This window comes from Carassius gibelio, chromosome A20 (assembly GCF_023724105.1).
Source record: "Carassius gibelio isolate Cgi1373 ecotype wild population from Czech Republic chromosome A20, carGib1.2-hapl.c, whole genome shotgun sequence".
NCBI lineage: Eukaryota > Metazoa > Chordata > Actinopteri > Cypriniformes > Cyprinidae > Carassius > Carassius gibelio.
The window spans coordinates 4829756-4973934 of NC_068390.1; the positions used below are offsets into that span (position 1 = coordinate 4829756).

Sequence of the window (144179 nt, forward strand, 5' to 3'; positions counted from 1 at the left end):
AGATTATTTTCAACTAGAAAAGACTGGAGCTGGGAGGCAACAGTGCTTTCCAGTAATTTAGCTATGAAGGGGAGATTTGAAATGGGACGATAATTAGTTAAAACTGAGGGATCAAGGTTGGGTTTCTTGAGAACAGGGGTAACAGCTGCAGTTTTGAGTGACAGAGGAAATGAAGCAGAGGTAAGAGGTGCGTTGATGAAGTGAGAGATAGGTGCAGAAATAACTGAATGGCAATGTTTCAGTAGAGTAGTAGGAGCAGGGTCAAGATGAAAAGATGAAGGGTTGGATTTCAAGATTAACTCAGAGACAAAAGGAGGAGTAGACAGAGAGAAAAAAGGCAGGGATTGACCAGGTTGATTCGGCAGATAACAAATGTTAGTGGCATCATTAAAGAGGCACTGGTTTACGGCATCTGTCTTTTCTAGCATGTGAGCCAAGAATGAAGTGCAAAGTTCATCAGAAGCTAGAGCAACACGAGATGGAGGCTAACATAAACCTTATAATGCAATGACACTTACATCGCCATCACGTCTTGTGGTTTTTATTTACATCTACTCTAGTTACTCTTCCATCATTCAAACAAACTAGATCTTGAGCCTCTATAAATTCTTCCACCACACTCCCATTATTATCAATGTGTGTACCACCCCAAAGTGTGCGTTGAGCATTAAAATCCCCATACCAAACTGTCTTGTGTGTTTCTTCACCAATTATCTTTTTAAGTGCCTCTTTACTTAGTTTCCCACATGGATTATAATATTTCGCTATTGTAGCGCCCCCTAGGCCTATCTCCTGGTACTAAAGGGCGTTCCTGGGTTCTTAACTTAATCCCAGTAAAATGTATGTAATATATAAAATCTTTGCTGACAACCTGTTTAACTGTCTGTTTGTGTAACTTTACATGTGCTTTGAATAACTAATAAACTTTTAAACCACAACCCTGTGTACTTACTTTTGTGTAAATGACTTGAACTATATTCACATGAAATATTATTTACATATTAAATCTATTACCCAATGATATCTTTCACTAAATAAATACTCAGGACTCAGTTATTAAAATATTAAATAAAAATAGGGTTTACTGAATAAATAAAATATTAAATTCACCAAAAGAATGAATTCTCACAATAAACAAAAAATAAAATAACAAATAATACACAATATGTATAAATGAAGAAAAGTATTCAACAAATACTCACTTATTGAATAAAATTAAATCACCTCAAGTTTGAATTATCCTCAAAATGTAAAAGAAATCAAAATGTTACTCGTACTTCAATAACCTCAAAATGTAGTAAGAGCTTAGAAACTTGTAGGCTACATTAGCCTCACTTTAGCTAACACTTAACAGTAAGCTAAAATACAGTACATAACACATTAACATGAAACATACACGCGGGCCCACACTCACACAACCCGTGATTCACCCACCCCAGTCCTAGCCGGCAAAAGAGCTAAAATATAACAATTAACCGTTGCAGGCCTGGAGCGTTGCTTGTGTTCGGCGTGGCCAATAAACAAAATGACCCCTTCTCTCCCTTTGGAGCAAGGAAAAAACTATTTAAGATACCTTAATCCCAAATGAAGTTCGTCCGTCGAATAACCGCACCGTCACAGGCAGGCAAGTCTCTCACACGTGATGTCCATGGACTGGAAATCACTCACACGGCAGACTTCCTCTCGGCGGCGAAATGTTAGCTTTGGCAAAACTTCAATAACTACAAAATGTTCGGTTTTCAAGTTCACAATTCAGTCCGACTGTGTGCACAACACACAGCCAAAGTCCAACTGGAAACTATACAACGTCACGTTCTATTTTAATGTCCAAACACTAAAACACGGAGCGATTTCTCGAAGCAACTTCTGCTCCGCTATATCGTCTCTCTTCCTCTCTTTTCCCGGTTGTTCACCTTTCACCTCACGTCATTCCATGCATACCAAACGTCATATATTATTATTATTATTATTATTTTTTACTACCAAACATCAAAATATTACATGTTGCATTACACATTTCACTTTACCAATGAAATTCTTTAAACAAAACCCTTAAAATAAATTTAAACACATACTTAAAACAAACAATTGTATAACAAAAATACAACTCCCATAATCCCTTTCACTTACCCTAAATGAATAGAATGGAAATTAACTACAATAAATTTGTTTCTTGAGCTTACTTCTAAATTCTAAATTTTTTATATCTTTAAGACAATTTCTTTAGTTCTAATGTATAATTATGAACCTTAATTAATCTAAATTATTTAGCACTTAGATAACTGAAATGTTTTTTTAGCACTTAGATAACTGAAATGTTTTTTAGCCCTGGGCTACACTATCCATATGTAAATTTTTCCTATCCATACTTCAACTACAATCGCCTTAGAGTCTTTGCTTATATTTATAATCCTATCTCCTATTCCTTGTTGAATAAACATTGGTGAACTTGTTCAAGAAGATCCAGTTACATCAAGTGATTTGTACACAAACCGGATATCTCTAAACTGCAGTGTTTTGAACTCGATCAAAACAGACCCAGAAGAGAAGACAATGCTGAATAAAGTCATAGTTTTGGCTATTTTTGGACCAAAATGTATTTCGATGCATATATACCGTACTGGCTCTGAGATCATCCATCTTGTTCTCAAGCGATTGAACGTTGGCTAACAGGATACTTGGTAAAGGTGAATTGTGTGCTCTGGTCCTCAGTCTGTTTCGAACCCTAGCACGTTTCCTTCTGAGTTTTCTGATCAGTGTTACAGGATGTAATAGGTCATGCGATCGACAGTTGACTGCTCATGCCTTGTTGTTGTATGGCTGCTCTGTTGTGAATACAGTGACTGAGTAACACTTTCGTGACTGCCTTTTATTTACACATAAACATCGTGTCAGAAGATGGCTAGCGCGCATTCTTAAGTTTAAGTTGTGCTGATGCCAACCTAAGGAGTTTATCGATTATGGATGCTGATAATGCTGCGGCAATGTTTTGCTCGTCCAGCAGCAGACAGGCTAACATACCTCCGCCATTACAGATGAACATGAACGGAGACTGGATCGATAACTGGGACTTATTCAGAGCCGAGAATGAGGATTATGTGCTGGTCACTGGCCTAGCTGAAAAGACCAGGGAAGTACAAGCTGCTACATTGAGAAGTGTGATGGGATCTGAATTCAGACATTGCTAGGAAACAATTCAGGCCTAACAAGCAGATGCAGATTAATTCACCAAGACTCTTAGACACAAGCAAGACATGCCGATACTGTGGTCATATGCATTCAAGAGGCCGGTATCCAGGGGCGCTGCTGAGGATTTTGGGCCCCATGAAAAGAATCTTGACAGGGCCCCCAACACAGCTGAGAGTTTTTTCATATTAATTTACATAAAATCATGCTCTTTTATGGTATTTTGACTATCATTCTCATATATTTAAGTCAATCAGACAATTGAACTCCATCCCATGTCCATCCACACCTGTAATTTGTCCTCTGTAATACTGCACTACTTCAGTACTGTATAATGTATATACTGTGCATAGCTGTACATGTGTAATATAGTGTATTCACCACTGATCTATATATATAGATCAGTGGTATTCACATATATTTATATTTGTATGAATATTTGTACTGTACACTGGCAATGACAATAAAGTTAATCTAATCTAACCTGATATTTTTAACATGACAGTTGAAATGTAACGGAAACACTGAAGTGCGTTTGAGAAAATTGAGTTCCCTTATCATGCACTTTTAACATTCCAACAGCCACCAGCATTCATTTTAACCGCAACATTTAAACTTATGGTAATTATCTTTAACACTAGAATGAACATGGCATCATTTTGACCGTTTTGAAATTTGCATAGTCAGTAACTTTGTCTAAATAAATCACAAAGCCTTGCTGCTCCCTGACTTTTCCTAAAACTACACAAATTTTCATTAAAACTAGTTTAAATACTTATTGTGTGAATAAAAACAGAAATATAACAATTTCTATCTATAACGTCCACAGGCAGTGATTTTGCGCTGTTTAAATTGAGTTTTGCCGACGGTCTGGATCAGATAATGTGAAAGTATTATGTGAAGATGGTTGGCAGAGATGAATCATGCTGTATTTGCGGTGGTATTTGACAATATAGGGGACAGTGTAGTAATACAACTCCACATCATCTTCAAGAGAGGCACTGAAACCTCACAAACAGCTGATAGTTCGAGTTCATGAAGTTACTGCTTGCAAGACAGGTGCAACAGCGTGGACCGCAGCAGGGTGCTGAAAGTGGGCGCCGCCTCGTACAAAGATGCCGACACCGGCTGCATGTGAGGCAAAGCTGTGCACCCTCTGCACCCTGCTCTATCGAAACGTGCCAACTTATCGAAAAATGCTACAGTAGAGACCTAGGGCCTCGTCTACAAAGCGTGCGTACGCACAGAAAAGTGCCGTAGGTTACGATCATTGTCACGGGCGGTCCACTAACAATTTAGGCCTACTTACAAACCCACTTTTTTTCTTGTGAAATGTTGGGTAACATACTGTCGACCCTTTGCCTCTTTCACTTCTCTTATTTTTTTCTCTTTCCGTTTTTGACTTCCAGATTTTTCAGGCATTTTCACATCCTCTGTCAAGTTGAATCTGCCGGCGCTATTGTGTTGCCTTGGTTACTGGATACAATTTGGGCGGACTAAACCATTTTATGATAATCGAGAGGGGGAGAGGGGCCCACGGACGTTTGTGTTTCCGAAACAAATACATTTTTTGACACCAGGAAACTGCAAATAGAATAATTTAAAGTTAATAATTTTTACTATCAAATATTTTTTTTTAGCACCACAATTTTATTGGGGGCTTCTCTGGGCCCCCTCTTAGTCATGGGCCCCGAGAATCGTCATCGTTTACCCCCCCTTTACAGCGCCCCAGCCGGTATCACTTGTCCAGCATAAGGCAGAACATGTAGACTCTGTGGAACTGACAATCACTTTGCTAAAGTATGCTTTAAAAGCAAAAGCAGATTTACAGAGGGGAAGCTTCACTGTATTAAACATTCTAAGGATCCGGTTCATTAGCACAGTGCACATGAAAGGAAAGAAATGGTTTGTTTCCCTACAATTTCATGGTAAGTCACTGCATTGTCAGTTAGATTCAGGAGCAACATGCAATGTGATGAGCTATAAGGACAAAGTAAAGGTGGCAACAGACACACCACTCCGCCCTAGTAGCATCAAACTACGGCTGTACTAAGGCTACTTGTAACCAAGGTTACCAGTGGAGTAACAGAAAAAAATATTGTTATTAATATAACAATATAATAATGTGAGAGTTATTAAAAAGTATTCAAAATTAGTAATTTCAAAAAAAGAAAAATATAACTTTCATACAAACATATATTTTCATTTGGGAAATACTATGACCAATGGTGATTAGTTTTGAGACGAGCCAATACGAGCGCAGAATCTGGCGCCGCATAAGAACTGATTTCCGGGTTTTCACACGAGGTATATGCGTGAAGTTAAGAGGCAACTCTCTCTCGTGTGCACGGATGTCTGATGAGTGCTATGTCTCGATGCTCCGGGAAACAGAAATATAGAAATTAGCCTTATAGATTGTCGATGGATTGATGGTAAAGGGAGCGATTGTAATGTGGAGTGCTGTGCCTGCACCATTCTGGAATAGTCTGAGTTAAACGATCTCCTTGGTCAGGTTTTTTTCTTCTGTTATATCTTTTCCAAATTTGCTGTGTATACTGGATCTGTCCTGGCCTTCCAGTGGTTCTTAGGAGGGTTGGACTGGCGAGCCTCCCTTGAGTTTGTTCTTGGATCTTTCTGTTGAAGAAGTATTCGCACTGATTCAACTGTGAATGGTAGGAAAAGGACTAACGTTCCTCATCTTTTATTTTTTTTTCCGGATGGAGACTTTTTTCATTACCAACAGATAAAGGACAATTATTTAATTTATTTTTTATTTTTTATTTTTTCTAAAACTTTTCAAAGCACTCTTTCACAAGGACTGCAATTCTGATTGGATTTCATTGTAAAAAAAAAAAAAAGAGAAGAACCATTTGTTGTGAAATTGGGTTGTATGTTGTTTATTTAGGATTTACCCTGTTGAAACCCAAAAGAGAAAAAAAACTGAGATCTAAAGTGTTGAAATCTTACATTCTGGTTGGAAAGGAAATACATATCTACATTTTATTTCATTTCATTTTATTTGTTATCAACCAATGTAATTCACCTGTTGTCATTCACCTGAAAATACAGTGTGTTTTCAAACGAGTATTCACTGTTGTTGTGGCATCTTTCTCAGCAGCGAATCTGTTTCTTCTGAAACGCTGGTCCATAGATCTCATTAGGTTAATAGCCAGAGAGTAAGCGCTACAAAAGTTGGCGAGCCAGCCCAGGAGATTGATTGCCTTACAACAACACTGACTTCTCAGTACAACAAAACAAATTGAATTCTTACTGAGAAACAAGATATCCAAGTGTTAACAATATGGATGTAGTGGAACGAGAAAACATAAATGTTCCCAATGCTGTTATAGTGGGTGGTTTAACATTGAGTGAATCTGACCAAAACTTAGAAGCATGGCTAGTACGGTATGGCAGCATTAGTCGTACTCTACTTACAGATGACCCAACATCTGAATTTCATCGGCAGGCTATAATAGAGTTTGCACATAGCTCTGCAATGGCAACTCTGAAGCTTCTGTTGCCTTTGAGTATTGTTAGCACTTCAGATGCAGATGTCATATTCACTGTGCGTGCCCTAAGCAGTGTATATACCCTTGTAGTTAAAGAGAATTCTACTGAGGGTTATTTGGCACAACTGAAAGCCATTGCTAATGCTAATGGCAAATCTTTTGAAGAAGTGCTTCAAGAGGAGTTGTTAAAAATGAGGTCAGTTGGTCCTACCACTGAGCAGTTGCCCAGCGGTCATGTAGCAGACCCCCAAACTCGGGGACTCAGCACTGCCAGTTCCTTCAATGATAGTGGGTCACCTGTCACATCACAGAGAATGGGAGAAAGCAGAGATGGAACTTTCTCACCAAACATTTCTCCATTGCTGGGTGCTGAAAGCCAGAAAACTCAAAACCTGTCCAAGGAAAATGAGAATACTGTACCTAATGCTGGTGGAATTAACAGTTCTTCAACCCCAGGGATTTCACAGCCAGTTCTGAATATGGATATTATAAATCCTCCTGGTGTGCAAAGAGTCGTGGTTGAGCATGTTGTGAGGACAAGTGATGTGACAGCTCAGCATACTTCACTACGTCTCAGATCTTTCTCAGGAAAAATTCAACGCCCACCAAATGAACCAGACTTCGAAACGTGGCGAGCAAGTGTGAAATTCCTGCTGGACGATCCATCTGTTTCAGACTTGTCCCGTACCAGAAGAATCCTAGACAGCTTACTTCCACCTGCTGCTGATGTAATCAAACACGTTAGTCCACAATCAACGCCCTCCGTATATTTAGAGTTGCTGGAATCAGTGTATGGATCAGTGGAGGATGGGGAGGAGCTGCTGGCGAAGTTTATGACGATGTTGCAGAATCAGGGGGAAAAGCCTTCCAGCTACCTGCACCGATTACAAGTGATGTTAAGTGCAACCGTGAGGAGAGGTGGCATTGCAGAGAAGGAGCGTGACCGCAGTTTGCTCAAGCAGTTCTGTCGTGGGTGCTGGGATCAGGACTTAATTGTCAATCTTCAGCTGGAAAGGAGAACGAATAACCCACCTACCTTTGCTGAACTAGTAGTGTCTGTCAGAACAGAGGAAGATAGGAGAGCTTCAAAGGAGGATCGGATGAGGAGTCATTTTGGGATGACTAAACAAGGTCAAGCCCCTACCAAGGCACGAGCTGCAGCTCATCAGTTGTCTGCTCACTCACGTGAGGTAGTCAGTGGAGCAGTCCCTGAAACAGACTCTATGAGAATGCAAATTTCAGAAATTCATGCTCAACTTGCCTCCATGCAACCATTAACTCACCAGAAGTGCCAGCCCGCTTGTTCCAAAGTGTTGGATGTGACTTCGCTAAAAAAAGAACTGACTGAACTACGAGCCCAGGTTCAAGCTATGGCATCTGCAGTCTCTCCGGAAGTCCGGAACAGAAGCTCAGAGGCTGAGGAAATTGCTGAACTTACAAAACAGGTTGCAGAGTTGAAAGCTCAACTAACCATCTCCGATTCACAGAAGCATCTGCCAGGAAGAGCATCTGGTTTCAGGATTCCTTCCACGACTTCACAGCCCAAGCAAACTCGACAAGAAAGTGACTTAATCAGTAGTGGTGGATTGACCTCAAATAGACCCCGTCCAAGCTACTGTTTTCGTTGCGGAGAAGACGGTCATATTGCCGTAAACTGTGAAAATGATCCAGATCCTGCTAAAGTAGAAAGCAAACGCCACCAGCTGAGGGAGAAACAAGCTCAGTGGGACCTGAAAAACAGAGTTGCATCCCCGAGGTTAAACTCCAATCAGTCTCTGTAGCAGGGCGTACGGAAACTGAGAGAAGACCTACATGCCCTAACAAACCTAGAAAAACATTCAACAAGTCTCATTAAGTAATTCAGAGAAATTTACCAAGAGGATTGGTTGGAATGAAATGTACTGCCCAGTTAGTAGTTGAAGGAACTCCAGTGAACTGTTTGATAGATACAGGTTCCCAAGTAACCACCATTCCGCTTTCCTTTTATCACAAACATCTGTCAAAACATCCTTTAAAGTCACTTGAGTCTTTACTGGTAGAAGGAGCAAATGGCCAGTCAGTCCCCTACTTGGGCTATGTAGAGCTCACTCTGATATTTCCTTCAGAGTTCTTGGGAGTAAAATCAGAAGTTACTACCTTAGCCCTAGTGGTCCCTGATTTGATGCACATGCCCCAGGTCCTTGTGGGAACGAATTCCCTTGATGCTCTTTATGCGAACCATGCTCAAGAAGGTTCAGGAAACTTCAATCCAGCTTTTAATGGATATCAAGCAGTTCTCAAAATTCTGGATGTCAGACATAAACAAATGAGCACTGAAGTTCTGGGATGTGTAACATTGGCGGGGACTACTCCAAAAGTTGTGTCAGCAGGGAGTGTAGCTGTTCTTGATGGAGTTGTTAATCTAAGTTGCCATTCTCCTGAGAGCTTGACAACATTAGGGCAGCCAGAAATGTCCTCTATGCCAGGTGGATTATTAGTGGCTAGTGGACTGTACACTTTGCCTGTTAAACGCTCTTTTACTTTACCTGTAGTGGTGAGAAATGACACCCAGACTGACATAGCTGTTCCACCAAAAGCTGTGATCGCCGAAATGTACACTGTTCATCACGTAATGGAGACGCAGGCAAAACATGATGCTCCTCATATGCAATTGAACTCTGGCAGCTCACCGATAAAATTTGATTTTGGTGATTCCCCTTTACCAGCAGAGTGGAGGACCCGAATATCAGATTTACTGAACACAATGCCTGAGGTTTTTGCAATACACGACATGGACTATGGTCATACCGATAAAGTGAGACATCACATCAAACTCAGTGATGAAATTCCTTTTAAACATCGAGCCAGGCCTATTCATCCACAGGATATCGACGCTGTCCGCAAGCACCTGCAAGACTTGTTGGCTGCTGGAATTATTAGAGAATCTGAGTCTCCCTTTGCCTCCCCTATTGTGGTGGTGAGGAAGAAGGATAATTCAGTACGCCTTTGTATCGACTTCAGAAAACTCAACTCCCAGACTATAAAAGACGCCTATGCGCTTCCCAACTTGGAAGAGTTTTTTTCTGTTTTAACCGGTTCAAAGTGGTTCTCCGTTCTGGATTTGAAGTCTGGGTACTACCAAATTGAGATGGAGGAAGCGGATAAACATAAGACCGCCTTCGTGTGCCCGCAAGGATTCTGGGAGTTTAATAGAATGCCGCAAGGGATTACAAATGCTCCCAGTACCTTTCAACGGCTCATGGAGCGCTGTATGGGTGATCTGAATCGAAAGGAGGTACTAGTTTTCATAGACGACCTAATCATTTTTTCAGAATCCCTTGAAGAGCACGAACATCGGCTAGTGCAGGTCCTCACTCGTCTGAAAGAATATGGCTTGAAACTCTCGCCTGAAAAATGTAAATTTTTTCAGACTTCAGTGCGATATTTGGGACATATTGTTTCTCAACACGGTGTAGAGACAGACCCAGTGAAAATTGAGGCCATTAAAACCTGGCCAAGGCCACAAACTCTCAAGGAACTGAAATCATTCTTGGGATTCGCTGGGTATTATAGGAGGTTCGTTCAAGACTTTTCTAAAATAGTCAAGCCTCTCAACAACCTCACAGCTGGATACCCTCCAATCCGAAAAGGAAGAAAGTGTAAAGACCCAAATCGTCATTACTATGATCCGAAGGAAAAGCTGGGAGGCAGGTGGGATGCTTCTTGTCAGCAGGCGTTTGAGACAATTGTGGAGAAATTAACAACTGCTCCAGTTCTGGGATATGCTGACCCTAGATTGCCATATGTATTGCATACTGATGCAAGCACCATAGGCTTAGGTGCCGCTTTATATCAAGAACAAGAAGGTCATTTGAGGGTCATTGCTTATGCAAGTCGAGCACTAACTAAGAGTGAATCCAGATATCCTGCTCATAAACTTGAGTTTTTGGCCCTCAAGTGGGCGGTTACCTCAAAGTTCAGCGACTATTTGTACGGGGCTGAGTTTACTGTTGTAACCGACAGTAACCCCTTAACTTATATCCTGACTTCCGCCAAATTGGACTCTACCAGTTATAGATGGCTGTCTGGGTTATCAACGTATAATTTCAAAATCCACTACAGAGCAGGAGCCCAAAACCAGGATGCCGATGGGTTGTCCAGGCGTCCGAATGGACAACTGTTGAATGATCTGGAATCTCAAAAAGAACAGGAGAGAATTAAACAATTCACTCTCAATCATCTATCTGAAATCAACAAAGATCTGCCTCTGATCCTGCCAGAAGAAATGAAGGCGGTGTGTGAGAAACATCAGGTTAGCCAGGCACGGGATGAGCATCACCCTGTCTTGATGACATTAGTGGAGTCCTTAACGATGGATGCTGGTGCCTTGCCTCAAGAATTCCAAGAGGAATATGAAAATGGCTTACCTGTAATCCCTCACCTCTCTGAAGAAGCTTTAGCAGCCCAGCAACGAGCAGATCCAGAGTTGAAAGTGGTCCTTGAGTACCTAGAGTCTGGTGAAAAACCCCTTGGTAGGAAGCTCCAGTCACCTAATATGGCAATGTGGATGAGAGAGTGGAATAAGTTTGAAGTCAAGAATGGAGTGTTGTATCGGAAAAGAATGGATCAAGGTAGAGTGTTGAGCCAACTAGTGTTACCCAAGAATCTTCGGGAAATGGTACTCACCAGTTTACATGATGACATGGGGCATCTAGGGCTAGAGCGAACTCTTGACCTCCTTCGCTACAGGTTCTTTTGGCCTAAAATGGCTAATGCTGTGGAGAGAAAAATCAAAACCTGTGAGCGTTGTATTCGGAGGAAATCTCTACCACAGAGAGCAGCTCCTTTAGTGAACATACAGACCAGCAGGCCCATGGAGCTGGTCTGTATGGATTTTTTGTCGGTAGAGCCAGACAGTAGCAACGCAAAGGATATATTGGTCATTACAGACCATTTTACAAAGTATGCCATTGCGATACCTACAAAAGATCAGAAGGCTCGGACCGTGGCCAGATGTCTCTGGGATCATTTCTTACTGCACTATGGCTTTCCTGAAAAATTACATAGTGATCAGGGCCCAGATTTTGAGTCCAGAACCATTCAAGAGCTGTGCAAAGTCGCAGGTATCCGTAAGGTGAGGACGACTCCCTATCATCCGAGGGGAAACCCAGTGGAGCGGTTTAACAGGACTTTGCTGCAAATGTTGGGAACCCTGGAGAATGACAAGAAGGCCCACTGGAAGGAATTTGTTAAACCGCTTGTGCATGCATACAACTGCACAAAAAACGATGTTACGGGGTACTCACCTTACGAAATGATGTTCGGACGCCAGCCTCGATTGCCCGTGGATCTTGCTTTTGGACTTCCAGTCAATGACTCCTTCCAATCTCATTCACAGTATGTCAAATCTCTGAAGGATCGGTTGGAGGAGAGTTACCAGCTCGCAACTCGCAATGCCATGAAGGTAGCGGAGAGAAACAAAAGGAGATTTGATCGGAATGTAGTTGCCTCCGCTCTGGATGTAGGTGATCGAGTCCTAGTAAGGAATGTACGGCTAAGAGGGAAACACAAAATAGCAGACAAATGGGAACCTGATGTTTATGTTGTGTTGACGAAAAGCAGTGGTATTCCTGTGTATACAGTTCGCCCAGAAGGAAAGGAAAGTCCAGTGCGTACTTTGCATCGTGATTTACTTCTTCCCTGTGGGTTCTTGCCCAGCACTGCAGCTGAAGAATCTGTCCAGCGAAAAGAATATCGTAGGCCTAGGACAAGAGCCCAGTTCAGAGTTAAGAACATTCCACGAAACAGAGACTGTGTATAGTCATTCTGAATCTGAGAGTGAATCAGTTTGCCTTGATATACCTGAAAAGTCCTTGGAGTTCACTACTAGAGTTGTTTCTGAAGCAAGACCAATTAATCACTCAGAGAGTTCATTGGTTACAAGGAACGTTCCTCAAGTGGAGTCAGAGAGCTCACCATCTGTCGTCCCGGACCCGTTAAGAGATGATTCACCTGTTGATCAAAATTTAATCAGTGATGGAGTAGAGAGAAACTCACCTGTGATGGATCACGTAGAACCGTGCACCTCTGGGGTTCAACCTGAAAGTGATAGTGAAGACAGATTTGTGAAAGTAACTTCAGAAAAAGAATGTAACGAATCAAGTGAGCTACCTGAATCATTTGAAGTGGTGAATGAAATTGAACCTGATGCACGTATAGAGAACACGACTTCTCATTTTGATTTGCCCACATCCAGACAATTCATAGACATTCCAACTGTGGAAAATGATTCAGGAGCCATGGGTCCAAAACGTTCAAAAAGACAGAGTAGACCACCAAACAAACTGCAGTATGCACAGCTGGGAAATCCATTGATTTCAGTCATTCAGTCTTTATTGCATGGATTGAGCTCTGCACTTTCTGAGTCAGTGGGGGAATCAGATTACAATAAATACTGCAATTCTGGATCCAATGCAGCTTCACTTGTCTGACTTAGCCACTCCCAAGCACAGGGACGTGCTTTGATTCAGGAGGGGAAAGTGTAACCAAGGTTACCAGTGGAGTAACAGAAAAAAATATTGTTATTAATATAACAATATAATAATGTGAGAGTTATTAAAAAGTATTCAAAATTAGTAATTTCAAAAAAAGAAAAATATAACTTTCATACAAACATATATTTTCATTTGGGAAATACTATGACCAATGGTGATTATTTTTGAGACGAGCCAATACGAGCGCAGAATCTGGCGCCGCATAAGAACTGATTTCCGGGTTTTCACACGAGGTATATGCGTGAAGTTAAGAGGCAACTCTCTCTCGTGTGCACGGATGTCTGATGAGTGCTATGTCTCGATGCTCCGGGAAACAGAAATATAGAAATTAGCCTTATAGATTGTCGATGGATTGATGGTAAAGGGAGCGATTGTAATGTGGAGTGCTGTGCCTGCACCATTCTGGAATAGTCTGAGTTAAACGATCTCCTTGGTCAGGTTTTTTTCTTCTGTTATATCTTTTCCAAATTCGCTGTGTATACTGGATCTGTCCTGGCCTTCCAGTGGTTCTTAGGAGGGTTGGACTGGCGAGCCTCCCTTGAGTTTGTTCTTGGATCTTTCTGTTGAAGAAGTATTCGCACTGATTCAACTGTGAATGGTAGGAAAAGGACTAACGTTCCTCATCTTTTATTTTTTTTTCCAGATGGAGAAAATAACCCTAACCCTAACCCTTTCATTACCAACAGATAAAGGACAATTATTTAATTTATTTTTTATTTTTTATTTTTTCTAAAACTTTTCAAAGCACTCTTTCACAAGGACTGCAATTCTGATTGGATTTCATTGTAAAAAAAAAAAAGAGAAGAACCATTTGTTGTGAAATTGGGTTGTATGTTGTTTATTTAGGATTTACCCTGTTGAAACCCAAAAGAGAAAAAAAACTGAGATCTAAAGTGTTGAAATCTTACATTCTGGTTGGAAAGGAAATACATATCTACATTTTATTTCATTTCATTTTATTTGTTATCAACCAATGTAATTCACCTGTTGTCATTCACCTGAAAATACAGTGTGTTTTCAAACGAGTATTCACTGTTGTTGTGGCATCTTTCTCAGCAGCGAATCTGTTTCTTCTGAAACGCTGGTCCATAGATCTCATTAGGTTAATAGCCAGAGAGTAAGCGCTACATACTCACTGGACTCCATGGGTGTTTTTGATACAAAATGTGTGGTCAAAGGAGAGAAATATCAGCTGTCATTTAAGATAGTAGAATCAAGTCAAAATCCACTTCTTTCAGGCTCAACTTGTGAACAGCTAGGCTTGATTCAGTTCACAATACCAGACAATGTTCTCAAAATTGGATATGAGCGGTCTGATCCTCTAAGGAACAGTTAATTGACAAATACAGTGATGTGTTCAACTTGCCCGTGGAATCACTGCCTGGTGAGGTCAGTTTTGAGCTGGATTTACATTTACATTTAATCATTAGCAGATGTTTTTTATCCAAAGCGACTTACAAATGAGAAAAATAGAAGCAGTCAGGTCAACAAGAGAACAACAATAGTACACAAGTGCCATGACAAGTCTCAGTTAGTCTAGTATAGAACGCATAGCCAGGTTTTTTTTCTTTTATAAATGAAAAGACAAGAAAAGGATTAGTTGGTTAAGTGCATGCAAAAAAGATGAGTCTTTAGATGTTTCTTGAAAATGCGTAAAGACAAAGCTGTACGAATTGAGATTGGGAGGTCATTCCACCAGCTGGCCACAGTCCAGGAAAAGGTCCGTGAGAGTGATTTTGAACTTCTTTGGGATGGAACCACAAGGCGTTGGTCACTTGCGGAGCGCAAACTTCTGGAAAGCACATAAGATTTAACCAGTGAGTTTTTGTATGTTGGTGCCGTGCCAGTGGTCGTCTTGTAGGCAAGCATCAGTACCTTGAATTTGATGCGAGCAGCTACTGGTAGCCAGTGTAACCTGATGAGGAGAGGAGTAACATTAGCTTTTTTTTGGCTCATTGAAGACAACCCTCGCTGCTGCATTCTGTATCAATTGTAGAGGCTTGACAGTTCATGCAGGAAGGCCTGCCAGGAGAGCATTACAGTAGTCTAGTCTGGAGAGAACAAGAGCTTGGACAAGAAGTTGGGTGGCTTGCTCTGACAGGAAGGGTCTAATCTTCCTAATGTTGTATAAGGCAAACCTGCAGGAGCGGGTCATTGTAGCAATGTGGTCTGTGAAGCTTAACTGATCCATCGCAACTCCTAGGTTTCTGGCTGTCCTTGAAGGAGTAATGGTTGATGAACCCAGCTGTATAGAGAAGTTGTGATGAAGCAATGGGTTAGCTGGAATCACCAGGAGTTCTGTCTTCGTAAGGTTGAGCTGAAGGTGATGGTCATTCATCCAGCTAGAAATGTCACTCAGACAGGCTGAAACACGAGCAGCTACCCTCAGGTCATCTGGCTGGAATGAGAAGTAGAGTTGGGTGTCATCAGCGTAGCAGTGATAAGAAAAGCCATGCTTCTGAATGACAGATGCTAATGACGTCATGTAGATGGAGAAGAGAAGTGGTCCAAGTACTGAGCCGCGAGGAACCCCAGTAGCAAGGTGTTGTGACTTAGGAACATCACCCCTCCAAGACACCCTGAAGGATTTGTCAGAGAGGTAGGACTTAACCCACAGGAGAGCAGTTCCAGAGATGCCCATCTTTCTGAGGATGGATAGGAGAATCTGGTGATTAACGGTGTCAAAAGCAGCAGACAGGTCCAGCAAGATGAGTACTGAGGATTTTGAAGCTGCTCTTGCTAGTCGCAGGGCTTCAGTAACCGAGAGCAGAGCAGTCTCAGTTGAGTGGCCACTTTTGAAGCCAGATTGGTTGCTGTCCAGGAGGTTGTTCTGTACAAGGAACATAGAAAGCTAGTTGAACACAGCTCGCTCAAGTGTCTTTGCAATGAATGGAAGAAGGGATACCGGTCTGTAGTTTTCAAGAAGCGCTGGATTTAGAGATGGTTTCTTGAGCAGTGGGCTTACCCGAGCCTGCTTAAATGCTGAGGGAAATGTTCCAGAGTGAAGAGAGGAGTTGATAATGTGAGTAAGCGAAGGTATGACTGAAGAAGAGATTGCTTGAACGAGGTGAGTGGGGATCGGATCAAGTGGACAAGTAATAGGATGATTGGACAGGAGAAGTTTAGAGATGTCCATCTCTGAGAGTGGGGAGAAGGAGGAGAAAGAGTGTGCGTCGGTCATTGTGAAGTTGTCCTCAGTCTGCGGTGTGGAGAATTGGTCACTGATGGATCTTGTCTTATTTGTGAAGAAAACTGCAAAGTCGTCCGCTGTAAGAGTCGATGGAGGTGGTGGCGGCGGATTAAGAAGAGAAGAGAAAGTCTTGAAGAGTGTCCGAGCGTCACAACAGCTGTTAATTTTGTTCTGGTAGTAGGATGTTTTAGCCGTGAAGACATTTGCAGAGAAGGAAGAGAGGAGAGACTGATACACACTGAGGTCCGTAGAGTTTTTAGATTTCTGCCATTTCCTCTCTGCAGCCCTGAGTTTAGAGCGATGTTCACTGAGAACCTCGGACAGGCAGGGGGCAGATGGGGCGGTGCGTGCTGGTCGAGACAACAGTGGGCAAAAGTTGTCCAAGCAAGATGTTAAAGTGGAGCAAAGAGTGTCCGTAGTGCTGCTCGTGTCCAGAGCTTAAAACTGAGAGAGTGCAGGAAGTGAGGATGAAACCACAGAAGATAGGCGAGATGGAGAGAGTGAGCGTAGGTTCCGTCAAAAGGTGACCTGCGTTCCAGTGTGATGCGCTTCAGGAGTAAGTGCTAGGTTAGCAGTAATGAGGAAGTGGTCTGAGGTGTGCAGTGGAGCAACTGAAGAGTTGTCCACAGAGCAACAGTGCGTGTAGATGAGGTCCAGTTGGTTGCCTGATTTGTGAGCTGCTGGAGTAGACATTAGCTTGAGATCAAATAAGGCGAGCAGAGTTTTGAAGGTTTATCTAGGTGTATGTTGAAGTCACCAAGCAGTACCAGAGGAGTACCATCTTCAGAAAAGTGTGATAGCAGCACAACCAACTCCTCCAAGAAGTTTCTCAATTGACCTGGGGGACAATAAATGACCACAAAGTGGATTTTAACAGGGTGGGTTACAGTGATGGCATGTGATTCAAATGAACCAGTACCTGTAGGTGATGGCTGAAGATCAAATTTCCATTCTTTTGAAATAAGGAGACCTGTACCTCCACCCCTCCCAGTGGTACGAGGAGTGTGGGAACAAGTGAAATTAGTGGAGAGGGCTGCAGGGGTGGCAGTATCTTCAGGTTTGATCCAAGTCTCAGTCAGTGCCATGAGGTTGAGACCGGAATGAGTAGCAATAGAAGAAATGAAGTCTGCTTTGTTAACTGCAGACTGGCAGTTCCAGAGACCAACTGGAGAGTTGGTAGTAGAGGTTAGAGGAACAGGCCGTAGGTTTGTCAGACAGGCCTTCCTGCGATGTACATAGCATGCTCTTCGAGTGTTTGTAGTGATAGTAGAGATCTGAAAGCACATGACAAGTGCTTTCAAAGCAGCTAATTAAGTACTTTCACTGGCTTTGGTCACACCTCACTATTTAGCAGATCAAAACTGGGCAGTCCTGTGATAGGCAAACGCAAAACCAAGCGCCACTTTCAGCACGTATTTACCAGGGTAAGACACACACAATTTAAACCAAAAACTTTCCTAGCAAGGATGATCACACAGTAGTCTAATGAGAAAACAAGACAAAACACTTTGGCCACGCCTTACTATTTGGATCCCAGTGTTACACTGGTAAAGTGTGCCCCACGAAATGTTCCAATTGTTATGAAAGCAACAGTCAAAGCCCAACTGGATGCATATCAGGCTTAGGGGTCATATTACAGATGTTAGAGAGCCAACAGATTGGATCAGCAACATGGTCATAGTAAAACAACAAGCTGAGAATTTGCTTAGACCCAAGGTTTCTGAACAAAGCTCTGAAACGCTCTCATTATATCAACCCTGGACGATGTGTTATACAAATTGCCAAAAGCAAGGATATTCACGTTGGTTGATGCCAAACATGCATTCTTACAGTGCAGGCTTGACCAAGAGAGCAGCTTAATGATCACATTCTGGATGTGGCAGGAAAAGGTGGCTAAAGCTACCATTTGGTGTCTCAGTGGCACCTGAGGTCTATCAACGAAAACAGCATGAACTCTAAAGGGCATTGAGCCCATTGCAGATTATATTCTTGTTGTTGGTTGTGGTGACACGGACCAGCAAGCTGAAAATGATCATGATCACAAGCTACAGGCCCTGTTGGAGCGTTGCAGAGAGGTCAAGCTACGACTTAGCCTAAAAAGTTGCCATTTAAAGTTAACCAAGTGAAGTTCCATGGTCATATCCTTTCATCCACTGGCTTGAAGCCTGATCCAGAAAAGGTGAGGGCCATCATGGACATGCCCAACCCTACAGATACTAAAGGGGTACAGCGTCTCATCGGCTTTGCTAATTATTTAGTCAAATTCATGCCCCACTTGTCTAATGTTTGTGAACCACTGCAGCGCTTGCTCTACAAAGACACCCGTGGCACTGGCTACCCAAACATGAAGATGCAGTTTTTCAAGCTAAAATACATGGCGACATCAATGCCTGTGCTACGGTATTATGATGTTGCCAAGTCTGTCACAGTACAAAATCATTCCAGCCAAAGCGGTCTTGGGACTCCCACTGGAAAAAATTATGCACAAATCTAAAGAGTGTCTCAGTATTGTCCTCGCTTGTCAAAGATTTCACCATTACCTGTACGGACGAGAGTAGGGCACAGCAGAGAATGACCAGGGCAGCTGCTGACTGTACAGGCATGGGAGTCATTTACCAGATGCATGATATACTGTATGTCATCTCCAGAAAGAGCAGGAAAAGGTACAATTTATCAACCAAGCAGAATACCTGAATGTGACGCACCAGTGGTTGGGTACAATCAGGGAGCATACTGAAAGGGATGAAGCATTACAGGCCCTTAAAACCACTGTCCTGGCAGGCTGGCCTGAAAGAAAGGACAACACAAAGGTAAGATGGTTGCACCATCACCCAGACAGATATTTCTTTAGAAGACCCGTGGAAGTATGGAGTTTGCAGGGCACATTGACTGATGCTGCTGCAGCATTTCCCCCCAGAGAGCATCTTGCAGGCAGATGTGTACTTACTACGTCAAATGTGCAGTTAAGGCGCACTAAAGAGAAGGTTGCAGTCATAATTCCACTTTGTACAGTGGTTGAGATTTAAGATAATCATGTCTATTGAATTTACCTTATTTTGAATGTTGCACACATAATCTAATACAAATTAAATTATATTGATAAAGACATGGGGGACATAAATTATATTGATAACAAAGACATGGGGCCCTATTCTAACGATCTAAAAGCAAGGTGTAAAGCGCAGATGTACTTAGGGCATGTCCAAATCCACTTTCGCTATTTTTTACGACGGGAGAACAATTGGCACACCCGGACGCATGGTCTAAATGGGTTGTCCCTATTCTCTTAACGAGTAATGGGTGTTTTTTGGGTGTAACGTGCAATAAACCAATCAGAGTCTCATCTTCCATTGCCTTTAAGTTTACACGGCGGAATTTGACAAGCACAAAGACAGAACGCGTCTCCAAGATGAAAATGGAGCTGCTCGTGTGCGAGCAAATAGATAATTCTGATACATGCGATGACTATCCATTACGACATGTAGGCATTTATATATATATATATATATATATTTTTTTTTTTTGTGTGTGTGTTTGTGTGCTGCTGTGCACCCCTGTGTTTAATAAGCAGCGTGTACACTCTTTAAATATATATAGTGGTATTCTCTATGTTACCCAGAAAACAGGATACAGGTTTAACTCATTTGAAATACTTCTGCTTCTATTGTATCTCTTGAAATCTATTGTATCTCTCGCTCTGCTACTGTGTATAGACCACCAGGGCCGTATACAGAATTCTTAAAAGAATTTGCAGATTTCCTCTCAGACCTTCTGGTGACAGTTGATAAAGTGCTAATCATGGGAGATTTTAATATTCACATTGATAATACAAATGATGCATTAGGACTTGCGTTTACTGACCTAATAAACTCTTTTGGAGTCAAGCAAAATGTCACCGGGCCCACTCATCATAACTTGCCTGATCTATCGCAACTGCTATTTGTACCCAAAAATACACATGAACTAGACGAAATGACTGGCAACATGGGCTCTATTTTCGCTAATACATTAGAAGCTGTTGCCCCCATCAAATTAAAAAGGATAAAGAAAAACATACTGTGCCATGGTATAACAGTAATACTCATTCTCTCAAGAAAGTAACTCGTAGTCTTGAACGCTAATGGAGAAAAACTAACACGGAAGTTTTTAGAATTGCATGGAAAAACAGTATGTCCAGCTATAGACAGGCTCTAAAAACTGCTAGGGCAGAGCATATACACAAACTCATAGAAAATAACCGAAACAATCCAAGGTTTTTATTTAGCACAGTGGCTAAATTAACAAACAACCAGATGCCACCTGATTAAAATATTCTATCAATGTTTAATAATAATGACTTTATTAATTTCTTCACTGATAAAATAGATAACATTAGAAATACAATAGCGAATGTAGATTCTACAGCATTTAACACTTCAGTTTCATCCATCGCACCCAAAGATAAACTGCAGTGCTTTACAACTATAGGACAGGAAGAGCTAAATAAACTTATCACTGTATCTAAACCAACAACATGTTTATTAGATCCTGTACCCACTAAATTACTGAAAGAGCTGTTACCTGTAGCCAAAAAAAAAAAAAAACGCTTCTCAGTATTATCAACTCAACGTTATCTTTAGGTCACGTCCCAAAACCATTCAAGCTGGCGGTTATCAAGCCTCTTATTAAGAAACCAAAACTAGATCTTAGTGAACTGGCAAATTATAGGCCTATTTCAAAACTTCCAATTATGTCTAAAATTCTAGAAAATGTTGGGTCTGCTCAATTGAGCTCTTTCCTGCAAAACAATGATCTGTTTGAAGAATTTCAGTCAGGTTTCAGGCCCCACCATAGCACAGAAACTGCACTTGTTAAAATTACAAATGACCTGCTTCTTGCGTCAGATCAAGGCAGCATCTCATTGCTAGTTTTACTTGATCTTAGTGCTGCGTTTGACACCATAGATCATGACATACTCATAGATCGATTACAAAACTATACAGGTATTCAAGGGCAGGCTCTAAGATGGTTTAGATCCTACCTGTCCGATCTCTACCATTGTGTTTATTTAAATGGGGAGTCATCTCATTTATCACCAGTAAAATATGGAGTGCCACAAGGATCCGTCCTAGGTCCCCTTCTATTTTCAGAATTCATGTTGCCCCTTGGTAATATTATTAGAAAATACGGAATTAGTTTCCACTGTTATGCTGATGATACTCAGCTATATATCTCAACGAGACCAGATGAAACTTCCCAATTATCTAAGCTAACAGAGTGTGTTAAAAATGTAAAAGATTGGATGACCAATAATTTTCTCCTGTTAAATTCGGATAAGACAGAGATATTAATTATTGGACCAAAAAACTGTACACAGCATCTTGTAGATTTAAATTTCCAACTAGACGGATATACTGTTACTTCCTCTACAGTCAGAAATCTGGGTGTTATATTAGACAGCAATTTGTCTTTTGAAAATCATATTTCCCATGTTAAAAAAACTGCATTCTTCCACCTTAGAAACTGTGACGAGTGGGGCGGGGCTGAGAGCCATAGGAACGGGGCGAGGCCGGTGGAGTAATTGGGAAATGAGCGACACCTGCACCACTCACCGGTCTCGCGTCCCACGCAGGAGATGGAAGGATATAAAACAGGAGCGATGACAGTGAAGGATGAGAGAGGACCAGGCCTGGATTTTATTTGTGTTTTGTTTTTGTTTGTGCGCGGAAGTCGTCCGTGAGGGGCTGCCGCGCTGTTTTGTCTTCATTTTATTATTAAAGTCATTTTGATTGTCTGCCAGTTCCCGCCTCCTTCTTCCGGATGATTAGGAAGTTTGTACAGCGTTACATTGGTGCCGAAGCCCAGGAGGAAGGAGAGATGCACTGCCGAAGATCCCTCGCCGCTGGGGGGAACCCGCTGTGCGTAGCAGTCGGGCGCCGGGGATGCTCGAGGCGGTGGGCTGGAGTGAGTTGCCGGGAATGGACGAGCTCACTGCCGGCCGCCCGTGATGTGGAGGGGCGGCTGCCGTCCGTGAGGGAGCAGAGGAGTCACCGCCGTTTCGCCAGGGGGCCGGAGCCTGCTGCCATCCATGAAGGAATCAGGAGGAGCAGGGAACGGGGGACTCCTGCCAGCTGCCCAAAACCGGAGGAGCCATTGCCGTCCACTGGGCGGTAGAGGAGTGTCGTGCCGTCCACCGAGGGCCGTCCAGTGCCACCGCCAGTCACCGAGGAGGAGTTCACCCAGATGGTGGAGCGGCAGTGAATCTGGGAAACTGAATTTTTAATTAATTTAATTTGTAATAAAGTATGTGCTGTCCTAAAGAAAGAACACTATTAATTAAAACAACAATAGAACAATTCTAAAAATATTTTTTTTTTCATAGTTTGGAAAATATTTTAATAATCTAAAGAGCATTTTGTTCAGTGGAAAGGTCCCATGGTTGTTATAGGTTCTTCATGGACCCATCAATGCTAATAAAGAACCTTTATTTTTAATGGTGTATGCATTTTAATGTGTGAAAGACAGCTTGCACAAATGAAAGTAAAAATGGACTTGAGGGTGTTTAATACATGAGAGAGAGCTTACTCTGGACTTACGGACAGGCAAATGTATTGTGACTGACTAAAGCACTTATAAACAAAAATGGCATAAAATTCAACATAAAGCTATTATTATTATAGATGTATTAACATATCATTAAACATATGACTAAAATCCACAGCAATCTAATCAAGTCTGTCTGGTGTTGTTGATACTGGCCTACCATTATTTTGATTCTCCTTTTACTTTCTATTTACTTGAAATCATTGCAGTTGCTCAATCCCTCCCCATTGTCCCACCATCAGACAGTTTTCCTAGAATTATGGGTGTTTAAAGAATAGTTTTACTGAAGTATTTAAATGGATGACCTAATGAAAATATTTGTTCATGCTATCAGCTCTTCAGAGGAAAGCTAGGCTAGTGATTTAAAAGTGTTAGTTAAGTGTCTGTAACAAGTTAATTTTGTTAATTCTGAATTACTGGCCAGACAGTCTGCATTTAGAAAATAAGAATGATTATAGGAGGTTATATTGGTACAGGAGATCTGCATACTATATTATGCTTTATTTAAAGAGAACTGAAGCCACATGAGAAGTGAAATATGGGTCAGCGGCAAATTCAGATGTCTGAGATGATGGCAAAGATATATATATTTTTTTTTCGTTTTACAAATTATTTAATTTTTTATTGTATTTAAAAAAAAAAAAAAAAAAAAAACACTTAATTATCACATTTGAACCTTGCTTTATAATTCTTCTTATTTCAATCCATGAAATACTTTACAATTTGTCCTTTAAAACAGAATTTGTTTGGAGTATCTATGTATTTTTATTGTGTAACAGCATGACACAGAGTTGATTAAAAGCTGCTTAGTCATAAAACCATTGACAAGGCAAAAGTGAAAGTTAGATCTGGGGTATAAATATAGGCTGAAATGAGAGATGCTGTCACAGCCTGCTTGAGCATCCCTTGAAACACTGTCTGTCTTGTTATTACTCTGTATTGAACTGGTCATCTTTGGCTTTAATTTACTGTTCAATTTACTGAAATTTACTAGTGTTTTATTTTCTAAATTTACAAATAAAATCACGATGGGAGGATCAGAATCAACAGAAAGATCAGTCTCAACAGTGCAAGGTGAGTATATTTTTAGATGGATTGTCTTGTCTTTACATGCATGTTAGCATAAGATATCATTTTGTGAGAGTTCAGGCTGGACATGTGAAACAGCAAATGTGTGATTTTTTTTCTATTGATAATGACAAAAAAAATGACCAGGTAAAAGGGCAAGACGTCATCAGAAAATAATCATTCGTTTCAAGTTAAACATGCTTGTTGAAGTGCATTTTAAATTGATACATTTGAACTGTTCAAATATGTACAACACAAACACAAGTCTAAGGATGGTCAATATCTAAGACTGTGATGTTGAAGGAAGAAATCTTTTTATAATCCATTTTATAATCACAAATTATTTCTGTTTTATTATTGCTATTACAGAACTTGATCAACCATGGAGGACAACACACTGGGAGTAAGTGGAAAATAATTCTTCTTTAAAAAAATAAAAATTATAACGATTCTAGGATTTTCATTTTAGTGGGGCTCAGCCCCCAATCAGGATATAATATATAATATATATTTATAATATATATATATATATATATATATATATATATATATATATATATATATATATATATATATATATATATATATATAATGTTTGACTAATAGGAGTGGTATGATACATTTATATACCAAAAAGTGTATTCCACTGTATTGCATAGATAAGTATAACATATAACTGAATAAGCCAAATACAAGTCTTCATGATCACACACACACGCATATGTAAAAAATATTACTGTTTGCATTTCTAGTACAACACTCTTTCTTTAGCTCAAGTATGCAAACCTCTGTCACATGCACTGGAAAATGTATTACATCGAAAGTAAAATTTTCAGATGAAAATGACAACATGATTATTTTATAAAGTATGCATTCATATGTGCTTAATTTTCACTGGAGGAACCAGGTGTGGTGTAATGATGGGTGAATGCAGAGAAAACTTAAAGTGTAAAGTATAAACTGTATTTATGACAAAGAACAGAACAGCACAGATGTAGATATTATGATAATCTATCGTTAAACACACACCTTGTCATCTTTTTCTCGCTCTGCGCCACCGGGGATTGATAAAGAACACACTGAAAGATGAGGAGAAGTCACTGTTTTCATATTATTTATGTCTTTCAGAAATTTAAAGTGGAGTCAATTTTAGGAGGGATAAGTAGGCTAGCTACAGCCCACTAAAAATAGCCCAGTGATGCCCATGGCTTCAACATTGCTTTGTAAGAAAATACCCCTTTTTCAACAGAGGGAAAGAACTTTTGGAGAAAAATCTCAGGGAACTTGAGCTGAGCGACTCTAATGTTAAGTACGTCAGGATCTTGCTAGCTGGAGAAGTTGGAGCAGGAAAGTCCAGCTTCATCAACTCAATCAATAGTGTTTTTCAAGGAAGAATCACAACAGAAGCCCTTGCTGATGCTGGGTTTAGCAGAAGTTTTACAAAAACAGTAAGTGTATGAACCCGACCGGTTTTAAAATAAAATAAAATGGCTTACTAAATTATGCAGACGACACACTTCATGAAAATGAAGCTACTGAGGCAACACACCTGAATGTTAGCGCTGTCACAGTTTAATTAATGAAAGAAGTTTGTTTTGGCTAACTTATGTTCCAGACATAATATTGCCAGCTATTTTAGCTGTTTTTGCTCCAGTGACACTAGTTCTGAATAAAAACATGATTACACCATCATAATAACTGTGTTGAATGAGGAGATGTGATGCACACTGGGACAAGTCTGTGCGGTTAAACTCTTGAAATGTGGCTTAAGCAACCATATTTGCAGTTTTATCAATAGTATTATTACATTAATTTAGTAGGGTCATTACCCAGGATACATTACATGTCTTGCATTTCTTAAAATGGCTGAATTACTGAAGTGTGCATCTGGATTTATGCCAAGCAATCCCTAGCTATGACTGCTAGGATCATCTGCATCGACAAGCAAAAGAAGTCATCTTCATGAACCAATCCAAATGCCTTGTTTTATGTGCTGCTTGCTTTTGCATGTGTCCATATCAAATACATTTGAAATTGTTTATTTTGTTGTTTTACTTCTGCATTTATCTACAGTACAGGACTTATTACATAAGTAATGGACAATCAGTTCTGCCTTTTGTCTTCAATGACATCATGGGCTTAGAATCCGAAGAAGCACAGGGAGCTCATCCAGAAGACATTGCCAAATCCCTTGAGGGTCTCCTTAAGGAAGGACACAATGTGAGGAAACTTTTCTTTTATTCGAACAATGCATTGACATCAAATTATAAAAGAGTGCCTTTCCTCTTTTATCCTTCATATGAAGAGGACAGATGTATGTCCTCTTTCCACTCATCTCTTTGTTTTTCTATTTTACTTTTCCATTCAGTTCAATCCAGCTGTTTCTGGTAAAGATGTGGACTACAGAAGTGAGACAAGCCCTGAGCATCTGACATACTGCCTGGTGTACGTCATCGCAGCTGACAAGGTATCGATGATGAATCAAGAAGTCTTCAAAAAGATGAAATATATTAGAGAGAAGGCCAGCAGTCTGGGTGAGTAAAACAGCCAAACATTAAAATAGTCTGTTAAAATCTGCACATGATAAAATAAAAATAATTAAAGCTGCAAGCAGCGATGAACGGGCCCTCGTACCCGGGCTCACTGCCAGCGAGTGGCTTTAGTAAAAAGGTGAATGGTGAGAAATATGCGTTTAAAGTCATAATTATAAGTGGAATATATCAAAGTATATTCCATATATGTGCCAATCTTCCTGTTGCCAGCGGGTGGCGCTAGGACTATAACTGAATGTGGGCATGTAGATCTGTTAAGGGCAGAAGTCTTATCTAACATGTGAAGTTTGGGGCAGATTGGACATTGTATGTCTGAGTTACAGCAACTTCCTTCTTCATGGCGAAACATCGAAATTTGTCAGGCCGCCATGGACACGCCCTTTAACGAAATCTAAAGATCTTCGCAATTTAACATCGCAAAGGCCTTTAGATTTAACTGACCAAGTTTGGTGTTGATCTGAATAAAACTCTAGGAGGAGTTCGTTAAAATACAATGCATGGAAATGACAAAACCATGGGTCCAACAGTTTATTTGGATTTCTTCATGCCACACAAATCTATCAAAAGGATGGAGAATATATAAAAAAACTTTCAGCAATATAGCACGAGTAAATATTAACCTTATGTTGAAATTCAACAGAAATTCCTCAGGCAATCATCATGACAAAGGTGGATGAAGCATGCCCACTAGTCCAAAAAGATCTAAGAAAAATCTACACTAGCAAGAAGATAAAAGAGAAGGTAAATATGAGTCCTCTCTCTGGTGTTAGTCCTCTGGCTTTTGTGTGCAGTTTTTTTCTTTAACAGACTCCAGAGTTTAGCCTCAACACAGCTAGCTGTAGTGATTAGCATGGCTAGACCAAAAAACAGAGCTTTAATGAATGAAGCGGTTCACACAAATAGATTTATAATGTCACAAACACAAATATGTTTTAGAGCATATTATATTTTATTTATTACAATCCCCAGTAATATTCAGCCTGTTCTTCATTCTCCAGATGCAGGAGTGCTCTAATGCGGTTGGTGTCCCTGTGAGCCACATCTTCCCTGTGAAGAACTACCACGAGGAGATCGATCCTGAAAATGACATGGATGTGCTGATCCTGAGGGCTCTCACACAGATTGTGCACATAGCAGATGATCTGCTGAAGAGAAAACAAAGAGATGCTGAAGCAGGAAACTGAATCTGAAGCAGTGGAGACATGTAGTAATGAACTTTCATTCATATAATCGTAGCTTTATACGCAAGGCTGAACTCTATCTCCTATGTTTCTGATAAACAAGTTCATGGTGAACTCAGTAACTGGGATGTCTGCCAACGCTTGGGCAGAGAGAAGTGATGATGAGGGAGTGTCAATCTTAACATACTGTCTTGTTGCCTGAATTATTTCTCAGATGTAATTTGTTTATTTTAAAAATACTAATCTTTAGTAAATCAATAGAATTTGCTGAGTATTCTCATAATATTAGCATACACCCCATGCTCATTTTATCCCAAAATCTCAATCTTGTTATTGTCAGTCCTGTTACTAATATAAAGAGTAACAGTAGTGAGTATATAATACAGAATTTGATCAGCTTTAGCCTACTAGTGCTGTATAAAAACAACAACAACAAGAAGACAGTTCTTTACTTGTGAAATGCTCATGTTTGCTTTTATTTCAGTGCAATTGCATCAATAAACAAAATCTCCATTCTTTCATATGTATTCTAAACATTGTGTTTAATTGTAAATGTAAAAAAAGGGGTGGCACGACAGCGTTTCACCACAAAAATATTTCCAACTTCTTTTACCTACATGCAATGAACGAAAAGAACTTCACTTTGAGTGTATGTAGTCATACAGAGGGGAACTGAACTACAGGGACTGAGTACCATAAACATTAGTAAATCACCTTACATGATTCACTCAAGATAGTTTATAGTAAGCAGCAGTATTTACAGTTGTCTTACATATTTGCAGTTGTCTTACATATTTGCCACATATTTGCTCATTTTCTCTTGAAAAAGAGATTTTTAATCTCAACGAGTACTTTCCTGGTTAAATAAAGGTATAAAAAAAAAAAAAATTGGCCTCCGACCATCATGGCCTCCTAACAATCCCCATATCTGCCTATTGGCTTCATCACTCCGTCTCCTCTCCACCAGTTAGCTGGTGTGTGTGTGTGTGTGTGTGTGTGTGTGTGTGTGTGCGTGTGTGTGTGTGTGTGTGGTGGGCGTTCAGGCGCAATATGGCTGCCGTCGCATCATTCAGGTGATGATGTGATGATGATATCACACAAAATAATCCATAAACTTACTCATAATATAGTAGTGTAGGTGTTTTATCAGTGTCCAATTCTTTTTTGGTGGGCATTTAAATTAAATCGAAGTATTATATTTAGTGTATGCTCTCTGTGTTTTCCCCAGGTCGCCGTGATTTTGCCAAGACATGTTCCTGGATCAACATTACGGTCCATAAGTATAGACATATCCAGTCCCGGCGCCAGAAGATTTTAACAGGGGGGGCTATCCCTTCTTCCCGGGGGGGCACATAGCTTGAGTGTCGGTCGGTGGGCGTTTGATGATGGAATTTAATTTTTCCTATAAAACAAAGTAACTAGTATTACTAATCATCGTCACTATTTGCAAAGAAAAAACAAATTATTATGATTTTTCACTGGCCCTATGCACATCAGAACTGGTTCAAACCTTACGCAAACATTTTTTTAAGTCACGATTAAAATATGACGACGTTATAAACTAATTATGCATTCTATTGTAGCTAAATAAAAAACACCAACCTGCTAGAACAGCTGGAGTCTGCGGCGCTTACTCTCGTTGAACCTTCTCAGTAGAGTATCTTTCCATTCATCCCGAAATTTTCTTGTCAAGTCTCTTTCAAATGCCAATTGCACTAAATGAGCCTTTCGCTGATGTAGCATGCTCCTGCGATTGTCCGTGAACACATGTTTCAGAGTAGAAAATGAGTTTTCGCATGTAGCTGTAGAAGCTTCAAATGTCAGCGCACATTTCATTGCAGTGAGTACGCTAGGCATGGCTTCAAGCGTGGTATGATGCTCCCGGAGTATTTGTTTAAGTGTTAATTTTTCGCCACTAGAAATCGATCTGGACAGTACTTTACCCAGGAATTGTCGGGCCACAACAAATTCTGAATGAACCACTTCCGAATTAATTAAGTTCATCATATCTTGGTAAGAGTTGAGCATCCAAGAAAGTGCTGTCACATTTTGGATCAAAAGCTGAAAGAGCTTCAATTAACTTGCTATTTCTTTCTCCGAAACGCTCCGAGGTTTCTGCAAGCACTGCATCCAAAGTACTGTAGAATAATAGTCTGAGCTCTTCTTGATTTCCCAAATCACCTTGAGCCTGGCCGATGCTTTCCTCCAGCAGATATTCTTGAAGGCCTTTGTTGATGGTCCGCTTTCGTTTGGGAGGTCTTGGCATTTCAGTGTCGTCGGCCTTTTCCCACAGCTCTAAGAACTCAGATTCACTGCGCAATTTCGTAAGGCATTCTGAAGCACATGTAACTAATTTGACTGCACTTAAAAGGTCCATGTTTGGAGCATCAAGCAGCAGTAGAATCTTATACAATGAATTTGAAGCTCGTCTCTGATACTTCCCTAATCAGGCCAGCTGTTCAACTCCATGCGCAACTCCGTCTCGTATCTGCGGTTTCCATTGATTTCGGCTAACAACAAAGTAATGTCTTGAAAAGAATTCAGAATTGTTTTGACAGTTTGAAGATGCCCTGTCCATCGCTGTAATCTCTTAAGCTGCTGCCCTCCATACAAGACAGCAACGCTTGGCTTCTTTATGAATTTATAAAGCAAGTTACATACATTAAAGAAGTCTTCAACCGCGGGCTCTGGGCATATTGCATGAACTACCACAAGATGGAGCTGATGATTGAAGCAATGCACGTACGGAATCACTCTTCCTAATTTGTCCTGCAAAATTTTCTGTACTCCTCCATTTTTTCCAGACATGAGAGAGGCCCGTCATACACCTGGCTCAGTATTTTAGAAGTACTTAGCCCATTGTTTTCAAGCTCTGTAATTATTGTGTTAGTAAGGGTCTGGGCATCCCCTTTTTCAGTTGTTGTCATGGAAAGAAGTCGCTCTGTGACTTGATAATTGTCTTAAACAAACGATTATGGAAATATTTTCCATTCCAGTTGGGTCACGTGTGCCATCTACTTTGATTGTGTACCACGAGTCTGCAACTTCTCGAACTATTTCTTCAGTGACCAGACTGCTCATGTCTACAATGACGTCATTTGGAATTTCGTGAGAACTGTACGTTGCATTGCGTGGTATTGTCTTCATAACACTCCTTAACTCTGGATCTTTTCGGAGGGTATATTCGAATAATGAAAGGAAAAGTCCGCTTCCATCCTCTGTTATATCCTGTCAAAAGCATCTTTGCTTCCCCTTAGCGGCAAATGGTTCACTAAAAGAAACTCAATCATGTCCACTACAGAGGAGATGTAGTAGCGATTCCTAGCTAATTGGTTACTGTTAACCATAGTGGAAATTTCCAGAGTGCCATGCTTGTAATGTGCTCTTTTGACGCTGCATGTTTGTTAAGGCCTTTTCCGCCTCTACAGCGTGTTTCCAATCACTGAAGCCGCTTACAGTGAAAGCGTTGTCTGATGGAGATATTAGATATTTCCTACATGGAAAACAAAATGCAGCATCTGCTTCTACGGAGTATTCAAACCACTCCCGTGACGTGTACCATGATGCAACAAATGATCAATGCTGGTTGTAGCAAAGGCGAAGAGGAAAACGTCTTAATTTAACCTGATTTGGTTTATCCTCACCAAGGTCGAAAGGCACTCTTGATGGTCCAGGCGTGCATGAGGATCAATAAGTGTTGGTGTCTTGTCGACTAGCGTGTCTACTGAGTTGCTGTTGGATGCTTCCAATTGCACGGTCGCATCTGGCAAACTATGGGACCGATTTATCATATATTTTCGTATATCCATTTTTATACTGCCGTACGGTAATCTATCTAACCATTACTGATGAATCACGCAATTGTAAGAAGCTCCCTGATAGGCTAGCGTTGCTAGGAGACAAATCTCCGCCTACCACCAGTCTGACGGTCATGTCAGATTTTTGCCTGATATTTTTTAGGGGATATGGTATGATTAAAACTCGATTCAATTTAAAATAAGTAACGTTTTGTTTTTAAACTTTTTATTGAAATTACACATCACATTTTATATCACATTATACTTATTTAATTACATTTTTATGTTCTATTGTGCCAGGCTTAGGAGGGGGGGCTTGAGATCATCGCAGGGGGGGCTAAGCCCCCCCTTGACGCCGGGCCTGGACATATCCCCTAAAAATATAGTCCCTACCCCTAAACCTGACCCTACCTATGGTTTATTCCTAAAATCAGAAATAAATGATAGGTGAATAACAAGGGTGTAGAAGCATTTAACCCTAAAACTGACATTTCATGAAAACGTCTCCCTTAAAGGGGGGGTGAAATGCTCGTTTTCACTCAATCTCCTGTTAATCTTGAGTACCTATAGAGTAGTACTGCATCCTTCATAACTCCAAAAAGTCTTTATTTTTATTATATCCATAAGAGAAAGATAGTCTGTACCGATTTTTCCCGGAAAAACACGACCGGCTGGAGGCGTGACGTGTGGGCGGAGCTAAAGAATCACGAGCGCGAATAGGCTTTTGCGTTGAGAGCGTTTGGAAGCTGTGACATTACCGTGAGGACAAAACCAACCAAAACAAACCATGGATAACAGTCAGATTCAGCGTTTATTTATGATCCAGAATCAGATCCAGAGGCTGAAACTGAACAAGAGCAGCATCAGCAACGACTCGCTCCGAGCAGGGCTCGAACCCGGGTCTCCGGTGGGAGGCGGACGCACTAACAAGGAGGCAGAGATATTTGAAGCAGTTTTACTCACCGCCTGTGGTTCCAACACACGATCGTGACCCTTTTTCGTTGGGATTGCATCATCCTTAAGAAATAAACGATACGCAAACCCGGCGTCAAACTGGGCCTTGTTTGTAAAACAAGCATCTTCGAAATGCAGGGAACAAACACAAACACTTGCACAACTCCGTTGATGCTCTGTAAAAATAAACTCCATCCACTGGTCCCTTAATGCTGTTTCTCTTTTGGTAATCTGTGCAGGGTTGTCTTGCCCTGGCAACCAAAAACACACTCCTTTTGTGACATTTGGCGACGCTCTCGCTCTGATCAGTGAAGTCTGTTGTGCTCTCAGTGCTCTGCTATACGGGAGCGCTCTCTTCCGGCAGAAGTGCCTCAGGACCCATATAAGGAAATTCCGCTCCATCTAACGTCACACAGAGCCATACTCGAAAAAAACTTTCCCAAACTTGTGACAAACCGGAAGGAGTATTTTTGGAACAGAAATACTCCTTCAAACGTACAACTTAATTTTTGAAACTTTGTCCATGTTTAGCATGGGAATCCAACTCTTTAACAGTGTAAAAAACTCAGCATGCATGAAATAGCATTTCCCCCTCCCCTTTAATTCTCAAGAAAAAAAGAATAAGTGATGTTTAAACACCCCATTCATTCATTCGCTGAAATGGTTTTCTTAGCAATATTTTGGAATCTAAATTAAGTGAATTTTACTTTAAACAAGAAGAATAATCAAAATGCAAATGGAAACAAAATTATTTTTCTTACCACATGAAAAATTAGAAAAATACACTTAAAGACTAATTACCTTGCAATTTTTCTTATGTAGAAAATCTTGATTTAAGAATCTTTAGATATTTTGACTGGAAACAAAAAAATACAATGTAAGAAAAGTATTTTTGGTTACACTTTATTTCGATTGTCCACTTTAGACATTCTACTTACTATAAGTAACTTTCTAACAACATGTCAACTACATATCAACTAAATCTCAGAAATTTGTAACTACATGTCTACTATCTCTCAGAGTAGACTGTTAGGGTAGGTTTAGGGTTAGTATGGTTGACAATAAGTTGACAAAGAAAGTGTTAGAAGATATTAAGCAGACAGTCTACTAATACTCTGCTAGTTGACAGGTAGTTGCAAAGTTACTGCTAGTAGAATGTCTAAAGTGGACTATCAAAATAAAGTGTTACCATATTTTTGCAGTGCTGTACATTAATTCAGTCAAGTCAAGTCACCTTTATTTATATAGCGCTTTAAACAAAATACATTGCGTCAAAGCAACTGAACAACATTCATTAGGAAAACAGTGTCTCAATAATGCAGAATGATAGTTAAAGGCAGTTCATCATTGAATTCAGTGATGTCATCTCTGTTCAGTTAAATAGTGTCTGTGCATTTATTTGCAATCAAGTCAATGATATCGCTGTAGATGAAGTGACCCCAACTAAGCAAGCCAGAGGCGACAGCGGCAAGGAACCAAAACTCCATCGGTGACAGAATGGAGAAAAAAACCTTGGGAGAAACCAGGCTCAGTTGGGGGTCAGTTCTCCTCTGCTTTCTTATAATATCCATTTAGTTTTCTGAGCAACAACCAATGGACAATTAAGCTGATTACTTTATGGAACAGAAGGATAGTTGGAGAAATATGCCGTCACCATCACCACAGCGGTTTAATTTATTTTCTGTAAAAATGTATTTCCTACAAATACAGAAGCAACTGTTATCTTTTTTCCTGTTGGATTTTAATATTCTTTAATACTTGTTATTGTGGCAGTCTCCTCTTCATCTGTTTTTCATAATTTTTGGGTACTTCTTGCTGTTGGCTGAGTAGAAGACAGATGTTAATTTAATTAACTATAATTAAGAATTGTTTGGATTAGATAATATTGAATTATGTATAAAGAGCATTAGACTTTGTGGAAAAGCTGCTGCAAATTTAATCAGACTGAATTATAGTTATTAAATATGTCAAATGCTTGTAAAATATGTAAAAATAATGTAGCCTACAGCCATGAACCTTTTATATTTAAAGAGGTCATGTGATGCAATTAAAATGTTTCCTTTCTCTTTGGGCTGTAACAAGCTCTTTGTGCATAAAGAATATCTGTTAATTTGCAAAGACTAAAGTCTCAAATCCAGAGATATTCTTTATAAAAGTTAAGACTCAACCACACCCTCCTAAAACCTGATGGCTTCATGTGACGTTAAACCCACCAGTAGTGCGGCAGTAAGTCACTGTTAAAGTTGTGAGAGAAGCAGTCATTTGTTCCTGTGGCTCAGTGGTAGAGCATTGTGATAGCAGCACTAAAGGTAGTGGGTTCGATTCCCAGAGAACACACATACTGATAAAAAGATGTATATCCTGAATGCACTGTAAGGGTAAAAGCGTCTGCTGAATGTATCAATGTATTTGGCTTCTGCAAACTGCTATTAGTGCAGTTCTCTGGTCGTGTATGCTGTTGTGTGATCTACAAGGATTGCTTCTGTGATCTGAGCTCCTGGAAGAAACAGCGTCCAGTCTCTGAATCTGCCCTAAAGTCTGACTCTATGTGGACTGATCAACTCAGAGCAGGGTGCCAGACACGGGCTAAACTCAAAACACTGGAAATCACTAGAGCACATTTTAGAAAACCAACACTTTATTGAGTTCAGCATATACAAACCCAGAGAAACACACACAGCTTCAAAATGACCCGAGGCTATTAACAGCCTCACAAACCGTGTGTGTGTGTGTGTGTGTGTGTGTGTGTGAGCAGCATCAGAGCCCAGAACAAACACACAGACTCTGGAAGACAGTGATGTTCAGAGAGGTCAGTATCAAACAATTATTTACAGTGTGTTAGCCACCATACATTAATAAAGTCTAGAAGTACAACACTGAGCAGAATGACATATCACGTGTTCTTCGATTCAGTTGGGATCAGATACTATGCTTAATAATAGCTTGGATGGATCTAATTTAAAACTCATTAAAAATAAGTGTTTGAGTCCATTACCAATGTTATAGTGCAATGTCATCTCCAAAACTGAATATATTAGAAGAGAAAACAAGTTCTTATTTGAATAAATATGCTTCAGATCAACTGACAATAATAAGCAAACAATCTAATAAATAACACATAAACCAACAATCAAGTAAGAAGTCCTGGTCAGTGCAGATGAAGTGAATGGAAGTCTTCAGGAAGTGCAGGTGTGATGATGATGATGATGATGATGAAGAGTGAGGAGCATCACGAGGGCTGTGTGCGGGACGGAGCGGCTCCTGGCTCCAGCTGCGCGGGACACTCAAAGTGCACACAGTGAAAGACCTGCAGGGATCATGGGAAAGAGGTCAGACACACAGACGCTTGTGTTGAGCAGAGTTCCTCCGCACGCTCTCACCTCATTGGCAGTGTTGTGAGTCCCCACGATCCGCACGAACGCCGCCGCATGCTTGTTAAAGCTCAGCACCTGCCAGGATCTGACATCACAGAGAGACGCACGCTAAACATACAAACCTCATGCACTCTTAAATATCACAGTTTCACTGAAATCTACATTTAGTGGGAAATCACATTTAACTCTTTCCCTGCCAGAGTTATCCCGCTTTTGCAGCTTTTTGTGTTTTCAGTGTTGTACACTCGAGGGCGCTATTACACACTTCTGAACGAGTACAAAACCTCCCGAACACAAACACACATGAACAGGAAGGAGAAACCGTGATCTCTCATGTAAACATATGCATATTAAATATAATGCAATCATCAGCAATAGACAGCACATAAATCTAAACTGCATGATGTTATGGAGTAAAATGTTGATCCAGGAAGTGATATATGTCTGTGCAAGCTTTAAAAGGTGTTGAAGGAAGCGACTTACTGGATTTATGCTTCGATAATCAGACTGAATATTATCCAGATGTAGTTCTTAATAAAAAACGTGATTTTCTCAACTTTTTGCTCAGAATTATGCATTTTTATGAAACTTACCTATATTCAAGTGTTGATTAAAAAAAAGGCTTTAAGATCGAATAAAACTGATTCTTTTTTTTTTCTTTTTTTGAAGTAAAGGCTCTGTTATTTATTTTGGTGTATTGTGCATTCAAATATTCATTCAGAAAAATATACTGGAGGACATCAAATTTAAGTAAAAATCATCAAAATCGCTGGCGGTGGCTGGCAACTTGTTTTCAGAAACGGTGGCAGGGAAAGAGTTACTAATCCACAAATGAATGAAAGGTATTTAATAATCGACAGTAACTGTCAGTGTGAGTGTGTGAGTGTGTGTCGTGCTGCAGAGGATGGTCAGGTCACCGGCAGGACACTTTGGTCCGGTCCAGCACTCTGGTCCACTGCTGCTGGTTGGTGGACACCTCGATGTAGTAACTGTACGAGCGTTCATCACAGTCCCACAGCAACAGCCTGAACACATCACAGACGTCTGTCAGTCAGAACACAGAGAGTCTTCAGCTCTCTCTCTCTGTCGCTCAGGTCTGTTTGTGGGTCTTACTAATATTAAACCAATGAACTAGGGCTGGGAAGATAAATCAATGCAGAATCGATTCGTAGATTCTCAGAATGCATCGCGATTCCTCTGGATTCGATTCTGAGCTTAGATTTCAACAGCAGATGGCGCTCTAATCTAGTTTTGATCCGCACACTCAAATGCTCATGAAGAAGAGTGCTACAGAGTGCTTGTGAGTCATGTAAGTTCACTTCATCTCAGAATGCTTTTATGATGCAGGAGTAATGTAAACACAGCCCACTGTGAACACCTTTTTAAATCGCTTCAACCTTTTTAAATTTTATGAATTATTTGGAAACGAGCGGAGTACGGTTGTTTCTAAAGCACGCAGTGCCATCTACTGTTCAAAACTAATGTCAGAATCAATTGAAGAAAGAATCGCGATGCATTCGGAAAATCTCAGAATCAAATCATTTGCTGAAGCATTTCTCGATTCACGATGCATTGATTTATTTTCCCAGCCCTACAATGAACAGCATTCAGAAGAGCTTGTGAGTAACCCTCGTCACTCCACTCTCCTTCATACAGCGTCTGGAGACGGATCTCAGCTCGCTCACAGTGCACTGGTTAATAAACGACTGATCTTTGAATCGGTACAGGGTTTTATTATACTTCAGTTAATTTGTACTTATTTTTTGGTATATTTCAGTGCTTAATGGTGTGCCATGGGATTTTTTACTGATCAAAACTGTGCTGCAGCAGAAAATGGTTGGGAAAGATGGCTTTAGGCACGCCGACAAGACCCTTGAGTATTGTTCACGAGCTGCGCATCTGCTGTGGAGGGAGGAACTTCAGTGAACCAGAAATATGAGTCAGTGGACTACCTGAACCAGAACAATTTGTTCACCTAAAAGATTTGTTCACGGACGAACCATCACTAGTGCAATTTCATATAGCCAATATTAAATATTTGGAATGCATATTTTCATATTTCATTAGGTTCTTTGATAAGATTACAATACCAAGGTCTAAGTAGCAACGTATCTTCCATGATGTCCCCGATGCGTGGGTCGGGGTGGGTAAAGAAATTTTACTTTATTTGCGGGCTGGAGCGGGCCAAATAATTTCATAAACGCGGGTTGGAAAAAAAACCTGACCGGTGCATCACTAGACTGCATGAGCGAGCACGAGTGATACTGTGTCTGCCGGTCCACGACTGGAGAAAAAGATGAGGCTCATTAAAGCTCACTGGGTGAGTTTTCTCCTCTGAGAGAAAAGGCTGCACAACTGACAGAATAAGTTACAATATCTGAGATATTGCTGCTAAATTTTATTTGCTTTTTTTTTTTTTTACTTGAATGCCATTGCTTAAATTGATATTATTTATCTTTTGACAATTAACCTCCTGAGTTCAGAAACATTGTTTAATATAATTGCTGTTCATATTTTTATTCAAAGATCAGAATCAAGATAAATGTATTACTCTTATGTTTCTTATGATAACTGAGATAATTCTGCTAAATGTATTCTTTCTTTACCTTGAAAGTCATTGCTCTAAGTTATCTTTTATATTTCATATTTTGTTCAAATGTTTAATATATCTGCTGTTCATATGTTCATTTATTAGTGTGTTATATGATTAGAATGTTGTCCCAGTTTTAAGATAAAGCACAGCAATGATATTTGAGAGTGTATTTTCCCTTTTCAGGAAAAGTGTCAAAAAAGCAATTCTTGACTAGGTATCGGTATCGAAACAATAATTTTTGTATGGTGACAACACTCACACACACTCACTCACTCACTCACTCAAACACACATACTCACTCCCACACACACTCACTCACTCTCTCACACTCACTCTAACACAAATACTCACTCCCACACACTCACTCCCTCACACTCACTCACTCTCACACACAAACACACACTCACTCTCTCACACACACTCACTCACTCTCACACACATACTCACTCCCACACACACTCACTCACTCTCTCACACTCACTCACTCACTCTCACACACATACTCACTCCCACACACACTCACTCTCTCACACTCACTCACTCTAACACAAATACTCACTCCCACACTCACTCCCTCACACTCACTCACTCACACACAAACACACACTCACTCTCTCACACTCACTCACTCTCACACACAAACACACACTCACTCTCTCACACACACTCACTCACTCTCACACACATACTCACTCCCACACACACTCACTCACTCTCTCACACTCACTCACTCACTCTCACACACATACTCACTCCCACACACACTCACTCTCTCACACTCACTCACTCTAACACAAATACTCACTCCCACACTCACTCCCTCACACTCACTCACTCACACACAAACACATACTCACTCCCACACACACTCACTCACTCTCTCACACTCACTCACTCACACAAATACACACACACACTCTCACTCACTCTCTCCCACACACTCACTCCCTCACACTCACTCACTCTCACACACAAACACACACTCACTCACTCACACACACACACACTAACTCACTCACTCTCTCACACTCACTCACTCTCACACACATACTCACTCCCACAAACACTCACTCTCTCACACTCGCACTCACTCACTCTAACACACATACTCACTGACTCACTCTCTCACACTAACTCACTCACTCTCACACACATACTCACACACATACACACACACTCTCACACTCAGTCACTCACACACTTTCTCACACACACACACACACACACACACACACACTCACTCACTCACTCACACACATACTCACTCCCACACACACTCACTCACTCTCTCACACTCACTCACACAAATACACACACACACACACACTCTCACTCACTCCCTCACACTCACTCACTCTCACACACACTCACTCACTCCAACACAAATACTCACTCCCACACACTCACTCCCTCACACTCACTCACTCTCACACACAAACACACACTCACTCACTCTCTCACTCACTCTCACACACATACTCACTCCCACACACACTCACTCACTCTCTCACACTCACTCACTCACACAAATACACACACACACTCTCACTCAATCTCTCACACTCACTCCCTCACACTCACTCACTCTCACACACAAACACACACTCACTCACTCACTCTAACTCACTCACTCTCTCACACTCACTCACTCTCACACACATACTCACTCCCACACTTTCTCACTCACACAAACACTCTCTCACACTCGCACTCACACTCGCACTCACTCACTCTAACACACATACTCACTGACTCACTCTCACACACATACTCACACACATACACACACTCTCACACTCAGTCACTCACACACTTTCTCTCACACACACACACACACACACACACACACTCACTCACACACATACTCACTCCCACACAAATACACACACACACTCTCACTCACTCTCTCACACTCACTCCCACACACTCACTCACACTAACTCACTCTCTCACACTCACTCTCACACACATACTCACTCCCACAATTTCTCACTCACACAAACACTCACTCTCTCACACTTGCACTCACTCACTCTAACACACATACTCACTGACTCACTCTCTCACACTAACTCACTCACTCTCACACACATACTCACACACATACACACACACTCTCACACTCACTCTCTCACACACAAATACACACACACTCATTCTCACACTCACTCACACACTCACTCTCTCACACTCTCTCACTCACACAAACTCACTCACACCCACACTCTCTCACCTCACACTCAATCACACACTCACTCACTCATTCACTCACACACACACTCACACATACTCACTCACTCACACTCACACACTCTCACACTCACACTCACTCACTCACTCTTTCTCACACACAAATACACACTCTCATTCTCACACTCACTCACTCACACAAACTCACTCACATGCTAACTCGATCATACATGCACTCGGTCACTCACACACACTCACTCATTCATTCTCTCACTCACACACTCACTCACACTCTCTCACCTCACACACTCACTCTCTCACTCACACACACCTGAGGGAGCTGATGATGTAGGGCTGTGCTAGCTGGATGACGATGGCTCCGGAGCCCAGCTGATGACAGGTGTAGCCCGAGTCCCAGTCGTAGTTGTGTGTGTCTCCGTTCAGCAGAGCGTTTCTGCTGCGGCTCACTCCCTCGATCACACTCGCACACGCCGAAACCGTGGCCACGTTTTCACTGGGCACTGCAGACACGAGCGGGACATTCACTCACACACGACCAACACTACACCGCAGATAAAACAACCGATGACAACATGACGTCTTACCCACAAGCCCCTTCTCCAGAGTGAAAGGACGGCTGGTGAACATGCACTCGAAAGCCACCAGATGGAAGACTTTATTGACAGTGTTGTGTGTTCCTACAATCCTCACGTACCTGAGAGATGAAGAACAGCACAGATCCATCTGCTTCCACACACTTGTGATGCCAGCACACACCCATTCAGGAGATTCACACACACTGGACTTACAGGATAGAAGCTCTGGCTTTATGGTCAGCATTCTTACATTAACAAGGTGGATATTAATATAATATTATTATGATTATCTTGCAGCAAGATCTACTCTGATTATTAGGAGAGCTCCACAGCGCTTTACCTGCAGACCCGAGGAGAGAAGAAGAGCTTCTGCCAGGAGCGGCACAGGAACCTGGAGTGATCCACCACCCGAACCCAGTCCAGCTCATCCACAGACACCTCGATGTAGTACGAGTACGAGCTGCAGGAGAGGAACAACTCACACTCCGTTACATCAACACACACGACACACACAACCAGCTCAAACACGCTTCAGCTACAGCCTGAAATCCTCCACAGCAGATGAACTCTGATATCAGAACAGACGCATGTTGTTAAAGTAGCACTGTTGTGTTGGAGAAACATCTATGTGTACGGTAACACCCTAAAATGACCGTAAGCCTCAATTTAAACAACTATAGTATAATGACAAGTAAAGGTAATAAGTTTTGACAAAACGTTTTCTAACATGAATCATATAATAAGAGTGCGGCGGCTCACCGGCTGTCCCGGTCCCACAGCAGGATGCGGATGTGGTTGATGATGAAGGCCTGGCCCAGTTTGACCTGGATCCCGGAGCAGCCGTCCTCCTCTATGGGGTGTCTGGAGAAGCCATGGTCCAGATCATAGTTCTGCGTGTCTCCGTCCAGTAACGCCGACTTCAGCTCGCCTTTGACCACCTGAGCACCGTGCTCCATCGTAGCGACATTCTCCTCAGGAACTACACACACACACACCACACACACACACACATATACACACACACCACACACACACACACACAGACACACACACACAGACACACAAACACAGACACACACACACAGACACACACACACAGACACACACACACACAATTCTCAGTTTGATTTTAAGAATCTGGTAAAAACATGTCCTCTCTGAGCACTACATGATTCATCAGTATTTCAATCTGTAAACTCTAGGATTCAGAGTAGATCCCGCTTTAGATCAGAACCTCTACAGGAAACAGCTAATCTCTGCAAACACCAGCCAGCCTGATCCACTGATGATTCAGGTCTCGGCTGAAGACTGAGAGATTGCAAAAACACAGCTGTACAAGAAACTATGAAAATATGCTACACTTTAAGGCATCCTTCTCAGTGTAATTATAATAAAGTACGGAGTAATGTTAAAGGTGTTGAAAGAAGGACTGACACCGAGTGGTTGATCAAGGTATTTCAGGCCAAATTCAAAACACTGGAGAGGGTTTTCCACCCGTCCCTCATGATCCGAGATGAACTGAAAGACACGAGCAGGGCTCTGGATGTCTCTGAGGAGCAAAGACTTACCCAGCATGCCCCGGTAGTTCAGGTCCATGTCTCGTTTTTCCGAGCGCGTCTTGATGGCGTCCAGAAGATCATCAGGACTGACCAGACCAGACGGACGCACCACGTTCAGCATCTCGGTCAGCGTCATGAGCGGCAGACGCACCGCTGACATCACTTCCTGTGTGGCCGTCCCATCACCGTTGTGCTGACACCAGCGTGCCAAAGCCTGGAAGATCTCCCGCTCGCTGGCCGCAAAAGAGTCCCGCCGGACGACGGTCAGCAGAGCCTCCTGCAGGAAAACACACCTTTAAACTCTCGTATGTACAAATAAATCTTACTCCACGTGATTAATGTCTCTCGTTAGCCATCATTCTGAGACTGTACTCGCCTGTGTGTGTGTGTACAAGTCTAGCACATGTACTTTTACTCGCTGAACACTGTTTGTTGTGTTGTTTGGTTTGCTAAGAATGAAGGAAAAGTGCACCAATTATAGTTCTGTGTAAGATTTGACCAGATTTAGAAACACCCTTCATCCGAGCGAACACCTGCACCTTAAACTAGAAGCTCTGTCCCGTGTCCTGGATGGCTTTGTTAAAACCATGAGCTAATCAAATATTCAGCTCAAATCAATAATGCTGTGTCCTATTATTGACTTGCATGGGAAGTATCCATGTATTAAGTGAGATAATGTAGATTCAGCCGGATGTTATCACTCATTAAACCCCTCCAGGATGAAGCAGGGCGTGATCTGGGTTAGGGTTAGTGTGATGCTCATCATCTCTTCCCTACAGCTGCAGAAGCGCAGAGCGGTACCTTCGACAGCGTGGTGAAGCCGTCTGACAGCAGGACGTCCGGCGCGTGCCGGTCCATGAAGCAGCAGCAGGCGGCGGCGAGGGCGCTCAGCGAGTACAGGCTGGCCACGTTCATCACCACACACACGTTCTGTGAGCTCAGCACGGTGCGCAGGAACTCAGACGTGGAGTCCTCCAGCAGCTGCAGGCCGTAGCGGTTGGCCAGGCCCAGGAAGTCCAGCAGAACCTCCTCTCGTGCGGCACTGAGACTGACCCGGCCCGTGTACAGATACTGCAGCAGCATCCCAAAGGCTTCAGCACGGGTGTCCTCCAGACGCACCTCGACCTGCGGCTGAGACTCCTTCATTCCTCCGTACAGAAGAGCCCTGAGGAAAACACCCACAGCTCATCACACCACACCTCAACACACCTCTCACCTCATGACATCACACCTCAACACATCACACCTCATCGCACCTCAGAAGCGATTCTTTATTGATTCTGAAAGCGATTTTGTGTAGCTTGTTAGTGAATTACAGCTGTGTAGTAAATGCCGCTCCACCTGAACCAGTGTTGCCAAGTCTGCGGTTTGTCCGTGGGTCGAAGCAATACCAATATCGTGATATTTAGCGCCTAAACTGCGAATTTCCAACCCTTCCAAAAAACGTATATTTTAACCCCGGGAAGCAATTTCTATCCGGGAACCTCCTGGAAACGCGCTTGGGCTAGTTTTGAACTAGTTTTGAGAAGCAACTGGGCATTATTTGTTGTGAAAACCTGGCAACCCTGATCTGAACACATGTGCTGGAGATGTACTTCTAATCACAGGAGCTTCTTTACTGATGAAAATCACATTAGATTTTTTTTGCACAGCCCTACTACAGAACTAGACTGAGAGAACATTTAAAGGCTTTGCAGGTGTTTTGAGTTAATTATCTGATTAGAGTGTGGCACCAGGTGTCTTCAATATTGAACCTTTTCACAATATTCTAATTTTCTGAGATACTGAATTTGGGATTTTCCTTAGTTGTCAGTTATAATCATCAAAATTAAAAGAAATAAACATTTAAAATATATCAGTCTGTGTGTAATGAACGAATAAAATATACAAGTTTCACTTGAAATCAACTTTTTGATGATATTCTAATTATATGACCAGCAGCTGTACATCACATTAAATGTTTAACTTTGTGTCTCTTGGCCCAGTTCACTGTTGCTGTAATAATGGCTGCCTGCTAACACTGAAAAATACATCTTCATGACTCGATTAGGTGAGTTTGTCTTTATTATTATACACGTTAGGTTTCTCTATCAGGTGTCAAAGTTGAACCACTCAACCGGAAGTACTCCAGTCAGATCGTGCATCCATTCAGTGAGTGTGCACTTGTCGGTTAAAGTTAACATTTTCAAATAACAATCGCTGTCACGGACAGTGAGTGACCTAAAATATTCAGGTAAAATGGGATTTTCCCCGGTCATTGTTAAAAAGCTCCGCCCACAGAAACACGTCACAGTGTTTATTAACTAAAGAGAGGGTCAATGGTGCTTCGGGATGATCTCGCGCGGGTCTCAGCACAGATCATCGCCCGACACTGTGAGCGGAGCTCAGCGGAAATCACGGCAGTGTCCGTGAGCGTCTACCGTTACCTGAAATAGTGGCATCTTGCCGCCAGAATGACACGGTGCGCGGGAAAGCGCTTGTTCTCCACCAGGAAGGTGATGTCACTGCACTGCAGTCCCGCCAGCAGCGAGCCGAGCTGCTCCGCCAGCAGCTGCACATGATCGACCTCCGACACGGAGCTCCGGCGCAGGGGCTGGCTGCTGCTCATCGCGCCTCACGTACATCCACTGTAGACCACCAGCCGCTCGGTACGCACGAGACGCCGTGGACTCCGTTAACAACACCGCAGTTTTGATGCTGAGCGACACCAAACACTGTAGAATACAAAAAAGTACTTTGAGCCACACTGACCGCGATGGCCGTGACCCGGAAGCTGATGTGCGTATCTGACAGCGGAACGCGCAGCGCGCTCTGGCGGCCGGAAGCAGCACGAATCCTCTAGCGATTTTTTTATTTTTTTTATTAACTACTTACAGTTTTTTTCAGTCGCTAACAAGCATTTGTCCAAGCAGTTGTCACATTTTCAAAACTCTAAACACAATTAGCACAGCATCTATCTATTGTGGCCATACCATTCACACATTTCATGTCGTTTTCACACAATATGGAGTCACTGAACACATTTCCACAATGCTTACATATTCTGAACAGACAAGCTATACCTCCCAACAAAATTATGGATCGTTTTTGTAGTATTTACAAATGTTAACACACAACATCCCACAATAGCAAAAACAATGTTCCAAACCTTAGATACAGTATAAAAACCTCTGCTTCTGCAATGATATCAGTTCAAAAACAATATATCTTAGCTGATTTATGTTGTGTAAATTGGGCCAACCACAACTGATTCCAATCTGGCTTAGACTCAATGGCAGGACTTATTTTTTAGACAATAAACTTATACAATAAAAGGAGGACTTTGAAGAGTGATGTTTTTGGAAACAGAAACAGAAAAAGAGAAACACTGTAATTTATGGACGAGGAAGAGTCAGAGCAAGGGGCCCAGGGAGAAGAGCAGGAGCAGTGAGAGGAGCAAGAGCAGTGAGAGATGCAGTGAGAGGAGCAAGAGCAGTGAGAGATGCAGTGAGAGGAGCATGAGCAGTGAGAGATGCAGTGAGAGGAGCATGAGCAGTGAGAGATGCAGTGAGAGGAGCATGAGCAGTGAGAGATGCAGTGAGAGGAGCAAGAGCAGTGAGAGATGCAGTGAGAGGAGCATGAGCAGTGAGAGATGCAGTGTGAGGAGCATGAGCAGTGAGAGATGCAGTGAGAGGAGCATGAGCAGTGAGAGATGCAGTGAGAGGAGCAGGAGCAGTCATAGATGCAGTGAGAGGAGCAGGAGAAGTGAGAGGAGCAGGAGCAGTGAGAGGAGCAGGAGCAGTGACAGATGCAGTGAGAGGAGCAGGAGCAGTGATAGATGCAGTGAGAGGAGCAGGAGAACTGAGAGGAGCAGGAGCAGTGAGAGGAGCAGTGAGAGGAGCAGGAGAACTGAGAGGAGCAGGAGCAGTGAGAGGAGCAGTGAGAGGAGCAGGAGCAGTGAGAGGAGCAGGAGAAGTGATAGATGCAGTGAGAGGAGCAGGAGAACTGAGAGGAGCAGTGAGAGGAGCAGGAGCAGTGCGAGGAGCAGTGAGAGGAGCAGGAGCAGTGAGAGGAGCAGGAGAAGTGAGAGGAGCAGTGAGAGGAGCAGGAGAAGTGAGAGGAGCAGGAGCAGTGAGAGGAGCAGGAACAGTGAGAGGAGCAGGAGAAGTGAGAGGAGCAGTGAGAGGAGCAGGAACAGTGAGAGGAGCAGTGAGAGGAGCAGTGAGAGGAGCAGAAGCAGTGAGAGGAGCAGGAGAAGTGAGAGAAGCAGTGAGAGGAGCAGTGAGAGGAGCAGGAGCAGTGAGAGGAGCAGGAGAAGTGAGAGGAGCAGGAGCAGTGAGAGGAGCAGGAACAGTGAGAGGAGCAGGAGAAGTGAGAGGAGCAGTGAGAGGAGCAGGAACAGTGAGAGGAGCAGTGAGAGGAGCAGAAGCAGTGAGAGGAGCAGGAGAAGTGAGAGAAGCAGTGAGAGGAGCAGTGAGAGGAGCAGGAGTAGTGAGAGAAGCAGGAGCAGTGAGAGGAGCAGGAGAAGTGAGAGAAGCAGGAGCAGTGAGAGGAGCAGGAGAAGTGAGAGGAGCAGTGAGAGGAGCAGTGAGAGGAGCAGTGAGAGGAGCAGGAGAAGTGAGAGGAGCAGGAGCAGTGAGAGGAGCAGTGAGAGGAGCAGGAGTAGTGAGAGAAGCAGGAGCAGTGAGAGGAGCAGGAGAAGTGAGAGAAGCAGGAGCAGTGAGAGGAGCAGGAGAAGTGAGAGGAGCAGTGAGAGGAGCAGTGAGAGGAGCAGTGAGAGGAGCAGGAGCAGTGAGAGGAGCAGGAGCAGTGAGAGGAGCAGGAGAAGTGAGAGGAGCAGGAGCAGTGAGAGGAGCAGGAACAGTGAGAGGAGCAGGAGAAGTGAGAGGAGCAGTGAGAGGAGCAGGAACAGTGAGAGGAGCAGTGAGAGGAGCAGAAGCAGTGAGAGGAGCAGGAGAAGTGAGAGAAGCAGTGAGAGGAGCAGTGAGAGGAGCAGGAGTAGTGAGAGAAGCAGGAGCAGTGAGAGGAGCAGGAGAAGTGAGAGAAGCAGGAGCAGTGAGAGGAGCAGGAGAAGTGAGAGGAGCAGTGAGAGGAGCAGTGAGAGGAGCAGTGAGAGGAGCAGGAGAAGTGAGAGGAGCAGGAGCAGTGAGAGGAGCAGTGAGAGGAGCAAGAGCAGTGAGAGGAGCAGTGAGAGGAGCAGTGAGAGGAGCAGGAGCAGTGAGAGGAGCAGGAGCAGTGAGAGATGCAGTGAGAGGAGCAGGAGCAGTGATAGATGCAGTGAGAGGAGCAGGAGAAGTGAGAGGAGCAGGAGCAGTGAGAGGAGCAGTGAGAGGAGCAGGAGCAGTGAGAGGAGCAGTGAGAGGAGCAGGAGCAGTGAGAGGAGCAGGAACAGTGAGAGGAGCAGTGAGAGGAGCATGAGCAGTGAGAGGAGCAGGAGCAGTGAGAGATTGTTTTTATTTTCACCCCCCCCCTTTTTTATCTGGGCTTTTTGATGTTGTTGTTTTTTGTTCAGAATGCTCTTATGTGTTTCATTGATATTTTGTTCACTGTAAGCAATACTGTCGAGCCTGTTCTGTTCTATCATACCGTGTTTCTACTGTACTGCCTGCTGCAGTAAACAGTAAAGGGAAAAATAGCTTTTTACTGGAATGCTTTTGAATGTGAACATTACTGTACATTTGGACATACAGTTCCAAACCAATAAATTTAGTGTAAAACAGTGAATTGCATGTTTTGCATGCAAATACATGTAAAACTGAAACATAAAAGTCAATGCAGTTTTAGTAATGTCAACAATAGCCAGTATTTTGAAACCTGGTGTACTTTGATTGACTGTATGTACCTTGTGAGGTGAAAACAAGTGTTATTCTTTGACAGAATAATTTGATTTTGAGTCAGATTTCCAGTGTTTTGGTAAAGTTGGTGTGTGCAGATAAAGATGTGTTCTATTTTGAAATGAAGATTTAGTATATATTTAACAAAATGTGTTTTTGAGAAGAAAATTATCCATTTGGCCAATTGTGTTTTGTAGGTGTGAGTCTGTGTTAAGAGTTTAGAAAAAGTATCTGAAGTATGGTTAAGCGCTTGTTAGCGATTGAAAAACACTGTAATCAAATAACACGTTACAAAATATCACAATAATAGTAAAATAAACCAGAAATAAATGGTGCACCGAGAACAGACAGGGGAAAAAAATCAAATTAACTTCTGAATAAAGAGAATATTATATATTTATATATATGTATATGTATATGAATAAGTAAAAAGGGGAATTCTGAAAAGGACAAAACAAGTTAGTGTTTCCCTTGCCTTAGTATTTTCTGATGCTGGAAGCATTTAAAAATATTGTTGCAGCTCTCTAAAAACATCTTAAAATTACAAGAAGAAAGAAAAAACATTCCTATTGTGAAAAAACAAAATAAGGGATACAATTCCAAATCTACGAGGCACATTTTAAGAATTGTTTCATCAGTGTTTTTAAGAGTATTGAAATCTAGAAAATTTAGTCTCCATTTTCATACGTGTTCATCACAACTGTTTTCCTAATATAATGGGTACAATACCTCCAAGCAAAGTTAAATAACAGATTATCTATCATTTTACAAATTGTATTTTCCAAATGTAAAGCTAAAGCTGCTTATGTCAATCTAGATAAACCTTCAGCTTTAGTAAGTAATACCCTTCCTCTTAAAGAGATATTTCTTTCAAGCCACTGGTTAGGTTTTTTCTACAATTGGGATTAAATTATCATTACAACATGTAGACTTGTTTTTGGTTATAACAATTCCTCAATAAACTACTTTTCCTTTAACTGGAACAGTACAAATTGAGGGAATGGTACAATCCATAATAGACAATAGTTCACATTGAGAAATACTCAGGTGTAAGCCAGATGCTTTAGAAAACATCTATTACTCCTAAAGCTACTGCAATTTGATCACTATTTTTTTAAGAAGAGAGTTGTGTCATCCGCCAACTGAGAGAGACCTGTAAGATCACTTTGCTTAACATGGTCTGCTAATAAACGAGGAGAAATGGGTCAACCTTGACGTATTCCCCTTTTAACATCAAATCTAGATGAAGTCCCATGCTTCAGTTTAATGGAGCTGTTTAGTATTACAATATAAAGTTCTAACTGCATTACAAATAAAAAATGCTTTGTAGAAATCCAGAAATAAATAAATCTTTGATCAGAAATCAGATGGGAATAGTCAAGAATATCAAAAACAAGTCTAATATTATCAGCAATGTGTCTGAATCCTGATCGTGTTTGATCAAGAACTGAGTCTAGAACAGTTTTAACCCTCTCAGCAAATATCTTAGCTAGTATTGTATAATCATTATTAAGTAGACATATTGGTCGCCAATTATCAATAAACAACTAATCTTTCTTTGAGTTTGGAGTAAGTGTGATAAGACCCTGATTCACGCTCGATGGCTGCTGAACATTAGAAATCCTCTCACTGAATACACGGAGTAAGAAAGGAGCTATCGTCTGAGCCAAAGATTGATCAATCTCTGATATAAGCCCATCTGTTCCAGGTGATTATTATTTTTTAAATGATTAATAGAGTCCAGTATTTCTTTAATAGTTAGGGTTTGTCACAGAAAATCTTGTCTTCTGTTACAATAATCTTAGAATCTTTTAAAGAGGAAAAAAGGATGATGTTAATTGTTCTGAATACTTAGAGGTGTATAACGCACTGTAAAACATGTAAAACACAAAATGTAGAGATTAGCTTAGAGTCGGGGGTAATCGTAGCATCAGTATTAGGTTGATGTACAGTATTGTGATTCTGAAGAAATAAGAGTGATTTTGCTCGTCCTCCTCAAGCTCTTCTTCCTGGAGCGAGCGAATGCACCTCAGCTTTCCTTCTGTCAATCTCCTCTCATTTGTTATGTGATTCTGTTCATTTTAGCTGATCTTCTTCTGTCTGTTATCTTTGCCCTTCTCTATAATGGAGGAAATATTCACTATAATATTATTTTCCTCTAATCTCCTAGCCCTTACACACATACTACCATAAGATCTCAGGAGTTTGGCACATTCATATTTAAATACCTCACAGTTTTTACAAAAAGACTGTTCTACACTTGCTTTCTTTAAGAAATGTTCAAGTAAACGATTCATTTCTGTTTTAACATATTCATTTTTTTTAAATACGAGCGATTGAGTTTCCAATAGGATGTTCCGGCTATTTCTCTCGTAAATGCACATTTATTAATTCAGATTAAAATAGCTTTATGATCGGTCAGCGGAGCGGGATGAGTAGAGATAGAAATGTCCTCTTGGTTTAAATCCTTGGACACTAACCAGTAATCAATGCACGAAAAGTTAGAGTTCTTGGTAGACCACGTAAAGATCATCTGGAGATTTCTGGAGGGTTACTTCCCCAAGAAAAGAACATTTCCCCATGATTTACTGCCCCTCAAGCCAGGAGGTGTACGTGACCTGATGCTCACTGAAGGTAAAGTACTCGAGGTGTCTGAACACACTGCTGATCAGAAGATGTGCTGTGTATATCAGGTCTGTAATCTGGTGCTACTGAGATGAGCGGAGCTGCTGACAGAGGTGTAGTCTGTGTCCTCTAGGTGGCGCTGTCCAGCTTCAGGTGTTTCCAGAGGAGCAGTATTAAACCCGTCTGAAGACCAGGGAGGGTGGTTCTTACACTACATGAGGTCACTATGAGGAAGAGATTTATGTGAAGTCTCCTTTTGTGTTGTACAGAAAAACAAGAGCCAGCGAGATAAATAATGACAGGATTTGATGTTCAGCTCCTCCTTTAATAACTCATCTCTGAAATCTCTGACCAGCAGCTGGTACTTGTGCTTTTATTTCATGACAGGGCAGATCAAACTGTGCAAAAGTGTGTGTTTGACACTGAATTATCTTTAGTATCACATCACATTTATTAAATCAATTGATGCAGAAATCTGAAGGGTTCATCCGCCCTAATGAAATGAATCCAGAATCACTGTACTGACCCTAAATTCACAAAACTTGCTTAAGTGTTTATATACGACGTGTGTGTGAAAATAACATGTATGTGTGTAAATAATATATTAAGTATTCGTGGTTAGATATTTCTAACAAGTAGTAACGGTAACATGCTCCTGTTAAAGGAGGATAAGAGTATGACAGGATGAACTGATTACAGGATAGAAACTGAGAATCTGACTGAACTAATATTCCTTTGTTACGTATTCAGACCAAAAGAAGATCATGCTACAAATAGAAGAGTAAACATGAGTTTAAATAACAGATGAAGTAGACAGATTGACTCACAGTAACAAATACACACAGTCAGGTGGGGTTTTTCACTTCTAAGCTCTTTTAAGCATCATGGTGTTTATATTTATTGGAAATGTGTCCATGTATATCCATGTTGAGAGAAAAGGCCTTAATCCAGCTAATCTGGATGTGTGTTCAGATCAGATCATCAGTGGACGGCTCGGGGTCTGCTCTCAGGGACGCTGTGGTGGCTCTGTGAAAACACACAACAAACATGAGAGGAACTCAAGAAAGGAATCAAAACCAGACTGTGATATAAAACTGACGCTGATCTGTGTACAAAAAGCCCAAACAGCACTGAAGGTTATTTAAGACACTTGATTAGGGTTGATAGCTAGTTCTCTGGTCTGAATGTAGGCCATCAGGACAGGTGAGTCAGTAGATGCTAATCTGCAGGGATTGCCCTGAGCCTCACTCAGATTAACACATCTGATGAGATTAACATCACTGGGGGAGGTCTCCAGACTCATACAGGGGTTATGGGCTGTCAAATAAATACGTGAGTGTGATCTCAGAGAACCTGTTTCTGCAGGATTTTCCCCAAGACTACCGTCACATTCATATGAAGCTGAATTATTAAAGTTCAATGGTTTACATGCAATTATACATTGTTTACTTTTTATTGCTAAGAGAACTTTGAAAAATTGAGAAGCGTTCAATTCTACATAGAGTCATCATGCTTTCATGACGGGTCACTGTCCAGGAAACCTAATGTGAATGTGTAAAGGTAAAAAGCGCTGTACTAATAAAGGTGAATGAAAACATAATGTGACATTTTCAGTAAAGAAAAAGTTTTAAACCATGAGAGTCTAAAAGAGTTCTCCCTTATATTTACAGACATTAATAGTTGGAGTACGCAATCCTTCTAGCAAGAAATTACCATAGAATAATAAATATTTATTTAGTTTCCACCACAGTTTGTTCTATGAACAGAAATTGTTTTTTAAGGTACTTACACAGATGCACTTTCACTTCTAATGACCCAAATTGATTGTAAAAGGTAGATAGTTTCGGCAAACACACTGCAAGTGGTGATGGGATGATGAAATCAGTTGTATGGCAAGATAGTAGGAGTTTTCACTATGACTAATATCCAAACCAGTTCAACAAGAAACCCCAAAGCTGAGGGAAAGACTGTTTGTTTACTGAGATAAAGTACAAGCTATAAATATAAACAACTATGTAAACAAGCTATAAACCAGTAGCTGGTATTTATACTAAATGAAACCACAAAGGCTGATCAGGTTAAAAAGATTAAATTTGATTTAGCATCAGGTGCATCTGTCGTGTCTGTTGTTTCGGTCACCTACTGCTCTAACTCCTTGAATGATATCATGCTATATATTTGCTATGTGTTCTCACATGCGATGACCCTGAGATACTCACCCCTCACTGGTCAAAGGTGTGACTTCATCGCCCTGACCCTGTTGTTGTTTGGCATTAGGCAGTGACTGTGGCTGCTCACTGTGGGATGACCTTTGACCTGATGGACTGCTTCCCACAAAGGAAGGTTGAGGACGAGTAGTTATCATTCTTCCTCTGGCCGGTTCTCCCCATGGCCGAGGTAATGTAGACGTGCATGAATGAGTCAGTGTGTGAGGGAGTGGTTTGCTCTCCTGACAGAACACTGCCCGAGCTTCACAAAACGCCTGTGTCCCAGAAGCGTGGAGGCTGTTTTCTTCAGCCATCGCACATCTGTGTATCCTGGAGGTGGCAGATGTTGTGGATGGAGTCCACTTCACACTCGGGGGGCAGGCAGTGGATGGAGGACTGGGCACTGCGTGGCACACAGTGGGGCAGGAGGGTGGAAGCCGTGCCCTCGAGACAGGTGGAGTTGTTGGAGGAAATGTTTTTGCTTGCAGACTTGTAGTCTCGCCCTCATTGTGGTTTTCACATTCTTGATAAGGCATGGAACCGTTCAAACCTGTATTAGCCGGGACTGTTTTGGCTGAAGTATCAGCGGGCAAATGAACAACTTTTCTAAATTTCTGGTCAAGGGTGTGTGCTTCTTCTCTTTCAGGATCCAGTTCAGTCACTTTTTTGTATTCCTGTTCAGTGCCCGGCAGAGAATCTTGCCTCTCAGGCTGAGCCGTTGAGAAGCTCATGGAGCCTCGCTGTCTGCTTGTGCGGCTGGAGAGCACAGTCTCTCTTTGTGTTGAAGTGCGGACTCTTTGTCCTCTGCACTGCACATCGTGAGCTCCCTCCTCAGTGGGCAACCCTAAACTGCTTTCATATGAGCTGTCCATGAGCATCTCTGGGGGTGGAGGAGGGAGGCTGTCTATGTCCAGTTGCTCAGGTCTGGGCTCGAGCGGATGGATGCTGCTCTTGATATTCCTGCTGGTGGTGAGAGCTCCTCTGCTGTTCTGTAGCACTGGGAGAGAGCATTTCTTGTTGCCCTTTACTCTTATTGGTTTTTGGTCTAAAGGACTTTGTCTTGAATTGTCCTCCACCCCTTGGTTAAAAGTATTAATAAGCCTCTTGACAGCATTTCTCCCAGGTGGTTCTGGGGCAAACATTGGAGGAGAGCTAGAAGGTATTTCCCTGAAAGGCCCTTTGCTGCCATACTGGAGCCCATAGTACCTGGCTGCGCACTGTCCTCCTGATGCACTTCTTCTAATCTTTGTCCAAACATGACCCCCATGTACACTTTCTTCTGACAGGTTATTTGTTCTCCTCCAGCGAGGTGTTTGCTTGTTCCTCGGGTTTGCTAGTTGCAGGTTAGGATCCGATCCTTCTGCTTTGCTACACAAACACTCGGCAGATTGTGAGCGCTTTGGTCCCCTCAAATGCCGGTACTTTAGTTTCCCCTGAAAGGTATTGTCTGCAGTTTTGGGCCGTCTGGGTTTTCTTTTTAAGTTATCAGTCTTGACTTGGTCTTGATTTTGCAGACTACCCTGAACTGAAGGATGGGTGGACTCTGGTTCAGAAGACCCACACATTGTTCCCCTCGTCTGGTCGGTCAGCCCACCCTGCTCATCTTTACCACTGACTTCATTTTCAAGATCTGCTTCCTCCTCCTCATAATCATCATTGTCATCATCATCATCATCATCATCATCATTATCTGAAACCTCCTCGTTGGCATTAAGGAACGGCTGATCTGAAGAGCTGGTCAAGAGAGATGTTATCCCAGGGTTTGCTCCTGACCCAGAGATCCCTCTGTTTCGACGGAGACGCTCCGATCCATTCTGACACTCGTTGTCTGCTCCTATGCCGCTGTCCTCACTGTGAAGAGCAGAATCTTCTGGACTTGTTTTCCTGAGGGCAGCAGCTTCCACACGGGACAAGACATGCTTCAAGCGCTCCTCGGCCGCATGCTTAGCCAGCAGCTTCTCTCCTAATGTCTGAGACAGAGACCCATAGTACTCAGATAGTTCCTGTAAGGCTGAGTCACTCAGGCACTTCACAGAGTCTCCCACAGAGATCATTTTAGCTGTGGAGTGAAGAAGCATATGCTGCAGCAGTTCAGAAGGAAGCTGGGAGAGGTTTAGATCGTTGCTGGGTTTGGTTGTTGTAGGTGGATAGTCTTTAAGTGAAGCGGGCCATGTCATGTTGTGTCCGTGTTCCCTCAGCAGCTGCTCACCCTCAGAGGCCGTTTCCTCCAAAGCCTGGTTGATCTCTTCATAGTGCAAGACTAGTGATGCTGCTGTGGTCTGTACAGAGAGATGGGTCTGAGCAGCCTGGCTCAAGAGCCCTAGAAGAGATTCATATTTTGATATGCTGGGGTTCAGGTACGCATAGGCTGCCTGGTGGGCTTTCAGTATGAACTCTGCTTTTGATTGCAAGTAGGAATTTTTTCTCAGTCTATATTTTCTTTGCGTCCTCCGCTTTGCTTGTTTAATATTTGTCTCCTCAGTTCCTCCTTTCTGGTTTTCTGAGAGACCCTCTTGTGCACTTAGTCCATCCTGAGAGTGAAGCATATCTAGCGTCGTCTCAGTAGCATCTTCTTTGACTGTCACAGTGGCATCACAAACTACATCAACTACTGAGGATCTCTTACCTTGCACATATTTTTCATTTTCTTGTATCTCTGTTGCCGCTAGTCCTTCTGAAGCTGTGCTAATCTCTGCTTTGATAAGAAGCTGTGTCCCATCAGAAAGCAGGTCTGCATTCTTCTTGTTTTCTGGTGATTCAGACAATAAAGCTTTTTTACTGAAGAGTTGACCTTTAGAGGGAGAGCAGCCCATGGTGATGAGAAAAACCTATTCCTTTTTATCAGTTTTATCGAGTGCAGGTTAAAAAGTGTTGTATCAGAGATCCCCAGCTTGGTTCTTGTTTACGCACATGACCAGCTGTTTCCTCAGAACCCTTAACTGTTGCAGTCCACAGTTCCTGTCCTTCTCTGATTCTTTGACCGTTTTGGATGAAGATCTACCACTGTCCAGTTGGTGTTTTGAATGCCACAAAGAGCCCAAGATTGAGAAACAGAAGCTTCCAGTCTTTCTCACACGCACAGATGGTCACACTAGAGAAATAAAGCGCATGCGTAAGACCATAAGCTCATCTTGCTAATAAGATACCCTGCTGGTTACCTCGTCTTACTCCTGGTGAATTCTGAATGAATTATCAGAATGTGAGTGTTATAATTAAAAGATATTGTAAAAATGTGAAGTGACTTTAGTGTTTTCTAAAGTGGTTACAATTTTCATCCAAACCATAGTTTAAGTGACTTTTAATGTTGTTTCTGTGTTTTCAACAACAACAGTAGTACAGGTTAAATTAAGTCCAGAGTGGCTCTGAGCTGGAGTATTTCTAGATGTTGACTTCTGACTGAAATCCCCTCTGGACCTCTGCCAGTAATGACTGCAATCCGCTGGTAAAGCCCAGGATTCAAACAGGCCAGAATGATCCAGCAGACGCTGATAACAACATTACAGTTCAACGCTCAGTCAGTTTTATTGTTTATTACATGTAAAGAAACAGTACAGAAAGAGTATTTGATTGTACTAAAGTGGAACTATTGCAAATATACTTTAGGTACACTATAAATATCTTGCATTTAAAGACCAATATTATTCAAATATCAAACAATCTTTAACAATAGAGACTTTAAAACACAATTTAGGATTAATATTATGAAATGTGCATTCTAGTACTCCACATAAAGTTTAATTATAATATGTCAGTAAATATGTTAATAGATTTGAAATATATTTAGTATGAAATAATTGTATTTTAATTATAAGGGTTGCTTTACCATGTTTTCAATAACATCTGAACCAGTTAATACATCATTACATTTAGTACACTAATTCATAAATGCAGAGTCCCTGTTTTAAGTCTAAATATATGTATAAAAATGTACAGCAAAAATCATCAAAGCACCCTGTTACCACCTTTAAACAATGAGTACAGTATTGGTACATTTACAGTGTATGTGAGATGAAAAATCCAGTTTATGAATTCACTGTTCTGGCCAGACAACCCTTTTATTTCTACTGAGTGGTGTGTCTTTGTCTTAATTTGGCATGGCGGGGCACCGCTAGGTCTGTAAAGTCCACAGGCCTCGTAGTACTGGAAACATCTCTAGAAACCGTGCTGATCTCTACCACCGATGTTCCTACACCATGGCAGAAGATGCCTGAGTCTGGAGTGATTCGACCCGCCGCGTTTAATACAGTGATGTTTGCATTGGCCATGTCATCATTAACACATCTAGCCAACCTGCCTATGATCAACGCCCTTGAGTTCTCAGACAGCTCCCACAGGACTATGTAGCACTTTGGGACAAAATGACAAAACATTATGCCATAGTTAGAGGCCAGGATGGCTGAAGCTTGAACAATGTGCCGCTGCTCTGTCTGGTTTCTTTCAATATAAATGGGAATAAAGCAAAGCCAGACAAACAGATGAATCAACATACTAAAGATGATGACACCAGTCTCGTTGAAATCATGGGGGACTTTTCTACCCTTGAAAGCAAGAAAGAAACAAATGAAGGCCAATAGAGCTATGTAACCATGCATCACCCCAAAACCTACAATGGAGCCCTCGTCACAGACAACGTATTTTACCATCCCAGTTCCCGGCCACTTTAAATCTGGGAAAGGAGTCTTGAAAGTCAGCCAAAACAATAGGATGACACCTTGGCCACCAGTTAGCACGACCAAATTGATAAGAGGCTTGTAGAGTTTTCTTAAGTTATGCTGCCTGTGTGGATCAAAAGCCATGAAAGCCAGAAACGTGCGGTAGGCTTTAACCAGGATGCATGAAACACACAGAGTGAAACCGAGACCGTACACGGCCTGCTGTGCCCGACACAGATGTGGGTTTGGCCTGCCGATGAACATGATTACACTGATGAAGCTGACTGCCAAGCCCAGTAACATGAAACAAGACATCGTATTGTCAGCCTTTTTGACCACTACTGTGTTTCTGTGCACAAAGAAAATGATGAGTGATGTCAACACTAGAACTAAGCCTATCGCTGTAGCCGCTAACAGAGCTATGGGATAACTGTCCTTCCAATCCAGATACTTCTCCTCGAATATCCTGCATTCACGGTCTCCCGAATTAGACCACAATCCACGGGGACATTTCAGACATTCAGGTTGATCTGAAAAAGAAAACGTGTACAGTAATCAGATTTGCACTATAAATGCAGAATATGTAATGCTATCTGTCTTCATGAGGTTCTTTATTATTGGTACTGATATCAGAGGCATATCATATCTCTCTGGATCTCTCTGGAATACTTGATTGTGATTGGTCACTGGCGATGTTCAGTTTTCTCATATCTGTGTCTAGTGGCTCTAAATGGATCAGTGTGTCAGTCAGCTGATGTGCTCTACTGGTTTTATGTATCTTGTATCTTAATGTTTATCTATACATTTATTTGGAAAGTAGTGGAACAATATAAAGTCATTGGCTTCATGTTGGGGTTCGTTTTTCTTTTGACAGTCATTTAGTTTTATTTTGTATTGTCACAGTTATGTTCCTTGTTCATGTCATGCGGTTCCCTTGCCTCCCATGTTCATGTGTCTGGTTCTGATTGGTTGTTTGAGAAATGTGGTTCACAGTTCTGTTTTGTGATTGGTTTATTGTCTTGAATGTTCACAGGTGTTCCTTGTTACTCATTAATCTCTTTGTATACGTAGTCCTTTTTTTTTTGTCAATTTGTGGGAAAAAATATTTAAGTCAGTAAGTCATTTTGACCCACACTCCATGCCAGTTGGTGGCAGAAATACACCATTTTGTTGCTTGTCAACCACCAATAAAATTTAAAGAAGAATAATTTTGCATCTAGCTTTATTCAATGGAACCAGCTGTAAGGTAAGTTTGTTTCAAGGGCATGCCAAGTCTGTCTGTCTTGTATTTGTTCATGTTTTGTATTTAAATAAACTGCACTTAGGTTCAGCTGACTCTCCTGCAGTGGATATCGGTTACAGAGAGATTATTCCAGTGTTTCTTACCTCCCCCGGAAATAACAGTACATCTCCCTTATCTGAGTGCTCTCCTCATGAGCTGATGTTCTGAATCAGGTGTGTTAAATAAGGGGAGGCATGCAAAACATGCAGAGTGGGGGGGTCCTCAGGACCAGGATTAAGAGCCAGTGCATTATCTTGATTAAACAGGTAGACCCACATAGACACTCGCTCTGTGGAAGTGCAAGAAGCAGTTCATCGGGAGAATCTGCATGTGGCTTAAGAAAGTACCAGATTTAGTGAGAGGACAGTCCATGTCTTAAGACGTATTGATCAACCAGATCAAAACCAGATGAAAATGGGTCTTGTGTGCTGTTTCAAGTGTCAATGTGGGTGCTTCCTTTATTTGTAGAAGTGAAACAATCAATAAAAATAACAACAGAATGTGAGCTGTAGTTACCCCAGTCATCCGTGTAATTTCCTTCACCACAAGGAACACAGTTGTAGCAGCAGGGGATCTTGGACTGGTTCTTCACAGAACCAGGAGGACAAGACTCTGAGCACTTGGACCAGGGCAGCTGGAGGACGAAAGAGAGGTGTGCTTTCAATGGTTACAGAAGACATTAGCCGTGTTTCCACTATCGGGCTTAAACTGGGCGTGCTAGTGCGTGCCAGGGCCAGTCGTGTTTCCACTGTCACTAACCAAGGGCCAGGGTTTTTTGGCCCGACGAAAACATTGGGCCAAAGCGGGCCAGCTGGGGCTAGAGGAGGAGTTATGAACAAAGGCGGGGTTTCTCTGCGTCTGGAGAGCGTCTGTGCCGCATATCCTTTAAGAAAGCTAAAAGCTGTAACACCAGCATTAAAAACTTTCTAAAATAAGTTGAGCTCAAAAGTCACTTTCAGTCAGCAGCGAGTGTTTGAAATAACGAGATACGATTCTAACCACCATAAAGGCAGAAATATTATAAGCATTAACATTACCATAGTAAACATGGTAAATATGACCGCTTGAAGAAATCAGACGTCAACAATTGTATATTTATTTAGTAACATTTTATATGTCATAAGTCTCATCTCGAGACTTTATCGTCATAAAAATATAATAATGGTTTGTTCAGGAGCTTTTATAAAATAGAGATATTATCATTCATTCTAAATGTGACGTATAGGCTACTGTGATTATAAATAAACAGAAACAGACTCGATTCTACTCGAGGCTATTTTCATAACCTTCAGCGTAAATAAAATAGAAATGTATTTCTGTGACAAATTTTCAAGCCTGATAAATTAATTATGCTCAATGTATCACTTATAGTTAAACATCAATGTTTTTTAATTGAAACATTTTAAAACGTATGCAAACAAAGGGCCACTGTTATCGTGTTCGTTTAGTGATCGCGCACGTTCCAGTGATTTATTTCTTAGTTTTCTGATAACTTCTCTTTGTTGGTGAAATGATGGGGTTGCGTGACGTTGTTCTGAGAGGCGTGTAAAGGGCGTGTTTTAGTGACGCGCAGCGGAGCTTCAGGCCCTGACTGTGGAAACCCTGCGCTATTCTGGCCTCGGTGCTACTGACCCGAGACTATGAGCCCCGCCGGCCCGCTTTAAACCCTGGCTCACACTGACCCGACAGAGGAAATGCAGCTATTGTGACTCTGGACAATGATTATCAGCTGATTTCTTGTGGCTAGAATTAAAGGCCGCACAACTCACTGTGTGATTTATCCACTGGAATTGGCTGAGGATCTCGATGTCTCCACTTTCCAAGAGGAATTTTCCCACGATTTCAATAAAGCGTTCATCATTATTTTCCCTCCACATGATGAGGTCGTAACCATCCGCAAAGTCGCCGTTTTTATCAAAGGAATATCTGTTGCCATCGAGGGTGAAATTCACATTGCGCATGCTTTCCACTAGCTGCAAAATAGTGTTAACACATTAAACTCTTGGTACATACAGAGAAGGAATATACTGCATTTACAGTGAACCTCTGAGATGATGAATATAGCAGATCATATCAAGCAGCCTCTTTTACTGTTCTTTTTGAATGTTACATTTGAAGTGACTAATTATCCTCAACAAATCACACGCCCCTATTTGGGAAACCCTGATATAGACAGATAATACAAATACATTTAACACATAAAGAGTATAAATTATCAGTTAATGTATTGTGAACAAACATGAAGAATGAAATCTCACCTGCCAGGGAGGGAAGTTGGTGTCCCCCGAGCAGACGGACTCGTTGCACATCAGCAGAGCCCTGAGTCCGTGAGCGAAAGCATACATGGCCACTCTCTCTCTGTAGGCTTCTCTCAGGTCCACCGCCTGCAGCAGGTCATCTACGGCACAGGAGGAGGCCGACAGGGAGCAGTTCAGTCTCAGCTGCTTGTACTCCTCTATGAAGTCATTCCTTGCTCCTGGCGTTGGCCTGAGGTTTTTCAAGTAGTCTTCGAACCCTGGTATAATTCCCATGGAAAAGGAAAAGCCAAAGATTTTGCCCACTTTGTTGATGTCTTTCATCTTTGTTAAGTAGCGGTTCATGGACCAGGCGTCGCTCGCGATCCAGATTCTGCTTGTGTTGGTTTGGATCATCTCCGTGAAGAGTTTCTCCACCAGCTGTGGCTTCAGAATCAGCAGCACCACCTTGGCTTCAGATTTCCGTATACTCTGAGCAACGTCTTTGATGTGCTTATCGATATCAACGTGGTCCAAGTAGTGTGGAACCACCTTCTCAAAGTCAGCACATATTTTTCCCTGGGACTCTTGCATGAAGCTTTGGTACGCCGCTTGACCGTAGTCATCATCTCCATACACCACACCAACCCAGTTCCAGGAGAAATGAGACATGAGATTGACCACAGCCTGAGCTTGGTGGACGTCGCTGGGAATCACACGCATGAAGGACGGATAGCGCAGTTTGTCACTGAGGACGGGAGAAGAGGACGAGCAGCTGATCTGTAGACAGATAAACCTCATGCCTCAGTTTCCTGCAGACTCTGACTAGTTAACTGACTAGAGTTACAGAGAGTTTCACTGGTCTTAAAGCGATGGGTCGCCCAAAATGGCCAGTTCTGTCATCAGAAAGAGATTTATACAGCTCTTGTCACACTATGAGACTGTCAAGCCCCAAATACCACTTGTGTGCTACAGTCTGTGTTTTCAAAGTCATACACTAGCACTGACTAAAAGACAGAAAATGTTTTTACAACTAAAGTTCATCAGTCACAATCGTTTCATTTTTGAATCTAGATGTGGGCCTGGGTCATGTTGTGTTCTTTTCCACACCCAAAACATCACATGACTTCAGACCGCACGGAATATAGTGTGCAAGTCAGGACCACTGTTTTGACAAGCGAGGCCAATGTGAAAAGAGCTGCATGAAGATTCTTCAAAAACAAATAACGTTGCACAGGTTTGGAGTGACATGAGGGTATGTAAAAAGACATTATTTGGGGGATTATTCATGTGAAGATTAGCTTTAACAGTGGACACATTACCTGAGGATGCAGGTAGAGGCTGAGGAGCTTGGCGATGGCGATGGATAACTCTGAGTATCTCTCTCCCAGAAGAGCTTTCACTGGCGGACGGAAGTCTGTGTAGTCCACAAGAGCCGGCAGAGATCCGTTAATGGCCAGCAGATGCTCCACACAGTGCAGGGCTTTGGTGGGAGACGCACAAGGATCACAGACTTCATATCCCAGCTTGATCCCCGGAAGCAATGTAGAGTTGTTGATTTCTTCAATCGTGTGGATGGCACTCAGTGATTGTAGAAATGTGGTCAGATCAAATCTGGTAAAAAGAGAAAGAGATGTCTTAGTTCCCACCAGAACCACTTTTACAGTAAAGCTCTACAGATGTTAGACAAAATAATGTGAACACCTGTTATTATTACTGTAGGTGTTATGTAATATCATTTGTGTACTCTACACCGTCCTGCGGAGTTTTGCTCCGACCCTAATTAAGCTCAACTAAACGAGCTAATCAAGGTCTACAGGGTTCTCTCGAACATTGGTTCCCAAACCTGTCCTACACCGTCCAGCGATGAGTGAATCTGCTCTAGGTGATGGAAGCTAATAAAGGCTGGACGCTGGTAAAGCACCTTAATAATGAAATAGTTCCTATTGCTCATGTGTTCACATTCATTTTTCTAACCGCTCTGTTTCCAAAAAATAAATAATTTTGTTATGATACTGTTTTAATCTGTTTGCTATTTACTACAGTTACTAATTGTCAGTGTGGTTTTTGCTGAAATGTATTAAGGATCAGTTTGACCTGCAAACATCATAATAAATATTAATTTGCAACAATAAAAAAAAAAAAAAAACATATAAACTTTTTAAAAATACATTGATAATTAGTGAGTTTTCAACTATATTTTGACCACTCAAATGCCCCTGATTTCTGTTTCAGTTCAGAAGAATCCAATGTTCCTGCTTTTATAGACAGAAGAGAGTCTTGTGCTTACTCACCCAGTACAAACGAAGGGCTGTGGTTTAGTTCGTTTATGAAGGTCGATTACTCTAGTGTGAATGGAGCTCAGAATGGCACAGTTAACGTCTCCGTCCAGGTACGCTCCGCTCAGAGGGGTTTGGCAGCGGACCCCCAGCCCCGAGCACAGCATCATCACCCCCAGCACACAGAGCTGAGCAACACTCCTCATCATGGTGGACGTGTGGAGACAACGAGCACACGCGGTATTTATACTGAAACTGGGTGACGTGAGACGGATGTTACCTCTGATATACTTCTGTAGGAGTTCCCATGGGCAGAAAAAAGAGAAGTGGAGAAATTCACCTGCTCAGTCACATTTCTGTCATCCGTGATGGAATGTGGACTCATTCTGCAGGTTGCAGTAAAACGGTTGTTTTCGTTTTCATTCACAATGATAAGAAATGTTGGCAAAATGCAGAGATGTCAGACTGAGACTTCAGGAACCGGTGCTTTAGTGGATCTGAAGGAGTTATGATAAATCCACATTCATATAGTTCACGTGTGTTAAAGATAGATGCATGTTTCGAGAGGTCCGCAGCAGCGCTAAGAAAAGACATGACCAAAGAAACAAATGGTGACAATACGATCGGAAAAATGACAAACTAACCAAAGGAAGACGTAATTCAAGTAAAAGAAGCAGTGAAAATAAAAGGAAAAGGAGGTATCTTTGTGTGAATCTGGCATGAATACAAACAGAATGTTATTTTAATACAATATGATGTCCTACATTACATACCGACACTGACATTATGTGCCATTTAATCTGCTAGCACACACAAACCAGTGGTGATGAAGAAATGGTTCATTTTAACCCTGAAACCTGAGCCAGCTCAGATCCACAACTGTCCTCCTAACTTGTCTCTTCAACAATTTCTGAAGATATATCAAAGAAAGAGACTCAGAATGAAAAAAGTGTACCACTGTGGTGGTCTCCTCTCTTATATCAGACCTCATCTCTGAACACAGAGCAAGGCTTGCTTTCTGACTTCTGCAGATGATTGTAGGGTCAAACCTTTCTACCATTTCAGAAGAAGAAGAATCCCTCAAAAATGCATCTCAGGTCGTCTTTCTCCTTCTTCTCGAGTTTATTCATGACCTAAATGAGATATTCATATCATATGCTTTCATGTTAGCACAAGTGATGCTGAACAGAGTTGTAATCTACAAACCTTATTCATAACCTGAAACACTTTCCCAGAGAAACCAAATCATTTGATAAAGACATGCATTCATCACAAACATGATGCGACTGAAGCTGGTAACGTTGCTCTGTTCTGTTCGACAGATTCTTGTGAACCTCAGTACGTCTGAACCTCAGCCCTTGACCCATGATGCTGTTTCACGAGTTCACCCTTACATCTAATCTGAAGGCAAATAGTAGGCATATTTTGGCGTGCTGTCCTGGGGGAGGGGTCCGGGCCCGGAGCATAGCCCGAACCCAAATAACTCCCCCTATCCCAATTTGGGATAAATAGATTAGAAGTGAGGAGTTGGGGTGGAGGAGGGTTGCCGAAAAACTGTCGTGGGACAGGAGGTAGGAAGACTGGATATATATACGCGTGCGTGCTATAAGATGATTAGCTAAACGAGATGCACCTGTACCAAATTGGATGATTATCTGATCGTGCTTCTCCCGAACTTTGTTAATAAAACCACATGTCTGACGTCTAAAGATATATTTGACCAGTCTTTGTGGACACGGTTAGTCTGTATTTCCTGACTGATATTCACATGAACTTACAGCAGAGTAATAAAAACAGCGGTCTTATTTTCTCCAGGTTCTTTGACAGCAGAACAAAAACAGAATGCAGTAAATCTGGATGGACACGATTCCTCACTCAACAGCTATGAAATAAAAACAGAGCGGGCTGACTGTGCGTGTGACATCTAATCGTTTTATCATTGTCTTGGATCGAGTCAGGAATGTGCCACAAGTGTTTATTTCACTCTTTTGACTAAATCATTAGAAGCAGCTGCTGTGGAACGTAAACCTTCTCTGTTCACGCATCTGCTCGAGAGCAGCATTCACACCCAGAGATAAACTACATGTTACACTTTACAAATATGCCATAATACAAATGCAGAGGCACAAAATCTGGTATTTTGGGATGTTAAGGGGTCAGTATATGCATTATGCGAACTGAATGTGGGCAGAGCATGGTATTACTACAGTAGACTACATTATATAATACATTATATAGTAATCTAAAATAGTGAGACTGTTTATTAAAAGAATGAGTAACAGCTGAAGCTGTGTGTACATGAGCACCTGGGTCTGGTCAGAAAGGAGTCCTCTAGTGGTCAGACTGATGATAAACGGACATTAACACGAGTTTATTAATCTGTTTGAATCAAGCTGTTTTCTGCAATTGATTGAGCTATTAATAATTGTAATAACACTGAAGTGCACTGTTGTAAATCTGGGTACAGAGCAAGAACATGACAAGTTTTGGTTTTTATGGACCCTCTCAGTAACTGAATTTAGTTCATTCTTAACCACAACATGTTCTATACTGCATCTTAGAATAATACACTAAAATGTATAAGCATTTAAAATAACCTTAAAGCTGCGGAAGGGAAAAATGTATTTTTTACATATTTATTAAACCTGTCATTATGTCCTGACAGTAGAATATGAGATAGACAATCTGTGAAAATATCAAGCTCCTCTGGCTCCTCCCAGTGTCCTATTGCCATTAGCAGAAACTCCATCGCTCCCGGTAAGAAACAACCAATCAGACTGCGGTCCGTAACTTTGTTTGTGTTCAAAATGTAGAAAAATGAACATAATAAGCAAGTACACCATGAATCCATTTTCCAAACCGTGTTTTTAGCTTGTCCTGAATCACTAGGGTGCACCTATAATAAGTGTTTATATTCGGACTATTTTAGATTGCTTCGGGGATACCGCGGCGGAGTAATCCAGTACCTTTGTGATTCTTCATAGACATAAACAGAGAGAAGTAGTTCCGGCTACGATGTTCTTCCGCAAGACGCAAGCAGTTCTGTTTATTACAGTTTTTGCCCGTTGCTTGAACACTATAGACCCATGCTTAGACTAAAGTGACACAACTTGAAGCTTTTGTTACCATACCTCAAACACTTGTACCCATACCTTAAACAAAAGCGCTGCTTTGCACTCTAGTTGCAATTCTGAACACACTTACTCCTTTATGCACCACACTTGGTCCTGCATACTACACTCTATTTCATACATAACACACTTCGTTCCAAAATGAAATCTCAGAGTGCCGTTTGGAAAACACATGTATCCAAAATACAAAACACATCGGGTAATTGCTAGCACTCAAATACACAACTGAAGACACTTACTTGCAAAACTGAACACCAATCAGTCAGCTACAAAAAGCCCTCGGTTTAGCCATTTCAAGAACTTTGCAAGCATGGATGGAGGGAGAGCAAGAGGAAGAGGAAGAGGAAGATGAAGAGGAGGAAGAGGAAGAGGAAGAGGAGGAGGAGGAGAAGGAAGAGGAAGAGGAGGAGGAGGAAGAGGAAGAGGAAGAGGAGGAGGAGAAAGAACAGGAAGATGAGGAGGAGGAAGAGGAAGAGGAAGAGGAGGAGGAGGAGGAGGAGGAGGATGAAGAGGCCATGCACAGACCCCTATTTCTGATGATATAAGAGCAGCTTTGGTGGAGCATGTGATCAACCATGGCCTGACTGTGAGGGAAGCTGTGCAGAGAGTCCACCCACACGCCGCACGTCTCTTCTGCAGGTGATGGACCTGTGATGACATTCAGGTGACAGCAATCCATGGATGGTTTCGACGTGCAAGGGGATATTTTCCCCAGTGCCGAGCGGGAGAAGACATTGCTTGAGATGTGGATGAGGCCAACAGACGGCGGGATCCTTGAGCCCAGGAATGCACAATTGCCATGATTTTCTGTGTTTACAGTATAGTGTTTTTCATATATATATATATATATATATATATATATATATATATATATATATATAACATTTTTTTTTTTTTTTTGCTTTATCTGAATTCATGTTACTGCAATGTACAGTGCTGCAATGTACAATATTGAGCAGGCCTATTTGCTTTTTTGGTTGTGTGAAAATGTGCCTCCTGAAAATATGCCTTCTGAATAAACAGTGAAAATCAAAGACTGCAGTGTTTTATATAAAGTAGACTCGTGTGTTCCCCCTGATCTGAAAGTGTATAAGATGCAAGTATGTGTCATTTTGTCATCAGAGTTACATTTTGACAGAGGAATGTTAGGTTTTGATATTAGAGCTTCAATTTGACACAGATGTGAATGGTATATTTCCCAGTGTTGTGTCATGTTTACTTGTGTGTAAAATTTTGGCACAACGAGCGAAGTTTTGCAAAATGTGTTCAAGCAACGGGCAAAAACTGTAACCGCTAGAGCGTCAAAAGTTACCTACTGCAAGCTTTAATTCATATAAAACATGTGAATGGTTCACACCAAAGATGAGAAGACCAATTTTGCAAAAGTTTTCTCATTTACAACCTGAAAAGTATATAAATAAATAAATAAATAAATAAATAGGGTTAATTGTCCTAATGTGGGACTTTTTTGTTCGTCTCAGATTTCTGTGACATATTGTGATGTGTAGACAAAACATAAACTCCACATCTAATACCATTTCAAAACCCCCAGGATGTGTCCTAAATAAATCAAAAGAGAAAATGCAGATAACATATTCATAAAAATAAATTAACTGTTTAGTTTCTGAACGTTTCCTTTAACCCTAAAATGCAAACAATAGAGCTATCTGCAGATAAACGCCTGGGTCTAACTCCATCAAACAGAGACAGTCACTGGACCGAGCGGCTCAGGGGTGAAGTGATGAGAGAGTCAGCACCTGATGAACCCTTCTCCTTCAGTCCGTGTGAGGACAGAGTGCTGTATCTCCACACATCAGGGCTCGTGGTGAGGGAAACACCGTTATCATCATCCCATGTTTAAGACATTCTGACCAACGCATGTACCAGTGATGATCACAGAAAAAGACTCTCAAAAACAACAGAATATCTACAGAAAACTGATACAAAAAGTTCACCATACGATGGATGATACATAATGACTTTTTGTAATGTTCCCTTTGATCTTATCTGTTATTGACACAAACATGATATTTCACAGAACATCAGTCATTTCTCTGTTAACACACACTTACCTAAATTAAACCAACATAATCAGCTGTGCTGTTTCTGAATGGGTTAAAGGACTTTGACATGGCAGCGTGGATAGAGTCAAAACAGGGGTTTATTTAACATTATTTAAGATTTATTATGATGTCAGTCATCTGATCACATCACCAAATGTTCATTATCCTCCACACGGCTTGTGCTTTAAGGGATGCTGAACTATTTTTTTACAAGCCAAACCAGATGAAATATAGCATTAAAGATGCCAAAATAATACTAAAATCAACGTGTATTGGAGACTTTAACGTGTAATTTCTTTCTGTTATATACTGTACCACTATATACTGAGTGCTGAAGATATTTTGAATCCTGGAGAAAGGTGCACTAGCCTCAGATATTATCCCATAATCAAACAAATACAATAATACAAATTTGATAATCATATTCTGAAGACAGCAGTGTTGTCAGATATTAATAATGATGTTTTTATTTGAAAAGTCAAACAAACTCCCATGCTTTTATTAGTTTTGGATGAGCGCAGCACAGTTCCTCTGGTTCTGAGATCCTGAGCAGGACAGTCACTGACCGCTTTAATGAGTCCCTCCACTGCTCTCAGATCAGCAGCTGAGCTCCATGAGGTAAACAGCCACACAGCTTCCACAAATACATCTCATTCAACTCATACAAGAGTTTGCATATCTCAGGTAGAAAAGTGTTCAAATCAACACGATCGATTTGAATTCATAAACATGATGTACTTAAAACGAGAGTAAGACAACAAACAGGGAGACGATAATGATCATGAACACAACGCTCTTGTGCGTCCACTGCACACTTCATGCCACACACTCTCTCTCTCTCTCTCTCTCACTCTCACACACACGCACACACACACACACACACACACACTCTCTCTCTCTCTCTCTCTCACTCTCACACACACGCACACACACACACACACACACACACTCTCTCTCTCTCTCACACACACACACACACACTCTCTCTCTCTCTCTCACACACACACACACACTCTCTCTCTCTCTCACACACACACACACACACACACACTCTCTCTCTCTCTCTCTCTCTCTCTCTCTCACACACACACACACACACACTAGGTCACTCTGAGGTGGCTGCTCTGTCGGGGGGGTCTGGGCAGGGGTTTGAGGGAGGCGGGGATGGGCAGCTGGTCCAGGCTCTTGGGGAACTGCTCGGGGGGCAGCTGCGCGAGGATCCTCTGCATGGAGATGAGGAAGAGCGGCGCGGGGTCTCTCCCGATGAGGTAGTTCAGCTTGTCCTCCCCCAGCACCTGGGACCAGCGCTCGGGCTCCTTGCGCAGGGAGCTCTTCATCTTGAAGCGCATCTCCGGCATGAACATCAGCAGGTTCTCCAAGCAGGTCTTCTTGGCCCCCACGTTCACCTTGGAGTCCCACAGCTGCTGGAGAATGACGTCGAGCGGCGTCATGTCGTTGTGGTCCACGGCCTGCGGGGACGCGCCGTTGCCTAGCAGCAGGATGACGGCGTCCGCGCGCAGCAGCTCGCAGGCCAAGTGCAGCGGGGTCTTTCCGTCCTCCAGGTGGAAGCATCCTCCGCGGTTCATGTAGGAGCGCAGGCCCGGCTGCCGATGCGCCACCTGCAGAATGTGTCCCAGGATGTCCCTCCGGTCGTAGCGCACGGCCATGGCCAGGTGCGGCGCGGAGGACGGGCAGCAGCAGAAGCGTTCCCCGGGCATCGCCAGCGCCTCGTGCGCATACTGGCTGAGCAGGAACTGCGCGTACGCCCGGTGGTCGTGCACGATCGCGTAGAGCAGCGCCTCGGACGGGCTGTACGTCCTCTGCTTGGCGTCCTCCTCCCAGTAAAACGTCTCCATGGTGCGCATGTCCTCGAGCATCCACACGGGCTTCAGGTCTCGCACCGCCTGATAGAAGAGGAACGAGATGAACTTGTGCTGCTTGCGCTCGTCGTCCATCTGTGCGCTGACGGGATTCAGGAGGAGAGCGTCATTCTGTGCGAGATTCGGCGGAGCTCATGTTTGTCCGGTCGCTCAGCAGCGCTGCGTCTGTCACTGACCCCCTCTCCGCAGTGAGAGCGCACTGCGCATGCGCGGACTCGCTGGCTGCATGCGCACAGTGCCATTATTTGCGCCCAGTTGCTCCTTTTGTGATCGCTGTGTTTTGTGAGAAGGAATTCAATCCACAAATTTCCACAGAGTAGGTTTTTGGTCACTCTGAAAAAAAAAATCCTTTTCATATTAAGTTTATAATGCTATAATAGGTTTATTATCATTATTATTATTATTAAGTGGTGCTTAAGGCGCATTCCTACAGCTAATGCACCTACTATTTAGACCACGTCTGCAAAACTACAAGCACATCGCATGCTTTAAACTCACTTTGCTATTGTAAAGCAAACTTTTCACAAGACCATGAACAGTTCTCTACATTACACACATCAGAAACGAACAGCTCTTGTTTCATTTGAGAAAAACTTGTCATTTACATCATTTAGTGATGTAGAGCTACAGCCTGTGACCATGTGTGAAAACACTCACACATTATTTCTTCACTTAGAAACCAAAACTCCTAACATCTCTGTTTTGTTTGTTTGTTTTTGTGTAAAGTGTGTTCATCCCATAGGTGTAATGGTTTTTATTCTGTAGAAACTGTATATTCTATGTCCCTTCACCAACCCTACACCTAACCCTAACCCTCACAGGAAACTTTGTGCATTTTTACTTTCTCAAAAAAACTCATTCTGTATGATTTATAAGTGTTTTGAGAAATGGGGACATGGGTTATGTCCTCATAAGTCTCCCTCTCCTTGTAATACCTGTGTCATACCCATGACATTATACAGAGTTGTGTCCTGATATGATACACACACTCAAACACACACACACAGACACACACACACACTCATACACACAGTTTATAATCACACACACACACACACTCTCTCACACGCACAGTATATAATCATACACACACAGTATATAATCACACACACACACACGTGCATTATTGTGATTATGTGTGTGTGTACAGTACAGGTTGGGTGGGGATTATTAGGACTCATGACAGACAAGGGGCAGTGAAGGGGATTGGCTCTGTACTCTTTACTGAGGAGAGGTGAACTGACTCAGCTGACAGCCCAAATGAATAAACTTGCCTTGCCTTTATGAGAAGAGCCATGGGCTATTTAGTGACCACAGAGAGTCAGGACCGGTTTAACACCTCATCTTTCAGTATCGTGTGCCTGGGGCGTTAGGACCCACACAGACCACAGAATGAGTCTCAGTAACACCTCGAGACCCAGGAGTCTCCCGTCCAGCTCCTGACCAGCTCCACCTGCTTGTCTTTATCTTCAGTGGGTGACCAGTCCTGGGCTGCAGGGCGATGTGACTGTGACTGTTAATACTGTATATGTTTCAATATCATATGCCTCAGTAGCTAGTTATAGCAAAGACCCCAAGGTTGGCCAGTGTAAATAACCTTAAGCTCTTACAGTCTCTGACTATTTCTTTCACGTTTTGCTAAATTTGGCTAACTGTGTCAAAACTCTACACACAAGCAAATAAGACACAACTCTGGGAAATACATCTGTCAAATTGAAACTCTGCTATCAAAACCTAACAATCCTTTGTCAAAATGTCACTGATGATAAAATGATACCCACTAGACTCATATGAAACACTTTCAGATCAGCAGCAACACACTGGTCTACTTTATATTAAACACTGCAGTCTTTTGTTTTCAATGTTTTTACTCCGTTCCACAGAGGGTATGTTTTCACAACCACAAAATGAAATACTGATTTCAAAATCATTACATTACAGTAGTATGTTTTACAGTACAGTAAATTCAGTTTAATCAAAACAAACAATAAACTACTGTAAACACAGAAAAACACAATTGTGTCAAGTGGGCTTATGGATCCTGCCATCATCGACATCACAAGCAATGTCTTCTCTCGCTAATCATCGGGGGAAATATCCCCTTGTGTGTGGAATCCATCCCTGGATAGACCTCACCTCACAGTCTCTGAAGGTCTGTTCCCTTGCCTGCAGAAGAGGCATACAGACCTGTGGATGGTGGTCATATATGCACCATCTCAATGTGGAAATATAATTCCTCTATAGGATTTAGAAATGGTGAGTAAGGGGTCAAGTACATAATTTTAAAGTGATCATGTTTGGTGAACCAGTTCTGGCAACAACACACCTGGGCTGCTCTGGTGCATCCTGTCCAACTGCATCATGAAGTGCATCTAGAAATGTGATGATGTGTTTATTAAAGGGACACAGTTTGTCATGATGGTGCAGTAGGCCTCCAAGACTTACAGTTCTTCTCATTTGCCAAGACACACTAAATGAAACTGGGATCCGCTTGATCTTCATCATCACATTATTACATTAAGTCATCTCTTGCAAATGTTTTAACACTTTTTCATTTGTTTCACACATTTTTCACACCCTTTTTAAAAACAGTTACCACAGATCTCATTGAAAGACCCCAAACTCTATTGGATTCACTGTGTTGAACAAAATAAAATCTATTTACAGCTGATAGAAAGTACTCGCCTAATTATAAATCTCTATGCACCTGTGTGAAACTCATTTGCACAACTCTTCAATCAGCAATCGGTCGTCATCCATCTATAAAAGATGCCACCTCTGTGTTGCTGTTTGCAAGCATGGATCCAAGAGCCCATAGGCACAGAAGAAGAGTAAGAGGCCTGAGGAAGAGGAGTGTGTAACACAGGTAATTCAGTGTTACTGTAATGTATACCACTACCACAAGATCCCGGGCCCTATGCATAGATCCCCCCCCCCTGGAAATATATATTCCAGTCCGATGCCCCTAGATATGGTATTGGCAAACAATGCAGTCAGACTGTGTGAAATCCAGGCAGCAGTAATTGCAGATCACGAAGCATTTAGAAATATAAACCGTGTGAGTTTGGCAATTATAGATCGAGTCCTTAAATGAAACCATGTCAGAATAAAGCAGCTGAACAGAGCTCCATTTCAAACAAACTCTGACATCATAAAGAGGCTACAATTTGCACGAGCTCACCAAAATTTAACAGTTGAAGACTGGAAAAGTGTTGCCTGGTCTGATGAGTCTTGATTTCTGTTGAGACATTCAGATGGTAGAGTCAGAATTTGGTGTAAACAGAATGAGAACATGGATCCATCATGCCTTGTTATCACTGTGCAGGCTGGTGCTGGTGTAATGGTGTGTGGATGTTTTCTTGGCACACTTTAGGCCCCTTAGTGCCAACTGGGCATCGTTTAAATGCCACGGCCTACCTGAGCATTGTTTCTGACCATGTCCATCCCTTTATGACCACCATGTACCCATCCTCTGACGGCTACTTCCAGCAGGATAATGCACTGACATAATATGTCACACACACACACACACACACACACACACACACACACACACACACACACACAGAGAGAGAGAGAATGGATGAATAAATAAATCAGTGGTTTAGTTCACTTATGCCTTGGACCAGCTCTGGTCATCTCAGAAAGTCATATTTGTTTTCTAAAGCACTTTATTCAAGATTCAAGATTATTATTTGTCACATACAGTACATGGTTATATTAGAGAGGGCAATTATTAAAGAGTACAAACACAAGAAAATTATACAAAATAATGAGATATGGAAGAAGACAAAAAATAAAAATAAAATAAAGGCTTATAAAATAAAATGTGCAGGACAGTATAATGTAGACTTAATAAATATTAAGATGAGCAGGAATGTACAAGAGGAGAATGTGCAAACAGGTTGTACAGGGTATTTACACAGCAGCAATAGAGGTACAAATTAAATACATAAAAATACAATTATAGAAATACAATATATAATATAGATTGCTTCAGAGCAGCTTCACAATAGTATCACATTCAAATTCAGCTGTAAAGCATCTCTGACATGTCAAGAATGTGATAATAGAGCTCAAGTCAGTTCAGGACTGGTTCAGTTCAGTTGTATAACAGTGTAAACAGTAAATGTGTAAAACACTCCTGTGCTCCACTGCTCTCTGAACACGCAGAAGTGTTTTACATTCTTCACATCGCTCTGTAGATTGACATGTATTGTGTTCAGAGTTACTACACTAAAAAAACATTTTAATAGAGTTAGAATAGTTTTGGAAGTGTTTGCTTTTGCAAGATACAGTACCCAGCCAGCAATGAGATGTATTGCGGATGTATAAATGTTGTATGAAATGTATAATTGTACGTCCTAGAGTGAATGTCAATGTAGAATGTATGTTAAATGTTGTAAACATAAATACTGTTATGCAAGAAAAATTTCAGACACAGTCTGACAATAAAGTATAAAGTAAGTAAGTAAGTAAGTATGACGTGTGGTGCCCAGATGAGGGCTTCATGGGCAGCAAATGTGGGCCCCATTATGGGCTTGCACCCGGGTCCAACTTGGGGCAAGCCGTGGAAGCCCAGACGTACTAAAAGTGGGATCTGTGGGGGTACTGCATGGGTCTTAATTAGGCAATTCATGACAGACCCATTTGGGCCCCACCTGCTTAAAGGGCGTTTAAAATGGGCTTGCACCCGGGATCCACACGGGGTCAACCGTGGATGCCAAGATGGGTTTTAAGTGGGACCTGTAAGGGTCTTATGTGGGTCTTAACTGGGTAATTCATGTGAGACCCATTTGCCCCCCCCCCCCCCCCACCCTCCAGCGTAAAGGGGTTCAAAGTGGGCTTGCACCAGGATTCAACCGTAAATGCCCCTATGGGCTTAAAGTGGGCTCTGTAATGATCTTTAAACCGATACCGATATTTACCGATATTGAATCTTAAAGCCAATATCGCCCAATAATATCGAGCATACCTAGTTGTCTAAATATGTGTTTCTACCCCAAGGGACAGGCGTCTGGGACTGTTACGGTAGACCTGAAACCTTTCTGAGAGTCCACTAATCAGTATAATTAAACACAGCGTAAACTTTGATCTATTTTAATGTTTTTTGACATTTTTGGGAAGTTACATTTTTCATTTTCTGAGCGACTAACAAAAATGACTGATGGATTGTTTTGGCAAAAGATCTACATGTATGTCATGTTTGTTCTTTGGTGACTAGCGTGACTTGACATGTTACAATTACTCGATCTCATCATGCTTGATTAGACAACATGTAGAGTTACTACAAGTTACTAAAACTTGTACAGTAAGTAATTACATAACTCAATAGGCCTACATAGTTACTTTACGCCTCTGCCATGCAGGACCCATGTGTTCCCAGTTCAAACCCATGCCCAATTTGCCCGTGCCAGTCCCTTATGGGGCCCATGTAATCAGCTCATATGGGCTTCCTATGTGGGACTCATACTACAAATCCTACATGGGACCCGCTGATTTCACCCAGCCAAAGCCCATGCCCACACAGTAACCATGGACCCTGTACTTAACCCATCTGGGCCACACATGTCATTGCTGGCTGGGTATGTGTGATGTTTTGTATGTTTTGTGCATCAAGTTTTGAGAAATGGAGCTATAGTTTAAAAACTGTCTTACTGTCAAGGTGCTACATTCATAAATGAACATCAAAGAAACTACCTTCCTTTTTAATAAAAAGAAAAATCTTCACATATGCAAAGAATTTAAAATTATTTATATATATATATATATATATATATATATATATATATATATATATATATATATATATATATATATATATATATACAGTATATAACAACTCTACAACTCTATGTTTGTTGTAATGCGCTACTGATAAGAAAATAATATAAGCTTCAGTTCATTTCAGAATGACATGCATTGCAGTCTTAAAGTCTGTGTATTATTTTTATCCTTGTAACAGTGTTTTTACTCTGTGCTGGTGTGGATGATAATAATACATGGCATATTATTTTAATAAACTCTGTCTGACACCTGTTGTCATATTGTGAGTTATAAGGATTTGTTGTGGTAATGACTCCATTCCAGATGTTAAAAATTTCAGTTTGATCTGAGATCATTTTGAAAGTGATAGGAAATATCTGTTTCTTTTATTTTTTTTCTTTCAGAACAGGATAATTAGATTTCTTTCTGATGTACAATTAATTAAAAAATTAAAAAAGGATATTTTCTGATATTGACTCCCTGTGCTCTGAATCTGATCCTCAAGAATCTTCCACAGAGCATGAGCTCCAGACGAGAGCAGGCCATATCTCTGTGGTCCGGCACACACCCTACATAGACACCTGTGAGGTGCACACTACTGAGAGCTCCTTCAGCTGATTCTCAAACACTTCTCAAGCCTTGTGTCAGACTGCACCAGCATTCTCCTCTAACCTCTCATCAATAAAGCATTTTCACCTGCAAAGTACCACTGACTGGTTGAGCTGTTGTTTTTACAGTCTGTTAAGATCCCAGAAGAACAACAGTTCATACTCAGACCAGATGTGCAGCACGAGTCATTCAGGAAGCCACACATTCACCTCTCTCTCTTTCTGATTCAAACAACTCAACGTCTTGATAACGACTGCGTGCTTTTCAAAACTCACAAAATGCATTCACCGACCACATCCTTCAAATTACATGCATTCTTTCTCACTTTGACACACACACCACCAAATCCACCAAATGTGCATGTTTACATACTGCTTTCAAAACTGTTAAACACAGTTCAAGCACAGTACAAAACTGAATAAGACAGAAACATTCTACAGTAATATCATATAGAATAAGACTATCATCATGATAGGATAAAATAGTAAAGACACACACACACACACACACACACACACATACACACACAGCGCGCGCACACACGCACACTCACAGCGCGCGCACACACACGCACACACACACACACACACACACACACACAAACACACACATACACACAGCGCGCGCGCACACACACACACACACGCACACTCACAGCGCGCGCACACACAAGCACACACACACACACACACACACACACACACACAACAAAACCAAAAACAGGCGAGTAGCATTTTGCAGCATCTTTGTTCTCTACTGTAAGCATGTGGTTTGAATTGATAACCTTTTTCTTTTGTAGTTCATCACTGTAGCCATGTCAATGGAAACTACACGAATGCTGCAAGAGGAATAGCAGCCAGTCAACTGAGGTAAAATAAAACTCTGGTAGATGTCAGATTTAAAAAATAATAATATTTACAGCATCATTTATATTTTACAACCTGAAGTGTCTGATTTGCATTAATTGCAGTATGATAGTGTCCTGATACTCAGACTGAGAACTAGAGTGTGGCTTTATTGGATGAAACAAACAGGAACACAAGAGAGATGTGAGAGGAGATGCAGCTAACAGCATTTACTTCATTAGTGCAGAATGGATGCATTTATGTGGTTTTCTGGAGACATTGACCATCCTCTGAAATCAGTCTGCGTGCAGCCGTCTCAGCGTGATATAAAGAAAGAGAATCCAGGAATATCATGCAGTTTAACATTCTGATGTATTACAAAGTGGTTAAAATGTTTATATAAAAATAAGTACACCTTCTATCTTCTGTCCAGAAGAGGGCAGTACTGCGTCATAAATCACACACACACACACACACACACACACACACACACACACACACACACACACACACACACACACACACACACACACACACGCACACACACACACACACACACTATCTGTGTGGTTTTATAGACTGAAACACTGGTGCTGCAGTAGTTATTAAACTGAAGTTTATGTAATATCCTGTTAGTGTTATTTCCATGTAATGGTAAAGATCTGGACAGTATTCAGTGATTAGCTTAAAGAGAAGGAGGGCATCTGTAATCATCAGTCGTGTCCTGAGATGCTCGTGTAGTGTGTGTTTGCTGACAGTCCACTATGGCACGTCCTTCTCATTGATCCTGGTTTTATCTTGGGTCTGTGAATGAGTTCCTGTAGCACAATTACAGCTTCTGCCAAACGTGTCATCAGCACGGAGGACTCACTGAAGACTGAGATGCTCTCAGCATGGATGTAGCTGCTTCTCCAGGCTATAAATATCAGACGTGTGCTTCATTCTCCATGAGCACAGCACTGCAGATCGCAGGTGTGTATCCTGCACAAGTTCAACCAGCATGTTTTAGTCATCCAAACAGTCACTATAGGGACCTTTCTAAAAACTTCCTCTAAAATAAGTCTGCACAGGTCGAGCCAGTAAATAATGCATATGCTCGCAGGTCACTGGATGAGGGTTTCTGGACTCTTTTATAGGACAATGATTAAATTACCAGGCTAAGAGCTCCATCTATCCATTTAAGAGCTCCAAGGCTGTCTTTGGATTTTTCCATTGGCTTTTGGATTATTGGAGAAAATCAGCTCTGTGACCAGCACCAGTTTATGATGGTGTTTGTTCATTATGATATATTTTTGAAGCTTAAATACAATTAACAGAATTATAAACACAACAGTTTATGACTTTACTTGTTCAGAGTGATGTTTAATGTTTCAGACAACCTCTGTAGTGTTATTTGGACACTTTTTAGCAACAAATAAAAGCTTTTAAAAAAAAACACAAGGGGTATTACTGATGCATTTTATGTCACAGAATAAAATGTTTGTGTTCACTGCCATTTAACCAAAAAAACCCATTCAGAAAACCCATTGACCTCAGGACGATGGAACCAGAAGAACTGGAAAGTGAACTTGTTTCTGGGTTTTGGTCTAAATAACATCATCCCTGCAGTGTTTAGGAATAAAGGAATAATGAGAAAGGCATCTTCTGTGTGGCTTTAATTTATAAAGTGTCAGTACGGCTCAGCCAATGTATTTACACATCATTAAAATATTGTTGCAGACCACGCACTGTTAACTGTTACCTGCATTGAATATCAGATCCCTTTCTACGAAAAACTTTTTGTAAATAAAATGATAACTGATCATAATATAGATGTGCTCTGTTTGACAGAAACCTGGCTAAAACCTGATGATTACATTATTTTAAATGAGTCCACCCCCAAGATTATTGTTATAAACACGAGCCGCGTCTAAAAGGCAAAGGGGGAGGAGTTGCTTCAATTTATAACAATGTTTTCAGGATTTCTCAGAGGGCAGGCTTCAAGTATAACTCGTTTGAAGTAATGGTGCTTCATATAAGATTATCCAAAGAAACCAATGTTAATGATAAATCCCCTGTTATGTTTGTACTGGCTACTGTATACAGGCCACCAGGCCACCATACAGACTTTATTAAAGAGTTTGGTGATTTTACATCCGAGTTAGTTCTGGCTGCAGATAAAGTCTTAATAGTTGGTGATATTAATATCCATGTCGATAATGAAAAAGATGCATTGGGATCAGCATTTATAGACATTCTGAACTCTATTGGTGTTTGACAACATGTTTCAGGAACTACTCATTGTCGAAATCATACTCTAGATTTAATACTGTCACATGGAATTGATGTTGATAGTGTTGAAATTATTCAGCCAAGTGATGATATCTCAGATCATTATTTAGTTCTGTGTAAACTTCATATAGCCAAAATTGTAAATTCTACTTCTTCGAAGAACCATCACTTCTACCACAAAAGACTGCTTTTTAAGTTATCTTCCTGATGTATCCAAATTCCTTAGCATATCCAAAACCTCAGAACAACTTGATGATGTACTCTCTCTTTTCTAGCATTTTAAATACAGTTGCTCCTTTAAGCTTAAGGAAGGTTAAGGAAAACAGTTTGACACCATGGTATAATGAGCATACTCACACCCTAAAGAGAGCAGCCCGAAAAATGGAGCGCAGCTGGAGGAAAACAAAACTAGAGGTATTTCGTATTGCTTGGCGGGAAAGTAACCTATCCTACAGAAAAGCATTAAAAACTGCTAGATCTGATTACTTTTCTTCTCTTTTAGAAGAAAACAAACATAACCCCAGGTATTTATTCAATACAGTGGCTAAATTAAAGAGAAATAAAGCCTCAACAAGTGTGGACATTTCCCAACATCACAGCAGTAATGACTTTATGAACTACTTTACTTCTAAAATCGATACTATTAGAGATAAAATTGCAACCATTCAGCCGTCAGCTACAGTATCACATCAGACAGTGCACTATAGACCCCCTGAGGAACAGTTCCACTCATTCTCTACTATAGACCCCCTGTCAACACTGCACTGGTTGATTGAAAATGGTTGCACAGATACTATTTAAACTGAACTGAGATGATGACATCACTGAATTCAATGATGAACTGCCAAATGAGTGTTTATTATTGTCATATTGACTCATTATTTTGCTAATTAATGCTGTACAGTTGCTTTGACACAATCTGTATTGTTAAAAGCACTCTATAAATAAAGGTGACCTGACTATCTTCGCTCATGAGGTTGGTTGCATGTTGTTACCCATCACAACAGACCAGAGGCACACCGTGACTGATCCAGCCATGTGCTTTTGTTGGGGAACTCGTCTATAATATTTAATCCACTCTATTTCCACTTGAATCTTTATTTATACTGAAGAAGAGAAAGTACTGGGCATGAACACATTGTCCTAGGCATTTAATGTTATCATCTGTAAAAAACAGAGAAGTGATTGAATGCTGAAGCACTCTCTCTGAAAGAGTCAGACACACGAGACACAAGTCAGTCAAACACGCAGGAGAAAGGACATGAGCCAATCTGAACCACTTTCTGATTTTCCATACGCTTCATTCCATTGACAGAATCAATGGCTACATAATCATAACAATAATAATAGTTTATTTTATGTAGTCCCTACTAAGACACACTGATTTAAATGTGTGTGTGTGTGTATGGGGGTATGTTTGTTTTTGTGTAAAGTGTGTTCATCCCATAGGTGTAATGGTTTTTATACTGTACAAACTGTATATTCTATGTCCCTTCACCAACCCTACACCTAACCCTAACCCTCACAGGAAACTTTGTGCATTTTTACTTTCTCAAAAAAACTCATTCTGTATGATTTATAAGTGTTTTGAAAAATGGGGACATGGGTTATGTTCTCATAAGTCACCCTCTCCTTGTAATACCTGTGTCATACCCATGTCATTATACACAGTTGTGTCCTGATATGATACAAAAACAAGAGCAAACACACACACACACACTCTCTCTCTCTCTCACACACACACACACACACAAATATGATAAAAGAGATTAAACATCTTTCATTTGTGAAATATATAATTTACTGATTTATCAAAATTAGATTTTATTTATTTTCAGGAAGAGTAAATAAATTAATAAATCTGTTAAATATATTAATAATTAATTCTGATAAATAAATGAATCTGAAGTTGTGATTATCACCATTTCCTTGTGCTTTTTAGATTTGTTTTTATTTTAACCATGTACCATTTTCAAAATCTTACTATTTTCATTTCAGTTGCTAAACACTCTTTATCATTATTGGGCAGCTTCACTGTCACTTTAGTGGATGCATGTCTGTGTAGTTGTGTTCTAGTTTCAGGTTTCAGTTTCAGTGACGCAGACTCATGTGACAGCGTGTGATCGGTCTTGTCTGGTGAAGACATGGTGAAGATCCACAGGGCTGGTGCAAGAAACTACAGTGGAGAAAAAGAAATATCAATGGGACACTGACCTCTGTTTCTGTGATTTTCCAACAGCTCAGACGAGCGTCAGCATCCTCCTGAACTCCACATAAATGCAGTGGTCACTGGCTGAATCCTTCAGGAGGAACTGGGCTGTATAATGCAGAGTGACTCCTGTTAATAAACGAGCTGTGTTTGAGCAGAACCTGATGAAACACTCAGAAGAGGAGTGACACCGCATTCTGCAGTGTGAATGCTGCCTAAGTGAAGCAGGATGAATACCAGTGAACCCAGAGCAATACTGTGATGCACACCGATTCTTTCAGCTGTCTTTGATTGGGTGAACTAGGACAGTGCTTCTCAACCTTTTACAGCCCCCCACTTTCCAACACAAGATTCAAAACACTGTATGCTTTCTGATTAAATCTAATAAAAATACTTATTGAGGTGGGAAAAGCAAATACAGCTTTTCATTTTAGATAGTTTCAATATATTCATATTTATTCATTTTAATACTTTTAAGTCATCTGACGGCCCCCTGGAAGCTAGCCGAGGCCCCTGAGTGCCTCTGTGTGAGAAGCTTAAGTGACTTAAAATAACACAATAGACATGTTTCATGATATTTTCACACAGCCGTTTTCATTACTATGGTCTCATGTCTTTCCATTCATTACCTTTGTAAATACAGGAATGTAGAAAACATCACATGTAAACAGACGGCTTCAAATATCTGAGGATTCATTGAAACTGTACACGATTTCTCAAAAATGAATGAACAAGAACTTCAAGAGAGTGAGATAAACCATGAAGCTTCAGAAATTCTCTTTCATTAAAAAAGAGGTGCATTTGACCAACAAGATAAAAAATATATAAATTTGTATATTGATAACACATATAAACAGTGTTGTACATAAAGATATTGACAGAGTCTTTATGCGGATCTTCATGGCAATTTCCTGTCTATGTGCTTCAATTCCCATTCCAGCCTAGAAAACTGCAGCAGCACACCAGTCCGTCCCACAGTTCTTCCACATTCATTCCCACCTGTACGATTCAGACACAGTTAAGACATGAAGACGACACACACACACACACACACACACACACACACGTCTCACACCAGTGAGTCAGCACAGCAGACTGGGAGGATTCGCTAAGAAGGAATCGTGACCACCGACCAGTCGCCTGCGCAGCTTTAGGAGATCATGCAGATCATGAGAAGAAAGCACTAGCGGTGACTGCAGACGGCTGTGTTGTTGCCTCATGTCCTGCTTGTCTGGGGTACACTACAGCAGGTACAGCCTGTGATGAGCTGTCTATACCAGCAGGTGTCTATAGTCTTTAGCCTGATGTTGGTGTGTCAGGAGCTTAATGTCACTAAGACACCCACACAATCTGCTTCCCGTCGGTTTAGTCAAGTTTCGGATGCTTCAGACCAGCATGATCTGACAAACTTTCCTGTGACTGCACAGCATCAGTCCACCACTATGACCCAGACAACTGAATCAACTCTTTAAAATACAGAAGGTCCTCATGTGTCCGCATATACAGATGGTTATAATCTCTTCTTTAATTGATGAATAACTGCTTCAACAGAAAATCATCTCTTCTGAATAAACGTGAGGATGAAGTGTAAAGCCCAAAGTATAATGCATTCTTTTTTTTAGGTGTACACTAGCATATGTGTTCAGTTGAACATGTAGCCTTTGAAAGTACTTGACAGTGTGCATGAACACAGAAAGTTGCCAGGTTCGCTGTACAAAGCTTGATCTTAGTCTGGTAAAAAGCTCTTTTTTAACTAAAGCTGCTGCGATCTCATAATCCCCTCACACAAAAATGCTTGTTAATGCTGTTGTTGCTGCAGTCTCCACTAGTTTGTTGTTGTTGTTTCATCTCCTCAGTTTGGTTTTCTACTGTAAACAGCGGCCCGGGCTAGCATTGCAGATTGGTGCAAAACTAATTTAATGTGCATATGTGACCTGCATGTACCAAATATGCACAAAATTTGTTACAAAAAATCTGATTTTGTGCGTACAGTGTGCACATACTATTACGGTAACTATTTGTATGCGGACGCTGGTGTGTGCGTAAAATACTTTGGACTTAATTGCAGCAGGCAAATTGTGTGAATAAGGTTCAAGCTACAATGTGCTTGTTCATGCTGAAAACCAAGGGTCAACGGAAGGATCTGACCGTGTTTTGTGTTGAAAAACTGTATCTAGAGTGGTGCGACCATTTCGTGAATTCACCCTCTGAATGATGCATCTGTTCTGGATATGGCAAGGTGAATAACAACAATAAAAAAATAAAAATACATATTCAGAGTCATGCAGGATGGAGTTTATATTGTCTCTCTTCCTGTAGTTTCGGTCCCTATACAGTACTCTCTTTAACCCACTCGGAGCTCTCAGTGGTGCCTTTGCTCCCGCAGCTGTCCCCTTCCTCGTCGCACTGAAGCAGCATGCCGTTCACCGACAGGCTGCGTTTAGTCCAGATGCTGCTGATCCGGCGCGGGTACGAGCACAGCTGCTGTGCCGTCGACACCGTGAAGTCACCCATGTCGAACGAGTGGCTCCTCTTGGGTTTGGAGTCCAGAGGTAACATGAGCAGCTTGCTAAGCCGTGAGTCCAGCGTCCGGCCCAACAGAGGCTCCCTGTCAGTAGGGCCCGCTGGGGCCGAAGCAGCAGCTGTGTTAGCCGAGCTTACAGGCGCACGCGGCTCCTTGCTCTGGCCCCGAAGCTCCAGCGATGTGAAGGCCCCTAGAAGCTGGTCTAAGTTAGTGCGAGGCTTAGGAGGCGCAGACCTCCAGATGCTGGCGAGGGCACTGTTGGGGCTGTAGGACGTGGGATCTGCTGAACCTGAGGAGGAAGAGGAGGAGGAAGAGGACATGCTGCTCTGGAGCGAACCACACTTGAATTCAACCGCTTCATCCTGCATGCTGGCTTTGGGCTTGGGTGCCAGCAGAGGCACTCCGTTCTGCCCCGGCCTCCCTCCGTTGGTCTGAGAGTACGTCTCACTAACATTGCTCAGCTTGCTGACAGGGGTTTTTCCGCCCCCTCCGCCGTCCCCCGCCTTGTAGCGCACCATCAGGATGATGATAAACACCAGCAGCGTGGCCACGATCACGCCACCCACCACCAGGATCATGGTGCCGCCCAACAGCTGCCCGTGCAGAGACTGGCACAGTGGGTACAGGTCCCTGGTGTAGAACTGCACACAGCCCACCACATTAGTGGCAGTGAGTGTGGTGGCCGAGTCGTCCCAGACGGCCAGCACACACAGGTCATACAGAGTCCCAGATACCAGGCTTGTTACATGGAAGGCTTTATTGGAGGGAGGAATCATCCTGCAAACACACAATGACAAACTAATCAAACACATTATATTATACATCACACGCAGTTCACATCAAGTGAATCAATATCAATACTGTGAGAGTTCAGTTATTAGCATTATTCACTGCAGACTACTTTACAATTAGTTTATACATTTTATAGACCAGTGTTTCTGCCATGTTTCAGACAGAAGTACTTTTCAACTCTGCTCCTAGAGCCCCGTTTTGCATGTCTCCTTAATTAAACCTTGTCCCCACTCTTTTGACAAACTGTGACCTGCACCAAACACTTTGTGCAGCATTGGTCTGCTCACTACCTCATTCACCTACCTCTTATGTCAATTTAAATAAATGACTGATCTCTGAGCTTTTTGCCACTTTAAATCAGTATGAATAAGCTCTTTTGCACTACAATCATTCTTTTTTTTTTTTTACATGCCCTTATTTGAATAGTTGTATTTTATATTTCATACATAACAGTTATATATATATATGTATGTATGTATTAACATTTTGACATCCACAATCAGTGCTGTGTATTCAGCTATAAGTTACTGCATTTATTACTTCTGAACACACAGACATTAAAAGTCTATGCATAAAGTATGTGTATGTTATTGCTCATTTCTTCAGCATTATCTGATCTGATTCTGTTGAACTGTTATTTTAACTGTCTGAATGATTTTATTGTTGGTCATTCTTACTATCCTGGTATCAACTATTTCAGAGAAAAAGCTACAGTACAAACTGGACAAGATTTTATTCTAGTAGTCAAATATCCTAAAGTGTTGCTTACCCGTGCACTAACCATGACTGGACGGCTCTGATTTTTACGTGAACTACACTTAAGTTCTTCCTTGCTGATCTGACAGCTAACAGTAATTGGCTTTATTTCTTCTTCCCATCTGTGCTGCTGCCACGAACAGATGGCCTACCCAGTATCACACACATATATTAATAAAGAAATTATCTTAAACCATAGTGCAGGAAAGTAAAAACACTGCAAAAACGTCTAGAGCGTGGTATGTGTTCACTTCTGCACACGTTAGATCTGTGGGTCGCTGGCGAAAGGATCACTGTCCAAGCTCTTCTGATGTCATGAAGAGTTTATGGATATATATAGGATATATAGGCTATATATTTGTTCAGTTTAATAAATAACGAATCACAAAACTATCACAAAAGTTAAGTATCTTGGGGATGATCAAGGGGCACGTGCAGCATCCTCAGCACCCTTAATTCACATGGCCATGACTCTTATTGAAACTATTTTTTCATCATGCTTTCAATTTTTATTTTTGCTAACTGTATTTTATATTTAGATTTTACAGTTTTAGTCTTGTTTCAGACGTCTACCCTTATGCAAAGAAAATATATAGCCTTATAAATGACTGATCAACATAACCTCTTGAAAATATACAGAATGATATATTGATAATATATTACAATATACTAAATAGTTCAAAAGGAATTGCTGCTTTTCATATATTGAATATTTCTTCACATATAATTCCTCTTTTACTATTACATGAATTATTTTCTTTACTGCTATATAGCTTGTATATGTATTGCTATAAAGCCATACATGGTCCATGCAAATAATGCAGTATATTGAAAAATATAAACTCTAGTTTGCCATATAAGAATATATTTCAGTATATTTAGGGGCCAAGCCCTGATGGGGCAATAGCCTCTGTTGTCTTTGTACTGTATGTATTCTTCTTTTTCTTCTTGCACCTATAGATCATGAGATACCAGAAATTGCTAGTTTTTGCTAATATCATTTGAACATTTAATCAGAGAATTATTTTTTCACTATCCTATACATTTACATTCCTATACATTGTCCAGTTTGTCCAAAATGTGGTCATGATCTTTAGACCGAGCCGCATAGAAATTACTGAATGAATATTTGATATACACTACAATTGCCAAGAAATATCTCTCTGAAGTAGAACACGCTTGTATTTGTGGACTTATGCTAGTTAACTTAGCAGGCACATTTAATTATCAAGCTAATGAAGCTCTTCAGATGCATGATCTGGGGTCTCATGAACAAATAAGCCAGGTTTATTTCAGATCATCTAAATTATTTTCACTTGATTTGGTTTCATAAAGCAAATTTACCATAGCTCAATCTCAGTCACTCTGTCAGTGTATGCAGAGAAACACCAGATCCGGAGAATGCTAACGGTCAGGCTAACGGTCAGGCTAAGCTAAGTTCCTGTAACACTGACCAATAGGAACACACTGATATTACCACTGACTCTCACATAAAACATTAACACAGTACCATCTAAAATTGCTCCTTAAAGCAGTAAAGCATTTCAAACACTAAATTAAAAGTTAAAACCACTGAATTATAAATAATAATTAAATAGAAATCAGATTATATTTTATCTGATAAGAACACACATGATTTAACTGATTTGAGATGTATTAGCAGCTTACATCTGAATTACGGTTACTGCTATGATAAAAAATAACTTATATGTAGTATTAAAATTTTTCTGTGTCAGATTTAATGTCCAACAATAAATATTTTAGCAGAATGCATATTTTATTCAGAATTATTGGGCCATTATTCTATTGCATTCGATCTGTTTAGCGCTCTCCATGCTCAGTCATGCTTTAGTGTTGTCATTCTCACACTGGAAGCTCTACTCAAGAGTCAGCAGTCTGTTGAATGTGCGGCACTCTGCTAACCCCAGACCTTTCATGTGGTGTGTTCAGTTCCAGTGAGGCACATGCCCAGACCTCAAGACGTACTGTGGCCAGAAGTGGTGTGAAAGATACTTCTGATGTTGGATCTTCCATGTGTGATCATCTTGAATCAGAAATGTGTTTTTGTTTATTATCATCTGAACTTCAGTTAATTTTGAATCCATTCTCTTCAGAAGAAGAGTGCCACAGGTAGAAAGAGATGAGCAGAGAGGAGGATGTTAGAAAAGAAGAGAGGAGAGGGAGAAGACAGAAGGGGAGTGGAGGGCATTGGTATAGAAACTAAGAAGACATGGACAGAGAGGAAGTGGACAGCAGGGTGAAAGGAGATATAGAAAGTACAGACAAATTGCAAATGAAATCCGAGTTACCCAAATTGAGCATGTAAGAAACCATATAGCCTCTCCTTTAGAGAAGCTGGGAAACAGATGAGATCAGTTGAGATTATAGCAGAATGTGCAGATTAAGCGAATGGTTCAGAACTCTCCTGACAACATGCACTTCAGTCCCACCAACGTCTTAAATTTAGTTTCAAATTTCAGGTCACAAAAGTCTTAAATGATGCGCCTCCTAAGTCTTATTTATGATTCAGGTAGGTCTTCAATTTGGAGAACGTAAGACAAGCATTGCATTATAGATTAATGGAACAATTAAATATTTCTTTAAATATTCAGAGTCAGAGGCTATATAACTGCTATATTCTGCCACTCCAAAAGTGCCACCTGCTGGCAGAGGATGAATTTGCATGTTCAATAAGCATTTCTGCTGTTTTTGTGCAGATCATTGAAAAAATACTTAAATTGAAATGTCAACCAGTGGATCAACAAGAAACTAATGCATTTTAAAAATCTAAACAAGTAAGACATTAAGATATTTATATGTTATTACATTAATAAATTATTAGTAATATTTGATTCCTTTTAACTTATCCCTTTCCTTAAAAATGCTTTTTGCTTGTGTGAAAAACTGTAACTGAACTGTATATATGGTATTAATTTTATTTGTGCAGGTTTTGAAAAATGTTTTACATTTGATAAAAAAAAAAAAAAATGAATCAATAAATATGTTTACAGTGCTTCATTTTGCAGTAAAGTTGAACTGTTTGATTTGTTGATAGTTTGTGTTTGGATAGCTGTGTTAATTGACTAGAACAATAACATTACATTGGAGAAAAGAGTCAAATCAACAGAGGAAGAACTGTACTTGGACATATACCTTTTTTTAAAGGCATATAGTGTTCAGTTAAGCTCTAACTGTGTCAAATTTTGCAGAGGTAAGTGAATTGATAGAAACAATTCTAGCAATGAAATAAGCTAGATACTGAGTTTTAAAGTGTATTTTAAGGAAGTTTCTTAATGTTGCTTGGTAATGCTTCGAATCACCAGGTGCCAAATGTGAACAAACACTTTTATTATACATTTATTAGGGCCGGTGTAAACATAATTGACTTATAATATTATGTATGCATATAGCCTGCATTCAGACGCAGGAACCAAATACAGGACTATCCATATGACTTAACAATGGATATTTATGCAGTTGTATGTATTGATGCCAGTGCTGTAATGACACAGCTAAACATGATGAAACAGATGTTTATCTGTCACATATTTACATGCAAGGAATTAGCAAATGCGATTATAGGTAAAGGCTTGTGCTTTGAATATGAAGTATTGAATATTGTTGAGCAGATGTTTGTTGAAGAGAGCTCACTGAAAATGAGCCTGAAGCAGGCACAAGTCATACAAGCGATCTCTTTTTTACAGAAAGCGTCACACCAGTAGCCTGGCCCACACCAAAAACTTACTGGACCAAAATCCCATGCTTCATGTATTCTAAAGTCCAATGCTGACAAATCCTTCCACAAAGAAAGCCTTATAAAAGATGCCATCTGGAGAAGCATCACAGAAATCATCGAAACACAAGGTGTGTGCTCTTAGTTTCATGCTCTTAAGAGGGTGAGAGAGCTTGCAAACAGAGATCTTAGCCTCACTGTTCTGCCTGGCTGTGATTTTGTTGTGACGCACTGCATTTTTACTTGGAGCGATGTTAGAAATATTGCTTGTCCTAGAAATCTTATCATGTTCGGCTGGTTATGACAGTGTATTCTCTGCCACAGTAAGAGCTTATTTACTCATTATGCTGTTCAAAACATTTCCCAGAGCAGCTCACTGAACCATTATGAAGAAAGCAATCAATAATTTATCTCTCACACTGGCACAACTCTGATAAAGATGCCACAACAAATTACTGCCAATGAGCAGTTTCTTCAAATATTAATGGGTGAATGACTTAACTGACATTTTCCTTCAGTCTGTTTTCCCTTTCTAACACTACACTGCAGCTGCTATAGTAAACTACAACCTCATCAACGAGCAGAGGATTGACATACTATCTACCCATGGAGTCTCAGAATCATCTAAAACTTTCAGGGCACCTGCTTATGGTTTAAATAACAAAGCACTTGATACAACTATCAGTCTGAAAGATCCACCCCCCCCCCCAGACAAAAAACACACCCAATTCTAAAGTTGATCAAACCAAAAAACTCTTGGATTCCCACAGTTTGCTTAATTGTGGCACATCTTTCTCTGGAATTAGTAATTCTGTCACTCTGCCTGAAGATGTGAAATAATCCACTCTGCTTGGTACCTGTAGATGAGGACTTCATCATCTGAGCAGTTGTACTGTAGTTGGTACATTTTCACTTTGGGAGCAGTCTTGCTGATGGACCAACTGACCAGGGCAGACACAGCGGTCACCTCAGACACAGACACTGCTTTCTCTGGCTGGTTCTTGGGGGCACCTTTACTGGTCCTGGAGCTGCCGGTAATGTCTGACAGTCGGGACTTGGGATGCGATGCCTGGCTTGTGCCATTGCTTATGTGGGGTAGCTGAATAATTGACAGCTCCACTGAAGCAGTTGATTCACCAGCCAGGTTGGCTGCAATGCAAGTGAAGGTCCCGTAGTCCTTGGAAGTGGTGATCAGGATCTCCAGCGTCCCGTTGCGGTACACCACAGTGCGAGAGGAGTTCCCAAGCAGTTGATCATCAGGGGTCACCCAGTGTATGGTTGGGGTGGGATCTCCGATGGCTTCGCACCGTAGACTGGCGGTCTGCCCCTCCAGAACCAGCATGCGGTGGGTGTGTTGAGTAATCAGAGGCTGCTCACACAGAAACTCGTCCTCCCGAATGTTCCAGAAGTAGCGGCCCTTCAGGCCAGGAGGTGAGGCACAAGTCTCCAGATCATCGTCCCGCTCCAGACGCCGGAACCAAAGCAATTCGCAGTTGCAGTGAAGCGGGTTTCCACCTATGCTGAGTGAGAGCTGAGGGGCGAATGGTGTGGTCATCGCCTCAGAATCCTGCGCCCTGGCAAAGATAGGATCCGGCGGAAGCTTCAGGAGCCGATTGGAGGTCAGGTCCAAGCGGGCCAGCCTCTCCAGATCCACAAAGGTCCCCTCAGGGATGTAGTCTAGCAAATTGTGGTCCAGACTCAGCTGGTGCAGGTTGATCATCTGCCGGACTGAATGCCAGGGCAGAGCCTGAAGGTTGTTGTAGGACAAGTCCAAATCCTCAAGCGATGCAGCCAGGTCTTCAAACGCCTTCTTAGAGATGCGACCCAGTTGGTTGTTATTGAGGATGAGATGCTGCAGATTGACCAGCCCTCGCAGGTCATTGGGGCCCAATTCCACTAAACGGTTGTTATCCATATGGAGAGAACGGAGTGTCTCCAGGTCCCCGAAGGAAAAGGGCTGTATGTAGCTTATCGTGTTGCGGGAGAGTGTAAGGTCCACCAAGTCTGTCATGTTGGCAAAGTCCTGTTTTGTGATTCGAAGGATGTAGTTTCCCCCCAACCGGAGCTCCACAGTGCTGCGATCTATATCAGGTGGCACGGAGAGCAGGCCTTTGGCCGGGCACAGGGTCCCCAGCGACTCCGAGAGGTTCTGGCACACACAGTACTTGGGGCACGCATGGGCCATCATTACAGCCATTCCCAGGACCAGGATCAGACAGAGCACAGGGTCCATGGTAGATTCACACAAAGGGACCTGAAGGACAAGAATACATAAAGAATAATCAGTACTGAAATTCTTCGTCATTTCAATCAGTGTTTTAATGAAGCAACAGACAACCTGTGTATGTGACATATCTTTCTATTGTCACTCAGTTAATACAGATGTACAGTTTGTAACCACTCTCATGTATATCAAGTACGTATTCAAAATGTGTGTTACAAGTGTGCAGAACTCTTGCACTATCAAGCAACAGATAAGCTGAGAGCTGTGTTTCACACTTCTTGTGTTGAGGGCATGTACAGAGCGCAGCTCTGCGGCTTCAACAGCAGGATAATGATGCACTTCCAACTGATAGCACTTCTGAATAACCTGATATTTATGAATTTTCCATGGCCATATATTATAAAATGGTTGTAAGGAGTTAGCTACTGAAAATCATTAAAAACATTATTATAATGAAATCTAATTCATATGAGGAGTGTAGCATTTACATCCAAATAATAATTATTCTACACAGATCCCCAAAGCCAAAGTGCAGCTATAAATCATCTTGATTAACTGAAAGGTTTGGGTTTTTTGTCACTGGGTGTGGAACATGCAGATGTCTTTGTTCAAACAATGTGTGGGTACTTCACTTCAGTATTGTATGCTCCTTCATAAAACCTACATAGTTCATCGTCACAGAAGAGTGCTTTCTGCTGAGTTGCATGTGATGCTATCAAACATAGGCTCTGCTTTTAGTGCTGCAACATGAGGCTGCTCGTGGAGGCCATGACAGATGCAGAATGTGTGGAGAAACTGGAGTTCATCCTTAAAAGGCAATGTCAACTACAAGGTATGTTTGTTGTTACAACTAAAAAAAGAAGATTATTTCCTCCACAGTCTTCAAGGAAGCAAAGACACCATGATTCTATCACAGGGCTGTGACCCAACACACCCACGGAGCAGAATAAATCATGGTGGATTCAAAGCCAAGGCCTTCCAAGGTCATACTGTCGGTAAGTGTATATTAGAAAAACATCTTGACTCTTTAATTTCAGATTGTATCACATTTCATAATTTAAATGAGCTTCCACTTGCAGAATAGTTTAACGTTACAAACAGTCAGACTTTCTGATATTTTATTTTATTTGTGGCAAACATGACCTGGCATGAAAATGTTGTAAAACACAAGATGGTAAGAAAAACTAAGGCTTTTATAAAAACATTAGGGGCTTAAGTCCTGGCCTGCAATCAAAGTCAATTAATGAACTTTTTTCATGCAGTTCATGAAGTGTTTCACACACTCTGTGTGGCTGTAAGGGGCATGAACATCTCTGTTAACACTATGAAATCAATGGTCTATGGACAATGGGTTTCAGAGGACCAGTGTAAAGCTAACTGACATTACAGGTTTTTCCTGCACTCAAGACATATTACACATGTATTCTGCAAGCTCATTAACATGCTCAGCCAGAGGTGAGACACTTGCACAAGCACCTCATCACCTTCAGAGCATGAAAGAGATAGACAGAGACACTTTCCCCAATTACAGTCTAAACACCTTGATACTTCAGTTAATAGGCTGGTCCTAATTGTGGTCATACTTAGCAATAAAAAGCAAAGTAAATACACAATCACGGTTCACAATTAATTGCTACAGAAATATTTGTGAATAATGGTTGAAATATCTGTATTGGTTATATCACATTGCAGGGTAAATTTATTGTACAAACACCAATAAATTGTTAATTCACACTGAACTTGGGAACATGTGTAAACCTTTGTAAACAAATCTTAAACAAGGGTTGCCTAACATGTACTTGTACACTTGTAAATGCTGAAGATGGTCAAGGTCCTTCGTTAATTTTCTGATAAGTATTTGGAATTCAGCAAGACCAATATAAAATAAAAGACGATGGTGATAAATGTAATGGTTTTGTGTAGGATAAAGTGCATGACACAGGAGAAGACAGCAGTCTTTAATAATAAATCCAATACATAGGAGATTACTAGAATGCAATAAAGGAAAAGTAGAACAGGTGTGGGTGACTAATTAAAAAGCGATTAAATTAACTAGAAAACACAGGCAGGCAAACAGGAGAAGAACACAAAGTTATTTCTCTCTGAAAGTTCTTTAGGAGCTACTACCCATGTCTTTATTATGTCTGGCTGGATTATTGCAACTCCTATTATTTTGGCATATCAAAGGCCCAAATCTCTTGCTTACAAGTCGTCCAAAATGCAGCAGCTAGACTCCTGAAGGGATGTAAAAAGTTTGATCATTTTATTCCCCGACTGAAAATTGCATTCCCTGCCAATTCATTATCAAACTGAGTTTAAAATCTACTTGTCTACAAATCACTAAACAATATAGCTCCTACTTATTTGTCTGATTACTCCACTCCTACACTTCGGCGAGGGGATTAAGATAGGAAGGCTCTAGAAATAATCTGAACTTGAACTTGAACAGTGAAAAACTTAAGCAAACAGAATATAACCCACAGCCAGGACAGAAGCTTATGGCAGAGTCGAGGGAGAGAGGAAACAATGTGGAGATCACGGCTCCAGGTGCACGACAGACTGAGATGGAGCAGATGGAGGAGGAGACCCAAGCAGAGCCGAGGAGATGGAGATCCAGGGTGACAGTGCTGGACTGGAGAGCCAAGGCAGAGTTCATGGGACTGAGGCAGAGATGGGGATCCAGAAGAACACAGCAGAGCCGGCCCAAGCAAGAACAATGGCGTAGCCGAAGGGATGGAGGGCAGAGGTGTAGCCAGTAGCCTGTAATCCTGTGGTTAAACCAGGGTGATACCAGACCAAGGCAAAGCTGGAGGGATGATGGTCCACGGTGAAAGAATATTTTCTAATTTCATATAAGATAGACCTCATGTGTCGCTCAAACACCTGCCCTTTTGTCAACTGTCTAGATAAGTACCCTTTTTGCTTTTTTGTTTTATATTTTAGTTTTTGTTCAAATTTGGCTGGTGGCATCAATTCTCATTTAAGAGTGTGTTCAAAAACTGATTGTTAATCATTGTTCGAGAGTGCACAAGCCCTTCCCATTCTCTTACACCACTTGTCACAGAGCCAATGCTGACACAAGTACACTGCACGACCTGTGATATTAACAACTGTTCATTAAACAAAAAGCTAATTATATTAACCATTTTCATACAGTTTTGACTGTCTGGTTCAAAAGAAAGCAGATCATTTCAAGACAGAGCTCTGTTTTGTTCTTGGGTGTTACGGCATTTTTGAACAATTCAATGAAACATTAGTGATCACTTCTCACGTAACACTACAGTAATCAAGACAGCATTTCTGGATTTGCCTAAAATCCTTCCACTTACATGTACATTACTTCTGTATTGTAAACACACTGATGGATCATTCAAAACCCTATTGCATTTAAAAGTGGCTGCAGTCTGTCACAGGCAACCTCTGAATGTGGATTCAGCGATCTGTTCAAAAAGCATTTTGGGTGTATTTTCACCTGACATTTAATTTGAGATCCTCCCTGATCCGTCACTATATTACATCACATTACATCTCAGTCCTGTCCTGTCGAAGCAGCGGAGAGCATCAGTGCACGACAGCAGCTGTGTTTCATCACCAGCGATGTCAACATCTCTAACCCAGATACATTTGTGGTCCCTTCGACAGATCAATGCATCTCATTCAGACTTAATAAATGCTTTTACAGAGAGAAAAGTATTAATCTAATTTGTTGAATAACATTTAATGAAACTAGTAAGATGGAATGAGTAGCCAAAAGAGACAGTAACATCTGTTAACACTCATTAATTCATTCAAAATCATGAACTACAACATATTTTCATTGTTAGTTTATGTTAGTAACCGAAATCCGCACAGTGTGGATGGATACTGCAGTCAGTGCTATATTTCCACCTGTTGTATTTTAGCCCTTATTAACAATTAACACTATTCAAAACATGCTGGACCCTAGATATTACAAAGAATTCGCCTTTCAAATATTAGTGTGAAATTAAACTGAAATTGTACAAAATGTGCTCTGCATATATGTTTTTGTGTTTTTGTTAGTTTGTCCTGTCTTTAGTTATATTCCTGCCATCAGTTTCACCAGGGAAGAACTGCTGAACATTCGGCAGAACGCACCACAAGATGTTTTTCCGGATTTCAATTATTCAGACGTTTTAGTGAATGTTGTTATCGGATGAGCGGCGGCGCTGATCAAGCGCTTCAGGACGTGCAGACGGGGGAAGCGAGCGGGAGCGCTCGTCAGACTCAGGAAGCGCGGATTTCGAACGCCGTTGCCTAGCATCCATCTGGCAAATCTCCGCTCTCTACCCAACAAAACGGACGAACTCCTTCTGCTCTCTCGGACAAATAAGGATTTGACACACTCTGCTGCTCTGTGTTTCACGGAAACCTGGCTGAATGACACCATACCGGACAGCGCGCTCCATCTGCCGGGCTTTCAGCTGTTTAGAGCGGATCGCGACGCAGAATCAACGGGGAAATCGCGCAGCGGCAGGACATGCTTTTACATCAATGAACGGTGGTGTACAGATGTAACTGTGTTAAAGAAGACGTGCTGTCCTGATCTAGAAACACTCTTCATTAACTGCAAGCCGTTCTATTCTCCGCGGGAGTTTCATTCGTTCATTCTGGTCAGTGTTTACATCCCTCCGCAAGCGCATGTGAGCTCAGCTTTACAGAAACTCGCTGATCAGATTACAGAGACAGAACAACAACACCCGGACTCTGTTTTAATCATTCTTGGGGACTTTAATAAAGCCAATCTCTCCCGTGAACTGCCAAAATACAGACAGCATGTTACATGTCCCACAAGAGACAGTAATATATTGGATCACTGTTACACCACAATAAAGGATGCATTTCACTCTGTTCCACGAGCAGCTTTGGGACGTTCTGATCACCTTCTGGTTCATCTTATACCGTCCTACAGGCAGAAACTAAAACTTTGGGGAAGTCATGGCCTAATGGTTAGAGGGTTGGACTCCCAATCGAAGGGTTGTGAGTTCAAGTCTCGGGCCGGACGGAATTGTGGGTGGGGGGAGTGCATGTACAGTTCTCTCTCCATCTTCAATACCACGACTTAGGTGTCCTTGAGCAAGGCATTGAACCCCCAACTGCTCCCCGGGCGCCGCAGCATAAATGGCTGCCCACTGCTCCGGGTGTGTGCTCACAGTGTGTGTGTGTGTGTTCACTGCTCTGTGTGTGTGCATTTCGGATGGGTTAAATGCAGAGCACAAATTCTGAGTATGGGTCACCATACTTGGCTGAATGTCACTTCACAAAATCAGCTAAACCTGTATCAAGGACTGTAAAAAGATGGACTAATGAAGCAGAGCAGGATTTACAATCTTGTTTTGACATCACTGATTGGAGTGTTTTTGAAGCTGCTGCCACCGATCTGGACGAACTCACAGAGACCGTAACATCATATATCAGTTTCTGTGAGGATATGTGTATTCCTACAAAGACTCAACTAATTTACAATAATGACAAACCGTGGTTCACTGCAAAACTCAGACAGCTCCGTTCGGCCAAAGAAGATGCTTACGTGAAGGGGGACAATGTCTTGTATAAACAGGCTAAATACACACTGGAAAAAGAGATCAAAGTGGCAAAGACGAATTATTCTGAAAAAATAAGGACTCAGTTCACTTCCAACGACTCCGCATCAGTGTGGAAAAGTCTAAAGAAGATCACCAATTACAAGACACCACCCCCCAGCACTGTAGAGAATCAACGACTGGCAGACGATCTGAACGAGTTTTACTGCAGGTTTGAAAGAACACCCATCACCTGCCCTGAACGCCTCCCCACACAACCATTCACACCCTTCACAACTCCTGCAACCAGACCCAAATGCCTCTCCAAACAACCGTTCACACCATTAACAGCTCCTGCAACCCATCCTGAACACCTCTCCAATCAAGCACTCTCACCATTCACACCTCCTGCATCCCCCCTCTCCCCCACACCTGCAATTCAGATCAGCGAGGATGCGGTGCGCCAGGTCTTCCGGAAGCAGAAAAGGAAAAAATCACCAGGCCCAGATTGTGTAACACCAGCCTGTCTGAAATCCTGTGCTGACCAGCTGGCCCCCATCTTCACACAGATCTTCAACAGATCGCTGGAGCTGTGCAAAGTCCCTTCATGCTTCAAACGCTCCACCATCATCCCCACCCCTAAGAAACCCAAAATTACAGGACTAAATGACTACAGGCCTGTGGCTCTAACGTCTGTAGTCATGAAGTCATTTGAAAAACTGGTGCTGTCCCACCTGAAGGACATCACTGGGCCCTTGCTGGATCCTCTTCAGTTAACAGGTTTGTGGACGATGCAGTAAACATTGGACTGCATTATGTTCTGCAACAACTAGACAGACCGGGGACTTATGTGAGGATCCTGTTTGTGGACTTCAGCTCGGCCTTCAACATGATCATCCCAAACCTCCTCCTGCCCAAACTAAATCAGCTCTCCGTGCCCACCTCCATCTGTCAGTGGATCTACAGCTTCCTGACAGACAGGCAGCAGCTAGTGAGGCTGGAAAAATACACATCCAGCACCCGTACAATCAGCACCGGAGCTCCCCAGGGCTGTGTTCTCTCCCCGCTGCTCTTCTCCCTGTACACTAATGATTGCACATCTAAGGACCCCTCTGTCAAGCTCCTGAAGTTTGCAGACGACACCACACTCATCGGCCTCATTCAGGACGGTGACGAGTCTGCTTACAGACAGGAGGTTAAAGAGCTGGCTGTCTGGTACAGTCTCAACAACCTGGAGCTTAACACGCTCAAAACAGTGGAGATGATCGTGGACTTCAGGAGAAACCCCCCTGCACTCCCCCCACTCACCATCATGAACAGCACTGTGACTGCAGTGGAGTCATTCAGGTTCCTGGGAACCACTATCTCTCAGGACCTGAAGTGGGACATTCACATTGACTCCATTGTGAAAAAGGCCCAGCAGAGGTTGTACTTCCTTCGCCAGCTGAGGAAGTTTAACCTGCCACAGGAGCTGCTGAAACAGTTCTACTCCACCATCATTGAATCCATCCTCTGCACTTCAGTAACTGTCTGGTTCAGCTCAGCTTCTAAATCTGACCTCAGAAGACTACAGAGAGTAGTCCGGACTGCTGAGCGAATCATCGGTACAACCCTCCTTTCTATTCAAGAACTGTACTTATCCAGAGTGAGAAAAAGGGCTGTTAAAATCACTCTGGACCCCTCACATCCTGCACACTCCCTCTCTGAACTGTGTCCATCTGGTCGACGCTACAGAGCACTGAGCACTAGAACGACCAGACACAGGACCAGTTTCTTCCCTCAGGCAATCCATCTAATGAACATTTGATAATAACTGTGGAACACACTACACTATTTATATTTATATACACATACACTTATTTATCTAACACACATACATAGTATACACTTAAATTTTGCACATAATATACCTGTACATACATAACTGCATTTTGTAATATACCTGCCTACAATTGTCAATTTGTATATTGTCATTCCTTATCTACTTATTTGTTTTTTTTTTGTTTTTTTGTATTTTTTAATCTTTTATTATGTGTTTTATGTTCTGTCGCTGTCATTCTGTTGTACTGCGGAGCTTCTGTCACGAAAACAAATTCCTCATATGTGTAAACATACCTGGCAATAAAGCTCATTCTGATTCTGATTCATTTTCAGAATTAACATTTCCTCTCATGCATTTGGGACACCTTGAGTCAGTGCTGCACAACCGAATCTGAGGCAGTGGCGTCAAGAGAAGACAGGATACTGCAAAGAGGGCTGCTGAGGTGTTGCCGTGCATCATTTAAGGATGAAAATTTCTAATTATTTAAATGCTCATCCCTCGTGGTCCCGCTGGAAACAAAGGGCCCCAGGCTATCACCTGACCCGTCTCTGCAGATGGGAATCTGGAGGAATGATCCCTGACACCAGCAGGGAATAAGGCCTCAGACAATAAAAGTCTCATTTGACACATTAGCCTTTGGAGTGCTTTCACGTCGGCCTGAATTTAAGACGACGATGCCTCAGGGACATGAGGGGAATGAGGGGACGTTTCTAAATGGACCCCGGCAGTCAGGAGCATGACACTGTGAAATCTTCTGGTGTCCTCGGAGGGTCGAATCATAAAACCTTTTTCCATCTAACAACTGCAGCATCACACTTTCATTTCTCCATTATAGGCACTGATCTCTCTCTGTCTCTCCAGGATCTATGCAAATTCATCCAAACACCACTTTATTCACAGCAGCTTATGCTTTTGTCTCAACTTCCACAATGTTGCTCACAAAAAAACATTAAAAAATCAAAATCCAGAATTCTGAACCCAAATAAATTGGTCAACAGATGTTCAACTGCCCTGCTGCTGTACTGTAGTGAACTGCACTGAATAAAATTAAAATTTACATTTGTCACAAGATTCAGTGTATGGTAAATAACCATCATGACAGAAATTCACACATTTAGTGTAAGTAAAAAGCTACAATTTGAGACCAGAAATTCAGTAATTATAATAATGAAGATAATGATGATGATAATAATAATGACTGTGCACCTGTTTGTAAGGAAGCTTGTAAATTCATTTCTCTATCCAATGCTGTCACGTCACCTGACAAAAGAATGAACGATAGGTTAAAGGCTTCCAGTCTTTTTATTATTATTATTAAACAATACAAACATTAAAACATTAAGACAGTGCACTTAAAATCATAAAGACAAAAAAAGAATAATAGAAAAAGAATATACACACAGATTTGTTGCCAGGGAAACTCCTTTTATCCAGTTTATGGTCAAAGCTTATCGTTCACGTGATGAAGGAACGACTCGAAAATCCCGAACACTCATGAGATGAACTCATCAAGTCTCTTTCCGGCTCAGACTGCGTTGGTTAACTCTAACCTGATGAATGGTCAGATTAAACTTACAGCATTATAGTTTTGTATTGTTTGTAGTGTGATCAGTGTTTGCACAATGATAATCTTTGACGACGCTTAATTCAGGTGCAAAGAATCCTTGATTCGTGACATTCTGAGCTCTGTTATCCCTCGATAACAACCTGTAAAAGCTGATAACAAGGTTTTACAATATTTTGACCTTAATTCTTTTATTGTCTTAATTATTAAGAGGTGAAATGTTGTGTAATATGTGGTTTCACTGCACTGTTTCCCTTAAATGTCCAGTGTTATCAGCTTTTACCAGTTGTTATCCAGGGATAACGGACAGCCAGCGAGTGACCAATCAGAATCAAGTATTCCCCAGAGCCGTGTAATAATGTTGTTATCTAAACTGGTGCTTTGCAGCCAAGCAGGAGTTTTATAATGTGACTCTCATAAAGCTAAGGCTTTGAGTCCAAGCAGAAGCACCTGTCAGCTGGTTGCTCTCGCAGCGGCCGGGACTAAACAGTTAATCCCATCAGCCCTTTTGATTTCAGCAAATCACTTTGAGTGAACAAAGACAAGGTGATTAATATTCATGACTCTGACAGTCTGCCACCAATTAGTGCAACAAACACAGACCTGCCGACAATATGTATGCTACCTGATGGAAGACATGAGCAGCAGGAGAATGTCTCCTTGACTAATTTAACAATCTTAAATAGAGAAAAAGTATTTATATCTGAAGTAACTTGTAGTGTGTTCTTAACCTCAGACCTTATTATTATCAGTCTTTTTCACAGACTTGTTCTTGCTCAATTGCTTTAGAATAGAGCTCTTGGGACTCCAAAGACGCTGACTTAGGGATTCACTGTATAAAAGTGAACAAGAACAATTTGTTGAATAAAAAAACTAGAAATCAGCAGCGATAACTCTCAGTTCATGCAGAAATGTCTAAAGATGCATTTCTAAACCGGGTCATTCCTTATTCCCAGGTAAGTATATGGATAAATTAAGTGATAACCTCAATTTCAGATTCTAAAACAGAGGTAACTTTCATGGTATGTAAGATCATTCTCGTTCACAATTCTCTAAGAAATGATTAAAGTTCAAGAGATGATTGCAGTAGATGTCGATGTGCACTAAGAACAGAAGAAAAAAGAAGCATGGCATGGTTAATCATGGTTTTATGTGATGTACGTTGAGCCTGTTTTCTAGGATCCCCCCCAATGTATGTGTACATCCACAGAAACACAGCTTCAGCTGGCCAGTATTGTCACCGTCTCATTATTGTATTTCACGAATGCATTTCCAGTGTAAAGAGAACTATGTACTTTTAACTTCAAGAAACTACCTGAAACTCACAATTTTTGGGATATTGTCAGGCTTGGCTCAAATTACTGTTATAAGGCCAGAAATTCAATATCAGTCAGTGTTACTCATGATGTCTTAATATTATATCTCTCATTGAAAATGAATGACTTCAGGTAACTTAGTCTTACCAAATCACTGGCAGTGTGAACGCCTCTTAGAAGGGCTGTGACATATATGAGCGATCACCACTGTTGGGAACGTTACTTTAAGAAAAAGTAATTAGTTATAGTTACTCACTACTTGTTCCAAAAAGTAACTGAATTAGTAACTGAATTACTCTATAATAAAAGTAACTCGTTACCAGGGGAAGTAACTATTTGCGTTACTGTAAAAAAAAAAAGAAAAAAAAAAGTTGCTATGTTTTTTTTTTTTCAGTCTTCACAAGTCAGTTAAAATGAGTAGAACAGACAGGTGTTCGTACATAACTACTAAAGCCACTAGCTTTGTAGATGCGTGTGTATCACATTACATGTACGTTCTTGCCTTTGACCACAAGGAATTTAAAGTAGTGCTTATATCTCCACCTTGAAAATGCCAACTTTTCATCGGATTGCTCCTGACTCGCCATCTCTGCTGCTGCTGCTGCGAATCTTCCTGTAGCTGTTGCGTGCGTGGGTGCGCGCATGTGTGTGTGTGTTTGGCGCCACTGGCGTAAAAACACTGGCTCTGATTGGCTACCATGAAACACATGACTCTGCCTTAGCCAATAATAATTGCTTATCTCGTTATTAACCCACCTCCTCACTCGCTGTGTGAGCCAGGGGTGCGTTCGGATTACATAGTTTAAATCATAAATCAATGCATAGTAACGCACCACATTTAACGTCCAGTAATGTTAACGGCGTTATAACGACGGGAAAAGTAATTAGTTAGATTACCCCGTTACTGAAAAAATAACGTCGTTACCTAACAGTGTTCTTTTAAACGGCATTATTCCAGACACTGGCGATCACTGCACTATAAAAACATACAGTAAAGGGCCATTCACACAAAACATATTTTTACAGCTAAAACACAATGGTCAAACACATTTACATAGAAAAACAATGTAAATGCAAAGCAATGCAATGCAAAAATGCATTCTCTGTGAACAGCCGGAGGTTTCAGACGTCAAACATTCCTCCTCATGAGCCAAAAACAGTTTCTTCTTCCTCCACATTGTAATGTCACGCTGTGGTAGATGCACAGTCTGCTTTTCCTGATCAGCGGCAGTGAACATTGCCGTGAAGCAAAAGACTCAGGGACTCACTGAAACTTTTAAAGTAGTTCTCATTTAGGGTGCTTTCACATCTCTAGTTCAATTCATTTGGTCCGAACCAAGGGCAAACAAATATACTTTGTAGCATATTTCAGTTTTTTTGGTTCCTTTTCACACCGCACTGATTGCTTTGGTCCGTACCAGTTGAAACGAACCAAGATGCAGTCATATGACAACATCCACATCACTCATTGGCCATGACGTATTTCCTAAACTGCTTTTCGATTGGTCAGAATTTACATGTGGGAAAATTCCAACATAAGAGGAAAAGCCAGCAAACAACACGGAGACAACAAAACTATGGAGAGACGACTGCGCCGGCTGGTTTTGTCCCTGGCCATAATCTATTGTTTGTATACACCACAATATGCAAAAAATACATTTCTATAATGAAGTGTGGATGCGGCTTGAAAACAACGTTCTAATGCAGTGAAAACGGCGAGAGGACATCGCTCGTAACTTCAAGCGGAGGCGTGCATTAATTCTTCTTAACTCTGACATGCTCATGATCATTTGACCAAATTTCTATGAGGCTCCACACCTCCTCACTACTCCAAGTTTGTCCACGAGCTGCCATGCTAAGTGCAATCTGTCAACAAACACTTCCTCATCCCATAATGCACAGCGCAGCTGACTACGGCAGCTGGTTTAGTCCAAAAATGATCAGTACTTTTTGCAGTTGGTTCTGTTCGAGGTCTGATCACATTCTCACCACAAACGAACCGCTCCAGAGTTCATTTGAAAGCGTACCGAGACCACCTCTTCAAGCAGGTCTCGGTACGCTTGTTTGGTCTGCTTTTGGTGCGCACCCGAGTGCAATTGCTGCTTTCTCACCAGCCCAATCGAACCGCACCAACTGGGGAAACAGACTCTGGTATGATTCAACCGAACTAAATGAGGCAGATGTGAAAGCACCCTAAGAGTAAGATCATCAGATGTTGTGTTATTTGTGGTCTCCAGCAGATGCAAGCAGAGTGAATGTCATTATAATCAATGATGCCATCGACACTGAATACAGTAGACAGGTGTCCAGAACTATTTCTGATGTAGAGATCACACTTGAGCTACTCCTGACCAATGAGGAGACAAGGTGATCCTTTGGGAATCGTTACATCGTCAACACAAGCATTAAGCTGTTGACCAATCACAACAGACTGGGCCAGCTGACCAATGAGAGCAGACTGGGAGTCTGGAAAGGCGGAGCTTCAGCGAGACAGGAGTTAAAACAGAGTATTTCAGGCAGAGGGCACCTTTTGAACTTAAAATCCTGTATTCTAGTAGACACAAAAATAAAATGATGAAAATTAGCATTACATGGGAACTTTACAAGAGTGGCAGCACTAAAACGAGTGTTCAGACAGAGAGTTAGAATCAAAGCAGAATTTTTTTTTTTTTTCCTTTTTTTTTTTTTTTTTTTTTAAAGTGAAAGTAGAGAAAAAAGGATGTTAATGTGATATAAGGCATGTGATGACCCAGATGAGCACAGGATCAAGAGCAGAGACAGCTTACATTCAGCTTGTGCTTCCACCTACAGGATGGTGCAAAGGTGTAGGCAGAGCAAAACGCTGAAGAGTGTTCATCTATGAATAGACTCGAGAATATGTGCTCCATTATCATGTTAGCAGGGGGAGATGCACAGAGCTGTTGCTAAGTGGTGAAAATAATCTCAGTGGCCTCGCTTTTGCTCTAATAATAGATCATTTCTGTTTGTTAAGTTACACCATCTTTTTCACACGGCTGATTTTAAAGGGAACGCATCCACAGCACTACTTACTTATGAAATAAAAGAGTTCGCTATATGATATGAGACGACGAGACCTTAATCCATTTCCATTCATCAAAAGGGGTCTGAAATATGTACCATGTATCATGATAATGATATACTGATTGGGGGAAAATGATGCCTTTCTGAATGACGGTCAAAGGAGAAAGATGCTTTTCCTCTAGGTGTTTATCTCCAGCTAGTGAGCGGCCTGCTCTCAGAAATCCTGTGAGGATCTGAAATATCTGCATTGTAAATGCATTACCAGTGCATGGATACTGAGAACCTGGCCGATTTATATCCACACACACAGAGGGAGAGATGCATTCACAGCAGACAGGCTTTTGGGACACAGAGGTCAGAAAAGATGCTAATCCATTCAGTCTCTCTGGACGTCGCACTCAATGCTCCTCCTCTGAAAGCAGAATCAATTGACAATTTCCTTCAAAAGGAAGCAGCACAGAGCTTTAATACCAAACGGATCAGTTCAACATTCCGCTGATGAAATTTTCCAGAGGATCAGCTTCGTCTCAGAGTCAGAGAAGCCAATGATGGCTGGTCCGAGATCCGACCATAAAATGATCTGTCGAGGCAGCAGCTGGAACGTCACTAATAAAGTTTAATGTTCTCGACTTCCTACAGCAGGAAAGCGCTCGATTCATCACTTTAGATTGGACTGAAGAGATCTGTCAGGGCTTGAGCCACGGTCACTGTGGTCATAATCTATTATCACTTACATTCACACTGAGAGATTAAAACAGAGAGGTACTCAAGCCCGTCCAACAACCAGACCTCCAGCAGATAATCTGCTCTTCTGCTGAGAAACACTTCTCAAACAAAGCTGCTGCTCTAAAAATAACACGGTGTCCTAACCAGGAGCCCAGCGATTCTTCTCCAAAACTAGAGACAAGATGTCTAGCGCTGCAGCTGCTATTGCTCTGTCGTGTCTGGTTAGGACATGTAAACTTCAACATCAGGAGATCCCAATAGAAAGACCGATATCAGTTATTTAGTAAGATTAAATCCTGTCTTTACAGCTCATATAACACACATTTTGTAAAGACTTCTAAAGAGCCTAAAAAAAAATTCAAATTAAAAAACACAAGCTGTACACATACTACAGTGAGTACAGAAAAGAATCAGCCGCCTTTATAATAATTCTGTTGCTTTGCAGCCGGAACGAAGACAGACACAGTTTGTGTTTTATCCAGCTGTATTTACTGTGCAACTTATACATCGAATGAAAGATAAAACACCAACATGTCAGAAAAACATTTCATAATAATAATAATAATAATAATAATAATAATAATAATAATAATAATAATAAAATAAAATAAAAACGATTGCAAAAAGGATCGCCCCACATAAAAATGAGCTGTAAACTCAATCCAGTGTAGATGATGCTCATTTTGATTAGTCTTTGAAATGAACTTACCTGGAGCATTTCAGTCTCTAGTAGAGCAACTCAAGCAAACAACTATGAGTGGCAAGGCACTGTCAAAAGATCTCCAGGATAAAGTTGTGGACACACTCAAGTCAGGAGATGGATACAAAAACATTTCAAAGGCTTTATCAATGCCTAGAAGCACAGTGGAGTTTATTATTAAGAAGTGGAAGGTACTTGATAAAACACAGATCCTCCCTGGATCAGGACGTCACTCCAAACTGATGAAAGAGCTGGAGAAATCTGGTCAGAGAGGCGACCGAGACCTACAGCAACTCTGAAGCAGCTGCAGGTATTTATGTAAAGAGTCTTGTGTGCATGTGACAACAATATGACAAATTCTCCACAAATGTGGCTTGTTTGGGAGGGCTGCAAGATAAAACCACTCCTCAAGACAGACGACATTCAGTCAGACTGAGCCTTGCCAAAATACACCATGAAGATTCTGAGGCAGATGTTCTGTTCTGGTGTTTCTCTGCAGCTGCGACTGGAGCACTGCTCAGGATAGAAGGGAATAGATTCCTGAGCAAAATCTGCTGCCTTCTGCCAGAAAGTTTCAATGGGAAGAAGGTTTCCATTCCAACATGACAGTGACCCAGAGCACACAGCAGAAATACACACAGTGGTGAAAGGAGAAAAAGGTGAATGTCCTTGATGAGGATCAGAGCCCAGACTTAAACCCCACTGAAAATATGTGACTGCAGTCCACAAACACTCACCATCAAAATTAACTGAACTTGAGCAGTCGTGCAAAGAAGAGTGAGCAAGTGTTGCAAAGTGTAGATGTGCAAAGTTAGTAGAGACAAACCCCAGCAGACTGAAGGCTGTAATTAAAGCAGGTGCTTCAACAAAACACTGACAAAAGGTGGTGATCCTTTTTCCAACTCAGTGATTCTGGTTTTTATTTTTAATTATTTATTTCTGACATGTTGGTATTTTGGTCAAAATGCAGAACATCAGCTAATTTCATAAACCATTGTATTTTCTCAATTTATCAATACAGATCCTCTAAGAAGTTCTTATCAGATTTGCACATTAGTGATGTTATGTTCAGTCGAATGAGCACAAGAGACGCAGGACGGGGAGCAGAAGCTATCTGAAAAAAGATGGACAGTGTTTTTTCTGTGATTTATTTATTTTTTATTATTTATTTATTTTTTTGCAGGAGGGTACAGAGAAGCAAAGAGCGAGGAGGGTCAGAAAGAACCATGAGCAGGTGACACACAAACCCAAGTCTAATCAAAGTCTATTTGTTAAATATTATGAAAAATATATTAAACTTTCGAAACATTATAATGTAGTGCACAGGAACAAATCCTTGGCTGCTAAGTGTGAATGAGTGAGAATCAGAGCTGCCAATCTGGTGTCTGATGAAGTGAAGCGGTGTGTTTCCTCACCTGTGTCGCTCTGCTGCTGCTCTGCCATAGGCTCAATCCCTCAGTCACGTCCCACGATCCTCCTGTCTGCAGCTGGAGGCTGATGATGACACCCCTGAGGAGAGGAGATGTTCAGTTTCTACTACACAAACACATGTGATGGTGAGGAAAACAGAGGCTGACAGCATTATGACGGAGCTGTACAGACACATCACATGACCATAGCCTTAAATGTATATGATAGTACCAGATTTTCATACAGGTCAGAGGGCAGGATTACATGCATTCATTTAATAAATGACTTTTTATATAACTTGTTTATTTATATATATATAATGCCTTATTTAGTATTTTTCTAACTTAGCACAAGTGATAATTCAATTCGAAACGTCACACAAATCGCTGATGCTGCTGTAAATCAACAGTGAGTCCTGATATTATTCAGACTGATGTTGCTCATCTGAGCTAGTCTGGTTACAGACATAATCGCTCGTCTCCCGTGAATCAAAAAGCGTTCGCAAAATCAGCCAGTGAAAGCTTTGACTTTTGCCATTCTGGAGGTTTCGTTTTGCTTGGCTGGGTTCAGGGAAGTTGAGGCTGAAAGCAGCTGCGTTTGGTTAGATAGGATTTCATGTGAATGTCGGCTAATCTCAGTGAGCGCAATGAAATATAAAAATGATTCCTTGCCTGCCAGCTCGCAGTAATAATGATTAAAGGAGATGAGGAGTGAGTTCCTCCCAGTGAGAGTGAGCAGATGCTGACACGGACCATAAATCCCTGAACTATCTGCAGCACAACAAGCCCAGGATCAAATTAAACCAAACTGTTAGGCTGCTAACCCTAACCACATCAAATCTCAGCTCAATCCATTACTGTGAAGGGTTCAGAGTTCTGTGTGTCACCGCTGGTATCAACCAGAAGAGCTCTTAATAGTACACTTGTTGTATGCACTTGTTGTAATGTTTTTTTTTTTTTTTTGTACTTGCAAATAATACAATATTAATGAAATAATAAAAACAGTACACTTTCATGACTACATTTCTTAAAATGATGTACAGTAGGTGGCCGACCAAAATGCTTATTACCACCACCGCAGTGTACACACTTCTAAAAAGTGCCCTGTTAAATGTAAATGTAAAATTTATTTTAAAGTACATTTTAAATAATAATTTTATTTTTTTTACCCATGCTTTAAAGAAGTACACTCACATTGATGTTGTGACTAACATACTAAAGCACTTGATTATCAGTATAAGTTATCACAATAATAGATTTTAAATTGCAACTTCATTTCAAATGTGCGTTTGACATAGAAATGACAAACAATCTTTGTAATAGCTTGGAATATTGAAACTTATTAATACTTATATACATACATATATATATATATATATATAAACCTATTTGACATGTGAAGCTGCTTTGATACGATCTGTATTGTAGAAATCTCTTTACAAAAAAGATGGTTTGACTTGACTTGACAAGCTTCAGTTAAAATTACATTAAAGTATATTTTACCACAAATGCTTGTCAGTATTTGACAGTACACTCTTATCATATATCTCAGTGGTAGAGCATTGCGTTAGCAGCGCAAAAGGTTGTGGGTTCAATTCCCAGGCAACACACATATTGGTAAATATATATATATAAAGCCTGAATGTACTGTAAGATGCTTTGGATTAAAGCATCTGCTAAATGCATAAATGTAAATATAAAATGTACTTAAGTTACAGTGCTCTTGTTCTGAATGAACTGCATTCCATATCAATTTAAACTAAATTAACTTAAATAGGCAGCTACAGACCTGCTGTTTTCCATCAAATGTACACTTTCTGAATGACAGAAATCTAGAAAGTTAAACCAGTACAGATCAAGATAAATCAAAGAGAGCAGAGTCACAGTCGGGTGCATCAGAACCAAATGCTCGTCCCCATCGTTCTGGTTCAGCAGGCGACACCAGAGCACCATCACTGCGAGTCAGTGGTGTGTGTAATGAGGGGATTAGCTGTGATTAATGCCAAGCACAGAGAGGGTCATTGTTCTAGAATGAATTTGATTTCAGGGATTTCCATGTGTAAACAGGATTTAGTGGCACTAGCTGCATCCAGGTGGGAAAATACAAGCTTCTCAAGCAACACACTCCTACTGCTGTTTAATTCTTATTTACTGGGGTCAGATGCCTTCAGCTCCTGAATATGTCTGTCAGTTTCAGCATCATTCACATCACAAGTTTTGTATCCTCTCACACCCATAGACCCCTATCATACACTCCACTCAATGCAACGCCAGGCATGATGCAAGTGTTTTTTTGCTAGTTTCAGCCCAATGCTGCTGTCAATTTCACATCCTGCACCACACTGTTAAAATAGCAAAAAGAATTTGCCCGTTTGTGCGCCCATGAGCATGCGGGTCTGAAAACGATCTGTGTGAAAACGGTGTGTTGCTATTTTGAGGCAACTCATTTACACCTATAGGCAGGTGATATAGTGAACCCATCATGGCACGAGCACAAGTGGTTTTTAAAAGGAATCAGAGGTGAGACTCTGATTGGTTGGTTGATCATAAAAATACATGAAATCAGTCCTGGAGCAATCTCGAAAAGTAATGAGCTTGAAAGTCACATGTCTCATGAGTTTTTATTTAAAATCTGAAGATACCATGAAAAATGAAATTCCTGTAACCATTTTTCTGAGACTATGTCTAAATGTAAAATTTATATAAAATAAAATGTAGTAATATTTGATTAATATAAATTAATAAGAAAAAAAGATTGAACTATGTATTCCAATTACAGAACATCTTGAGAATGCATAATTTACAATGAATTCTGCTCATATAGTCAATTATCACGTGCTGATGGCCGGCTATAGATATGGTAATCATACAGATGCGCCATAAAGTCAATAATCACACTCTATTCTTTATAGATGCATTCAGATGCATATGCGCTCAAATTCAACATAAAACACACTCACACATAAAAAATAAATAAATAAAAGGAATTATTTGTGCAAAAGCCGATCACTAAGTTCAGCCTCCATCAGATGACAGGTGCATCAGATCGCGTCACGAGAGAGCGCCAGAATTCAAATAAACAATCTTCCGCACATCTTTCACTTTTTTTGAGGATCGTCTCATTCTATTTGTGTAACAAAACCATGCTGTTTTTTTACTACCAAGACACAGTTTCTTAGCGTGAGTTATGCCATAACGGACACAAACAGTTCTGTCGCTGAAGAAATGAAATGTAAACAAAGGAAGTATCATCCATATTACAACGTTATTGCTTAGTTGGACTAAACATGCTTCATGAGATGTCATTCAGTGGACCCTTACCTTCCTAACTAAACCGGGATTTACAGCTGTGGATGTTTTTATGACTCATTATTACGATGGATCTGGTATGTACTGCGTTTCTGATGTTCATGTTTTTATGTGTGCTGCTTACACAAATGTAGCAAATACAGTCTTTATAAGCTTTCCATTGAAAAACAGCGATCTGTAGTCAATGCTTGAGGCTTAGATCTTTATAATGATATATAGTTTTGTCAAGATTAATTTTGTCCCGTTTCATTTAATCTTTTCATAAGCATTGATACATGCAAACAGTTTAAAGATGGCTGCCGGGGAAACACTGGCTTTACACAAAGCTATAGAACCTAACAAATGTGTTGGGGTCACCCAGTCCACAGCTCTACAGATATCTGCCAGTGATTGCCACAAGCCAGTGCCCAGGAGGGTGCAACACTACTAGTAGAGTGGGCTCTCACCTGAAGGGGCAAGGCACACCCTGTGCCTCATCAGCCAGGGTAATGGCATCCACTATCCAGTGAGCCATCTTCTGCTTAGAGACAGCAATCCCCTTCTGCCTGCCTCCATGACAGACAAAGAGCTGGTCTGAGGTCCTGAAGCTTTGTGTCCGGTCTACATAGCATCTCAATGCTCGGACGGGACAGAGTAAAGCTAGGGCTGGGTCTGCCTCTTCTGGGAGCAGGACTTGCAGGCTCACCACTTGATCCCCGAAGGGAGTAGTGGGAACCTTGGGCACATAGCCAGGCTGAGGTGTCATGATTACCTGGGAGTCAGTCGGCCCAAACTCTAGGTGCTTGCAGGTCCCCTACCCTCTTGAAAAACATATCCTTGTGGTGCAGCTAACACAGGAGAAAGTACACTATTTGCATCCAGTGGAGTTTCTCCAAAATGGCGCTACAAATAATTTTTATGAATTATTTATTTATATTACTACTGTCTGTTGAAATAATAAAATTCATCTGTTGTGTGACTGTTGAATTCCTCTTCATTTCACTCCAATTCAGAATAAATTCCACACACATGCCAAATCACAAGACAACACAAAATTATGAGCTAAATCTGCACCTGAGCTTTCCTGACACACAAGGCTTGCAAATGCAGGTAAACATTCCTCCTGGCAGGTGAGATTTGCAGAGTCAGAGGTCACTATGGCAGATGATCATCTGATTGTCTTTTAGTTGAATATGTGCATGTGGCACGAGGACCCTCTGATAGTATCAACACTTGCAGTGACAAATGTGTCTGTGTAATTAAAGACACATCTGTAAAACGGCAGAACAAAGTTCAGTGAGGAAAGGGCACAACCAAAGTCATCCTCAAGGAGACTAACACTCATACAGTTTCATTTGAGCTGATTACCCCGTTGCTGTTGTTGTTGTTTCGTCAACCTCTTTTAGAAGACTTCCAGTTGATACAGATTCCTTGGTTCCTTGCTGCTGTCACCTTTGGGGACACTTCATTTACAGTGATTTTCTCGACTTGATTGCACAGATACTATATAAACTGAACTGAGCTGGATGATGACATCATTGAATTCAATGATGAACTGCCTTTTTGCTTTATTGACATACTGTTTTCCTATTTAATGTTGTTCAGTTGCTTTGTTACAATCTGTATTATTAAAAGCACTATATAAATATATGTGACTTGACTCGGTTAAAATGCTAATTGCATTTTGTTGCCTTGCACCTTACATGTGCAATGACAATAAAGTTGAACAACCCTATTATTTTTAGTTTAGATTGCGCAAACACCAAACTGAGCTATTCTTCACTTCCTCCCATGCCTGAACGAACTAATACACAGCACTAGATTAAAAATACAGGCACAAAAAGACATGAAAAGCTTAATTCAGCACCCGCGCACTGTTCGGTGCATACAATGGGCATGCAGAAAGCTGTCTACAGCCCTTAAACAATTAAGTTTAGTCTCTTCTTGCTCTTGAAACGACAAATACATACAAAAATGTCACCTTGAAAGTATGAAAAAATGGTCAGTTATGTCTTAAGTGAAAGTAAACAGTTGTGAAAGAAATGGAATGTGTACATTATTGGATGTATTATCTCTTAAAGTGACCACGCCTAATTTACTAGCTGCTGTCAGGGTCCTTAATGTTAATCCAAGAAATGAAATGGGAGAAAAACACTGCTCTTTACTGAATTACTTTGTAAAAAGAGACACGCACTAATGCAGCCAACCGGGTCGGCAGTGTGAAACTATTAGAGAAAGATGCAGAAATGATTCCAAGCACTAAGCAGCGACAGCGAGAGACTGTTTAGGACTGCATCACATCTCCGATGAGAAGAAGAGGTGGCTGCTGCTGCTGGTTAGGTTACTGAATGATGACTGAAATCACAAATGAACTCTTACGATTAGTAAATAAACTGCAGAATGTTTTCTGGTGCATGCATGAATTGCATGTATTCTGACAGCGCTACAGGAGCTCGCAGCGAAGGGATCAAAACTGAGCTTAAACTGTGTTACTCCTCAGTTGCTCAGTAACATTAAAAAGAATGTTACAATGTGATACTTGTGACAAACATCTTCCGTAATGAGAATCATTTATAAATCTGCTGCTGTTGTCAATGAAAGGAAGCACTGAGATCTTCCTGCGGGTTTCTGCCAAAATAATAGCTGAGAAAAAGCAACAACATTCATACAGTAAATGATCAAATTGTACATAGACTGTCATTCTTTAAAATAAAGTAATAGAATAATAATGATGATAATTACCATACAAAAAACTCCTAATGATTTGAAGTGAAACTATCTAGATCACAAGCCCAAGATCCCTGACTTCAGCCTTTAGGAAGGACAATATCTACTGTACCTACTGAAGCTGTGGCCTTTTATTGAGTATTTTAATTAGTGATGCACTAATCATGAATATTCATGGCAGATTATGATATGTTTTATTTTATTTTATTTAGAAAATGTGTTTATTGTTAATTTGCTCTATAACAAGCAAACTAGCCTTAAAATATCTGTTGCCATTTAAAATTAGAAGAAACCACTACATTTTAATCACGATCCAAACAAATATGCTACACACATTGCATGAGCAGTTGTTTTTGCAGTCTGACTTTATATTTGTGAAATCGTGCTACATAAAACAAATCTGCATGAAACAGAAACAGCAGAAGCTCAGAATGAGAGTCAGATTCGTCCTCTGACAGCAGGAGGCGCTCATGCAACAGCAGCAATGCAGCTTTCATTGGTTACTGCTGTAAACAAAGACGCACTTAAAAATACTACTTTATTTGGAGATAAGATGAGAAAATACCATTGCTATTAAAACTTTTCTGAAAATAGTCCGTTTTCAGTTTACTTGTAATAAAGTTGATGACAACACAAATGATATAGCTGTTACAAGATGGAATATATTGTTATAAACCAGGTCAAACATGCTGGACATCTGTCAAATTAAGTTTTGCTGTAAGATGTCTTATATTATAAATGCATTCACATATCATTACAAAACTGGATTTGTGATCAAAATATATAATAAATTATACCATAAATATAATTTCTTTACCCTATAAAGATCACATTCCTTGGGTTCTACAGAATCGAATGATACAGTATGTCCTCCATTTTGAGTCATGTCAAACAAACCCTAGACAGTTTGACAGTCTTTATTCAATTTCACACAGGACATTTGAGGACGGCTCTCACGCTTAAATGCCTGCTGGCCATTGCAGAAAGATTCATCTGACATGAAAGAAAATCTGTGGTGATCTGCCTCAGCACAAACAGATTAGACAGTATTAAAGTTATAATTCACTCAAAACCAAAATCTGCTGTTATTTACTCCTGTACTGCTTTCCATGTAATCTGAGGACATATGACTCCTCATATGAAAAACAGACTGAAAAGAGTTATTATTGACTGATGGACTTCATGTGAAGGTGGGCTGGACACCTGCTTCAGCGTAGAGAAGATCAGTGTTCCTCACACTAAACATCACCTGACTCAAGAGCACTTCTAATGTAGTGCATGAGTCATATGGACAGCTGTTATCAAGCTTTCTATTGTTTGGAGCTTGGCGGTGACATGGGTTTGAAACGAGGATGAGTAAATGATCACAGCATTTTTCCTTTAAGGTTGCGGATGGAAGATAAATGACTGCTCAGACTCTGATCCAGATATTTTAGGACATCAGACTAACTCCGTGTTGGGCTGGAATGGTGGGGATTCCCAGAAGATGACCCCCCATGACCTGATGGCACAGAAACCTCAGGTGTCAGGGTTTTCTGAAACCACAAACACACTTTAGATCTAGAGCAGCTCCTGAGGTCACAGTAACGTAACATTTTTTATATTCGCGTCTGGCGGAAGAGCATTGTAGCCGGATCTACTTCTCTCTGTTTACATCTATGGCGAGTCACGCAGGTACTGTGCTACTCTGCAGCGTTGCCGACCCCAACCAGACTAAAATAGTCCGAATATAAACACTTATTATAGGTGTACAATAGTGATTCAGGATAAGACAAAAACATGGTTTGGAAAATGGGTTCATGATGTACTCGCTCATTATATATATTTTTTACATTTCCAACACAAAATAACTCTGTGGCACTGCCCTGTGCTGATTGGACCAGAAGAGCCGGGAGCGGTGGATTTTTGCAAACAAATAACCAGTAGAAGTGTGCTCAGCCATTACAATCTTTTATTTTGAAAAAATTTTTCGATGTTACATCTTTGTCACGTGAAGGTCACAGTTGGTGACAGTTTTTATGCCAGTCGTATCATTTTATTTTGTTGTATTTATCCGTCACACCTTAAAGCCCGGTCTGTGAAAAGGTTGGGGACCGCTGCTTTATAGGATTTGCTCATCAGAAAAAGTCTGACAGAAATATCCTGGAGGAGACAGCTCCATCAGAAGATGATGAGACCACCTGCTGAAGCGCTGTCCTTTACTGACTGACCTGCACTAGCACAGCATAGAAAACATACGGCACATTAATATTTTGGAGTATATATAAAGATGGGTACTTTTGCTCTTACTTTACATTTTAAATCTTAGATCTTAGATCTTTCACATCTGCCTTAAATTCAACTGTTCCAATACATATGTTCACATCTAATAGTGGGATGAACTCTAAAAGTGCTCTCCTTTTTATTTGGCAAACATGTATGTGTCCAAAAGAACTAATAATAAAATGTGACAGTCTGTAGTTTTGTCGCATATTCATATTTTAATCATATTTCCAAATGTCTTGACTCCACAGCAGAGAAAGCAATTTTGTAGATTTTTGTATATATTTTGTATATATATATATATATATATATATATATATATATATATATATATATATATATATATACAGTATTGTTCAAAATAATAGCAGTACAATGTGACTAACCAGAATAATCAAGGTTTTTAGTATATTTTTTATTGCTACGTGGCAAACAAGTTACCAGTAGGTTCAGTAGATTGTCAGAAAACAAACAAGACCCAGCATTCATGATATGCACGCTCTTAAGGCTGTGCAATTGGGCAATTAGTTGAAAGGGGTGTGTTCAAAAAAATAGCAGTGTCTACCTTTGACTGTACAAACTCAAAACTATTTTGTACAAACATTTTTTTTTTTCTGGGATTTAGCAATCCTGTGAATCACTAAACTAATATTTAGTTGTATGACCACAGTTTTTTAAAACTGCTTGACATCTGTGTGGCATGGAGTCAACCAACTTGTGGCACCTCTCAGCTGTTATTCCACTCCATGATTCTTTAACAACATTCCACAATTCATTCACATTTCTTGGTTTTGCTTCAGAAACAGCATTTTTGATATCACCCCACAAGTTCTCAATTGGATTAAGGTCTGGAGATTGGGCTGGCCACTCCATAACATTAATTTTGTTGGTTTGGAACCAAGACTTTGCCCGTTTACTAGTGTGTTTTGGGTCATTGTCTTGTTGAAACAACCATTTCAAGGGCATGTCCTCTTCAGCATAGGGCAACATGACCTCTTCAAGTATTTTAACATATACAAACTGATCCATGATCCCTGGTATGCGATAAATAGGCCCAACACCATAGTAGGAGAAACATGCCCATATCATGATGCTTGCACCTCCATGCTTCACTGTCTTCACTGTGTACTGTGGCTTGAATTCAGAGTTTGGGGGTCGTCTCACAAACTGCCTGTGGCCCTTGGACCCAAAAAGAACAATTTTACTCTCATCAGTCCACAAAATGTTCCTCCATTTCTCTTTAGGCCAGTTGATGTGTTCTTTGGCAAATTGTAACCTCTTCTGCACATGCCTTTTTTTTAACAGAGGGACTTTGCGGGGGATTCTTGAAAATAGATTAGCTTCACACAGACGTCTTCTAACTGTCACAGTACATACAGGTAACTCCAGACTGTCTTTGATCATCCTGGAGGTGATCATTGGCTGAGCCTTTGCCATTCTGGTTATTCTTCTATCCATTTTGATGCTTGTCTTCCGTTTTCTTCCACGTCTCTCTGGTTTTGCTCTCCATTTTAAGGCATTGGAGATCATTTTAGCTGAACAGCCTATCATTTTTTGCACCTCTTTATAGGTTTTCCCCTCTCTAATCAACTTTTTAATCAAAGTACGCTGTTCTTCTGAACAATGTCTTGAACGACCCATTTTCCTCAGCTTTCAAATGCATGTTCAACAAGTGTTGGCTTCATCCTTAAATAGGGGCCACCTGATTCACACCTGTTTCTTCACAAAATTGATGACCTCAGTGATTGAATGCCACACTGCTATTTTTTTGAACACATCCCTTTCAACTAATTCAACTAATTGCCCAATTGCACAGCCTTAAGAGCGTGCATATCATGAATGCTGGGTCTCATTTGTTTTCTGAGAATCTACTGAACCTACTGGTAACTTGTTTGCCACGTAGCAATAAAAAAATATACGAAAAACCTTGATTATTCTGGTTAGTCACATTGTACTGCTATTATTTTGAACAATACTGTATATTCACTTGTGTGTGTGTGTGTGTGTGTATATATATACACACACACACACAGGTCCTTCTCAAAAAATTAGCATATTGTGATAAAAGTTCATTATTTTCCATAATGTAATGATAAAAATTAAACTTTCATATATTTTAGATTCATTGCACACCAACTGAAATATTTCAGGTCTTTTATTGTTTTAATACTGATGATTTTGGCATACAGCTCATGAAAACCCAAAATTCCTATCTCAAAAAATTAGTATATCATGAAAAGGTTCTCTAAACGAGCTATTACCCTAATCATCTGAATCAACTAATTAACTCTAAACACCTGCAAAAGATTCCTGAGGCTTTTAAAAACTCCCAGCCTGGTTCATTACTCAAAACCGCAATCATGGGTAAGACTGCCGACCTGACTGCTGACCAGAAGGCCATCATTGACACCCTCAAGCGAGAGGGTAAGACACAGAAAGACATTTCTGAACGAATAGGCTGTTCCCAGAGTGCTGTATCAAGGCACCTCAGTGGGAAGTCTGTGGGAAGGAAAAAGTGTGGCAAAAAACACAGAAGAACTGACCGGACCCTGAGGAAGATTGTGGAGAAGGACCGATTCCAGACCTTGGGGCACCTGCAGAAGCAGTGGACTGAGTCTGGAGTAGAAACATCCAGAGCCACCGTGCACAGGCGTGTGCAGGAAATGGGCTACAGAGAAGCAGCACTGGACTGTTGCTCAGTGGTCCAAAGTACTTTTTTCGGATGAAAGCAAAGTTTGCATGTCATTCGCAAATCAAGGTGCCAGAGTCTGGAGGAAGACTGGGGAGAAGGAAATGCCAAAATGCCTGAAGTCCAGTGTCAAGTACCCACAGTCAGTGATGGTCTGGGGTGCCATGTCAGCTGCTGGTGTTGGTCCACTGTGTTTTATCAAGGGCAGGGTCAATGCAGCTAGCTATCAGGAGATTTTGGAGCACTTCATGCTTCCATCTGCTGAAAAGCTTTATGGAGATGAAGATTTTGTTTTTCAGCACGACCTGGCACCTGCTCACAGTGCCAAAACCACTGGTAAATGGTTTACTGACCATGGTATTACTGTGCTCAATTGGCTACCAACTCTCCTGACCTGAACCCCATAGAGAATCTGTGGGATATTGTGAAGAGAAAGTTGAGAGACGCAAGACCCAACACTCTGGATGAGCTTAAGGCCGCTATCGAAGCATCCTCCATCACACCTCAGCAGTGCCACAGGCTGATTGCCTCCATGCCACGCCGCATTGAAGCAGTCATTTCTGCAAAAGGATTCCCCACCAAGTATTGAGTGCATAACTGAACATAATTATTTGAAGGTTGACTTTTTTTGTATTAAAAACACTTTTCTTTTATTGGTCGGATGAAATATGCAATTTTTTTGAGATAGGAATTTTGGGTTTTCATTAGCTGTATGCTAAAATCATCAGTATTAAAACAATAAAAGACCTGAAATATTTCAGTTGGTGTGCAATGAATCTAAAATATATGAAAGTTTAATTTTATCATTACATTATGGAAAATAATGAACTTTTATCACAATATGCTAATTTTTTGAGAAGGAAATGTATATATATCCTTCTTTTGTTCCGCAGATGTTTTCCTCTTGTGTTTTTTTATCCGCCATCTCTATCTTTCTCTGCCCAGCTCAGCTAATGTCCGTCCTTTACACTGAATGCTCTCTCCTACACATCACGAGTAGACACACCCCTCACTGCTGATTGGCTACAAGTTTGTTTTGCTAGTCGGCTGAATCAGTTTTCTAAGGCATTTTTGAAAAATTGCTTACCCCACCTTTACAATGCCCATGATGATAATATTGTGTTCATTATTGTGATATATCATTTTACTGAATACCAGCACGTCTAATCTCATCCGGTTTCTGAAGGTCAGTTCTAAATAAACTATAATATAAGATCTTTAGAGAAAATAGAGTAGGAGCAATTCACCCTGACCATCCTTTTCACCACTGATCTCAATGCATAGTTTTTCCTTCTTGAGCGTCAGTGAATGTTTGCAGCTTTTGTAATAGTTATATGAGTCCCTCAATCATCCTCAAAGTTAAAACCATACAGCGACTGCTGGAAATTGTTCATATTTGCAGAAGATGTTTGAAAAGCAAAGCAATCATACTGCAAGGTCAGTTCACCCACAAATGTAAATTCTATCATCATTTACTCACCCTCACATCATTTTAAACCCAAGACTTTGCTTAATCTTCAAAACAAAAAAAATATATTGTTTAAAATAAAACATGAGAAGTTTCTGTCCCTCCATCAAAAATCCAGTTAAAGGTTCAAAAAAGTTCATAAATGCATAAACATTTGGTAAACATGGATGTGATGTGTGTTTGGAAGTGAATAATTGACTAAATTGCATCTGTTCATCATATAAACAATCACATCCCTTAAAGTAACCACTCTCAATTGATGCTTGATTTCACTTCATAAATGAATAAATATTTGACAGAACAGTAAACAGGGTTGAGTTCTCTCATGGCGCTGTGACTTACACTAGATCCACATATCACATGCATGCCATATTCCAATAGAGGAGGAGAAGATTCTGAGTCAATACAAGTTAACTCATGGTCTTTTTTTCACATAGCATTGAATTTCACATCAGAAGTCTCTGGGTTAACACATAAATATGGACTACTTTTTGGAGTTTGACAGGTATAAATCCCCATCCTCTCATCTGTGATTCACAGGTCTAGAGAGATATGAGGGTGAGGACATGACAGGTTTATTTTGGGACAACTACTCCCTTCATTTTGCAAAGCACTGTTTCTTATTATTCATTAATTCACTTTGAAATAAAAAGTGTCGTGCTGCTAATGAACGTGTTTGCTGTGTGTCGTGTGTATGAGTTATCTCCAGCGACAGAACAGCTAATGCTTCACATCTGCTGCAGAACATCACACCATCTCAGGACATCCATTCATCATTCACCACGATCTACACGTCCTCCATAACGTGTGCTCTTCTTCATCACGTATACGGCTCATGCTACAAGAGAGCATCTAGAATGAGTCTAAATGAATCTAAACTCAACGCCTTTCAAAAGTAGACTTCTGCTTTTCATCACAGCCACAGCAAATCATCTGCAGCCAGATTTTATTCTAAGAGTAGAAAAACTAATTCCCACTGGATGGCTGGAGATGCTTCTCTTTGTCACGAGCCATCTCCTGAAGCGCTGGTGACACAATCAGACATGGCTAAAAGTGTCAGGGACATGTGCCAACTGTAAAAACACTTATGATAAGCAAACTAACTTGACCAAGCACAGCTCAACACCACATCCTCTTCTGAGGTCACCTGTATTAACCTTCTTACAGGGAAAGAATCGAATTATAATCAGCTTACTTCTGTTGAGCAATATCATTGTACAGGAGGGCACATGGAAGTCTCTGGGGTCAGTCTAGTCTTCATATGGGCTGTTAGCAAGCGCTCTAAACTAGCGGTGCTGTGTTCAGCTCCACAGAGGGCCTGCAGAAACACCAGCTGCTCAAAACAGACTGGGCAAAATGGCTTTACAAGAACCATTTATGGTTTCCCAAGGAACCTTTCAGCGATCCGTTCTTAAAAGAACCATTTTTTTTTCTTAGTGGGAGCCTAATTTCAATAATATGAATAATAAAGAGCATTTTGTCCACTGGAAAGGTTTCATCACAGATGTTAAAGGTCCTGGCATCACTGATTCAAATAAAGAACCTTTATTTTTGAGAGTGTGAAACACGTGAGAATTCAGTGCCAGCTACATTGGATGCCTGGATACAAGACCAGGATTAGGGTCACAGTCCACTTTAGAACTTTAGAGACGTTTCCATGAGCTGAGATTTCGCTGAAGAATCAGGATGACCTTACACACCTTCTGATGAGATCCAGTGTGTTTGAAAGCACAGATCACTATCACTGGACACTAGACTGATGGTCACTGAGCCGATCAATCACTGTCCTGACCGTTGTCACATGTTGAATGTTATACATGGTACATTTAAATGACCAATAAATGAGGCAGAAGAGTCAGTATGTTGAATGTGACTCATTCTTCAATGAAGCCTTAGAGGAACACACAACAGCCAAAAGACACACCACACAGATTCATAGCATAATGTTACTCCATCACACCCTGATTCTGTCCATTTCAACAGTTTATGTTTGTGCGCCGCTCCTGTCCTGATTTCACGGACATGAATCCAAGAAAAAAGCCCATTGCTACATCTGTCACAACTGTTTAGTGAATTAGCCCAAAATGACAGTTGTGAAGATCATCAGAGATCTTCAGCGAAGACGTCACTGTCTAGACTAGGGGTTGAAGAACCATTTACACATCGAGCAGTTGTGTGAGTGAATGAATTCTTCCTGGAAGTGTCTCACTGCTAATAGTGAAATCACAGAACAGTGTTGTGCTCCTGAAAGATGCTGTATACGAGCTGCTGTCTGTAGTCTATGTGTGTCTGTTACAGTGCAGCAGTGCATTAGATTAGAACAGCGATTAACTTGTACAATAAGCTGATTAAAACATGCATTCTCCCGTTCAGTTGTGAGCATCACGGTGGTAGAACCACACATCTTGTGGAGCGCTTTCGGAGTCATTTTAACTGCTTGGAAACAGAGCGTAAATGTGGACTACAAAGGTTTCTTCTCCTGTTGCATGCTCTATAGGACCAGCGACGTCACTGAAAAGCTGGTCGTCTAGTTCTGGCTAAACAGCAGCTCTGCTTTCATGTTTCCCTACCAGCTAAACAAGAGTAAAGTGCTTCTTTTCCCACCTAATATCACACTGCGTGCATTTGAAATTGATGTGAAACTTCCCATTGTTACTGATCTGATCTGAACTGAGCTGAATAATGACTATTGCCTCTGTGGCACAATCTGAACTGTCTCCACAGCTGAGCTGCCATAAATGAAGCGGCTTCATTTCATAACGTCTCTATGAAGCTGCTTTGACACAGTCTGCATTGTGTAAAGCGCTGTGAAAAAAGAAAATAAAAGGTGACTTGATTTGACTTGACAAATAAAGCCATCAACCAACCGTTTGAGTCTGAACGAACTCCAGACATATGAAGCACACATCCTTCATGCTAATGGAGAAAGACCCATCAAGCTCTGTCGCTCAGCCAGGAGGAAAGAGATGTGGAATATAATGCAGTCTGTGATGTGAAATTCAATCTGTGAGTAAACGCAGCCTGTATGCAGATGAAACGCTGCGGGTCAAAGCCGAGGAGCGCAGCAGAGATTAAGGACAGCATTCAGAGAGGAAACAAGGCCCTCGCATAAACTGCTGCTCTATGTGATTTCCAGGAATGAAATTCACAAATCTTCCTCATCCTGATCTCTCTGTTATCACAAACTGGGAAATGATGCAGAGTAGAATATGATATTTACTGATGCTCGATGTTTCTTTGTGGTTTCATATTTATTTCGGATCAGAGAGCAATAATAAAATCTCCTCTGAGCTTGCGATCCAATTGCTGTTATCTTGAGGAGCAGTGGCCGAGCTTAGATCCTCCTCTTTGCTCGCTGTGTGTGTGTGTGCAGCAAGAAACAGAGTGGAAAACACATCTCACTGTCTTTGAAGACTATAAATTGCAGCTCTCTATGCAGTGCGGAGCAGCTCATGTTGACCAATAAGAAGAACTGAGCGCAGTCCATTACTATCAGCATGAGGCTGAGAAACCGGCCGGACAGCTGTGGACCTGTGTCTGTGACCCAGAGGAGAGGTACTCAGACACAGACTCTGATGACACTCGGCCTTCGGAGAGGCTCGCAGCTGCATCTGAAATGCATGTACACAACTTCAAAATACCATAAATATGCACCTTCTGCACACTCTTGATCAGACAAACACATGCACCTTGTAATGATATAAACAAAATGGCTTTAAACTCCATTTTCCATTTCACATATACTGTACCTTTAGATTAAATATGCCCTTCTCATTAAGGACTAAATCATTATCCAGAAGCAAAACTATATATAGGTCCATTGGCCATAATAGAAGCAACAAATAATTGATGACAAGGCTGTTGAATAATTGAAAATAATGTTTGGTGAAGGATCTGCTTTTTCCTGCAGCGTGCTACATTTGAATGTTTTATAAAGAGTAACGATTGCTGGGTACATGATATTCCTGCTCTAAATTGTGTTATAAAAAGCAGAAAATATTTTTGCATAAGTAATGATCACACTTGACTCTGAATAAGTGATTTTCAGTTCTGCTCTGCACATTTTGAACGTCTCTCTTATTTAACACACCTGATTCAAGTGGTCACCTCATTAGGAGAGAGCTCTGTCAGAAATGTGATGGCTTATCTGCTGCAACTGCCAGACAAACAAACCAATGACAGCTATTAGGATTTTGCAATTAATGGCATAAGATTGTCATGCGCATCTCGTCAATAAAACCGGTCCTTTAGTAGTAAATCACCATCACCTGCTTTCAGATTGAACGACTTTCACTGCACAGAGCCGTAGTTCACTGACAAGCTAGACTATATCATGTTCGAATGTCTGTGTGAGATTGTAACATTACAGGACGGCCAATCTGGTTTTGTGATTAAAGTTAATCTTTTCGGGATGTTTCAGTGCTGTTGTTGCTCAATACTCAGCAATGGTACAGACGTGATGAAGTCTGTAGATTGGGACGTTGGGCGTGGCTCGGGTGTTAACTGAAGGAGAGTGGGACGGTGGACGGAGCTCTGGTGTTGACTCAAGGAGAGTGGGATGGTGGGCGGAGCTCGGGTGTTGACTGAAGGAGAGTGGGACTGTGGGCGGAGCTCGGGGTGTTGAGAGTGGTGACTGAAGGAGAGTGGGATGGTGGGCGGTGCTCTGGTGTTGACTGAAGGAGAGTGGGAAGGTGGGCGGAGCTCGGGTGTTGAGAGTGGTGACTGAAGGAGAGTGGGATGGTGGGCGGAGCTCGGGTGTTGACTGAAGGAGAGTGGGAAGGTGGGCGGAGCTCGGGTGTTGACTGAAGGAGAGTGGGATGGTGGACGGAGCTCGGAGTGGTGACTGAAGGAGAGTGGGACGGTGGGCGGAGCTTGGGTGTTGACTGAAGGAGAGTGGGATGGTGGATGGAGCTCGGAGTGGTGACTGAAGGAGAGTGGGACGGTGGGCGGAGCTCGGAGTGGTGACTGAAGGAGAGTGGGACGATGGGCGGAGCTCGGGTGTTGACTGAAGGTGAGGGGGATGGTGGGCGGAGCTTGGTAGTTGACTGAAGGAGAGTGGAATGGTGGGCGGAGCTCGGGTGGTGACTGAAGGAGAGTGGGACGGTGGGTGGAGCTCGGGTGTTGAGAGTGGTGACTGAAGAAGAGTGGGACGGTGGTCAGAGCTCGGGTGTTGACTGAAGGAGAGTGGGATGGTGGGCGGTGCTCTGGTGTTGACTGAAGGAGAGTGGGATGGTGGACGGAGCTCGGAGTGGTGACTGAAGGACAGTGGGACGGTAGGTGGAGCTCGGGTGTTGACTGAAGGAGAGTGGGATGGTGGATGGAGCTCGGAGTGGTGACTGAAGGAGAGTGGGACAGTGGGCGGAGCTTGGTAGTTGACTGAAGGAGAGTGGAATGGTGGGCGGAGCTCGGGTGGTGACTGAAGGAGAGTGGGACGGTGGGCGGAGCTCGGAGTGGTGACTGAAGGAGAGTGGGACGGTGGTCAGAGCTCGGGTGGTGACTGAAGGAGAGTGGGAGAGTGGACGGAGCTCAGAGTGGTGACTGAAGGAGCATGGGACGGTGGGCGGTGCTCTGGTGTTGACTGAAGTAGAGTGGGACGGTAGGCGGAGCTCGGGTGGTGACTGAAGGTGAGTGGGACGGTGGGCGGAGCTTGGGTGGTGACTGAAGGAGAGTGGGACGGTGGGCGGTACTCAGGTGGTGACTGAAGTTGAGTGGGAAGGTGGGCGGGACTCAGGTGGTGGCTGAAGGTGAGTGGGATGGTGGGCGGAGCTCGGGTGTTGACTGAAGGTGAGTGGGACGGTGGGCGGAGCTCGGGTGGTGACTGAAGGTGAGTGGGACGGTGGGCGGAGCTCGGGTGGTGACTGAAGGAGAGTGGGACGGTGGGCGGTACTCAGGTGGTGACTGAAGTTGAGTGGGAAGGTGGGCGGGACTCAGGTGGTGGCTGAAGGTGAGTGGAATGGTGGTTGGAGCTCAGGGTGGTGACTGAAGGAGAGTGGGAAGGTGCTCTGGTGTTGACTGAAGTAGAGTGGTACGGTGGGCGGAGCTCGGGTATTGACTGAAGGTGAGTGGGATGGTGGGCGGAGCTCGGGTGGTGACTGAAGGAGAGTGGGACGGTGGGCGGTACTCAGGTGGTGACTGAAGTTGAGTGGGAAGGTGGGCGGGACTCAGGTGGTGGCTGAAGGTGAGTGGGATGGTGGTTGGAGCTCAGGGTGGTGACTGAAGGAGAGTGGGAAGGTGGGCGGTACTCAGGTGGTGACTGAAGTACGGTGGTCGGAGCTCAGGGTGGTGACTGAAGGAGAGTGGGAAGGTGGGCGGTACTCAGGTGGTGACTGAAGTTGAGTGGGATGGTGGGCAGAGCTCAAGGTGGTGACTGAAGGAGAGTGGGAAGGTGGGTGGTACTCAGGTGGTGACTGAAGTTGAGTGGGATGGTGGGCGGAGCTCAGGGTGGTGACTGAAGGAGAGTGGGAAGGTGGGCGGTACTCAGATGGTGACTAAAGTTAAGTGGGATGGTGGGCGGAGCTCAGGGTGGTGACTGAAGGATAGTAGGATGGAGGTCAGAGCTCAGGGTGGTGACTGAAGGAGAGTGGAAAGGTGGGCGGTGATCAGGGTGGTTGACAGAAGTTGAATGGGAGCTCGGAGTGGTGACTGAAGGAGACTGGGACGTTGAGCGGTGCTCGGGTGGTGACTGAAGTAGAGTGGGACGATTGGCGGAGCTCGGGTGTAGACTGAAGGTGAGTGGGACGGTAAGCGGAGCTCGGTAGTTGACTGAAGGAGAGTGGAACGGTGGGTGGAGCTCGGGTGGTGACTGAAGGAGAGTGGGACAGTGGGCGGAACTCGGGTAGTGACTGAAGGAAAATGGGACGGTGAGCGGTGCTCGGGTGGTGACTGAAGGAGAGTGGGACGGTGGGGCGGTACTCAGGTGGTGACTGAAGGAGAGTGGGATGGTGGACGGAGCTCGGAGTGGTAACTGAAGGAGAGTGGGACGGTGGGCGGAGCTCAGGTGGTGACTGAAGGAGAGTGGGAAGGTGGGCGGAGCTCAGGTTGGTTGACTAAAGTTGAGTGGGACAGTGGGCGGAGCTCCAGGTGATGACTGAAGGAGAGTGGGACCAAGGTCAGAGCTCAGGGTGGTGACTGAAGGAGAGTGGGATGGAGGTCAGAGCTCAGGGTGGTGACTGAAGGAGAGTGGGACGGTGGGCGGAACTTGGATAGTGACCGAGGGAAAATGGGACGGTGAGCGGTGGTCTGGTGTTGACTGAAGTAGAGTGGAACGATGGGAGGAGCTCGGGTGTTGACTGAAAGTGAGTGGGACGGTGGGCGGAGCTCGTTAGTTGACTGAAGGAGAGTGGAACGGTGGGTGGAGCTCGGGTGGTGACTGAAGGAGAGTGGGACGGTGTGCGGAACTCGGATAGTGACCGAGGGAAAATGGGACGGTGAGCGGTGGTCTGGTGTTGACTGAAGTAGAGTGGGACGATGGGTGGAGCTCGGGTGTTGACTGAAAGTGAGTGGGACGGTGGGCGGAGCTCAGGTGGTGACTGAAGGTGAGTGGGATGGTGGTTGGAGCTCAGGGTGGTGACTGAACGAGCGTGGGAAGGTGGGCGGTACTCAGGTGGTGACTGAAGTACGGTGGTCGGAGCTCAGGGTGGTGACTGAAGGAGAGTGGGATGGTGGACGGAGCTCGGAGTGCTAACTGAAGGAGAGTGGGACGGTGGGCGGAGCTCAGGTGGTGACTTAAGTTGAGTGGGATGGTGGGCGGAGCTCAAAGTGGTGACTGAAGGAGAGTGGGAAGGTGGGCGGAGCTCAGGTTGGTTGACTGAAGTTGAGTGGGACAGTGGGCGGAGCTCAGGGTGATGACTGAAGGAGAGTGGGACCAAGGTCAGAGCTCAGGGTGATGACTGAAGGAGAGTGGGACCGAGGTCAGAGCTCAGGGTGGTGACTGAAGGAGAGTGGGATGATGGGCGGAGCTCGGGTGTTGACTGAAGGTGAGTGGGACGGTGGGCGGAGCTCAGTAGTTGACTGAAGGAGAGTGGGACGGTGGGCGGAGCTGGGGTGGTGACTGAAGGAGAGTGGGACGGTGGGCGGTACTCAGGGGGTGACTGAAGTTGAGTGGGAAGGTGGGCGGTACTCAGGGGGTGACTGAAGTTGAGTGGGAAGGTGGGCGGGACTCAGGTGGTGACTGAAGGTGAGTGGGATGGTGGTTGGAGCTCAGGGTGGTGACTGAAGGAGTGTGGGAAGGTGGGCGGTACTCAGGTGGTGACTGAAGTACGGTGGTCGGAGCTCAGGGTGGTGACTGAAGGAGAGTGGGAAGGTGGGCGGTACTCAGGTGGTGACTGAAGTTGAGTGGGATGGTGGGCGGAGCTCAAGGTGGTGACTGAAGGAGAGTGGAAAGGTGGGCGGAGCTCAGGGTGGTTGACTGAAGTTGAATGGGACGGTGGGCGGAGCTCAGGGTGTTGACTGAAGGAGAGTGGGACGGTGGGCGGAGCTCAGGGTGGTTACTGAAGGAGGTGACTGTGTAGTTTTGACATCAACTTTTTACGGAAGTCACAATGGTTTGTGAAAAATCTCAGCTACTTTAAGCAGGCTGTGTGCATAGTCCCCAGACCTCAGTTATCGTGAAAAAAACAGGAAATGTAAACTTTGACAATATGGGACCTTTAAAAAGGAAAACATTCTGTAATGATTACACATTATTTCAAAACATGCTTTAAATAAACAAAAGTTTAGTTGATAGTTTGTAGATTAGAAAAGATCTATTACAAGTCAAGTCAAATTGCATAAAAAAATGATATCCACGTTCACAATCACATTCACAGTCTTCCACATTTTAGTTGTTTTACTCAGGCTTGCCTACTGTCATGAATTTTGGAGGAGACTCATGCTCTCAGTCTCAGTCTCTCTCACGCAGATATTCCTGACAGCGGTGGTTTAAGGCAGAAAGACCAATCAAACCAGCTAGCTGTCCATCAGAAAACAAGCAGAAAAATCAGCCGTATGAAGGATGCAGTTTGTGCTCCCAAACCAGGCTCCAAAATGAACATCAGTTTTACATGAACTGCTTCAAAGAGGTTTGATATAGCAGTGTTTCATGTGGGTCAGCGCGCTTGTGATATTTCATGCTCATGAGAGAAGCTTTTCTATTATATTTTCTATGTAATCTGCATAATTTACATCTCAATTATTTATTCTACACTCTGTAAATGTTATGTATTGAAGGTTATGGGCATGTTTCCATTAAAAAAAAGTTATTTGGAAATACTGAATATCAAATTATTTGTTTTGTTTTATAAATAAGAACAGTAACTAATAGGATCTTAAATAAATCATTAAATTTAGAAGAAAAATAAATGAAAAGTGACATATTACTATGTTCCTGCAGAACATGCACCTTTGACCCATTGAAACTTGGGAGTGTATATATTAAAAGATTATATATATTAAAATTGAGCAATTAAAGTGCAATACAACTGTGGACAAACATGCTGTATGTCTTGTAGCATTTCTGACACACAAAAATGCATACTGTAACATGAATTATTACAGGGCTCTGGGGAATACTTGATTCTGATTGGTCAGTTTTTTCTTGGTGGAAGCTTTGCATTTGTTTAGCTTATAAAATATTAAAACTTGATTCAAAATGGTGTACAATAGTTTAGTTATATCATCCTGGTATTGCGGACTCGCTCTCGTTTCAAAATGCACCTGCTGCCATTTTGCTATGATTGTTTTGTACGCTATAATGGATTATAAGAGAACTAACAAATTGGTAAGATTTTAAAACATTTTTGTCTTAATTATTATATTGCCTTAATTATTTTGTGGTGAAATGTTGTGTAATACATGATTTGACTGCACCGTTTTCCTTAAATGTCAGTTTAGTTTTTAATTTATTTAATTTGCCGCTTGCTCTCAACTCCTGTCTTGATGGTAGCTTTGCGTTCAAATATTTCAACTCAAATCAATATTTTGCGTCTAATTATTTACTTATGTGGCAAGTAGCCATGCAATAAGTGGGATAATGTGCATCGGGATCCTGATCACCCTGACGGGGTTTATTGTGTGAGAACAACCGGCTGGATGAACATTATCTCTTACATATCACAGATGTATTCAGAGAAGCTGCCAATTGGATTTCATTTGATTTCCCCTGAATGAAACCTACGGACGGAAAAACTGTTCAGATGCCTGGTCGTTGATTCTGATGTGGGATGCTGGTGTCTCACACCTCACTCACAACACAATGATAACACTTGAATATTTTTCTCCCGGATCAATGTGTTCGTAAACTCGACCCAGATTTGCCTCCATTTCAGTATTCAACACTAGTTTTTCACAATCTACTAAACAAATGAAGGATAAAATCAAGTGGAGGAGGAGTGTCACAGTAGGGGTACTTCTGGGATCCTCAGAGACTATTAGTCCTCAGTGAGAAAGTGTAGAAAGAAACTTCCAGCTAAATCATCAGCTTCATATTACAGTAAGTTAATAATCAAAGCTAAGACAATGCAAAAATGTTTCAAATTATATTACGATACCAGTTTAAATTGGTACATGTGCAGCCTACTGTTTAAAAAACTGAAAATTGTCACCTAATTGTTGTTATTAACAAGTATTTCTGTTAACTGGCTAAAAAAAAAAGATTCTAAATTTTGCTAAATTAATTAAATCAGATGTACCAATGCTTCTTGAGTTAAAAGGACATAAGTAATATTAAGAGTCTTTATTTTATGCATTATCAGGTGAGTTGCAACCATTATATTGATATAGAGTGTTTTAAAACTATTTGGGTGAACGCAGACAGAATCATCATGAATAACTGTCAGACTCAGAAATCACAAAGAGCGCTCTCTTTTTGAGGTTTATCTTCTCTACATTGATATTTGAGCAATTTCATACATGCAGAGTTGAAAAGATTATGGCACAATAAATGTGTCAGTCACTACTGGCACAGGAAAACTGCACTTTGCATCCAGTTTCAGAAACTGTTTGTTGTAACATGATTCCAGAGGCCCCTCCCACTCCCAAGGCAGTACTGCACCAGCTGAGCAACCACCATTGAGATAAAAGGGAATTCTAACAGATGGAGAACTCCAGGCATTATAGACATGTTTCATGTGAAGCATCCCATATATCTCTATAAAAGGCATCCATTGGCAAAAACAAAAGAAAGTGCACACACTTGGTATTTCATATGCCGAGATACCTAGGTAAGTAAACAGTACAAGCTTTGATTCATGACTCCTGTCAGAGCTTCAAAAGATTTCCATATGCAGCGGCAGATGGCTGGACACGTTTGTCAGCAGAGATATGCAAAGACGTGCGTGCGCAGCAGGTTCTTGGCCAGCTCACAGCAGCCATACGGCCCGTGGGCAGGTGTAGAGCGCCGCTAAGACTCTCACGCACTGAAGAAGCTGGGATGAGAACAGCGACGAATGGCTTCTGGCTCCACAGACCCGCTCATGTACAAGCAGCAACAGCAAACCACAAGTGTGCTCCATTAACTCATGTATGAATAAGAAAATAAGGAATGAAGCTAGGAAAAAGAATTGAGTTCAGCCCTCGCATGCTGATGGCTGGTTTTGTCTTTAGTTAAAATAAATCTAATCTAATGCAAGCCAGTATATTAGAGCTGTGCATTACGTCTTAAAGTGACAGCAGTCAGTCAGATGTCACAGCAGCAGATAAATTCAGGTAAACTGGGACACTTTGAGATAACTGGGAAAAATGACACAATTAACCTGAATTCACCCCTAGACATAATACCAGAATTATTGCATCAGATAAAATAAACATCAAATCTAGCCAAATTATGTTTATTGATATTAATTAATTGATATTTGTGATGCAGGTTAGCATTATAGGTAATCAGATACTGACAATTAAAGAACACAGATGCAGCTTATTTCCATATGACCCATGCAATCTATCAAAACTCGAAAACGGCCAGAACGTGTCTGAAATGTCAGTCAATTGACATTATCTACTACTGTTGTATAAAATCTACGTCACATTTGCAATCGTGCTGATAGTCAGGAAAACATGACTCTTGGTCATGTGATGTTGCTTACCTATATCATATGGTATCTATGTTTGTTCATGTTAGCTTCGTTGTGTTTGCTGTTGCGCTTATTATAATAATCACTTTTATGTGGTTCTGCTACCCAACACTGCAAATAACTTGTAGTGAGAAACTGGATTGTTTGGTGCATTGCTAGTTAAATATTAATTTAATATGTCATCCTTCAGTGTGTTGTTGTTCCAGAACTCATTCAAAAAAACTATTTGTAAAAACTTGTTTTAAAAAAAAAAAGACTGCACAACATTAACCAGCTTTAAGTGGCATCTACTTGCAATGTGCTAATTAGATTGTGATGGCTCTAAAGGAAACGCTAACCATATAAATTACTGCCAGATTCATGAGGTTCAATTCATCAACCTGATACACAATCCTGTCCGCTGGAAATGGGAGACAAAATACCACAGCAGGTCTGAAATCATGATCTGACACTAGAGGAGTGTGCTTCAGCTGCGAAACGCTTCATGCTCCAGCACGCTCACATCTCTCATTTCTAAATGGACTGTGAGAGGAGTCATTCAGCCAAAGATAACATTTACTGCTATCATTTATTCACCCTCATGTCAAGCAACCTTTATTTATATAGGTGGCAAGCTTAAAGAAGCACTACAAAGACAATCGTGTAATTATTCAGCTCAAGTGTTCAATAATTATGTAAATGTCATCAATTATGAAATGAGTTCAGTTCAGCTATAAAGCAGCTCTGCAGAAGTTAACAGAGACATTAATCAGTTCAGTTCAACTCAATTTGTTTTATTCTAATAGTGTGAATGCAGTCAACTAAGTATTACTGAATACTGTCTTTTAATATATTGTTATTATAGTTTTTTTTCCTAAATACGGTCAAAAGCACTGCAAGCCAGTGAACAGTGATTTGCAAGCGAAAACAAGTTTAAAGAACTGCAAAATGGATCAAATGCATGGAACCAATCTGTATGTGTGAAAAAACAAACTGTTGCAAATGTCTACATGACTTTTTGTGCATGTGGAGTAAAAAGTTCCCGAAATACACCGATATGTACAGCTCCGTCTTTCGGCAGTATTCTCTTACCAGCGGAGTTTCTCAAGCGTGAGGGAGAGGGCGGGTCCACCAGCTTCTTGTAGCCAATCACAGGCTCTCGCTGACTCTCCATTTACTCTTATATTATTGGTTCAATAAACACATCATATTCAACATTAATCTTCATTTAGTTCCGGATTGTTCTCGCTGCCAGAATGGAGTTGTTTATTTAAAAAGTGGACATCGGTAAGAAATGTGGGTAACACTTTCTATGAAGCCCGTATTTATAATAGATTATAAGAGTTTTCTTAAGCCATTATATAATGAATGCATAATGCATTATAGAAAAACCTTAATAATAATTAATTTGTTATATATTAATAATAATAATAATGTTATATAATCTCATGAATATTCATAATATCAGTTTTAATATATGATAATATTTTCTTATTTGTGGTTATAGCTTTTAAGAGTATGATGATTTATAACACAATGAACACGTTGCATCCACTTTTACAATGGATTATATTTCTCATAGTTATAATGTATTATAAGTCTCATAACTTCACATTTTTTCTGATGCTACTCTACTACTTTATTAGTAGTAATAATGATAATAATAATAATCTCTCAAACTGCCCTAAGATCAGATATCAGATCAGATGATCTATTTGAACTATTTTTATTGTAATAGTTTGATTATTTTGATGGTACCCTTCAGACAGCTGTTGATAATTAACTCTTTAACTACATGTCAACTAGCGGTCAGTAGAGTATTAGCATGTCTGCTGCTGTAAATATAAGCTAACACTTTAATATGATGATCAACCAACAGATAAACTGAATATAAGTGTCTTTACAAGTACGTCAGCTTATTCTACCAAACTAGATTCATCCAATCTTGAGCATATTAATACTCTAATGAGAGTTAGTTGGCATGTAGTTATAAAGCTGCTTATAGTCGATTGATTAAGGGAATCATATAAAACACTGTTTGTTTTTTCAGTTGGAGTATTAATCTCACATCAGTTAATTATCATTAGCTCCAGAGAAACACTCTTATATCACTCGACATCTAACCATCACAAGCTGTAGAAGATACTGTACAGATCTTAAACAATGTGAAGATATGATCCAGTCCATTATACTGTACATGAAGGAGAGTTAATATAGTGTTCATTGTGTTAGAAATAATCATACTCTTAAACTTATAACCACAAATACGTTAGTATTATGATGTATTATAATTGTTGTTATGATTATTCATGAGATGATATATTATAAGGTTTTGATAATGTATTATCCATTCATTATAATGCCTTAAGAATACTCTTATAATGTATGATAAATACTTTCATAGAAAGTGTTACCATAATTTGTGGTGCAAGCTGTTTGTGTGATGATTTGTTCTGAAACTTTTCTACATTTCTTGTGTCCAAACCTTTCTTAAGGCCATGTTGCTGCTGCTGTTTTTCTTCTGCTGACCTCCACCCATGCCTTCCTCTTTCAATGGCTGTAGTTCATCACAACACCTCACACTACATTGTAATGTACAAAACTTTACTTGGTTTAATATAGTAGTTTTGCTCCACTTTTCTTGTTGATTTCATAGTGTGATGTATTTAGGTCACATGTACAGTATTGTTCAAAATAATAGCAGTACAATGTGACTAACCAGAATAATCAAGGTTTTTAGTATATTTTTTATTGCTACGTGGCAAACAAGTTACCAGTAGGTTCAGTAGATTGTCAGAAAACAAACAAGACCCAGCATTCATGATATGCACGCTCTTAAGGCTGTGCAATTGGGCAATTAGTTGAAAGGGGTGTGTTCAAAAAAATAGCAGTGTCTACCTTTGACTGTACAAACTCAAAACTATTTTGTACAAACATTTTTTTTTTTCTGGGATTTAGCAATCCTGTGAATCACTAAACTAATATTTAGTTGTATGACCACAGTTTTTTAAAACTGCTTGACATCTGTGTGGCATGGAGTCAACCAACTTGTGGCACCTCTCAGCTGTTATTCCACTCCATGATTCTTTAACAACATTCCACAATTCATTCACATTTCTTGGTTTTGCTTCAGAAACAGCATTTTTGATATCACCCCACAAGTTCTCAATTGGATTAAGGTCTGGAGTTTGGGCTGGCCACTCCATAACATTAATTTTGTTGGTTTGGAACCAAGACTTTGCCCGTTTACTAGTGTGTTTTGGGTCATTGTCTTGTTGAAACAACCATTTCAAGGGCATGTCCTCTTCAGCATAGGGCAACATGACCTCTTCAAGTATTTTAACATATGCAAACTGATCCATGATCCCTGGTATGCGATAAATAGGCCCAACACCATAGTAGGAGAAACATGCCCATATCATGATGCTTGCACCTCCATGCTTCACTGTCTTCACTGTGTACTGTGGCTTGAATTCAGAGTTTGGGGGTCGTCTCACAAACTGCCTGTGGCCCTTGGACCCAAAAAGAACAATTTTACTCTCATCAGTCCACAAAATGTTCCTCCATTTCTCTTTAGGCCAGTTGATGTGTTCTTTGGCAAATTGTAACCTCTTCTGCACATGCCTTTTTTTTAACAGAGGGACTTTGCGGGGGATTCTTGAAAATAGATTAGCTTCACACAGACGTCTTCTAACTGTCACAGTACATACAGGTAACTCCAGACTGTCTTTGATCATCCTGGAGGTGATCATTGGCTGAGCCTTTGCCATTCTGGTTATTCTTCTATCCATTTTGATGGTTGTCTTCCGTTTTCTTCCACGTCTCTCTGGTTTTGCTCTCCATTTTAAGGCATTGGAGATCATTTTAGCTGAACAGCCTATCATTTTTTGCACCTCTTTATAGGTTTTCCCCTCTCTAATCAACTTTTTAATCAAAGTACGCTGTTCTTCTGAACAATGTCTTGAACGACCCATTTTCCTCAGCTTTCAAATGCATGTTCAACAAGTGTTGGCTTCATCCTTAAATAGGGGCCACCTGATTCACACCTGTTTCTTCACAAAATTGATGACCTCAGTGATTGAATGCCACACTGCTATTTTTTTGAACACACCCCTTTCAACTAATTCAACTAATTGCCCAATTGCACAGCCTTAAGAGCGTGCATATCATGAATGCTGGGTCTCATTTGTTTTCTGAGAATCTACTAACCCTACTGGTAACTTGTTTGCCACGTAGCAATAAAAAAATATACGAAATTCCTTGATTATTCTGGTTAGTCACATTGTACTGCTATTATTTTGAACAATACTGTAGTACCACTAGGAGCAGCTTGAGGACATACATGCTTGGCCACCAAAGATAAATCATTTCATTTGGTAGAGGAGAACCATACACCCTGCATTTCATTCAGAAGGGCTCACCCATGCCCTAATGCCTTCACAGGGTATACCCTCCGGAGTGAGAGCTTGGAAGGATTGAATGGTGAAGGGGTTTCTTGAAGTCATCCCGAGCTCACATGGAGACCGTCTTCACTGGGAGTTGAACTCAAGCTAGCTACTTGCTCATCTAAAGGACTCTCAACTAAAGGACTTTATGTGTCTATGTCTACAGCTGTATCTCCTGACCTGTCAGCGAGCTCTTAAACCTGCAAATCGGGCTTAAAATCCTGTAGTGTGAACTAGGCATAAGCCAGCCACAGTTCTCCTCTGGCCAAAGCAAACAATCACAGTCTGATTTAAGACTTCAGGCTGGATCACAAGTCAGATTTGTGACGTCATTCAAATCTGCATGCTATTATTTTTTTATTTTTTTGTGTAAAACACAAAATGAGAAGCTATGAAAGATCTTTAGTCAAGCAGTAGTCAGTAAATTGGGATTTAAATTCAACTTTCTCTTTTACATATATTTTTTAGTTGTTTTAGTAGGACACAGGAATACATATATACATACATACATATATATATCAATCCTTGACATTGAGTCCTCTGCTGTCAGTATGAAATGATGCTATACTGAAAAGACCTGCATGAAGTTTCTTCAGAATCTATCCTCTTACAAGAAAAAGAATAAAAAAAGTCTGAAACAAAGTTAGATAAGGGATGAATTGAGATGTGCTGGTCATCTCAGGCTGATCTAAATGAAGAAGCAGAATAGTGTGGAGAAACAGAAAATAATGAGGAACATCCAGCATTATTTACCAGAACAACATGCCTCATCCACTGCTGCGCAATCCTTTCACAGTAGCTGAATCACAGACGCGTTCTGATGCCCTTGCTGAATTATTTTATCCACAATGAAGCCACATGCTGTCCAGATCTGTACCGCTGATGACGTGCACTTTTAAAGCCAATGGGTTTGTGAAATGAATTTCACCTCTGTAAGATAACTGCAGTCCTGTCATAAACAAAGCTTATGAGAAGAAAATGAACTAAAGGGAGAGACAGAGACGAGGCCTGAAATACAGCGTAGGATTGTTGGTGTTGTGCACTTGAATAATTTCCACATGTTCTGCATGCTGGAAAGCTCTACATAGTTATTCACTGTAACGAATGTGTGAAAATGGATCTAGATATGAAGATGGAAAACTGCTGTGCACACCAAGCATTTTATTATTTTATTATTTATTTAGGTGTAGAGATGCATATTTTAGGATGTGCCTTTATTTTGAAACTCATGCAAGCAATTTCCATGCATCTTATCAAGCTCTAGGAGCAGTAGCAGCCTTTTGCAATATCACTCTTCTTTTTTTCAGAAGAAAGGATGAATAGAAAAAAACTGATGTAATTTCCAAAGAATGGCAGTATGGATTCAAATACTTCATACTTGTGTCAGATCAAGGCAGCATCTTATTTCTAGTCTTACTTGATCTTAGTGCTGCGTTCGACACCATAGATCATGACATACTCATAGAACGATTACAAAACTATACAGGTATTCAAGGGCAGGCTCTAAGATGGTTTAGATCCTACCTTTCCGATCACTACAATTTTGTTTACTTAAATGGGGAGTCATCTCATTTATCATCAGTAAAATATGGAGTGCCACAAGGATCCGTCCTAGGTCCACTTCTATTTTCAATATACATGTTGCCCCTTGGTAATATTATTAGAAAATACGGGATTAGTTTCCACTATATTATGCTGATGATACTCAGTTATATATCTCAATGAGACAAGATGAAACTTATTATGAATTTATCTAAGATAACAGAATAGTTAAAAAATGTAAAAAGATTTGATGACCAATAATTTTCTCCAATTAAATTCGGATAAGACAGAGATATTAATTATTGGACCAAAAAACACTGCACAGAATCTTGTAGATTACAATCTGCAACTAGACGGATCTACAGTCAGAAATCTGGGTGTTATATTAGACAGCAACTTGTCTTTTGAAAATCATATTTCCAATGTTACAAAAACTGCATTCTTCCATCTTAGAAACATTGCCAAGCTATGAAACATGTTATCTGTTTCTGATGCAGAAAAGCTAGTTCATGCATTCATGACCTCTAGACTGGACTATTGTAATGCACTTCTAGGTGGTTGTCCTGCTTCTTCAATAAACAAGCTACAGGTAGTCCAAAATGCAGCAGCTAGAGTCCTTACCAGCTCAAGAAAATATGATCATATTACCCCAATTTTACAGTCTCTGCACTGGCTACCTATTAAGTTCCGTATCAGTTACAAATTATCATTACTTACCTATAAGGCCCTAAATGGTTTAGCTCCTGCGTACCTAACTAGCCTTCTACCACGCTACAACCCATCACGCACCCTAAGGTCACAAAACGCTGGACTTTTGGTCGTTCCTAGGATAGCAAAGTCCACTAAAGGAGGTAGAGCTTTCTCACATTTGGCTCCCAAACTCTGGAATAGCCTTCCTGATAATGTTCGGGGTTCAGACACACTCTCTCGGTTTAAAACTAGATTAAAAACACATCTCTTTCGCCAAACATTTGAATAATGTATCTCTTAAATTGTGAGTGTAGTTGCATCTGATCAAATGCGCATTCTTATTCTTTATCTTTGGTTAAATGAATTAATTTTACTTTGTTGGATCAGCAGCTATGCTAATGATGTCTCTATGTGTTTCTCTGTTTCTGCTGGATCTTCATCCCGTGGTAACTAGGATTTACACAAGCTCCAGTCTGGATCCAGAACACCTGAGAAGAGATGATGCTGACCCTCAGAGGACCTCAGATGATGCTAACCCTGAATCAACAAACAGAACTAACAAATATTGCTACAAGTGTGACTGCATCATATGATAACAGCTGTTAATAATGTTCATCGTCTGGATGACTACATCTCGTATTAATTTTTCAGAAAAATCCTGTCATACGTACACAAACTGACAGTCACCAATTATAAGCTACAACTAAATATTGTAGAAGCTTAATTTTCTATAAAGTTGCTTTGCAAGGATTTGTATCGTAAAAAGCTCTATACAAATAAACTTGAATTGAATTGAATTGAACTGAATACTTTTAATATGACAACACTGTCAGGACACTTGAAAAGGAAACAAGGTGTTGTAGTCAGGGTTAGTACTACAAATTCATTATTGAACTGTGACATTGTGTGACTGCATGTGTTCGTGGGAATCAAAGCCACAGCCTCTTGAGTTTGCAGGGCAGTGCTCCACCGCCGCAGATACATAATTCTGAGGAACTCTGCCCTACATGAGCTGCAGATTAGTGAGACCCTGCTACGAAACATCATGTGGCCAAAGCTGGAGGACTGCCCAAACCCAGCAGCATTTCATCCAGGCGGCATGACCACAGATGATAGAGAATTCATCAATGTGTTGAGTTGTGCTTGAGTTAGTGAACAGTGCAGGTCTGCAGCGCATACTGAAGAGAAGAGATCAAACAAAAAAAAAAAATGCAGTATTAAAGTGCCTGGTTATGCAACCCGACGCCCCTGAAAATGTCAAACGCTGACTTTGTGGATGTCTTGCAGCAGGGGGTCTGAGGAAGCCTTGCGCCTGGCTGCACAATAAAGTGACTGCGACGCATTCTGACATACTCATAAACACAGTTAGCAAGCTGTGATGTGAAGCCCGGAGACCTGGTTTGATGATTTGTGAAGGATGAATGACTTTTCCCTGAGATGAAGAGAGCTGCTTGTCTTCCACCCGGTTTTGAAATTCTGAACACTTTTCAATAACCACATGCAGGATTATTTTGCTCTAACAGGGAGGCTGCTCATCCATCAAAGACCGACACAGGACAGAACTTCCTCTGCTACAGTAGGGGCGTTTATTTCAGATGTGGAATGAGCCGTGAACATCAGGACAAGTGCAATTAGGCCTGTCTATGAAGCTTTCATTGGTCAACATGCCTCGGTCAAAATTCTCAAATGTTTGGTTGGAAGGTATAGTGCTTTTTCGCTATGTCATTTGCCAGTAAGCCTAGTGTTTTTACTTCTATGACCTTGCGAAGCATCATCTATGTTTACGATCAGTGTATTCTCAGGATCAACTCTAGTGTGTCAAGCCTGGAGCCAGACTGCAAACTTCCTGTCAAACGCTGACAAAGAAAGCCTTAACGTTAAGAGAAAACAAGTTTTCTCCATCCGCATTAGTTCATTCATCACTAAACCACCGTGACTTTGCTTCTTCAAGAAAAAAAAAAAACTATTTTCTGTCAGCTAAACAGCCAAAAAGTAGCAGAAGTGCTGAAGTTTTGTTTGTTTAATCAGGGCTTAGGTGACCTCATGCGCCTCAGATCAGAGTGTTTTCATCCGTCAGGTCCGGCCCTCAGAGAGCAGGGATTAGTTCAGATCGCCAGCTCTTACGCTCACCCTTCTTATGCATCTTCTGTCAATAAACGCCACCAAACCTCCCTAAACTCCTCCTGTTCCCCAGCTTTGTTCAGGTATTTAGGGTTGAGAGGAGAAGCTTATGTCAACACATCCACTTTTCCTGAGATCCCCAAAACCCGCTCTCATCCGCAATTCTTCACAGATACACACATTAATGTGAGTTCTATGCAAATCGTGTCCCCGTCAGCTTAGGGATTTGACTCAGAACAACTCATCTATTACAGGAGAAAAACACGGGCTATAGAAAGTCAGGGACTCACTTAGAGATTCTCTGCCAATGGATGTTCCGAAAACTTCAGTGTCCCAGACTTTAACCCATTAGAACTGCAGCTCTTGTGTTTTATGTGATACTATTATATATGCTTGATAAACTATTACCTAACAAAAAAAAATGAACCTAGCATAAAAAATAAGTTGTTTTTAAGGGCGTGACAAACCAAGCTGATGGTCAGCGATCAAGTCATGCTGTTGCTCAGTTTTGTGGTATGTTCTGCACTTTTGACACTCGTTGGACCCCGTCTGCTAATTTTTGGTTGATTGATCATTACCAAATCAGCACAGGGCACTCGGTTGAGACCAGATGGATTAGTTTAGGCTAGCCACACACTTGAAGATTTTAGCCTGATTTGTACTCCTGAACAATCGATGGGTGTGGCCCGATTTATCCAAAAAAATCTTCTTGTTAGTAATCTTCCTGATGTACCATAAAATTATACCATAAAATGATTAGCTATTAGTTCATTAATTTAATGTTTTGCTGTTGCCATGGTGAATTGTAATATCAGCGCTCCATTGATAATGGCTTTTTATAGTTGTGGTGCATGCGCTTAACTCAATTTAGAGTTGATTAAACAAACTCATTTCAGCTGTTCTGTAACGAAAACTCAGAGTTTCCCATCTCAGGGTAAGTCAACTCAGAGTTCAAGTTTAAACTCAGAGTTGGTTGAACCTCTTTAGTGAAACGGGCCCCTGCAGTGTTTACATGATTGTTTATTACTGCATAAAATGAATTAAAATAGAAGTTTAATTTCATAAAGTGGATTTCAGCGATTGAGTTGTGACCACAATCACAAACGATACAGTAGAGATCTCATGACAAAACACAGACCGGCTGAATGACGCTTTCATTCAGATGCTAAACTCCAGCTTGTTAGTGTTTGTTTCAGATCATCGGCATCGGCGTTCCCACAATGAGGAGAGAGCGTTTGTGAGCGCATGCTTCATAGATTGCATAAAATAAGCAAAACACCAGGAAGAAAAATGTATCTATGTAACTGCAAAGCTCTGATTTGCAGATTTGAACTCTTGATATCTGGCAACCGCACTCATGATAGTTCACGTAGTAGAGGCGCGTAGAGCGGTCCGCAGTAACATGTTCTGTTTTCTGGATGTTCGGCGCGTTCTTTTGGGAAAATATGCTTGAATTTGAAATATTTGATACTCACAATATTTTCAAATTTTACATCATCATCAAAATCAATATTATGACTAACATTTGACATACTGCCCATCCTTTTTTCTTTTGATTTACAGTATAAGATTGATCAGTGATGTGATAACCAGAATATAAGGATTAAAAAACAGCTTTCTTTTTCACTCAAAGAGAGATATCAACAACCAGCATATAAATCTCAACAATGTTACAATCAAAAGCTTCATGACACAATGCATGCTGGGTACCAGCACAGGACCAAACTCATTCATGACTCCCAGCATGCATTGCCACATAAATAAATTATGCTGCTGAATTGTTCACTCATTTTCTTGAATTCTTACTCTGTACTAGTATTTTTGTCTTGAGTTTTATTCGCACGTATTGTGATGTTCAGAAATGATCTGTTTATTTATTTGGTTGACGTTCACCATTGTTGTGATTCATACACTGATTCTGTCTGTCTAAATTAAATGTTTTTTTGTTTTTTTTTTAGGGGATGATGTCTTTTTTAAAGTCTGTTATAACGTTTTTCTGCTCTAGTATCAGTAAGAGAAGATACACTGGATAGAATCAGAATC

General features: G+C 41.3%; 7 protein-coding genes across 9 annotated transcripts; 1 reads left to right on the top strand and 6 right to left on the bottom strand.

Moving 5' to 3' along the window:
• Positions 1–23867: 23867 nt before the first annotated feature.
• LOC127938755 (interferon-induced protein 44) lies at positions 23868–28338 on the top strand. 2 transcript variants are annotated; one of them, XM_052535595.1, is made up of 7 exons: positions 23868–24074; positions 24438–24471; positions 25318–25516; positions 26142–26288; positions 26437–26602; positions 27261–27361; positions 27619–28337. In XM_052535595.1, exons 1-7 carry the CDS (start codon positions 24029–24031, stop codon positions 27802–27804), a joined length of 879 nt encoding a protein of 292 aa, XP_052391555.1. In that variant the 5' UTR covers positions 23868–24028; the 3' UTR covers positions 27805–28337. The 2 variants fall into 2 exon arrangements, with proteins under 2 accessions (XP_052391555.1, XP_052391556.1); XM_052535596.1 differs by lacking the exon at positions 25318–25516 and having other exon boundaries at positions 23903–24074; positions 27619–28338.
• A 6834-nt stretch (positions 28339–35172) lies between these two features.
• On the bottom strand, positions 35173–45681 carry LOC127938705 (BTB/POZ domain-containing protein 9). Of its 2 annotated transcripts, XM_052535522.1 has the most exons (10): positions 45291–45681; positions 43666–44029; positions 42874–43141; positions 42065–42284; positions 41646–41765; positions 41315–41424; positions 41041–41230; positions 36844–36951; positions 35933–36011; positions 35173–35859 (listed from the first exon to the last, which is right to left on the bottom strand). In XM_052535522.1, exons 1-10 carry the CDS (start codon positions 45470–45472, stop codon positions 35782–35784), a joined length of 1719 nt encoding a protein of 572 aa, XP_052391482.1. In that variant the 5' UTR covers positions 45473–45681; the 3' UTR covers positions 35173–35781. The 2 variants fall into 2 exon arrangements, with proteins under 2 accessions (XP_052391482.1, XP_052391483.1); XM_052535523.1 differs by lacking the exon at positions 36844–36951 and having other exon boundaries at positions 45291–45668.
• A 5925-nt stretch (positions 45682–51606) lies between these two features.
• Positions 51607–56599, bottom strand: pcare2 (photoreceptor cilium actin regulator 2). The gene is made up of 2 exons (XM_052534700.1): positions 53522–56599; positions 51607–52328 (listed from the first exon to the last, which is right to left on the bottom strand). Exons 1-2 carry the CDS (start codon positions 56320–56322, stop codon positions 52271–52273), a joined length of 2859 nt encoding a protein of 952 aa, XP_052390660.1. The 5' UTR covers positions 56323–56599; the 3' UTR covers positions 51607–52270.
• Positions 56600–57538: 939 nt separating this feature from the next.
• On the bottom strand, positions 57539–64162 carry LOC127938987 (G-protein coupled receptor family C group 6 member A). The gene is made up of 6 exons (XM_052535947.1): positions 63972–64162; positions 63000–63291; positions 61702–62457; positions 61213–61416; positions 59960–60077; positions 57539–58691 (listed from the first exon to the last, which is right to left on the bottom strand). The coding sequence occupies exons 1-6, from the start codon at positions 64160–64162 to the stop codon at positions 57571–57573; spliced, it is 2682 nt and encodes an 893-aa protein (XP_052391907.1). The 3' UTR covers positions 57539–57570.
• A 4233-nt stretch (positions 64163–68395) lies between these two features.
• Positions 68396–71360, bottom strand: zgc:112001 (uncharacterized protein LOC550384 homolog). Its single transcript, XM_052534531.1, has one exon. It carries the CDS (start codon positions 71103–71105, stop codon positions 70251–70253), a length of 855 nt encoding a protein of 284 aa, XP_052390491.1. The 5' UTR covers positions 71106–71360; the 3' UTR covers positions 68396–70250.
• Positions 71361–82819: 11459 nt separating this feature from the next.
• LOC127939059 (leucine-rich repeat and fibronectin type-III domain-containing protein 2-like) lies at positions 82820–117039 on the bottom strand. Its single transcript, XM_052536058.1, has 3 exons — positions 108885–117039; positions 91393–92789; positions 82820–86031 (listed from the first exon to the last, which is right to left on the bottom strand). The coding sequence occupies exons 2-3, from the start codon at positions 92766–92768 to the stop codon at positions 85059–85061; spliced, it is 2349 nt and encodes a 782-aa protein (XP_052392018.1). The 5' UTR covers positions 92769–92789; positions 108885–117039; the 3' UTR covers positions 82820–85058.
• A 7704-nt stretch (positions 117040–124743) lies between these two features.
• LOC127938183 (uncharacterized) lies at positions 124744–134512 on the bottom strand. Its single transcript, XM_052534621.1, has 9 exons — positions 134431–134512; positions 132653–132759; positions 128539–128922; positions 127926–128316; positions 127575–127760; positions 127474–127525; positions 126892–127170; positions 125765–126809; positions 124744–124923 (listed from the first exon to the last, which is right to left on the bottom strand). The coding sequence occupies exons 1-9, from the start codon at positions 134510–134512 to the stop codon at positions 124744–124746; spliced, it is 2706 nt and encodes a 901-aa protein (XP_052390581.1).
• Positions 134513–144179: the final 9667 nt, after the last annotated feature.

Excerpts from the sequence above, each read along its gene's own strand:
- LOC127938755 (XM_052535595.1), top strand. The coding sequence starts at position 24,029 with ATGGGAGGATCAGAATCAACAGAAAGATCAGTCTCAACAGTGCAAG. Across the intron at positions 25,517-26,141 it reads GCAGAAGTTTTACAAAAACA|TACAGGACTTATTACATAAG; the intron begins GTAAGTGTATGA and ends ATTTATCTACAG. Across the intron at positions 27,362-27,618 it reads GCAAGAAGATAAAAGAGAAG|ATGCAGGAGTGCTCTAATGC; the intron begins GTAAATATGAGT and ends TTCATTCTCCAG.
- LOC127938705 (XM_052535522.1), bottom strand. The coding sequence starts at position 45,472 with ATGAGCAGCAGCCAGCCCCTGCGCCGGAGCTCCGTGTCGGAGGTCGAT. Across the intron at positions 36,952-41,040 it reads TACATCATCAGCTCCCTCAG|GCTGTTGCTGTGGGACTGTG; the intron begins GTGTGTGTGAGT and ends TGATGTGTTCAG. Across the intron at positions 36,012-36,843 it reads CGGACCAAAGTGTCCTGCCG|ATCCTGGCAGGTGCTGAGCT; the intron begins GTGACCTGACCA and ends CTGTGATGTCAG.
- pcare2 (XM_052534700.1), bottom strand. The coding sequence starts at position 56,322 with ATGGGCTGCTCTCCCTCTAAAGGTCAACTCTTCAGTAAAAAAGCTTTA. Across the intron at positions 52,329-53,521 it reads ACACCTTTGACCAGTGAGGG|AGCCACCACAGCGTCCCTGA; the intron begins GTGAGTATCTCA and ends GTGTTTTCACAG.
- LOC127938987 (XM_052535947.1), bottom strand. The coding sequence starts at position 64,162 with ATGAGGAGTGTTGCTCAGCTCTGTGTGCTGGGGGTGATGATGCTGTGC. Across the intron at positions 63,292-63,971 it reads CAGCCCTTCGTTTGTACTGG|ATTTGATCTGACCACATTTC; the intron begins GTGAGTAAGCAC and ends TCTTTTTACCAG. Across the intron at positions 60,078-61,212 it reads TCCAGTGGATAAATCACACA|CTGCCCTGGTCCAAGTGCTC; the intron begins GTGAGTTGTGCG and ends TTCGTCCTCCAG.
- zgc:112001 (XM_052534531.1), bottom strand. The coding sequence starts at position 71,105 with ATGGACGACGAGCGCAAGCAGCACAAGTTCATCTCGTTCCTCTTCTAT.
- LOC127939059 (XM_052536058.1), bottom strand. The coding sequence starts at position 92,768 with ATGGACCCTGTGCTCTGTCTGATCCTGGTCCTGGGAATGGCTGTAATG. Across the intron at positions 86,032-91,392 it reads GATGAAGTCCTCATCTACAG|GATGATTCCTCCCTCCAATA; the intron begins GTACCAAGCAGA and ends GTGTGTTTGCAG.
- LOC127938183 (XM_052534621.1), bottom strand. The coding sequence starts at position 134,512 with ATGGAGAGTCAGCGAGAGCCTGTGATTGGCTACAAGAAGCTGGTGGAC. Across the intron at positions 132,760-134,430 it reads ACGCTTGAGAAACTCCGCTG|CGGGTCTGTGGAGCCAGAAG; the intron begins GTAAGAGAATAC and ends CTTGTACATGAG. Across the intron at positions 124,924-125,764 it reads CTACAGACTTCATCACGTCT|ATGCAGCTGCGAGCCTCTCC; the intron begins GTACCATTGCTG and ends CATGCATTTCAG.